General features: G+C 46.3%; 5 protein-coding genes and 2 long non-coding RNA genes across 9 annotated transcripts in view; 2 read left to right on the forward strand and 5 right to left on the reverse strand.

The window, feature by feature from the left end:
* Positions 1-4,953: 4,953 nt before the first annotated feature.
* On the forward strand, positions 4,954-22,444 carry LOC120942594. Its single transcript, XM_040355570.1, has 6 exons — positions 4,954-5,223; positions 9,943-10,278; positions 12,111-12,173; positions 15,501-15,542; positions 18,617-18,958; positions 22,240-22,444. The coding sequence occupies exons 1-6, from the start codon at positions 5,127-5,129 to the stop codon at positions 22,380-22,382; spliced, it is 1,023 nt and encodes a 340-aa protein (XP_040211504.1). The 5' UTR covers positions 4,954-5,126; the 3' UTR covers positions 22,383-22,444.
* A 6,153-nt stretch (positions 22,445-28,597) lies between these two features.
* LOC120942596 lies at positions 28,598-35,095 on the forward strand. Its single transcript, XM_040355571.1, has 3 exons — positions 28,598-28,696; positions 33,765-34,106; positions 34,462-35,095. Exons 1-3 carry the CDS (start codon positions 28,651-28,653, stop codon positions 35,004-35,006), a joined length of 933 nt encoding a protein of 310 aa, XP_040211505.1. The 5' UTR covers positions 28,598-28,650; the 3' UTR covers positions 35,007-35,095.
* A 2,254-nt stretch (positions 35,096-37,349) lies between these two features.
* On the reverse strand, positions 37,350-67,695 carry LOC120943098. Of its 3 annotated transcripts, none has more exons than XM_040356211.1 (12): positions 67,222-67,695; positions 62,954-62,993; positions 59,272-59,309; positions 57,805-57,861; positions 57,001-57,039; positions 53,623-53,656; positions 49,450-49,499; positions 47,272-47,376; positions 46,002-46,035; positions 43,935-43,990; positions 42,117-42,224; positions 37,350-37,657 (listed from the first exon to the last, which is right to left on the reverse strand). In XM_040356211.1, exons 1-12 carry the CDS (start codon positions 67,328-67,330, stop codon positions 37,611-37,613), a joined length of 717 nt encoding a protein of 238 aa, XP_040212145.1. In that variant the 5' UTR covers positions 67,331-67,695; the 3' UTR covers positions 37,350-37,610. The 3 variants fall into 3 exon arrangements, with proteins under 3 accessions (XP_040212145.1, XP_040212143.1, XP_040212146.1); XM_040356209.1 differs by having other exon boundaries at positions 37,350-37,660; positions 67,222-67,694; XM_040356212.1 differs by lacking the exon at positions 47,272-47,376 and having other exon boundaries at positions 37,350-37,660; positions 67,222-67,694.
* A 9,637-nt stretch (positions 67,696-77,332) lies between these two features.
* On the reverse strand, positions 77,333-90,009 carry LOC120942597. Its single transcript, XR_005750197.1, has 6 exons — positions 89,773-90,009; positions 86,784-86,822; positions 84,368-84,409; positions 81,926-81,985; positions 79,333-79,386; positions 77,333-78,604 (listed from the first exon to the last, which is right to left on the reverse strand). It is a non-coding gene; the product is annotated as an uncharacterized LOC120942597 (long non-coding RNA).
* A 3,029-nt stretch (positions 90,010-93,038) lies between these two features.
* Positions 93,039-97,286, reverse strand: LOC120942598. Its single transcript, XR_005750198.1, has 3 exons — positions 97,231-97,286; positions 94,492-94,530; positions 93,039-93,132 (listed from the first exon to the last, which is right to left on the reverse strand). It is a non-coding gene; the product is annotated as an uncharacterized LOC120942598 (long non-coding RNA).
* A 36,217-nt stretch (positions 97,287-133,503) lies between these two features.
* LOC120942599 (E3 ubiquitin-protein ligase TRIM39-like) lies at positions 133,504-135,753 on the reverse strand. Its single transcript, XM_040355572.1, has one exon. It carries the CDS (start codon positions 135,448-135,450, stop codon positions 133,906-133,908), a length of 1,545 nt encoding a protein of 514 aa, XP_040211506.1. The 5' UTR covers positions 135,451-135,753; the 3' UTR covers positions 133,504-133,905.
* Positions 135,754-142,937: 7,184 nt separating this feature from the next.
* The window catches only part of LOC120943099, a 2,198-nt gene continuing 956 nt past the window's right edge, over positions 142,938-144,179 (reverse strand). Inside the window, exon 2 of the mRNA XM_040356213.1 lies at positions 142,938-144,131. Within this exon, the coding sequence (XP_040212147.1) occupies positions 143,429-144,131 (703 nt within the window). The 3' untranslated portion in view covers positions 142,938-143,428. The remainder of the gene's footprint in view (positions 144,132-144,179) is intronic.

Below are 144,179 nucleotides of genomic sequence, written 5' to 3' on the forward strand. Positions count from 1 at the left end.
CAATACACATCTACAGTGCAATGTACAAAGAGCACCCCAATACACATCTACAGTGCAGGGCACCAAGAGCACCCCAATACACATCTACAGTGCAATGTACAAAGAGCACCCCAATACACATCTATAGTAATAATGCAGAGCCCCTATTTTAATTTTCATTTTTTCTATTAGGACATTTTTCCTGGGTACAATACAGTAAGGCCTTTACATTACTAACAGAAAAAGAAGAAGCTTGTCATAAAAATAGAGTCACATACAAATCCTTGATGCTCCACCTAGTGGTCAGGTTGGGTAACACCTTATATAAAGTTGGTTAGGAGGATGTTATCTCCAACAGTGCTGCAATTAGACCAATAGTGTGATCAGCGACATTCACCGTCCACTCCCCGTCAGATCATTTAAAGGGCAACTCCACTTTTGTGGGGGGTAAAAAGAAATTGCAAATAAAATAATATAGAGTAAGCAATTGCGGCTCAAGCCATATTGTAATTTAATGGTATTAAAAATGACTTTTCCTGCAGTGTTGAAATTTTATTTCCTGCTTGTGTGATTGGCTCACTGTAAGCCCCCCCCCTCTTACATCAGAAACCAAGAGTCCCCCCCCCCCCTTATATAACCTTACCTTGTGCTGCTGCTGGGAAGAAGCTGGGGTGGAGCTGGGAAGCAGAAAGTGCAGGATCTGGAGGAAGACCAGGAGAGTGCTGGAGTCTGCCCCACTCTGGATGAAGGGGCACAGGAGGGACAGCAGTATTGCCAGTTCTGGGGGGAGAGGAGTGTTAGATGTACTAGCAGATTTTGATACATTAACAAATTGAAGTTAAACTCCAGCTCACACTTTATAAGGAGTTACAGCAAACTTTTTTTTCCCCCATTTTTGGATGAAGTTTCAGGGCCGGTGCTACCACTAGGCAAACTAGGGAGCCGCCTAGGGCGCACTGCTGCCGGGGGGCGCCCGGCCACTGCCGTTTCTACTGTCTTCCCTCTGCAGCAAGCAACTAAGGCCCAGATTCTCAGAGGACTTACGATGGCGCAGCGCCATGTACGCCGTCGTAAGTCCTAATTCGAGCCGTCATATCTCTGCCTAGCGCCGTCGTATCTATGCGATTGATTCTTAGAATCAGTTACACATAGATATTCATTAGATCCGACAGGCGTAAGTCTCTTACGCCGTCGGATCTTAAATGCAATATTTTTTTTGCCCGCTAGGTGGCGCTTCCGTCGATTTCCCCGTCGAGTATGCAAATTAGCTAGATACGCGAATTCACGAACGTACGCGCGGCCGACGCAGTAAAGTTACGACGTTTACGTTAGGCTTTTCCCGGCGTAAAGTTGCCCCTGCTATATGAGGGGCAACCAATGTTAAGTATGGCCGTTGTTCCCGCGTCGAAAATTTATAAATTTACGTGGTTTGCGTAAGTCGTCCGTGAATGGGGCTGGACGTAATTTACGTCCACGTCAAAACCAATGACAACCTTGCGACGTCATTTAGAGCAATGCACGCTGGGATTTTTTAGGGACGGCGCATGCGCAGTTCGTTCGGCACGGGGACGCGCTTCATTTAAATGATACACGCCCCCTACCCGCCGAATTTGAATTCCGCCGGGTGATTACGTTACGCCGGCGTAACGTAAATGAGATACGTTACGCCCGCCCAAATTTACGCCCATCTACGAGAATCTGGGCCTAAGTCTCAGCATCAGCAGGCAGCCGCCGCTCCTTTTGCACATAGCGTCAGAGACACAACTGCGGTGGAGGACTGTGTCTGCGTCCCGACTCTCGAATGAATGGAAGCAAGCAAACATTGATTGATGGGCACTGATAGGCTGTGTTGATGGGTGCTAGTGAGGCTGCATTTGATGGGCACTGGTAGGCTGCATTGATGGGTGCTTGTGAGGCTGCATTAATGGGTGCTGGTAAAGCTGCATTTGATGGGCACTTCATTAAAAAGGTGGGGTATACATGGTCACGGCACAGGGGGTGGAGTCAAGGGGGGGCGGTAAAATGAGGTTTCGTCTAGGGTGTCAAAAATCCTTGCCCCAGCCCTGTGAATATTTTACATGAATAAATAAAAGCCGATCATTGTACACACCCCTGCCAGTGGGAAGATGTTATGCCCCATCCCTGTAACTGATACATTCTGCTAGAGAGCTTGTGCTTTTGAAAAACAACAGACTAGCTGGCTGGATCGCCAGATGCAAATAGAAGAAAGAAAGCCTTGGTTCACACTAAGGCGGTGCAGGAAACGCCACGATCCGTGAGCATTTCCCTGGACCTCATTTCAATCACACTGTCCTTGCGATCAGTACAAAGGTGACGACACCCCAAATGTAGGTCGCAAACGCTGTGCGCCTGATCACAGGGTACAAAATGACCATGCGATTTGGTTGGCTCCAAAAAAGGTGCCTGTACATCTTTGGTAGGATTTGAGCCCATATAAAATGAATGGGCTCAAATCGCATCACACTGAATCGCATGTGAATAGCACAGGAATGCGGTGTGGGTCCTGTGCCATTCACATGCATTTCATATTGTGAACCAAGACTTAAAAATAAAACGAATGCAGCGATTACAGTGGAACCTCAGATTACGAGCATAATTCATTCCAGGAGAATGCTTGTAATCCAAAGCACTCGTATATCAAAGCGAGTTTCCCCATTGAAGTCAATGGAAACTAAAATAATTTGTTCCGCATTGACTTCAATGGCATGCAATACTGCATGTGGCCAGAGGTGGGGGGCACCGGAGAGCCTCGGAAACAGCCGGAAAAGGCGCCAGGACAGCTCGGCTGACCTCGGCAAACCTCAGATCACAGATATTATTTTGAAGCTGAACTCCAAGGATAAGCAAATTTTGTCTACAAACAAGAGTCACGTGTATTCTTCTGGAATCTTGGTGTGCTTCGTGTATTTCTTCCAGATCTGATCAGGAGCTTCCTATAATAAAGACCTCCCACTGCTGCTTTCTCTCCTTGTGCAGTGTGAGTGGTCTTGTCTCCGCCCCCTTCTGTAGTTTTCTGTAGTGGGTGGAGCCTATTGGGCCCCTTCCACAGCTCTGCTCTCTCTCCCTGTACAGGGTGACTGGTCTTGTCTCCGCCTCCTCCTGTACTTTTCTATAGTGGGTGGGGCCTGCTTGGCCCCTCCCACAGCTCTGCTGTCTGCACAGGATATGTACATCCCAGTGATGATGTCACCGCTACTTTTACAAGTTAATATCTGGGTTTGCAGAGGCCATTGGGTGCACACAAAGTGGATCGAGGAATATATTAAAATTAATGTTTTTGGGGTTCGGAGTTCAGCTGTAATGTCGAATTGTCAGGTGTTTTTTAAATATCAATAAACAGGACTTCTGAAAGAAAAACACTACCAAGGTTTATATTTGCTATATTTGTTGTATATTTTGGTTATGTTTGTTGTATATCTTGGTTGTATTTCTTGCATATTTTGTTTATATTTGCTATATTTTTTGTATATTTTGGCTATATTTGTTTTATAGTTTTCTTATTTTTGTTGCATATTTATGTTATATTTGTTGTATATTTTGGTTATATTTGCTATACTGGTATTTGTTTCATATTTTGGTTATATTTGCTATACTGGTATTTGTTGTATATATTTTTTTATATTTGTTGCAGATTTTGTTTATATTTGCTATACTGGTAATTGTTGTATATTCTGGTTGAATTTGTTGCATATTTGTGTTATATTTGTTGTATATTTTGGTTATATTTGCTATACTGGTATTTGTTGTATATTTCGGTAAAATTTGTTGTATATTTTGTTTATTTTTGTTTCACGTTTCGGTTATATTTGTTGTATATTTTGGTTATATTTGTTGCATATTTTGGTTATATTTGCTATACTGGTATTTGTTGTATATTTTGTTTATTTTTGTTGTATATTTTGGTTATATTTGTTACATATTTGCTATATATTTTGGTTATATTTGTTGTATATTTTGTTTTAATTTGTTGCATATTTTGTTCATATTTGCTATATTTGTTGTATATTTTGGTTATTTTTGTTGCATATTTTGTTTATATTTGTTGCATATTTTGGTTATATTTGTTGTATATTATGTTTTAATTTGTTGCATATTTTGGTTATATTTGCTATACTGGTAATCGTTGTATATTTTAGTTTAATTTGTTGCATATTTTGTTTATATTTGCTATACTGGCATTTGTTGTATATTTTGGTTATATTTATTGTATATTTTGGTTATTTTTGTTACATATTTTGATTATATTTGCTATATTTGTTGTATATTTTGTTTAAATCTGTTGCATATTTTGTTCATATTTGCTATACTGGTAATTATTGTATATTTTGGTTGAATTTGTTGCATATTTGGGTTATATTTGTTGTATATTTTGTTTATTTTTGTTGCATATTTTGTTTATATTTGTTGCATATTTGCTATATTTGTTGTATATTTTGTTTTAATTTGTTGCATATTTTGTTTATATTTGCTATGCTGGCAATTGTATATTTTGGTTAAATTTGTTGCATATTTTGTTTATTTTTGTTGCATGTTTTGTTTATATTTGCTATATTTGTTGTATATTTTGTTTATATTTTTTGCATATTTTGTTGTATATTTTGTTTATATTTGCTATACTGGCTATTGTTGTATATTTTGTTTATATTTGTTGTATATTTTGTTTATATTTGTTGTATGTTTTGTTTATTTTTGTTTACATGTTTTGTTTATATTTACTATATTTGTTGTATATTTTGTTGTATATTTTGGTTTTTATTTGCTATATGTGTTGTATATCTTGGTTATATGTGTTGTATATTTTGTTTATATTTGTATATTTTGATGGTTATTTGAGGAGAAGATAGTATTTTATTCTGTAATCCATAAAACAGGATGTTTTGGTTGTTGTGGGGTGCTTGTTTGCTCCAAATAATATGATATCGGAAGGGGCTGACATACGTAGAGTCGTATTTGGTGGTAGATGGGTCTGTGTGATACCGATGGAGAAAAGCGCGCTGTGAAGTTGTCGTGGAAGGTCGGTTGCGGTTATGACAACTCAAACCTTATCTATGTGAAGGGCGCCGGTGTGTGGGAAAGATAAGAGCTGAGTGCTGAGACCATCCTGCCCGCCCGATGCCTGTGTGTGTATGATGGACAAGGGACGGAGTGGTCAGGAGCGGCTACGGAGGAGGACTATGGGGTGCCGAGGACCCACCATGACCCTTCTACCCCTCTGCGTCACCTGTAAGTACCCAATATCTGTTCAACTATTTTGGTGGAGTTCTACTTACATTTCATGATCTTGAACACAACACTGACTGCAGCAGAGGGACAGCCCAGCATTGTCCCCTTATATACTCGGAACATGTGGCCCCTGGATGTGGCCCCTGGATATTAGAGGGAGATTTCATGAAGGAATATTGGGGCCGCCATTGCTACCTCCCTCTGAGAATGGCTGATAGGCTACAACGCTCGGAGTCAAAAACCCGGAAACAAGCGCGCACAGAGACAGACGTACTTATCTACGTACTTGTATTGGGTCATAGGCTCAGCCAGGCAGCCAGGAAACTAGCATTGTCAGGGGAAGAATTTGGTGATGGCAGCTTCTATTGTTCTCTCCTTGAAAGTGGCAGATCCTCCAATGGTTACAATGTATACCTTCGGGATACCAAGAGATACTTTGTTGCTATATCCTGTATATAAGATCCATAGGAAGCAGCACCCCATTCTCACCCTAGGGCATGGGTGCTCAACCTGTGGCCCTCCAGCTGTTGTGGAACTACAAGTCCCATGGTGCATTGCAAAGCTGACAGTTACAAGTGTAGCGCCTGGCTATTTTCAGAGCTGGTGCGATTGTGTGTATATTGTGTGCATAGGCGTGTGCACAGGGTGTGCCAGGTGTGCCCAGGCACACCCTTATCACCCTGTACAGCACGGATTTCCCCTACTGCCCTGGGCACCCGTCCTTTCCCACATTGCTTCCAGCTTTCCTCCTCTCCCACCAGCTGCTGCTGCGTGCACACAGAGGGGGATGTTTTAGGATGAAGGGGCTGGTAAATATGTGATTTGCTGGAACCTTCCCTTTTTGAGTGAACACAGTGAGTGATTTGTACCCTGTGTTTGAGCTTTGGGTGCACACCCTTATCCAATAGGCTGTGCACACCTATATTTGTGTGTCAGTGTGTGTATACTGTGTATGAATACTGTGTGTGTATACTGTGTGTGTATATTGTGTGTCTGTGTGTGTATACTGTGTGTGTATACTGTGTGTGTATATTGTGTGTCTGTGTGTGTATATTGTGTATGTATACTGTGTGTATACTGTGTATGTATACTGTGTGTGTATACTGTGTGTGTATATTGTGTGTCTGTGTGTGTATACTGTGTATGTATACTGTGTGTGTGTATACTGTGTATGTATACTGTGTGTGTGTATATTGTGTGTCAGTGTGTGTATACTGTGTATGTATACTGTGTGTGTATAATGTGTGTGTATAGTGTGTCAGTGTGTGTATGTATACTGTGTGTGTGTATTGTGTGTCTGTGTGTGTATACTGTGTATGTATACTGTGTGTGTATACTGTGTGTGTATATTGTGTGTCAGTGTGTGTGTGTGTGTGTATATTGTGTGTCTGTGTGTGTATACTGTGTATGTATACTGTATGTGTGTGTGTACTGTGTGGCCCCATAATCTATTGCCCGGGGGCCCCATAATCTCCTATTGCCCGGGGGCCCCATGAGTTGTCAGTCTGCCCCTGTACACAAGCATGACTCCCAAAGGCAGAGGCATGATGGGATGTGTAGTTCTGCAACAGCTGGATGGCTACAGATTGAGCACCCATGCCCTAGGTTCACATCTACGCATTTTGACAAAACGCACAAACTAGCACTCTTTTTTCAACTCACGGAGAAACGCGCCGCACTTCAGCAAACCTATGGGGGTGCCATTATTTGTTAATGGACCCCCCCCGAAGCATCTGTAAACACGTTTTGACAAGCTCCAAACCGCATGGTGCGACGCGTTGTTGTAATTAAGGGGACTTCTTTTCTGCGCTACTCGTGTGTAAGGCAACCCATTTATTTCAATTACACACAACGCGTAACAACGCACTTAAAGCGCTAAAATGCCCATGCATGCAGTAGTGTCTGGTTTAAAAAAATATATAATATTATTTAATATGTATTCCAGTGGCGCCCTGTCCATACGCCACCCCCCTAATCCATGCTCCAGGCCCCCTAATCTACATGCAGGGCACCGGACGCATGGATTCCAATGTTTTTTTTTTTTTTAAACACATGATTAGAGCCAGGGGCTCTGATTGGCTTCGACATAGGGTGGGCTCGGGGCACAGGGCACTGCGCCCCGAGGCCAACCAGTTGTGTGACAATAGCAAATTAGTAGCAAAATAATAGCGTTGGTGATCTCCGCCCTTCCCATCCGTCTGGGGTGGCGGGGGGTTACGGCGCCCCCCCGAAATGTTTAGCACCAGCCGCCACTGATGTATTCTTAAAGTGGATCTTCAGTTTGCCTCCCCCCCCCCCCCCCCCACAGACGCCACCATTATGGCTCACGAGCAGATAGATATGTCCGCAGGCTCTGTCTGGCCTTCAAGTCCAACGGGCGACTTTCGGACTATCATGATAGAAGTCTTTGTACGTGCGCAGGAAACCCCATGTGTGTGCAGATGACCGGGGAACACAGCGCATGCGCAGGCGTGGCACAGGGCTCTTTCAGCACTGTGACAGGGGGAGGGGAGAAATTCCTACCTAGGCAAGAAAGGCGGAAGTGCTGCAGCACAAATAAAGTACTTTGTACAATAAAAAATGCCATTGGTACAGTAATTGTGTTTGGGGGGAGGGAGGTGGGCAGGGAGGCACAACATCACCTTTAGGTTGAAGGTCCACTTTAATTTCAAAAAGTCGCTTCTATCACTCTCTGTCTCCCCCAAATTCACTCACTTCCTGTTACATTTCCAAAACAGTAAGTCACCTTATGGCCTCTAGATCGAGCCACCTTATGGCCTCTAGATGGATCCACCTTATGGCTACTTGATGGAGCTATCAAAAAGTAACATAAAAGGGGTTCTTGAGTAGAACTAATAGCAAAACGTTTTGTTTCATTTTGGATTGGTTAGGATCCATGTATTTTTTATTTCTTTTTTTGCAATCTGTGTCCTATTTAGGAGAATTCCCATAGCTTCCTGTCCCATAACCAAAACAGGAAGTGAGAGGAAATCCCTCCAAAGTGAGGGAATATTTGTTATGAATGATAAACATCCAACCCGGGAGACAAAATAGCCTACCGTACTTTCCGGCGTATAAGACGACTTTTTGGATGCAAAAAAATGCATCCAAAGTTGGGGGTCGTCTTATACGCCGATGACAGTCTCTGTCTGCTGCGAGCGCCAATGATTTGAAAGCCGCGCCTTGTCCTCAGAGTGTCCTGTGATAGGCGGAACACAAATCTTCCGAGCAGCGCCTCTGTTCTGTGTTCCTCCTATCACAGATGCCTTCTCATCCTCGGACGAGATGAGAAGACGTCCGTGATAGGCGGAACACAGAACAGAGGCGCTGCTGGGAAAATTTGTGTTCCGCCTATCACAGGACACTCTGAGGACAAGGCGCGGCTTTCAAATCATTGGCGCTCGCAGCAGACAGAGACTGTCATGGCCTGAAAGTCAAATCCGCAAAACGTGAGTGATGGCACTGTTCGCACAGTGGGGGGCAAGTTCAGGCACAGTGGGGGCAAGTTCAGACACAGTGGGGGCAAGTGATGGCACAGTGGGGGCATGTAATGTAATGGCACAGTGAGATTTGAAAAAGCCTGTTTCTGTCAGCGGTTGTTCCGGCTACCCCTCAGCTTCCAGAAAGACTAGTAGGAAGGGGGTAGTCTTATATAGCGAGTATATCCCAAAACCAAAAATTTTCCTGGAAAATTAGGGGGTCGTCTTATACGCCGGCAAATACGGTAGTAACATTCATTTACACTTGAACCCCACCACGAATAGTATAAATATACATGCAGTTTCAAAGGACAGCCACTAGATGGAGCTTCACACAAAATAAGTACTTCTTTTAACCCCTTCATGCCTAATAATTTTTCTTACACTTGTTGCTTACAAGTTAAAATCTATTTTTTTGCTAGTAAATTACTTAGAACCCCCAAACATTATATATATATATATATTAGCAGAGGCCTTAGAGACTGAAATGGCGATCAGTACCGGTTCCCAGGGAGCCCCTTCAGACCTATTTGTGTTACATTGGCGTGAAGGGGTTAATATAATCTTGAGCTCCTTCTACTGGCCATAATGCAGTGTTTGCCTGAATTACTCTATTCTTATGAATGAAAAACACATTTGATCTGGAGAGAAAATAATATAGTAACATTTGCTTTTGTCCACATGTACATGCAGTTTCAAAGGATGGCCACTAGATGGAGCCATCTTATGACCACTAGATGGAGCCACATTATGGCCACTAGATGGAGCCACATTATGGCCACTAGATGGAGCCACATTATGGCCACTAGATGGAGCCACATTATGGCTACTAGATGGAGCCACATTATGGCCACTAGATGGAGCCACATTATGGCCACTAGATGGAGCCACATTATGGCTACTAGATGGAGACACATTATGGCCACTAGATGGCACTTTATTACTATGAATGATCATCAGCTCAATCTAGTGGCCAGAATGCAGCATTCACCTAATGAATCCCTGCACTCACAGTCCTTCCTTAGTCTTTTGGGTTAAGTGACGCTTGACGTCAACTCAGAAGACATGTGGTGAAAAAGAGGTACTGCAGGGGCTAGCTTCAGATTGAAGGTGAGTATTACAGCCAGAGCTTGTCTTCTTTTAAAAATAAAATCTAATGAAAAATTAGCTGGCCATTGGCCTTTAAACTTCCAAAATAAGACAACAGCACCTGTTTACTTTTTTTTCTTTGTTTTTGCAGTCTTGGCCTTGCATTCCATCTCAGATGCCGCCTCCATCTCTCCTCGCCTGCCCAAACACATGGTCATGACCGCCATCATTGTGGTGAACCAGGAATTGCTTGACCTGGATCAGTTGTCTTTGAGCTGGGAACACAATGGGCGCCCCCTGGTGGAGTACAAAAATAATATCATGACCTCTCATGAGCCCAGGGCGTTGTTGCCTCAGGAGAAGTTTCATGAGGGTAACTTCTCGCTGATCCTTGTTAATATCACCATGAAGGACACCGGAAACTACACCTGCATGATCCAATACGACGGGACGCAACAGACCATCCAATACGCTCTTCTAGTAGAGAGTAAGGTTCAACCAATAAATCATTGTAATGCGATGAACTGGAAACAAAATCTGGGAAATAGACAAAAAAAGAGAATTGGTTATCATTTTAGAACAGCATTTCTCAACTTTTTCAGTTGTAGCAAAACTATGCTGAATCCAGAAGCATCCACATCCAAGACCCCATCACCTCAGAGTACCCCCATACTTCAGAGGCTCCTCTATACATGAGCCCCCCCCCCCCATCGCATTAGCATCGCCCCTATATATCAGAGACCCTCTATACATAAGTCCCACCATCACATCAGCATCCTACCATCATATCTGAGGTTCTCCATCACATTAGAGGCTCCCCTTCACATCCAAGACCCCATCACCTCAGAGTACCCCCATACTTCAGAGGCTCCTCTATACATGAGCCCCCCCCCATCGCATGAGCATCGCCCCTTTATATCAGAGACCCTCTATACATAAGTCCCACCATCACATCAGCATCCTACCATCATATCTGAGGTTCTCCATCACATTAGAGGCTCCCCTTCACATCCAAGACCCCATCACCTCAGAGTACCCCCATACTTCAGAGGCTCCTCTATATATGAGTCCCCCCCCCCATCACATGAGCATCGCCCCTATATATCAAACACCCTCTATACATAAGTCCCACCATCACATCAGCATCCTACCATCATATCTGAGGTTCTCCATCACATTAGAGGCTTCACATCCAAGACCCCATCACCTCAGAGTACCCCCATACTTCAGAGGCCCCTCTATACATGAGCCCCCCCCCATCACATGAGCATTGCCCCTATATATAAGAGACCCTCTATACATGAGTCTGACCATCACATCAGCATCCTACCATCATATCGGAGGTTCTCCATCACATCAGAGGCTCCCCTTCACATCAGAGACCCCATCAGCTCAGAGTACACCCATACTTCAGAGGCCACTCTATACATGAGCCCCCCATCACATGAGCATTGCCCCTATATATACATATATACATGAGTCCCACCATCACATCACCATCCTCCCATCATATCGGAGGTTCTCCATCACATCAGAGACCCCATCAGCTCGGAGTACCCCCATACTTCAGAGGCCACTCTATACATGAGCCCCCCATCACATGAGCATTGCCCCTATATATCAGAGACCCCCTATACATGAGTCCCACCATCACATTAGCATCCTCCACATCATTTCATAGGTTTTCCATCACATCAGAAGTCCCATCAGGCACGCTCCTACAGCGTGCGGCGGGCGTCACGTGCCCGCACAGTGGCAAATTCGAAAGGGACGTACAGGTATGCCCATTTGCCTGTACGAGCGCTTCTGCTGACGTAAATGTGTGTGCGGCGGTCGGCAAGCGGTTAAAAATGGGAAGATGTATGCTGGCCAGAATTGGAATTTGTTCACCGGATGAGTGTGAAGTCCTTTAACAGGGTGGCACTCATCCTGTCTAAAAGCGTTATATCCTCATCTTCTATTCTGCCCAGCATGCATCGTTCTCCATTTCCAAGTCCTGATGAAGGGAGCGAGGCTCCTCGAAATGTGTTGGCTCCATCTTTTGTCCTAATACTTAGTGGAATATATTTGTACCTGGACATTTCATTCTTGGTGCGGTTCTCCAATCTCAGATCCATGATGGGATATATGACACAGTAAGCATAAAAAAAAAAACGTAACAGATTACTTTCAAATCGATAATACGATGGCTATCCAATCAACTCCCTCGAGGAGAACATTTTCGGGAATTAATAGATTATTGTACAGTCAACACATAATTACCAATTTATTTTATTTGATGTGATAGAGAAAACCCCTTACATTTATTCTCTTTCCAAGAAACCCGGATCAAGTTGATAGATCTGTCACGCAAGAAGGTTGATGAGACCAATGATAGGGATGGTAAGAGCTATATTCAAATTATTACTCAAATGCTTTTCTTTACCTTCTGAAATCCTTTCCTGCAAGCAGTGTGGGGTGGGAACTATGTTCTTTATCACTGGTGAAGCACTGATTGAATAATGAATGTTGCCTTCTAACGATACCAGCTGGGCTCACCAATCCATGGTGGTTGGCAGCCATATGGACCACCCAATATGATGATGATAGATGGTGTCCCCTCTCAGGATAGGGGAAAAGTTTCAAGAAGGCTGTCCTAAGAACACCTTTTAATTTTTTCCCCCAGTTTTGGCAAGCAGTGTGGGGTGGGAACTATGGGCCAGATTCTCAAAGGCGTTACGACGGCGCAACACCATTAGCGCCGTCGTAACACCTCATCTGGCCCCGGGCATCTATGCGACTGATTCTCAGAATCAGTTGCGCATAGGTACCCATTAGACCTGACAAGCGTAAGGCTGTTACGCTGTCAGATCTTAAAAGTAATTTTTTTTCCCGCCGCTAGGTGTCGCATCGTCGCTTTTCCCCGTCGTCTATGCAAATGAGGTAAGTACGGCGATTCCCGAACATACGCGAGGTCGACGCAGCGAATTAACGTCGTTTGCGTAGCGTACCCGACGCGTAAGGTTGCCCCTGCTAATTAGCAGGCGCAACCAATGTTAACTATGGCCGTCGTTCCCGCGTCGAATTGAATAAAAATTACGTCGTTTGCGTAAGACGTCCGTGAATGGCGCTGGACGCCATTTACGTATACATCTAGGCAAATGACGTCGGGGCGACGTCATTTAGCGCAATGCACGTCGGGTAATTTACCCGACGGAGCATGCGCAGTACGCTCGGCGCGGGAGCGCTCCTAATTTAAATGGTGCCCGCCCCATTTGAATTGGGCGGGCTTGCGCCGAGCAATCTAACGCTACACCGCCGCAAGTTTACAGGTAAGTGTTCTGAGAATCAGGATTTAAACCTGTAAACCTGCGGCGGTGCAACGTAGAGCTCATACATTACGCTGCCCAGGAGCAACGCTAATGTATGAGAATCTGGGCCTATGTTCTTTATCATTGGTGAAGAATTCTAACACTGATTGAATAATGAATGTTGCCTTCTAACGATACCAGCTGGGCTCACCAATCCATGGTGTTTGGCAGCCATATGGACCACCCAATATGACGATGATAGATGGTGTCCCCTCTCAGGATAAGGGAAAAGTTTCAAGAAGGCTGTCCTAAGAACACCTTTTAATCCCCCCCCCCCCCCAGTTTTGGCAAGCAGTGTGTGGTGGGAACTATGTTCTTTATCATTGGTGAGGAATTCTAATGCCGCGTACACATGACCGTTATTCATGTCATGGAAAAAACGTCATTTTTCTTGAAGTGATTCCTCTCCAACCTGCCTTGCACACACACGATCGTGAAAGAAAATGCTCAAGCAAAGCGCGGTGACGTACAACACGTACAACGGCACTATAATGGGGAAGTTCCATTCGAATGGCGCCACCCTTTGGGCTGCTTATGCTAATTTTCCCCGTCTCATAACTTGCTTCTGAGCATGCGTTTTTTTTTCCCCCTCGTTAAAGCGCACACACGACCTTTTTTCACGACGTGAGAAACAACGAGAAAAAATAGAGCAGGTTCTAAATTTTTAATGGCCATTTTTCTCGAAAAATGCTCTGGAGCCTACACACAACCGTTTTTTCACGACCAATTTCGAAAAATGTTCTCGTCATGAAAAACGGTCGTGTGTACGCTGCATAACAATAGCGATATTTTTTACTTTTTGCTATAATAAAAATATATAATTACTTTTTCCACAGTTTAGGCCGAAATTTATTCTTCTACATATTTGTGGTAAAAAAAAAAACGCAATAAGCGTATATTGATTGGTTTGTGCAAAAGTTATAGGCCCAGATTCTCGTAGATGGGCGTAAAACTGTGTGGGCGTAACGTATCTGATTTACGTTACGCCGCCGCAAGTTTTACAGGCAAGTGCTTTATTCACAAAAAACTTGCCTGTAAAGTTGTGGCGGCGTAGCGTAAATCACCTGGCGCAAGCCCGCCTAATTCAAATTAGCCGGGTAGGGGGCGTGGAGCATTTAAATTAAGCGCGTTCCCGCGCCGAACGTAATGCGCATGCGCCGTCCGAAAAAAATCCCAGGACGTCATTGGTTTCGACGTGAACGTAAATGGCATCCAGCCCCATTCACAGACGACTTACGCAAACAACGTAAATTTTAAAATTTAGACGCGGGAACGACGGCCATACTTAACATTGGTTGCCCCTCATATAGTAGGGGCAACTTTACGTGGCGCAAATCTAACATAAACATCGTAACTTCACTGCGTCGACCGTGCGTATGTTCGGGAATTTTGCTAATTTGCATACTCGACAGGGAAAACGACGGAGGCGACACCTAGCGGCGGAAAAAAAAATAGCATTTAAGATCCGACAGCGTAAGAGCCTTACGCCTGTCGGATCTAATGGATATCTATGCGTAACTGATTCTAAGAATCAGTCGCATAGATACGACGGCCCAGATTAGGACTTACGACGGCGTACATTGCGTCGCATAGATACGACGGCCCAGATTAGGACTTACGACGGCGTACATTGCGTTGCGCCGTCGTAAGCTCTTTGAGAATCTGTGCCATAGCGTCTACAAAATAGGGGATAGTTTTATGGCATTTTTATTTCAATTTTTTTTTTTACTAGTAATGGCGGTGATCCGCGATTTTTATCGTGACTGCGACATTATGGTGGACACATCGGACACTTTTGACGCCATTTTGGGACCATTGTCATTGATACAGCGATCAGTGCTATAAAAATTCCCCAAAATGCACTGATTACTGGAAAAATGACACTGGCAGTGAAGGGGTTAACCACTAGGGGGCGCTGAAGGGCTTACGTGTGTCCAAGGGAGCGATTCTAACTGTTAGGGGGCGTGGCTACGAGTAACACGTCACTGATCACTGCTCCCGATGAGAGGTAGCAGACGATCAGTGACATGTCACTAGGAAGAGCGGGGAGATGTTGTGTTTACACTGACATCTCCCCGTTCTTCAGCTCCATGACACGATCGCGAGACACCGGCGGACATCGAGTCTGCGGGTCCTTATGGGCACGGTCACGAAGCTCGCGGCAGGGTGACGCACAAGACGTCACACGGCGTCAAATTCAAAGGGACGTACCTGTACGAACATTTGCCTGTCCGTGCCATTCTGTCGACGTACATGTGTGTGCGCTGGTCCTTAAGTGGTTAATGGCGGTGGAATGTGGAAGTTTGTGATTGATTTTGGTCGTCTTTAATACCACGTCTTTTCCTTTTCTCTTGTTCAGAGCAGAAGATTAAGCTGATGAAACGGTCATCGAAGAAATCTGGTAAGCAATTACTTGCAGGAGCTTTTCTTGTTCCCGCGCATGCTGAATAGAACACTAACCTTTCTGCAGGACAGGCACCTAACCACTTCAGCCCCGGAAGGATTTACCCCCCTTCTCGACCAGGACATTTCTTGCGATGCGGCACTGCGTCGTTTTAATTGACAATTGCGCGGTCGTGCGACATTGTACCCAAACAAAATTTATGTCCTTTTTTTCCCACAAATAGAGCTTTATTTGGGGGGGGGGGGGGGTTGATCACCTCTGTGTATTTTATTTTGTACACTATAAACAAAAAAAGAGCGACAATTGTGGGAAAAAAAGTATATTTTTTTACTTTTTGCTATAATAAATATCCCCAAAAAATATATAAAAAAAATGTTTTATTCCTCAGTTTAGGCCGATACGTATTCTTCTGCATATTTTTGGTAAAAAAAAAAAAATCGCAACAAGCGTTTATTGATTGGTTTAAGCAAAAGTTATATAGCTAGATTCACAAAGAGTTAAGCCGGCATATCAGTAGATACGCCGTCGTAACTCTGAATCTAAGCCGTCGTACATTTAAGTGTATTCTCAAATTGAGATACCCTTAAATGTAGCTAAGATACGACGGCCTGCGCCGTCGTATCTTAGCTGTCAAGTTCCGCCGGCCGCTAGAATGCGTAAATCAGCGAAATACGCCTATTCACGAAAGTACGCTTGCCCGTCGCAGTAAAGATACGCCGTTTACGTAAGGCGTTTTCAGGCGTAAAGTTAGTCCAACAAAAAGCTGGCCTAGCCAATGTTAAGTATGGACGTCGGTCCCGCGTCGAATTTTGATTTTTTTTTTTACGTCGGTTGCGTAAGTCGTCCGTGAATGGGGCTGGGCGTAATTTACGTTCACGTCGAAACCAATAAGTCTTTGTGGCGTAATTTGGAGCATGCGCACTGGGATATGTCCACGGACGGCGCGTGCGCCGTTCGTAAAAAACGTCAATCACGTCGGGTCACGATTCCTTTGCATAAAACACGCCCACCTCTTCACAATTTGAATTAGGCGCGTTTAGGCCGGCACATTTACGCTACGCCGCTGTAACTTAGGACGCAAGTGCTTTGTGAATGCAGCACTTGCCTCTCTAACTTACGGCGGCGTAGCGTAAATATGATACACTACGCCGGCTCAAACATACGCCGCCCTACGTGAATCTAGCTAATAGCGTCTACAAAATAGGTGCATTGGATAGAAGAAGATCCTGGACTGCCGCACTCCTTAAAACGAAAGTGAATAACAGGAAAAAGGTGGCATCACATGATGTGAAACGTGTCGGCCACCTTTTTCCTGTTGTTCATTTTGACTCCATCACTTTGGTTGTTTTTTCGATTTAATTTTTACAATAAAGACGTTGTTTTAACCACTTCCCACCCTGCGGCCGACTATATACGGCCGCAAGGTGGCTCTGATCTGCCGGGAGGCCGTCTGTAAACGACCTCTGGCCGCACGCCACTGGGGGGCGCGTGTGCGCTCGCGCCGCGTCACACAGGTGCCGATGCACGTGCCTGGCGGCCGCGATCGGCAGTCACAGAGCCAGGGACGTGGAGCTCTGTGTGTGTTGATTATCCCCTGTGAATACCTAGTAGGGATAACTCGGGGGAGGTAGGTAGAGACAACTGGAACCTGAGATTATTCTCTGTGAAAATATTGGACCAATATGATACAACAAGAGGGCATTCTCAAAACATATGAAAGTTTGATTCCCGGGTGCAATGGACTCCAGTAGACATGTGCACTGCCGAAAAATTTGTTTGTTTCCGTTACATTTGTTTTTTTGCATTTTTCGTAAATTCGGAATTCGGAAATTCTAAAATTCGGGAATTCGGAAATTCAAAAATTGGGTTTTGGAACTTCCAAAAATTTGAAAATTCTGAATTTCGGAAAATCAAAAAAAAAAAGTTAAAAATTTGGGGCCAGATTCAGGTACATTTGCGGCGGCGTAACGTATCGCATTTACGTTACACCGCCGCAATTTTTACGGGCAAGTGCTTGATTCACAAAGCACTTGCCTGTAAAGTTGGGGCGGCGTAGCGTAAATCCCTCCGGCGCAAGCCTGCCTAATTCAAATGATCGGGTAGGCGCGTTTCCGCGCCGAACGTACTGCGCATGCTCCGTTTTGAAATTTCCCACCGTGCTTTGCGCGAAATGACGTCGCACCGACGTAAATTTTTGAACGTCGACGTGAGTTACGTCCTTTCCTATTCACGGACGACTTACACAAAAAAAAAAAAATTGAATTCTACGCGGGAACGACGGCCATACTTTAACATGGCACGTCTATCTATATGCCACGAAATAGCAGCTTTAACTATACGCCGGGAAAAGCCGACTAGCGACGACGTAAGAGAATGCGACAGCCGCACGTACCTTCGTGAATCGCCAGAAAAAGCTAATCAGCATACCCGACGCGGAAAACGACGCAAACTCCACCCAGCGGTCGCCAAAGTATTACACCTACGATCCGAAGGCGTACGAAGCCATACGCCTGTCGGATCGAAGCCAAAAGCCGTCGTATCTTGGTTTGAGGATTCAAACAAAAGATACGACGCGGCAAATTTGAAAGTACGCCGGAGTATCAGTAGATACGCCGGCGTACTCTCACTGTGGATCTGGCCCTTGGAATTTTGGAAATTAGAAAATTTTAAAATTCAAAATTTCAGAAATCCAAAAAGGCAAAAGTTCAGAAATTGAAAAATTCAGAATTCTGATTTTCAAATTTCTGTATTTTTGAATTTCAAAGTTTGGAATTTTCAAAATTTTGAATTTCCTAATTTCGAATTTCCAAATTTCCGAAATTTAAATATTTACGAAATTCCAAATTTCCCAATTTTTTAAATTTTGAATTTGAAATTCTGAATTTCAGAAATGATGAATTTCCAAAAATTCATAAATTCATAAATTCCACATTTCGAAAATCCGGAAATTGAAACATTCGGAAATCTCGGAAATTAACTAATTTGTCAAAATTAACTAATTAACTAACTAAAATTAACTAATTTGTCATTGAATAATGCTGATGATCTCATCACTTTGATTCCCTCAACAGTCCAGCAAAGCAATCCACCAAACTCCACACCATTTCTACTAATTGGAGGATATAAAACGGTCAGCGCTACGCCTGGAGAAAACATTAGTCTGATGTGTAAATTCCACACGGATCCCTCCATGGAACTGACCATGCTAGACATACGCTGGTCCAAGGATGGTGTCCCCATGTGGGTCTTCAACAAAGACTCCCAGGAGGATGAAGCCAGGCTGCTTGAACTTTCTAGAGGAAACGCAAGCTTGAAGTTGACTTCCGTCCGGACGACAGACAGCGGGAGGTACACCTGTGACATCAGATACCGCTCACAGGAGCGTCGCTTACTCACTATTCTCAATGTGCAAGGTAGGTGATGGCGCCTCTTATGAAGGGCGATTTACCCAAAACTGAGTAGAGTCTCTGCCATGGTTCAGTTTTCAGCCACCTTCAGCTGTTGTGTGTTTTTTAGCTCATCCTGTTACATTCTCAACAATATAAATAAAATAAAAAATCCAGCAGGGGTGATGGGAACCCCTCATAATGGGCACAGCAGGTGTACAGACATAGGAACTCAGCACAGGCATAGTGGGAACCCCTTATAATGGACACATTAGGTGTAGAGACCCGGGAACTCAGCACAGGGATGGTGGGAACCCCTGATAATGGGCACAGCAGAGGAACAGACCTGGGAACTCAGCACAGGGATGGTGGGAACCCCTCATAATGGGCACAGCAGAGGAACAGACCTGGGAACTCAGCACAGGGATGGTGGGAACCCCTCATAATGGGCACAGCAGGGGTACAGACCTGGGAACTCAGCACAGGGATGGTGGGAACCCCTCATAATGGGCACAGCAGGGGTACAGACCTGGGAACTCAGCACAGGGATGGTGGGAACCCCTCATAATGGGCACAGCAGGTGTACAGACCCAGGAACTCAGCACAGGGATGGTGGGAACCCCTCATAATGGGCACAGCAGGTGTACAGACTTAGGAACTCAGCACAGGGATGGTGGGAACCCCTCATAATGGGCACAACAGGTGTACAGACCCGGGAACTCAGCACAGGGATGGTGGGAACCCGTCATAATGGGCACAGCAGGTGTACAGACCTGGGAACTCAGCACAGGGATGGTGGGAACCCCTCATAATGGGCACATCGGGTGTACAGACCCGAGAACTCAGCACAGGGATGGTGGGAACCCCTCATAATGGGTACAGCGGGTGTACAGACCCGGGAACTCAGCACAGGGATGGTGGGAACCCCTCATAATGGGCACAGCGGGTGTGCAGACTTAGGAACTCAGCACAGGGATGGTGGGAACCCCTCATAATGGGCACAGCAGGTGTACAGACCTGGAAACTCAGCACAGGGATGGTGGGAACCCCTCATAATGGGCACAGCAGGTGTACAGACCCGGGAACTCAGCACAGGGATGGTGGGAACCCCTCATAATGGGCACAGCAGGTGTACAGACCCGGGAACTCAGCACAGGGATGGTGGGAACCCCTCATAATGGGCACAGCAGGTGTACAGAGCCAGGAACTCAGCACAGGGATGGTGGGAACCCCTCATAATGGGCACAGCAGGTGTGCAGGCTTAGGAACTCAGCACAGGGATGGTGGGAACCCCTCATAAGGGGTACTGTGGGTGTGAAGATCCAGAAACTAAGCACAGGGATTGTGGGAACCCCTCATAATGGGCACAGCGACACACCTGGGGACTCAACACAGGGATGATGGGAACCCCCCATAATGGGCACAGCAGGTATACAGACTTAGGAACTCAGCACAGGGATGGTGGGAACCTCTCAAAATGAACACAGAAGGTTTACAGACCCAGGAACTCAGCACAGGGATGGTGGGAACCCCTCATAATGAGCACAGCAGGTGTACAGACCTGGGAACTCAGCACAGGGATGGTGGGAACCCCTCATAATGGGCACAGCGGGTGTTCAGATCCAGAAACTCAGCACAGGGATGGTGGGAACTCCTCATAATAGGTACAGCAGGTGTACAGTGGTGTGGGGTCTACAGAGGTAGGCAGAGAAGGAATTACAGTTTGGGGTGCACAGGTGAGCAAGGAGGGGATGCATAGATTTAAGGAAAGTGGGTGCAAAGATGAGCAGGGGGGGCAGGTAGAGTTAAGGGGGGGGGGGTGGAGAGGATGGGGGAGGTTTGGGGTGCAAAGGTTAGCAGGGGTTTTAGGATGCAATGGTGTACTGACAGGGTGGATAAAGATATAGGTCATGTGTAGGGCAGCCTATTCATTTCAATGGGCTGCTCTATGCGCTAGAAATGCGGAAGAAAGTCCCTAACCCTGTCAGCAGATGGCAGCAGAGGCGTGAGGGTTTCATTAACAATTGATGGCACTGCTGTGTATCTGCTAAAGGGCAGCGCGTTTCTGTGGTGTCAGGAAAGCGATTTTCCATGCGCTCCCGACACACAAATGTGAACGCGGGCTAAATGTCTCAGTTACATTGGTGGTCAGTGTAAATCTTCTCATTACATTGGGGCTTGGTGTAGAATCTTTTCATTAACACTAGTGGCCATTGTGAACGTTCCCCTTACATTAGCGGTCAGTGTAAATCCCTCCTTACATTGGTGGTCAGTGTAAATCCCTCCTTACATTGGTGGTCAGTGTAAACCTCTATTACATTGGTGGCCAGTGTAAATCCCTCCTTACATTCAGGTAGCTTTACGCCGGCGTATCAGTAGATACGCCGACGTAACTCTGAATCTACGCCGTCCTAAATTTAAGCGTATTCTGGAAGCCAGATACGCTTAAATTAGGCTAAGATACGAGTGGCGTAAGTCTCCTACGCTGTCGTATCTTAGGGTGCAATATTTACGCTGGCCGCCAGGTGGCGCTTCCGTTGAGTTCGGCGTAGAATATGCAAATGACTAGATAAGCCGATTTAGAAACGTACGTGCGCCCGGCGCATTTTTTTTACGACGTTTACGTACGGCTTTTTCCAGCGTAAAGTTAGTCGAACAAAAAGCTGGCCTAGTCAATGTTAAGTATGGCCGTCGTCCCTGCGTCGAAATTTGAAATTTTTACGTTATTTGCGTATGTCGTCCGTGAATGGGGCTGGAAATAATTTACGTTCACGTCAAAACCAATACGTCCTTGCGGCGTACTTTGGAGCAATGCACACTGGGATATGTACACGGACGGCGCATGCGCCGTTCGTAAAAAAACGTCAATCACGTCGGGTCACCAATCATTTACATAAAACACGCCCCCCTCATCCTCATTTGAATTAGGTGCGCTTACGCCGGCCCCATTTACGCTACGCCGCCGTAACTTAGGAGGCAAGTGCTTTGTGAATACAGCACTTGCCTCTCTGATTTACGGCGGCGTAGCGTTAATACGATACGCCGCCTCAAAGATGCGCCGGGATACCTGAATCTGGCTAATAGTGTCAGTTGGGTGAATAGTGCCCCATTGGTGGTTTCAGCAACAAGAATGATTCCCCATTGTTGGTGTCAGTGGATGGAATAGTGCCCCAAGGGCCAGATAAAAGCAAGCAAAGGGCCACATCCGGCCCCGGGGCCGCAGTTTGGAGATCCCTGCTCTAGCCTATACACGCCCTACCAGAGACCAGTCCATACATAACTAATTTGCTTATTATTTATTTATACAGACAAATCGGACCTTTTCACAAAGCCAGCATCAACAATCGGCAGCCCTGATAAATACAGGAAAGAAAAAGTCGGGATGGTTGTCGGAGTGGTAGTCGTTGCGAACTGCCTGGTCTTTTTCATCTACTTTTTTATTTCACATTAATTTTATTTTACCCACAATGCTATGCAGCTGGTCTTGTTTTGGAATAAAAGCAGAATATAGGAGTTTATGTTTCCATTGCCTCAACCTGTAGATAGGGTGACTACGTGTCCCGGATTGTCCGGGACAGTCCCGCATTTTGCAGATCTGTCCCGGTCACCTTCATTCCAGCACAATACAGAGTCCCGGAATGAAACTGACACAGCCACCCCCCAAGCCCAACTAATGCCCCCAAAAAAGGCTGCCACATCACCGCTTTACTCACTGACAGTACTTGCCATGGCCGGGAATGCCTGGAGGAGCACAATCCCCGCCCCCTGCTTGTGATTGGAGAAATCATAAATCCCGCCTCTTGTGTCCAATCACTGTGCTGTGATTCGTTACAGCACAAGCTGATTTTTGGGACGAGGGAGTGTCCCTGAATGGCAGTTTGGAAATGTGGTCACCCTACCTGTAGAGTGTCAGACCCATGGCCCGTGTTCGTCACCGGCATTTTCATTCGGAACAAGTGGCTGGTGACGTTGGCCTCAACAGCTTAACCACCTAAGGACCGGGCCTCTTTCTGAGATTTGGGGCCAGATCCACAAAAACGGGCGTATATTTAGGCGGGCATAGCGCATCTCATATGCGCTACGCCGCCGTAAATAAGAGTGGCTCCTAGGGTATCCACAAAGAACTTGCTCCCATTTGCAGGCCGGCGTAACGTAAATCTGCCGGCGTAAGCCCGCGTAATTCAAAGCAGGCTTGGAGTGGGCGTGTTGTATGGTAATCTGGTATGACCCCACATAACTGACGTTTTTTTTACGAACGGCGCATGCGCGAAATCACGTCGCAAATAGTCAATGCTTTCGACGTGAACGTAACTTGCGCAAGGCCCTTCTCGTGAACGATTTACGCAAACAACGGAAAATTCGACGCTGTCCCGACGTCCATACCTAACATTGCGTACACCTCATAGAGGCAGGGGTAACGTTACGCCGAAAAAAAAGCCTTACGTAAACGACGTAAAAAAAAATGCGCCGGGCGGACGTACGTTTGTGGATTGGCGTATCTAGCTAATTTGCATACTCTACGTGGAAATCAACGGACGCGCCACCTAGCGGCCAGCGTAAATATGCACCTAAGATCCGACGGCGTACTAAGACGTAGGTCAGTCGGATCTACATCCACTTTTTGTGGATACAAAACAAAGATACGACGGCGCATGGTAGAACTTACGCCGCGTATCAATAGATATGCCGCTGTAAGTTCTTTGTGAATCTGGCCCTTGGTGTTTAAGTTAAAATCTTTTTTTTTTTGCTAGAAAATTACTTAGAACCCCCAAACATTATATATTGTTTTTTTTTTAAACACACTAGAGAATAAAATGGCGGTCGTTGCAATACTTTCTGTCACATCATATTTGCGCAGCGGTCTTACAAGCGCACATTGGGGTAGATCCACAGACAGAGTACGCCGGCGTATCTACTGATACGCCGGCGTACTTTTCAAATTTCCCGCATCGTATCTTTGGTTTTAATCCTCAAACCAAGATACGACGGCATCTTAGATCCGACAGGTATACGTCCTCGTACGCCTTTTGGATCTAAGATGCAATACTTCGGCGTCCGCTGGGTGGGGTTCACGTCGTTTTCCGCGTCGGGTATGCAAATTAGCTATTTCCAACGATCCACGAACATACGCGCGGCCGTCGCATTCTCTTACGTCATCTCTAGTCGGCTTTATCCGGCGTATAGTTAAAGCTGCTTTTTTGCGGCGTATAGTTAGATTTGCCATGTTAAGTATGGCCGTCGTTCCCGCGTCGAAATTTGAATTTTTTGTTTTTTTTGCGTAAGTCGTCCGTGAATCGGGATGGACGTAAGTCACGTCTAAGTTTAAAAAATGACGTCCTTGCGACATCATTTCGCGCAATGCACGGCGGGAAATTTAGAAACGGAGCATGCACAGTTCATTCGGCGCGGGGACGCGCTTCATTTAAATGAAACACGCCCCCTAATCGCCGATTTGAATTCCGCCGCCAGAGATACACTACGCCGCCGTAACTTACGGCGCAAATTCTTCCAGGATTCGAATTAGCCAAAAGTAAGTTACAGCGGCGTAGCGTATCTCTGATAGTAAGCCCAATTATATTTTTTTTTATTGTGAAAAATATATTACGCCGAGAAAATTGATACCCAACATGTCACGCTTAAAAAGTTGCGCCCGCTCGTGGAATGGTGTCAAACTTTTACCCTTTAAAAACCTTCATAGGCGACGTTTAAAAAAATCTACAGGTTGCATGTTTCGAGTTACAAGAGGAGGTCTAGGGCTAGAATTATTTCTCTCGCTCTAACGATCGCGGCGATACCTCACATGTGTGGTTTGAACACCGTTTTCATATGCGGGTGCTGCTCACGTAGGCGTTCGCTTCTGCATGCGAGCTCGCCGGGACGGGGCGCGTTAAAACATTTTTTTTCTAATTTATTTAAGTTTTTATTTTTTATTTTTACACTGTTCTTTTTTTTTTTATTAACTTTTATTCCTATAACAAGGAATGTAAACATCCCTTGTAATAGAAACTAAGCATGACAGGTCCTCTTAAATATGAAATCCGGGGGTCAAAAAGACTTCACATTTCATATTTACACTAAAATGCAAAATAAATAAAAAAATGTTATTTGAAAACAACAATAGCTCTCCCAGCAGCCAGGAGCAATAGATCCCTCCTACAACAGTAGATCCCTCCGGGCAACAATTAGCCCCCCCCAGCAACATAAGACCCCCGTAACAACAATAGACAGCTTTCTCGACAATAGATGTTCACAGCAACAATAAATCCCCCAGCAGCCACCATCAATAGACTCTCCAGCACCCCCCCCCCCCCCCCCCTTGTCATTGCATACATCTAATGCTGGAGGTGCCGGAACTGCATTTCCCTTACAAAAAAACGACTGAGGCCAAAAACAGCAACTGTAAAAAGTCCAGTGTGTATGAGGCCAAGGTCTCTAATCACCTCTAGGTGGCTGTGTTTCCTCCCCCCCCCCCCCTTTTTTTTTTAGAAGTACATTGAAAGTTGTTATGTTTTATAGTAACAACATTTTTATTGAATGGTAAAAAAATATAGAAAAATATAGAAAAAAATTAAGTAAAGCGTGCAAACAAATATAAAAACCAAAGTGTTTGTGTGTATTTATTAAAATATTATAAATTGTCGTATGCATTGGATATTCAGTAAGTTAATAGTGAAGACTAAAAAATAAAAAAAATAAAAAGAATTCAAAAATGTTTTTGTAAAAATAATGACCGCAATAAATTTGCGCCTTTGTGATAAAAGTGTTTATTTTTATTGAGTATTGATTCTATTTGTTTAATTGAATTTTTTTTTAATAATTGATGAGGGGAGTTTTCAGTAGTTGGATGGGTTATGAAGAAATGACAGTCCAAAGGTTGTAGGTCATCATTTCTGGGGTGAAGCAGTTTTAGGGGCGCTCAATGTTACGGCCGTACTGAGAAATCCTGTTGCCTCTAGGCACACCTAAATGATCAAGCTCTGGGAGAATCAGAAAGAAAAGATTTTTACTCACAATTACTTCTTTTATGGTGTTTTTTTTTTATCTTCAGAGACGTGGCACTTCCATGGGTGCAAAGTTGATGCCCACATAGGCCAACCTGTTTATGGGTTTGTTGGAGAAGCACCACACCAGTTGGGATTGGGTGCTTCTTCCAATACACTGACAATATAAGCCCAGATTCACAAAGGACTTACGCCGACGTATAACAAGTTACGCCGACGTAAGTGCAAATGTGCGCTGTCGTATCTGTGCGCCAGACCCACAAACAGACATGCGCCTAAAACCAGGCTACATCCCGCCGACGTAGCTTGCTCACGCCAGCGTAGGGTGGGCGCACATTTAGGTTGAGCGCATGGTGCCGCTCCCATTGATTAGCCATTCAAATATGCAAATGAGGCGATTCACGAACGTGCGTTATGCGCGTAAGTTGTACGTCCGGCGTAAAGTTATTCCCCGTAAAGGAGGTGCAACCCGGCAACAGACATGCACAGGTCTGCACCAGGGAACACAAGCCGGCAAATTGTGCGTTGGACGTGTGTCTGGCTGGGCGTAGGTTATGTTCACGGCGTACGCAGTGATCCGGCGTAGCTTAGGCAGTTTTGCCGGCGTGGTTGTGAGCAGGCGCGTGGGGTTGCGTCCACGTCACGGCGCATGCGCAATTTGTGATACGTATCTGTCTGGCGCCCGGCCCATCATTTGCATGGGGTCACGCCTCATTTGCATGGGTTCACGCCCACTTCAACCTACGCCGGCGTGCAACTTCGAAACCCACGCCACGCTGGCGCAGCGTTGGGAGCACTGGCTTGCTGAATGCAATGCTTGCCTCTCTGCGCTGCGTTGGCATAGCATACAGTGTTTGCCCTACGGCGGCGTAATGTGCGCCATGCTCTCTGTGAATCTGGGCCTCAATCTTTATTGTAGACCGAGGTCTTTCAGTGAGTTTTTGGGATATTTAAATTAGAACTCTTGTAATTTGAGGTTCACTGGAACGGAACAAATTACGAGTATTGAATAAAGGTACCTGGATATTTCTCTGATGGGTTCAGTGAGTGATCATAGGATCCATTCCAAACACAACAATACCGAACCCCAACTTCTAGAAATTCCCTCCTATGAGCTGAAAGGAAATATTAGTTATCCTGGACAAACCATCCTTCTTTAAAGGGGTTGTAAAGGTATAAAAAAAATATTCCCTAAATAGCTTCCTTTCCCTTAGTGCAGTCCTCCTTCACTTACCTCATCCTTCCATTTTGCTTTTAAATGTCCTTATTTCTTCTGAGAAATCCTCACTTCCTGTTCTTCTGTCTGTAACTCCACACAGTAATGTAAGGCTTTCTCCCTGGTGTGGAGTGTCGTGCTCGCCCCCTCCCTTGAATTACAGGAGAGTCAGGACACTCTCTATGTTGCAGATAGAGAAAGGAGCTGTGTGTTAGTGGGCGTCCCGACTCTCCTGTAGTCCAAGGGAGGGGGCGACACTCCACACCAGGGAGAAAGCCTCACATTACTGTGTGGAGTTACAGACAGAAGAACAGGAAGTGAGGATTTCTCAGAAGAAATAAGGACATTTAAAAGCAAAATGGAAGGATGAGGTAAGTGGAGGAGGACTGCAATAAAGGGGTTGTAAAGGAAAAAATGTTTCCCCTAAATAGCTTCCTTTACCTTAGTGCAGTCCTCCTTCACTTACCTCATCCTTCCATTTTGCTTTTAAATGTCCTTATTTCTTCTGAGAAATCCTCACTTCCTGTTCTTCTGTCTGCAACTCCACACAGTAATGCGAGGCTTTCTCCCTGGTGTGGAGAAAGCCTCTTGAGGGGGGAGGGGGCGAGCAGGAGGCTTAGCACGCTCTCTACTTTACAGATAGAGAAAGGAGCTGTGTGTTAGTGGGCATCCTGACACTCCTGCTCGCCCCCTCCCCCCTCAATAGGCTTTCTCCACACCAGGGAGAAAGCCTTGCATTACTGTGTGGAGTTACAGACAGAAGAACAGGAAGTGAGGATTTCTCAGAAGAAATAAGGACATTTAAAAGTAAAATGGAAGGATGAGGTAAGTGAAGGAGGACTGCACTAAGGGAAAGGAAGCTATTTAGGGATTTTTTTTTTTTACCTTTACAACCCCTATAAGGTCTCCCAACAGCGACCAATTTGCCCTCCAAGCACAGATCACCCTCCTAGCACAAATCCCCCCAAATAATCCGTGCTAGCACAAATCCCCCCCCCCCCAAAAAAATTCCCCTCCTTCCCCTCATTCCACCTCCTTACCCTTTTCTAGCACAAAATCTTCTTCCCCCCCCTCCCAACACAAATCCCCCCAAATCACCACTCCCAGCACACCTCACCTAATTTCCACTCCTTGAAAAAATCTTATCTCCTGCCGCCCCCCAAATCCCCCCCCAACACAAATCCCCTTCCCCCAACCTTGATGTAGTGCCCCCCTCCCCCATCTCACATGATTTCACAGTGCCCAGGGCAGCCACCCCGCTTGCCCACCCCTTGTCCTGACCCTGGGTGAATTGCTTGGATGTTTGGGTAATATTCTTCTGAATATGGCTGTATTCAGTCATCTCTACGTGGTCTTCTTCTGAGGAAGTCACAAAAGAATTGTGTGGCCTGTCAATGCTTACCGCCCTCGGCCAACATGTGCGCCTAGTGATAAGAGGGGTTTCTTTACTACAGGCCCAACGTCTACAGACCTCAGATGAGCGGCGCGCTCTCGCTTTGACCATGCTGAAATACTTTATCCGTGCCAACTTGCTGCTGCTGTTTACTGGTAAGTCTGATGATTGAAGTAAACTCGACTTTTCATTGAGAAAAAAATAATAATGTAACTTTTTTTTATTAGAGAAGTGAATGTGTGAGATGATATTTTCCTACAAAACTGCTCCTCGAGCTTCACAAATGAGCCCCTAGAATGGCGGCCACGCGCCTCGTTACTTTCATAACCTTGAAAGCACTGACCTGAAAGTCACGTGACTTACGGTGCCACTTTGCCAGGGAAGTCCTGGCAACTTAGGGGCAGATCCACAAAGCGAGTACGCTGGCGTATCTACTGATACGCCGGCGTACTTTCAAATTTCCCGCGTCGTATCTTTAGTTTGAATCCTCAAAACAAGATACGACGACATCTGGGTTAGATCCGACAGGTGTACGGCTTCGTACGCCTTCGGATCTAAGATGCAATTCTTTGGCGTCCGCTGGGTGGCGTTCACGCCGTTTTCCGCGTCGGGTATGCAAATTAGCTATTTCCGACGATCCACGAACGTACGAGCGGCCGTCGCATTCCTTTACGTCGTCTCTAGTCGGCTTTTTCCAGCGTATAGTTAAAGCTGCTGTTTCGTGGCGTATAGTTAAACCTGCTTTGTTAAGTATGGCCGTCGTTCCCGCGTTTAATTTGAATTTATTTTTTCGTTTGCGTAAGTCGTCCGTGAAGCGCGGGATGGACGTAATTTACGTCCAAGTCTAAACAATGACGTCCTTTCGCGCAATGCACGGCGGGAAATTTAGGGACGGCGCATGCGCAGTTCGTTCGGCGCGGGGACGCGCTTCATTTAAATGAAACACGCCCCCCCGCTCGCCGATTTGAATTAGGCGCCGTTACGCCGCGAGAGATACACTACGCCGCCGTAACTTATGGCCCAAATTCTTTGTGGATTCAAACTACAACAAGTAAGTTACAGCGGCGTAGCGTATCTCACATACGCTGCGCCCATGCAATTCTTTCTGGATCTGCCCCTTAATGCGACTTGGTGCGACTTTTCAGGAACGCCAGGGTAATCTCCCTGTAATGTTGGATCCAAATCCTATCATTATAGATGAGGATCTGACCCGGGGGAAGTTTAAATTGTTATTTTTTTTTTACTAGAAAATTACATATAACCCTTAAACATTATGGGCCAGATTTTCAAAGACTTACGACGGCGTATCTCCAGATACGCCGTCGTAAGTCCCAATGGGTGCCGTCGTATCTATGCGCCTGATTCACAGAATTAGTTACGCATAAATTCTGCCAAGATACGAGCGGCGTAAGTCTCCTACGCTGTCGTATCTTGGGGTGCATATTTATGCTGGCCGCTAGGTGGCGCTTCCGTTGATTTCCGTGTCGAATATGTAAATGAGCAAGATTCGCCGATTCACGAACGTACGTGCGCCCGTCGCAATGAGTTACGACGTTTACGTAAGACATAGATAAAACTGGTCTCTAGGTGGCGCAGCCCATGCAAGGTATGGTCGTCGGAACAAGCGTATCTTTTTACGTCGTTTACGTAAGTCGTACGCGAATGGGGCTGTGCGTAGGTTACGTTCACGTCACAGGCATTGAGCCGGTGCATCTTTGGGCGTAAATACGACGTGATACTGAGCATGCGCGCGCATGCGCCGTTCGTTCGGCCATGCATCTACATGGGGTCACGCTTAATTTAAATCCAACACGCCCACGACCTTCCTACTTTGAAATACGCGCACTCACGCCGGCCCATTTATGCTACGCCGCCGTAACTTAGGACGCAAGTGCTTTGTGAATACAGCACTTGCCTCTCTAAGTTGCGGCGGCGTAGCGTAAAAAAGATACGCTACGCCCGCACATAGTTACGACGCCCTATGTGAATCTAGGCCTATATATATATATATATATATATATATATATATAGGGCCATATTCAGCAAGAATTTACGCCGGCGTATCTATAGATACGCCGCGTAAATTCAAAGCTGCGCCGGCGTATCTTCTTTCTGTATAGAAGAAAGCAAGATACGCCGAAATTAGGCTAAGATCCGACTGGCGTAAGTCTCTTACGCCGTCGTATCTTAGGGTGCATATTTACGCTGGCCGATAGGTGGCGCTTCTGTCGTTTTCAGGCGTAGAATATGCAAATGACCTAGATACGCCGATTTACAAACGTACGTGCGCCCGGCGGAGTTTTTTTACGCCGTTTGCATAAGGCTTATCAGGCGTAACGTTGCTCCTGCTTCTATGAGGCGTACGCAATGTTAAGTATGGACGTCGTTCCCGCTTCAAATTTAGAATTTTTTACGTTGCTTGCGTAAGTCGTTCACGAACAGGGCTGGACGTAATTTACGTTCACGTCGAAACCAATACGTCCTTGCGGCGTACTTTGGAGCAATGCACACTGGGATATGTTCACGAACGGCGCATGCGCCGTTCGTAAAAAACGTCAATCATGTCGGGTCACCATCCATTTACATAAAACACGCCCCCTCATCCTCATTTGAATTAGGCGCGCTTACGCCGGCCCCATTTACGATACGCCTCCGTAACTTGGGAGGCAAGTGCTTTGTGAATACAGCACTTGCCTCTCTGATTTACGGCGGCGTAACGTAAATACGATACGCTATGCCGCCGTAACAATGGGCCCGGCTACTTGAATCTAGCCCATAATTTGTTTTTTTAGCAGAGACCCTAGAGAATAAAATGGCGATCGTTGCAATATTTTATGTCACACTGCGGTCTTTCAAACGCAATTGTTTTTGGGGAAAAAAATACAGTTTAATGCATAAAAAAATATATATATATAACAATTGTTATGCCAAGTAAATAGATACCTAACATGTCGCGCTTTAAAATTGCGCACGCTCGTGGAATGGCGAAAAAAAACGACGGTACTTAAAAATCTGCATAGGCGACGCTTTAAAAATGTTTTACAGGTCACCTGTTTAGAGTTACGGAGGAGGTTTGGCGCTAGAATTATTGCTTGCGCTCGCTTTGTGAGAACACCGTTTACATATGCGTGTCTTACGTAGGCGTTCGCTTCTGCGCGCGAGCAAGGAGGGGTGGGAGCGCTTTAAAACAAAATCTTTTTTTTTATATAATTTTTTTTTACAGTGTTTTACACGGTTCCTCTAATATATATATATATATATATATATATATATATATATATATATTTTATTTACTTTTATTCCTATCACAAAAACTGTAGATATCCCTTGTAATAGAAATAAGGGGTGACCGTTCCTCTTTATGGAGAGATTTTTTTTTAACCGCTACAGCCTCGGAAGATTTTACCCCCCTTCCTGACCAGAGCACTTTTACAATTTGGCACTGCGTCGCTTTAACTGACAATTGCGCGGTCGTGCGACGTGGCACCCAAACAAAATTAGCATCCTTTTTTTTCCCACAAATAGAGCTTTCTTTTTGGTGGTATTTGATCACCTTGCTTTGATCGCGCTGAAATACTTTATCGTTGCCAAATTCCTGTTGCTGTTTACTCGTAAGTCTGATGATTGAAGTAAACTTGACCCATAAGGGACAGTGGAGATCTGACAGGGCGGTCCCTGCACAGTGTGCGGAGCGATCCCCGCTAAGCAAGCGGAGGTTCACGGGGCGGATCTTCACGGATCCGTCCCGTGTGAAAGAGGCCTAACTGAATGGCGTTTAGTTTGCTAAAGCAATGATGGCAGCATGGCCGCCATTAGGAATTATGGGGCCCCTTACACAGGCATGGGCCCCCTGGAGCAGAGAAGCGGGGGGGGGGGAGAGTGCTGCCGCCTGAAATTTAGAAACGGGGGGGGGGGGGGCTGCTGCGAATTGAGAAGCGGGGGAAGGGCCTTTACAAAAAAGAAAAAATATATATAAAAAAAATAATAAAAAAAAAACAATATATATATATATAAAATAAAAGAAAATTAAACATTTATAAAAAAAAAAGGGGGGGTTTGACATCCAGGGCCCTGGGGACCACTGGGCCCTTTAATAAAAAATAAATAAAATATATATATATAAACGAAAATAAAAAAATTAACATTTATAAAAAAAAAAGCAGGTTTGCCACATGGGGCCCTGGGGACCTCTGAGCCCTTTAATAATATATATATATATATATATATATATATATATATATATATATATATATATATATATATATATATATAAAAAAGAACTAAAAAGAAAAAAACTGAAATAATATAATTTTTTTTTTTTTTTTTTTTTTTAAAGGGGGGTTGCCATCCGGGGCCCTGGGGACCTCTGGGCCCTTTATATATATATATATATATATATATATATATATATATATATATATATATATATATATATATATATATATATATATTAAATAAAAAAAATATAAAAAAATATATTTTTTATAAAAAAAGGGGGGTTGTCATCCGGGCCCTGGGGATCTCCGGGCCCATGGGGACCCCTGTACCCCTAAAAAAAAAAAATTGGCCCTTTAATAAAAAATTAAATAAAAATATATTAGAAAAAATATATATATTTTTATAAAAAATAAATTAAATAAAGAGGGGGTTGCCATCCGGGGCTCTGGGGGCCTTCGGGCCCCTGGGGACTTCCGGACCTCTAAAAAAAAAAAATTGGCCCTTTAATAAAAAATAAAATAAAAATATATTAAAAAAAAATATTTTATTTTTTTATAAAAAATAAAAAATAAAAAAGGGGAGTTGCCATCTGGGGCCCTGTGGGCCTCCGGGCCCCTGGGGACCTTCGGACCCCTTACAGGTGTACTGCCTGTACCCCCCTGATGGTGGCCCTGAAGGCAAGCATCCCAATACTTTTGGTAATATAGTGTAAAGATAGACTGAATAGATAGCTAGACACAGATAGATATGGTCAAACATTCAGCTTTCCCAGAAGAGATGAAGCTGTTATAGCTGCAAAGGCGGGGCCAACTCAATATTGAACCCTACGGACTAAGACTGGGATGCCATTAAAGGTCATATGTGAGTAAAGGCAGGCGTCCCAATACTTTTGGTAATATAATGTATAGGCAGATTCGATTTTGATGACCTTTTTGAACACACATGTGACTATTACATAATAAATCTCATCCTTTTGTGGTCTCTTCCCTCCCATGCTGTCCCCAGCGCACGAATCCAGACAAACCAACAACGGTCATCACTTCCTACATATTAAGGGCTTGGAGTTGGTCACGGCGACACGAGGAGACAATATTACCCTGCCATGTAATTTCAGCACAGATGGTTCCATGGAACTGACCATGCTGGTCATATCCTGGTCCAAGGATAGCAAGATCAAATGGGCCTACAGTAAGGACTCCCAGTCCGAATCGGTGGAAGAGGAACTCGTTTACGGGAAGGCGCACTTACATTTGGTGAACGTCCAGCAGGAAGATGGTGGGAGATACACCTGTGCCATCAAATACCGGTCACTGGAGGAACATGTAACTACAACCGTTCTTGTCACAGGTGAGTGAGATTTCCATCCTCCAGGCAGATATAAAAGAGGCAAATTATTTCAGCTCATATTGATGTATCAATGGCGGTGCGGCCATAAGGGGCGCATGGGCGCCGCCCCCTCTCTCCTCTATCACCATAGGTAGATTCATGCATTGCATGAATCTATCTATGGTTGCGGCTGCCACCCCCTATTCAGGTGTCTGGCCCCTTTTCGGGCGCTGGGCACCTGAATTACAGCAGCAGGGTATTTTTTGGAAGCACCTGATTAGAGCCATAGGCTCTAATAGGCGTCCAAAACGGTGCATGGAAGGTTCCTGAATGTACTCACACACAATTCTTCTCTGTGAATTATTTCCATATATAGATCCTGAAGGCCTTCGCTCCACTCCAGACTCTTCCCGGGATGGTATAGTCTCCACCAGCCTTCGCTCCACTCCAACCTCCCAGAATCCTAAAGACTCCAGACCTCCTTCTACTCTGGCCTCCCGGAAAGAAGTGGACTCCCAAGAAGATGTGGACTCCCAGGAAGAAGTGGACTCACAGGAAGATGTGGACTCACAGGAAGATGTGGACTCCCGGAAAGTCGATGTGGACTCACAGGAAGATGTGGACTCCCGGAAAGTCGATGTGGACTCACAGGAAGATGTGGACTCCTGGAAAGTCCATGTGGACTCACAGGAAGATGTGGACTCCAGTCTTCCCTTCATTCAGCCCTTTCAGAGTTCTCCTGACTTCAGCCCTACCTCCATTCTGGCCTCCAAAAAAACAAATGTTTCCGCTTCAGAAATCATTGGAAATGCCAAATTCCGAACCCTAAAGGTTGGGATGGTGGCTGCAGCGTTGGTGGCTTCATGGGTCCTCTTCCTCTACTTTTATCTTCTAGGTTATTATTCCTCCAACGCTCCTTAGACGGTTCTGGGTTATGTAATATGAACCCTAAGGGCCCTTTCACACGGAGCGGATCAGTAATGACCTGCTCCGTGTGTCCGCAAAGCTCAGCGGGGATCCTCCGTAAAATCCCCGCTGAGCTGGCAGCTGACAGGGCGGTCCCCGCACACTGTGCAGGGACCGCCCTGTGTTTCCTCCGCTCTCCCCTATGGGGGATCGGACGAACACGGACCGTATGTCCGTGTTCATCCGAAACGATCTGGCAGATGGAAGAAAAATAGGATTTCTTCCGTCTGCAAATGCGGATCTTTGCGGAGGCGGACAAATTACGGGTGTCAGCGGATGTTCATCCGCTGACACCCGTAATCACATAGGGACCCATGTATGTCCCGTTTTCATCTGCAAACGGACGGATGAAAATGCGGACATAAGGTCCGTACGTGTGAAAGGGCCCTAACTGTTTATATTTTTTATGACTTGTTACATTACGGGTAGTTGTTGGTTACATGTGACTGTTGCATCATTAGAGTGTCATTAACCCTCCAATCCAGAATGATATCTGAAACATCACCTTTTTCTTTTTTTTTGTTGTTATTACATATTGTCACAAGTGCAGTACAGCATGATTAGGTGACAGTATATAAAAAAACTTTTGTTTTTAAATGTTATTATATATTTTTTCTTTACTTTTTACAATTTTATTTTCTAACACTGTGACCAGAACAATACAGTGTTACCATAGTAACACCCTGGGGAAGTGATCAGTTTTTTTTTTACACATTATGATTGTTTATAGCAGTGAATTTCATTAGTATAAGTCAGGGGGTCTCCAAACTGCGGCCCGAGGGCGCTGAGTGATGAGGCAGCTACATGGCGGACAGAGCACCCCTTCAATCAGTACCAGCCTTCAGATGGATCTTTTATTGGGTTCTAGTTCTGGTTCCGGTTTCATCCGGTTTGGCGAATCATTTGAGTCCAAGACTCTTGACCAACACGCATTTTATCGATCCATCCCCGCTGACAAGTGGGTCCACCGCCCTACAATTTCCCATAGTTGCACATAGTGCCCCCAGGAACCCTGAAAGCCCTCATTTTCCACAGTTGCTCCCAACTCCCATTGTGTCCCCCCCCCCCACAACCTCCCATACTTGCCCACTGAGCCCCTGAGAGCCCTCAAACTCCACAGTGCCACCCAGCCTCCCACAGCTCCCCCAACCTTTAATAGTGGCCCATGGCATCCTCAGGTTCCAGTTCCCTGAGAGCCTCTCAGCCTCCACAGTGCCTCCCATATGCCATAGTGCCCCCGAACCATTGTGGCCTACAGTGTGCCAAGACCTATCGATCCGTCCCTGCAGACAAGTAAGTCCACCGTCTCTGGATTGATCCTTCTCTGGGTTCCAGTCTTATCTTGGTTGGTACAGCATTCAATTTCCAGGCCTTTGGCCAATCGAGCGTTGTCTCGCAAAATGAGCAGGATTCAGGCCAAAGCGGTGAGCAGGACTGCGTTTGACCTGAGGTGGGGGGGTGCCGGAGCCAAGCGAAGCCGAACGGGGCCGATCGTAGCCATTCGGAAATGCTCGGAAAGACATGGAAATACTTCGTTCCCAAGCCTTTCCGAGGTCAGCCAAGATGTCCTCTGGCCTTTCAGGCTGTTTCCGAGGCTCTCTGGCGCCCCCCCCCCCACCTCTGGCCACATGCTGTATTGCATGCCATTGAAGTCCATGCGGAACAAATTACTTTTGTTTCTATTGACTTCAATGGGAAAACTCGCTTTGATATGCGAGTACTTTGGATTACGAGCATTCTCCTGGAGTTGATTATGCTCGTAATCCGAGGTTCCACTGTATTGGTGTTCTTATTCGGTTATTCACATTTTTGGACTATATCAAATTTTTGTACACATTGCTATTGTGTCTACACATCAGATATTTATATATTAATATTCTCAATAGATGAACTTGTCCTGGTACTGGAGATTGTACAGAGATTGTATGGTCAGATTGGGTAGTATATGGGCAGCTCACTTTGAGCAGAGAAAAGCAATAGATGTCAAATATAAGAAGGAGACTAATTGGCTGTTAAATGGGACACATTCTGGATTCTTTATTAATACCATAAATATACAACCAACAGTAACACAGGGGGTATCCTTTGTCAGGGGCGGACTGACAACTCATGGGGCCCCCGGGCAATAGAAGATTATGGGGGCCCTGGGCTTACAGATGGCCACCACGCCAGGAGGCAGTGCAGAGGCGGGGCAGCTAAAATCTCGGTATTTTCACATCAAAAGCATGTCGGTTTTCGGACATATCAGGGACAGATGTAAAAAAAAACACAGATTTTTACATACTGTCCCTGGTTTTACTGAGCCTGGCAACCCTGACAGGGCCCCCTAGTGGCATGGGGCCCTCGGGCAGTGCCTGAGTGCCTCAGTGGTCAGTCCGACCCTGTCCTTTGTCTATTTCACGGTGCAAGTAAGCAAGAAAGTAGAACACTCATCTTCATTTCTTCACTCCAAGCTCTAGAAATGAAAAGTAGTAAAATAACAACAACAAAAAAACGCCATAAGCTCCACCCAAATGTAAGCCACACCCCTTTTGTCAGCAGGCGGGAAGGGTCATCTCTTCATTCTTGCTGTAGGTTTACATAATCGCTCTCCAGGTCTGAAGCCGCTGCTGAAAGACAGAAAGATAGATTAGCTGAATTTTGATTGGTTGCTCTGCATACCTCCCTTTGCATTGGTTTTACACATATAGGGGGTTATCCTCAAAAGAGATACTCCGACTTAACTGCTGTTCAGTCTGTGTGTAACTTTGGAAACGATCCTCAAAAGGCTTTTTCCAAAGTTACACAGAAGATCCGGCATGTGTAATTGAATTACACTGCCTAATTTTAGGATGCAGTACCGCATCCGCCGCTGGGGGCATTTCGAGTCGAAATGCCGTTGCTAGTATGCAAATTAGCACTTAAGGCGATCCACAAAGCTTTCTAGCTTCCTTTTTGCGCCGTAAGTGTTATTTTGCAAGTGTAAAATTAGGGCTCGTTCTACAAAGTGTAAAGTTAGTCACACCTTGTAAAGGCCCATTCCAGCGACGGCATTTGGTATGCTTTCCCGAGGGAGAACTCCACGGCAATTTGTAAAAAACAAAACCGGCATGGGTTCCTCCCCAGGAGCATACCAGGCCCTTAGGTCTGGCATGGGTTGTAAGGAGACCCCCCCACGCCGAAAAATTGACGTAGGGGGTCCCCCTACAATCCATACCAGACCCGTATCCAAAGCACGCTACCCGGCCGGCCAGGAAGGGAGTGGGGACGAGCGAGCGCCCCCCCCCCTCCTGAGCCGTGCCAGGCCGCGTGCCCTCAACATGGGGGGGTTGGGTGCTCTGGGGCAGGGGGGCGCACTGCGGGCCCCCCCACCCCAGAGCACCCTGTCCCCATGTTGATGAGGACAGGACCTCTTCCCGACAACCCTTGCCATTGGTTGTCGGGGTATGCGGGCGGAGGCTTATCGGAATCTGGGAGTCCCCTTTAATAAGGGGGCCCCCAGATACCGGCCCCCCACCCTAAGTGAATGGATATGGGGTACATCGTACCCCTATCCATTCACCTGGAGGCAAAAAGTAAAAGTTAATAAACACACAACACAAGGCTTTTTAAAATATTTTATTATTCTGCTCCGGATGCCCCCCTGTCTTCGTTATTAGCTCAATTACCAGGGGGGGCTTCTTCTTCCGCTCTCCGGGGGTCTTCTCCGCTCTCCGGGGGGGGTTTCTTCTTCCGCTCTCCGGGGGGGGGCTTCTCCGGACTCCGGGGGTCTTCTTCCATCTTCTTCCCTCTTCCGCTCTTGACTCGGCGAACCCCGGTTCTTCTGCAGCTCTCCGGTGCCTTCTTCTTCAGCGCTGGCTGCCTGCTATGTTTGTGTGTTAGCTCGATTTCAAACAGGCAGCCGGCGCGGTCTTCTGTGGCGTCATCTTCTCTTCTGGTCTTCTGTTCTTCCGATGTTGCCTCGTCGCCTGTTGTCGCTGTAATGATGGAAGCGCGCCTTGCATCACATTTATATAGGCATCACCGTCCCATCATGCTCCGGCAGGTACCCACGTGGTGGGTGCCTACCCACGTGCACCCACCACGTGGGTACCTACCGGAGCATGATGGGACGGTGATGCCTATATAAATGTGATGCAAGGCGCGCTTCCATCATTACAGCGACAACAGGCGACGAGACAACATCGGAAGAAAGGAAGAGAAGACCCTGACGCCACAGAAGACCGCGCTGGCTGCCTGTTTGAAATCGAGCTAACACACAAACATAGCAGGCAGCCAGCGCTGAAGAAGAAGGCACCGGAGAGCTGAAGAAGAACCGGGGTTCGCCGAGTCAAGAGCGGAAGAGGGGAGAAGATGGAAGAAGCCCCCCGGAGTCCGGAGAAGACCCCCGGAGAGCGGAGAAGACCCCCGGAGAGCGGAGAAGACCCCCGGAGAGTGGAAGAAGAAGCCCCCCCTGGTAATTGAGCTAATAACGAAGACAGGGGGGGCCTCCGGAGCAGAATAATAAACTATTTTAAAAAGCCTTGTGTTGTGTGTTTACTACATTTTACTTTTTGCCTACAGGTGAATGGATAGGGGTACGATGTACCCCATATCCATTCACTTAGGGTGGGGGGCCGGTATCTGGGGGCCCCCTTATTAAAGGGGACTCCCAGATTCCGATAAGCCTCCGCCCGCAGACCCCGACAACCAATGGCAAGGGTTGTCGGGAAGAGGTCCTGTCCTCATCAACATGGGGACAGGGTGCTCTGGGGTGGGGGGGCCCGCAGTGCGCCCCCCTGCCCCAGAGCACCCAACCCCCCCATGTTGAGGGCACGCGGCCTGGCACGGCTCAGGAGGGGGGGGGGGCGCTCGCTCGTCCCCACTCCCTTCCTGGCCGGCCGGGTAGCGTGCTTTGGATACGGGTCTGGTATGGATTGTAGGGGGACCCCCTACGTCAATTTTTCGGCGTGGGGGGGTCTCCTTACAACCCATGCCAGACCTAAGGGCCTGGTATGCTCCTGGGGGGGGGAAGCCATGCCGTTTTTTTCTTTGAAAATGGGCATGGAGTTCTCCCTCAGGAATGCATGCCGCTGTCATTTTTTTTATCCCCGACGCAACTTTAAGCCATCGCGATCCTCAAAACTCGGCGTAACGTAACTTCGCGCATGCGCAGTACGGCCGGCGCGCATGCGCAGTACGGCCGGCGCGGGAGCGCGCCTCATTTAAATGGGACTCGCCCCATTTGAATAGGAACGCCTTGCGCCGGCGGAATTTTAGTTACACAGCCTGAAATTTCTAGATAAGTGCTTTGTGGATCAGGCACTTAGGTAGAAACTTTAAGGCAGTGTAACTTAAATTGGATTTTTTAAGTTACGTCAGGTTTTTGTGGATCTGGCCCATACTGTATATTTATCTTTTTTTTAATTAGAAACTTCAACCAAAAAGTCATCATACCCATCTCCTGACTAATTCCGTGATCTCCATGTACTCTCTACACATGCTGGGGTCTAAAACATTAGACTATCAGAGCCATTCCCATCCAAGCCCATTGTGGGCTTGGATGGGAATGGCTCCGCATCTGAGGTCCTGATGGTATAGACCAGTGGTTCTCAACCAACAGGCTGTGGCCCACTGCTTGGTCATGCCCTCCTGGCAACTGGGCCTCTAGCCAACTGCAGATGTCTTAACCTCCCACAGTGCCTCCCAGCTCCCACAGTCCCCCCAACATCCCATAGTTGCCCCCAAGCCCCCTGAGAGCCTTCAACCTCCACAGTGCCACCCAGACTTCCACAGTGCCCCCTAGCCTTCCAAAGTTCCCCATAGTACCCCAGGCCACCTAAGAGCCCTCAGCCTCTACAGTGCCTCCTAGCTTCCACAGTGCCCCCCAACCTTCCATAGTGGCCTTCAGTGTCTTCAGACCTGTTTAGGTTCCTCAACCTTCACTTTGCCTCCCAGCTCCCATAGTGCCCTCCAATGTCCCATAGTTGCCCATAGTGCCCCCAAGAACCCTTAGAGCCCTCATTCTGCACAGTTTCTTCGAGCTCCCATTGTGCCCCCCCCCCACCCCAACAACCTCCCATAGTTGTTCATTGAGCCCCTGAGAGCCCTCAAACTCCACAGTGCCACCCAGCCTCCCACAGCTCCCCCAACCTTTAACAGTGGCTTATGGCACCCTCGGGTTCCAGTTCCCTGAGAGCCTCTCAGCCTCCACAGTGCCTCCCATATGCCATAGTGCCCCCAAACCTACCATAGTGGCCTACAGTGTGCCAATACCCTTTGAGAGTCCTCACAGTGCCTCAAAGCTCCCATCGTGTTCCCCAACCCCCCAAAGTGGCTCACAGTGCCTGTAGACTGCCTGAAAGCCCTCAGCCTCCAAAGTGCCTCCCAGCTCCCATATTGCCCCCCCCCCCAACCTCCTATAGTGTCCCTAGTCCCCTTGAGAGCCTTCCACAGTATCGCCCAAGCCTCCCACAATTCCCCCAAGCCTACGGCAGAGTCTCCAGCCCTCTATACTGTCTCCAACATCCAACAGTGTCCCACAGTGCCCACCAACCTCCCACAATGCTCCTCGGCCTTCTCAAGAAACCTTATCCCTACAAGGCCACCAAGTCAGCTGCAGAGTGCCCTAGCCAACTCCATAAACCCCCATCCCTCTGCAGTGACACCCTGCACTATCCAAAGCCTTCCAGCTTTTCAATACTCAATATGAATTCCTATACTTTGGCTTAGTGGTTAGCAATCTTGCAGCACTGGGATCCTTGGTTTCAATCCCAACCAGGACACTATCTACCTGTACATAGAATTTGCATGTTCTCCCAATGTCTGCATGGGTTTCCTCCGGGTACTCCTGTTTCCTCCCACGCTCCAAAGGCATGCTGGTTGGTCAATTGGCTCCTGTCTAAACTAGCCTTAGTATATGTATACATGTGATGTAGGGACCTTAGCTTGTAAGTTCCTGACTGACTGATATGAATAATCAGAAAGTAAAGGCTTGTGTGAAATGTTGATGCTAGATAAATACCTGAAATGAATAAACTAGCCAGGGTGGGCTCTTCATCTGCCTGATTTCAAATTTCAGCAAGTGTACATGGGATTTATACTTACAGGAAGGGGAGCCGTGGGCATTGACCACGTTCTCATAGGAGTGAAGGGAGCTCTGTGAAAGAATCGACACCTTCCCTTCGCTTTCCACGCTGGATCTCATGGCGGTTGCTGAAATGAGAGGAATGTAGTTATAAATTAAAGGAGCACCCAGGTAAAATTATGAGAGGAAGAGGATGATGAGAGACCTGGGAATTGCCATTTTGCTCATGTGACAGTGCCTATGCAAAGCTCCTCGACCCCTATACTCGACTTTAAAGTGTTCCCCTGCAGCAGCTTCTTCATCCTCCACATCCAGCAAGAATGCCCAGTACTCCTAGTCATGGGCGACCATGTGACCTACCCCCCTTTGTCAGGAAGTCCAGAAATGTCATTGCTTTTATAGGGTCATCTTTACAGTAAGGACCCTTTCCTATAGAACTGATATTGCCAAAAAATCTTGGGCATATCTTGGATGAATTTCAACCGATTTTACTTGATACTTAGGGGTCTATTTTAATATATAAAAAAAAAAACGTGACAAACGTTCGCACAGCCACAATGAAAAATTGTCGTATTTTTTCCATTAAACGCATTTCCTATTATCCTAAGTGCCATCTGGTGGCCATAATGCGGTATTATCTTAAAATATCTCAGAAAAAAAAACACACATTATGACCACTAGATGGCACTGGCAGACATAGGGAGTCATCATATTAGAAAAAAAACTGCAATTACTTGAAGTGAATAATTGTCAGATTTGTACAGTGATTTTTTTTTTTTTAGAAATAGTCCCCACAGAGTACATGTTTAGAAAAGATTTTTGTATGACTATCTGGTGACTCAACCATCAAATCATTGATTGATATGCCCCTTAATCTGCATACTTGTGAGATTTTCCTGGCTCTGTTCCTGCAGGGGGGGGGGGGTTAGGTGTTCTCATTCACCTTTGTGTATTCTAGCTCCTTCTGTTACATTTTTCATATTATAAAATACAAAGGAAATGAGTGTCCCCAGGGGCGTCAGGAGGGTGTGGCTATATGGGCTGGAGCACCGAATGGGTCCCTGAAAAGCCCCGAGTGTCAGGAATGCAGTATCTAATTGACAGCCCCAAGCGCCGCCGGCCGCTGCCGAACAGTGACCGCTATGATTAGGAACGGCGCCGAGTGTGGCCGAGTTATATTGCAAGTCCCACCTTCTGGAGCCTGCAGCTCCTATGATGGACGTCCCACAGGTCCAATGCCGGGACCGCGGGACGTGTGATGTCCATCATAGGCGCCGCAGGCTCCAGAAGGCGGCAATTACAAGCCACATCACAGTAAAGATCCCGGCTCGGGCAGGCGGCTCTCCTCTCCTCCTTTCTGGCTGGCTGGCTGGCTGCTGTGACACATGATGGGTGTATGTCAGGTAGGTGAAGTCATTGTGTATGTCAGGTAGGTCCATGTATGTCAGGTAGGTGAGGTCAGTGTATGTCAGGTCAGTGTATGTCAGGTAGGTCCATGTATGTCAGGTAGGTGAGGTCAGTGTATGTCAGGTAGGTCCATGTATGTCAGGTAGGTGAGGTCCATGAATGACAGGTAGGTCCATGTATGTCAGGTAGGTGAGGTTCATGTATGTCAGGTAGGTCCATGTATGTCAGGTAGGCCTGGTAAGCCAGGCAGCAAGTGAGCTTACCCACGACCACCCCGCCCCCCCCCCCCCCCGGTGGCTACTTCGGGCTGTAGCCCCTGGTCTTTTTGCCACCTAGCAACGCCCCTGAGTGTCCCTATCCTAGAAATCTGGGAGGTATGGAATGTACAATGTTGTATTTTTATGATATAGAAAGTATATATTGTTACTTACCAATCCCTTTATCTGCTGTGATGAGCTCCAACTCCGTATCACTGGGAAATACTTCTCTGAAACAAGAAACAGAATGTCATTACTCCTATATATGGTGAATTTTCTCTTCTCTCATCCTCTAGCATGCTAGCACTCCATACTCCACTCTTTACTTTCTTTCTCCATACTTTCTCTTTATTCCTTCTTTCCTCCTAATCCAATTGCATATCTTCTCTCTTGCTCCCACTATCTTCCTCTATTTTTCCCTCTTTTCTTCTAGCTCTTTTCCACTCCCTTCCTCTCTGTTTCTGCTGGTCTTTCATTGGCTCTTCTCTTCTCTTCTCTTCTCTTCTCTTCTCTCTTGCTCCAGCTTTCTTATTCCATCTCTCCCCTCCCCTCCTCCTTCACCCCATCGCTCTTCCTATATCTCTACACCGTTTGTTCTATTGCTCATTTGCTCTCTTCTTCTTCTCCTTCCTCTCTTTCTCTCCTCTCCTCTCCCACTCCAGCTCTCTTCTCCCTCTTTTGTTCTATTGCTTTCCTACTCCCTATCTCACTTTCTCTCCTTTCCTCAACTCTGTCACTCCAGCTCTCTGCTTTTATCTCCCCTCACTTGTTCTATTGCTCACTTGTTCTTCTTCCTCTTTTACTTTCTCTCTCTTACTTCTCTCTTTCTATCTCTCCCTCTATTTGTCCATCGCTCTCTTGCTTCTTCTTTTTCTCTCCAACTGTCATCTTTTATCTACTCTCATATGTTTCATTGCTCCTCTTCTCTCCCCTCTCCTCTCTTTTTCTTCCTTCCTCTCTTTCTCTCCTCTCTCACTCCAGCTTTCTTCTCCTCCCTCTTTTGTTCTACCACTCTCTTGCTCCCTTCTTCTCTTTTTCTCTCCTCTCCTCTCTCACTCCAGCTCTCTTCTTCTCCCTCTTTTGTTCTATCACTCTCTTGCTCCCTTCTCTTTCTCTCCTTTCTTATCTTCTTTCACTCCCAGCTCTTATTTTATCTCTCCTCATTTGTTCTATTAATCACTAGCTCCCATTTTCTCTTTCCTCTCGTTCCCTCCTCCCCTCTCCTCTTCTCTCACCCCAGCTATCTTCTTCTATGTCTCCCTATTTTGTTCTATTGCTCTCTTGTTTCCTTCCTCTCTTGCTCTCCTCTCCTCTTCAGCTCTCTTCTATCGCTCCCTCTTTTGTTCTATCACTCTTGCTTTCTTCCTCTCTTTCTCTCCTCTCCAGCTCTTTTCTTCTATTGCTCCCTCTTGTTCTATCGCTCTCTTCCTCTCCGGCTCTCTTTTTCTATCGTTCCCTTTTTGTTCTATCGCTCTCTTGCTTCCTTCCTCTCTTGCTCTCTTCCTCTCCTCTCCAGCTCTCTTCTTCTATCTCTCCCTCATTTGTTCTATCGCTCTCTTGCTTCCTTCCTCTCCTCTACAGTGCTCTTCTTCTATCGCTCCCTCTTTTGTTCTATTGCTCTCCCTCTTCCTTCCTCTCTTCCTCTCCTCTCATTCCTCTCTTTCTCTCTTCCTCTCCTCTCCAGCTCTCTTCTTCTATCTCTCCCTTATTTGTTCTATCGCTCTCTTGCTTCCTTCCTCTCTTGCTCTCCTCTCCAGCTCTCTTCTTCTATCTCTCCCTCATTTGTTCTATCGCTCTCTTGCTTCCTTCCTCTCCTCTACAGTGCTCTTCTTCTATCGCTCCCTCTTTTGTTCTATTGCTCTCTTGCTTCCCTCCTCTCTTCCTCTCCTCTCATTCCTCTCTTGCTCTCTTCCTCTCCAGCTCTCTTCTTCTATCCCTCCCTCTTTTCTTCTATCGCTCTCTTGCTTCCTTCCTCTCCTCTCCAGCTCTCTTTTTCTATCTCTCCCTCTTTTCTTCTATCGCTCTCTTGCTCCCTTCCTTTTTTCTCTCCCCTCCTCTCTTCTACAGCTCTCTTCTTCTATCTCTCCCTCTTTTGTTTTATGGCTCTGTTGCTTCATTCCTCTCTTCCTCTCGTCTACAGCTCTCTTCTTTTATCACTCCCTCTTTTGTTCTCTTGCTTCCTTCCCCTAGTGGCCTCATTGAGCCATTAGGTTGCCTTACAAGAAATAAAAAGTCTCTCACAGGTATGTGTGGTCTTTCCTCATCACCGGAGCAGCTGGAAAAGGAGAGAAGAGCGCAGTTATTACACAGGACATGGCTGGGGGTCTACAAATCACAGAGAGATCACATTTTTAAAGAAAACATTTGGGCAACCAGTCACATGTTTTGGTGAACTTATATTGTTATCCATGAAACCCACCATCTTTGCTACATTCATAAAGTTCACATGGTTTACTTCAATCTGATATTGATTGTCCTAAGGATGCTAGGTGTGATAAAAGACCATAGGAGGCAACGGTGACCAGAAGGGACTAATAGCCATTAATGTCTAAACCTCTGGCTACAAAGTACACCCCTAAGTGAAAATGTCCAAATTGGGCCCAAATTGTCAATATTTTGTGTGGCCACCATTATTTTCCAGCACTGCCTTAACCCCTCTTGGGCATGGAGTTCCTTGTTGGACACAGTCAATCCACATGGGTAAAGAGCTGCGTCATCGGCTCTTTACTGAGATCAGGATCGCAGCCGCACCATGTTCCTAGGACACGGCGCGGCTGCAATCTACGCGCTGCTCGCCCCCAGCGGCGGTTCTGGGGTGACATCGTATGATGTCGTCCCAGAACAAGAGTGCATCCGGCCCCGCTGTCATTTTACTATATGGCGGAAAGTCTTTAATGTAAGCACAGGGTTGTATCTTGTATTTGGCCTGTGGTGTTGCGGCATAAATGTGAGGTATCGCCGCGATCGTTTAATAATTCTAGCCCTAGACCTCCTCTGTAACTCAAAACTGGTATCCTGTAGACATTTTTTAAACGTCGCCTATGGAGATCTTTAAGGGTCAAAGTTTGTCGCCATTCCACAAGCAGGCGCAATTTTGAAGCGTGACATGTTGGGTATTAATTTACTCGGCGTAACATCATCTTTCACAATATAGAAAAATTGGGCTAACTTAATTTTTTCATTCAAAAAAGTGTATTTTTTCCCCAACAAAATTGTGCTTGTAAGACCGCTGTGCAAATACGGTGTGACATAAAGTATTGCAACGCCCGCCATTTTATTCTCTAGGGTGTCTGAAAAAATATAATGTTTGGGGTTTCTAAGTAGTTTGCTAGCAAACAAAAAAAAGATTTTAATTTGTAAACAACAAATCTCAAAAACAGGCCCAGTCCAGAAGTGGTTAATGATCTATTAATGATAACAAATCTGCATTAATTTGTGTCTTTTATTTAGTCCCAAAGATAAGCTTTAAACTCAAAGTAGTAGCCCCTCCCCCATTCTAGAAGACACTTACAGACAAGGGACCCATTTACATTCACCACGTTCTCATACGAGGCACAGCGGCTGTCCGAGAGCGACCCCTTCCCCTCGCGTTTTATGCTGGATCTCATGGTTGTCACTGAAATAAGAGGATTGTAGTCATCAATGTGTCCACTTTTTTGGGCAAAAAATAAAAAATGTAAAATTCTCAAAATCCAATATTTCAGTGTAAAAGCATAGACGTTTGCCCCCACTGGTGCGTTTCTGTGCTTCTCTGAGTCACATTTCCTAGACCTTGAGTATTTATAAGTGGGGAGGAACCTGTCGGTAAGAGGGGCTTCATGGTTGTCGGAATTTGGCACCTCTGATTCTGTTCAGGTAGAACACTGATCCTCCTTCTGAGGCCAAACCCTCCACTATATCCTGCCGCACTCCATGCCAGAGGCCTCCATTTAAACACAGCAGCATCAGGGGTTCTGGGTGGTATCATTGACCAAATATGGTCATGGGCAAATTTGGTTCAATGAAGTCACCCAGGATCCCCATTGCTGTGTTTACAAACTGAAGCCGGCAGGGATCTGTCATTTAGCAGTGGCAGTGCTAGTGCTGCTAAATCACAGATCCCCGGCTGCTGGTTGTAAACACAAAGTGTCTCTTTTAACCCCTTCACGCCGACCGTATGCAAATATGCGGCCTCAATGGACTGGGCTATGGTCTAGGCTAGGGATCTCCAAACTACGGTCCTCCAGCTGTTGCGGAACTACATGTTCCATGAGGCATTGTAATACTCTGACATCCACAGACATGACTAGGCATGATGGGAATGGTAATTTCTGAACAACTGAAGGGTCATAGTTTGGAGACCCCTGGTCTAGGGCATGGGTACTCAACCTGTGCCCCCCCCCCCCCAGCTGTTGCAGAACTACAAGTCCCTTTCATGGATATGCAGTAATGTCTGGCAGCTTACCTTCCTCTCCATGTGTTCACCTTAGAGGCCAGACACTCTCACCTGGTTGCTTTTATCATCTCTCCTCCCTGTATGGCTCCACCCCAGGCCATCTCAGGAACTCTATATTAACCAGTGCACTGCAGGTCTGCCTTGCTGATCAACGTTGTTTGTTAAGCATTGTGTGTTTGGGTTCCTGCTTGCCATGTGCTACCTTTATCTCTGTGTACCGATCTTGGCTTGTCCCCGACTATTCCTGTTTGCTTGTGACCCTGACCTTTGGCCTGTCCTTTGTTTATCCTTGTCTGCTTTTTACCCTGACCTTGGCTTACCCCTCACTATCTCTTGTATCCTGAGTGGCTGCTACCCCTCTCTTCTTTATGCCCTATGGAGTGTGATCTAGGGGACTCTGGGGGCCGCAACATGGATTCAGTTGCAGCTAAGGCCATCCTCACCACTAGAGGCTCTGGTGAATACCTGCTGGATCTTAGACTCTGTGCCCTGGGGAATTTTGGGCTCAAGCTTCCTGTGGGATACCTGTTTGTGCTCCAGTGGACCTGCCTTCCATATCCACTCTTTGTTCCATCCGCAGCAGTCTGCCATAGGGTTCACTCCTGGCTCCAAAGGGGTGCATCTGTCATTTGGCCACAGGTGACCTGACAGTCCCATCATGTCTCTGCCTTTGGGAGTCATACTTGTAACTGTCCAGTTTGCAATGCCTAATGGGACTTGTAGTTCTGCAACAGCTGGAGGGCCACAGGTTGAGCACCCATGGTCTAGGCATATGGTCATGGCCATAATTTGGTCAATGAAGTCACCCAGGATCCCCATTGCTGTATTTACAAACAGAAGCCGGCAGGGATCTGTCATTTAGCAGTGGTAGTGCTAGTTCTGCTAAATGACCGATTTCTGGCTGCTGGTTGTGAACACAAAGTGCCTCTTTTAATGGAGTACATTGAACTATATTCATCATGCATACAGATAGCCAGCAAAGGAAGGATCTATGTAGTCCTCATACAAGGAACACAACTTTCACCGTAACCCATTCTCAAAGCTAGTACTCCAGGATAAGGATCCTTAATTTCAAAAAGTGACATTTATTTTCAGCTCGGGGGGCCAATGGGATCTAAAAATGACTGTCAAATGTCTGAAAATAAGGATCCTTATCCTGGAGTCTTTGGAAAACCAATGAGATGTCAGAGATCGGTATAATGAGTTTTGATTGGCTGTATCTTGGTTATAAGTTTCTCCAGTTCTTATGGTTACCTCTTTCTGCCTTCCTGACTTTCTGGGATGGTGCAGAATTCTGAGTATTCCTAAGAAAGAAACAATGTTACTGTCATCATAGAGTCACCTTTGTATCCAAAATTCAAAACCAAATCAAATACTTATATGTGAAATGTTTGCAAGCTAATTAAATTGTGATTCAGTTCAGCCAGTCTTGTTGTTCACACACCTCTGCCTCCACTCACAGCCAGGAGGGTGACCGCACTGTCCACTTTTGTGGATTTGAAACCTCTTGTGTCACCTGTTCATTGGGCAATACAGAAACAGTATAATGGGGCTGATTCAGGTCCAGAAATCAAAGAGGCGACACCGGAAGGGACAAAGCTGCAGCACTGAATGAGGCCAAATGTGACACTTTGATATGTGTGATTATTGTAACCGCTTAAGGACCCCGACTTTTCCTGACATTTGTTGTTCTCAAGTTTAAATTAGTATGTCTTGCTAGAAAATTACAGCATTATATATATATATATATATATATATATATATATATATATATATACATACATACTGTATATAGTTGTTGTAACGGTCAGGGGTTAACGCCGTTTACGATATTTCATTCCACCAATCCACGACAGCTTATCCGACACTCCAACAATCCAGCAGACAGGACCCATTGGATTCCCCAGAAAAACGAGACACAAGCTCTGTTCTCTGGTTCTAAACGAATGAATACTTTAATGGTAAACTCAGCTCTTCTTCAGTTAGCAACCAAATATGGACAATGACTCAACTCCACCCACAACATGACACATACATACCCTGACAGAATTTATGATTTCTTGGCCATTTTTCAGAGAATATGAATAACACAAATACTTGTTTTGACTCATGGTTAGTGTTTGGCTGAAGACATTTATTATCAATCAACTGTGTTTACTCTTTTTATATCATAATGACAACAGAAACCACCCAAATGACCCTGATCAAAAGTTTACATACCCTGGTGATTTTGGCCTGATAACATGCACACAAGTTGGCACAAAGGGGTTTGAATGGCTATTAAAGGTAACCATCCTCACCTGTGATCTGTTTGCTTGTAATTAGTGTGTGTGTATAAAAGGTCAACAAGCTTCTGCACTCCTGACAGACCCTTGCATCTTTCATCCAGTGCTGCACTGACGTTTCTGGATTCTGAGTCATGGGGAAAGTAAAAGAATTGTCAAAGGATCTGCGGGAAAAGATAGGTGATCTCTATAAAACAGGAAAGGGATATAAAAAGATATCCAAAGAATCGAGAATGCCGATCAGCAGTGTTTAAACTCTAATCAAGAAGTTGAAAATGAGGGGTTCTGGTGAAACCAAACCACGGTCAGGTAGACCAACTAAAATTTCAGCCACAACTGCCAGGAAAATTGTCCGGGATGCAAAGAAAAACACACAAATGACTTCAGGTGAATTACGGGACTCTCTGAAAACATGGGGTGTGGTGGTACAAGATGCACAATAAGGAGGCACTTGAAGAAAGATGGGCTGCATGGTCGAGTTGCCAGAAGAAAGTCGTTACTACGCAAATTCCACAAAGTATCCCACTTACAATACGCCAAACACAGAGACAAGCCTCAAACCTTCTGGCACAAAGTCATTTGGAGTGATGAGACCAAAATTGAGCTTTTTGGCCACAACCATATATACTTGGGCCCAGATTCAGATAGGAGTTACGACAGCGTATATACGTCGGCAGAATGGCACGGCTTGGCACAAGCACGTACAGGTACGTTGCCTTTAAGAGCCCAGCCGTGGGGCGGGCGCGCGCACGTGACCGGGTCCGAAGCTCCGTGACCGCGCCCGCGGGACCCGCGGACCCGATTGCCGCCAGTGTCCCGCGATCAGTCACAGGAGCTGAAGAACGGGGAGAGGTGAGTGTAAACACACCTTCCCCCTTCTTCACTGTGGCAATGTCACTGATCGTCTGTTCCCTGATATAGGGAACGACGATCACTGACGTCACACGTCCAGCCCTGCCCCCTGCCCCCTACAGTTAGAAAGACAAATGAGGTCACACCTAACCCCTTCAGCGCCCCCTTGTGGTTAACTCCTAAACTGCAATTGTCATTTTCGCAGTAATCAGTGCATTTTTATAGCACTTTTGGAGAAAAGAATAATGGTTGGTGAAAAGGAAAGACGTGGCGATTGTCTATGTGTCATGCCTTCAGCAAGTGCTTATGTTCATTGTTATTCTTGTATATGCTAATGGTATATACGATACATTGTAATACCGCCATCTAGTGGCTCTTTTACATATTTAGTATCTGTTAATAATTCACCAGAAGGTAGAGATTGTTGCTTATAAGCCACCGTAGCTTCCCATAATTCCACGGGACTGTACCATGGTGTCAGGAATGCTGGTAGATCAGACTGTGTGACCGCACAGAGGAACCAAACAAGGTGAGTAGTGAAATAAAAGGTGTTTATTTACAAATGTGTGAACCACCAGTGCACAATAAAACGACAAACAGTATGTACAAATAAAGGGGAATACCGTATTCATAAACGAGCCAAGCCGAGGTCATACACATGGGAGGTCAGTAGATGGGTGAGGATGGGAACACAGCGGATCAGGGAGTGGATGGATGGACAGGCTGCGGGGCAGGAATCCAAGAGGGAACAGGAACCAATGTAAACAGGCAAAGGGAAGAACGGGTCCAGGATAAGCTCAGGATGGGGAACAGAAACAGAGTCCAGATCGCAGGGTCAGCTAACAGGCTCAGGTCCAGGAGGTATGACGATACCAGGGCGAGGAGTGATTACACACGCTGGGTATTTATAGAGGCGTGCTGATTGCATTCAGGTCACACCTGAACGCAGGAAGGGCTGTATGCTCCATACTGCCAAGAACGCCCCGCTGGTGGACGCCAGTACTGCAGCCCAAGGATAACATAGCACCACCAGGGAAGAACTCCCCCGACAGTCCAAGACTGTCGGGAGACACCTGGTGGTGGGCCACAGTACTGCACGCCAAATACCAGGCAGTAACACCAGCAGGGGGAACCTTCCCTGACACATGGGGCTTGAGAGACACCCCCAGTAGCCATCTTTCCTTCTTTACACATGCATCTGCCCCAAAGGACTCCACACCTATTCAGCTGCAATTCTTATGTCAGCCTTATGGAAACATCGCCGGTATGATAATTCTTTTACCTAATTAGACCAGTGTGTGTTAGGACTGTATATCTTGTATATTGCATATACTCATTGTAAGTTATTTATTTTACTTTTAGTTTTACTCTAACTCCCATGCAATAAAAGTTGAAAAAAGGACCTTGCGCGTGCTGCAATGAATTGTTAAGGGATTAGGGTCAGCTGTCTGTCTAATCATACCTCAGCCACGTATAGTGAGGGCAGAACACTACGATACACTGTGCTTTAGAAAACTAAATGTTGTCTGGTTTGGATTTACATCTAGAAATAGAAGAGATTAGAGGAGAGATTAGAGGAGAGATCAGAGGAGAGATCAGAGGAGAGATCAGAGGGGAGATCAGAGGGGAGATCAGAGGAGAGATCGGATGAGAGATCGGAGGAGAGATCGGAGGAGAGATCGGAGTAGAGATCGGAGGAGAGATCGGAGGAGAGATCGGAGGGGAGATCAGAGGAGAGATCAGAGGGGAGATCAGAGGAGAGATCAGAGGGGAGATCAGAGGGGAGATCACAGAAGAGATCAGGAGAGATCAGAGGAAAGATCAGAGGAGAGATCAGAGGGGAGATCAGAGGAGAGATCAGAGGAGAGATCAGAGGAGAGATCAGAGGGGAGATCAGAGGAGAGATCAGAGGAGAGATCAGAGGAGAGATCAGAGGAGAGATCAGAGGACACATCAGAGGAGAGATCAGAGGAGAGATCAGAGGAGAGATCAGAGGGGAGATCAGAGGAGAGATCAGAGGAGAGATCAGAGGGGAGATCAGAGGAGAGATCAGAGGAGAGATCAGAGGACACATCAGAGGAGAGATCAGAGGAGAGATCAGAGGAGAGATCAGAGGAGAGATCAGAGGGGAGATCAGAGGAGAGATCAGAGGAGAGATCAGAGGGGAGATCAGAGGAGAGATCAGAGGAGAGATCAGAGGGGAGATCAGAGGAGAGATCAGAGGACACATCAGAGGAGAGATCAGAGGAGAGATCAGAGGAGAGATCAGAGGAGAGATCAGAACACTTACTTGTTCAGTTGATCTTTAATAATCTGAATCGGTACTGAGAGAAAAAACACAAAATATATGGAGAATGAGAGGGGGGAGGAGACAGGATTATAGAATACAATCAATGCACAGCGGTATTACAGCAATACATTCTGATCTCCTGCCCTGAATATCACGGATTGAATTGGAAGTTCCTTTGTCTGGAGAGAAGGAAATCATCAGGAGAGTCACATCCGAAACTAAAGGGAAGAAAGTGTAGACAGGTGCAGTCTACTTTCTCCACTGCAGGTGGCGCTCTTCCACAGCGGCACTGTTGTTGGAAAATAAGAGAGGAACAAGAGGAACAGAGCTTCTCTATGGTTTTTTAGGGCCATTGGAGAAGTATTCAATTGGATGCTGTTGTATCATGTGACTCTGGCGGCCATCTTGGGTCAGGCAGAGCCTTTTTAAGCAACTGGCTCCCAGGTTTGGCAAGCTTTTGAGACTTGGTAGAGTAGGGACAGGTCCCCCGAGTGTCAGGGACAGTACTAGTGGTAAGGATTCCTGATGAGGAGGGAAAGTTTAGGGACTTTGGACTTCATCACGTTTGGGCACAAGATGGCCAGATCACATTCTGCTCTCTTATTGGACGCTGTCAGTCTGGCTGATACCAGTACCTTCTCTCTACACATTGGGGGGGGGGAGGGGGTGAACTGTTGCTCTACTTCTCAGTAATCTCAATACAAGTTCTTCACTGCATCCGACTGTGTAAATTATTATTGATGCACCTACAAAAGGTTAGGCCTCAGCCTAAAACACTGATCCATGCCAGCCCTTACCCCCTCCATATTTCCAGCCCTTACCCCCTCCATATTTCCAGCCCTTACCCCTCCATATTTCCAGCCCTTACCCCTCCATATTTCCAGCCCTTACCCCCTCCATATTTCCAGCCCTTACCCCCTCCATATTTCCAGCCCTTACCCCTCCATATTTCCAGCCCTTACCCCCTCCATATTTCCAGCCCTTACCCCCTCCATATTTCCAGCCCTTACCCCCTCCATATTTCCAGCCCTTACCCCCTCCATATTTCCAGCCCTTACCCCTCCATATTTCCAGCCCTTACCCCCTCCATATTTCCAGCCCTTACCCCCTCCCATATTTCCAGCCCTTACCCCCTCCATATTTCCAACCCTTACCCCCTCCATATTTCCAGCCCTTACCCCCTCCCATATTTCCAGCCCTTACCCCCTCCATATTTCCAACCCTTACCCCCTCCATATTTCCAGCCCTTACCCCCTCCCATATTTCCAGCCCTTACCCCTTCATATTTCCAGCCCTTACCCCCTCCACATTTCCAGCCCTTACCCCCTTACTCCCTCCACATTTCCAGCCCTTACCCCTTTACCCCCTTACCCCCTCCACATTTCCAGCCCTTACCCCCTTACCCCTCCATATTTTCAGCCCTTACCCCTTACATATTTCCAACCCTTACCCCTCCATATTTCCAGCCCTTACCCCCTCCATATTTCCAACCCTTACCCCCTCCATATTTCCAGCCCTTAACTCCTCCATATTTCCAACCCTTACCCTTGCCACGTTTCCAGGCCTTACCCCCTTACCCGCTCCACATGTCCTGCCCTTACCCCCTCACCTCTCCATATTTCCAACCCTTACCCCTTTACCCCCTCCATATTTTTCAGCCCTTATCCCTCCATATTTCCAGCCCTTACCCCCTCCATATTTCCAGCCCTTACCCCTCCATATTTCCTGCCCTTACCCCCTCCACATTTCCAGCCCTTACCCCCCTCCATATTTCCAGCCCTTACCCCCTCCACATTTCTAGCCCTTACCCCTCCATATTTCCAGCCCTTACCCCCTCCATATTTCCAGCCCTTACCCCTCCATATTTCCTGCCCTTACCCCCTCCATATTTCCAGCCCTTACCCCCTCCACATTTCTAGCCCTTACCCCTCCACATTTCTAGCCCTTACCCCTCCATATTTCCAACCCTTACCCTTCCATATTTCCAGCCCTCACCCCCTCCATATTTCCAGCCCTTACCCCCTCCATATTTCCAGCCCTTACCCGCTCCACATGTCCTGCCCTTACCCCCTCACCTCTCCATATTTCCAACCCTTACCCCCTCCATATTTCCAGCCCTTACCCCCTCCATATTTCCAGCCCTTACCCCTCCACATTTCCAGCCCTTACCCCCTCCATATCTCCAGCCCTTACCCCCTCCATATTTCCAGCCCTTACCCCCTCCACATTTCCAGCCCTTACCCCCTCCATATTTCCAGCCCTTACCCCTCCACATTTCCAGCCCTTACCCCCTCCATATCTCCAGCCCTTACCCCCTCCACATTTCCAGCCCTTACCCCCTCCATATTTTCCATAGAACCTGAGCCCCCCGTCACCAGTCTCATTATTGAATATATTATAATATGATTGTTACAATGTATGGAGACTGGATCTGTGGACTGGGTGCCCCTCATCCCTGACATTATCCTCGGACTTTTATGAGAATTTTCTATAAGAGCTCAGGGTGCAGAAAAGGTGATCTGTGTTCTCATTTCCGCCTCGGTAAGGAGCGCAGACTGCAGCACGGCTCGGGGGGGGAGCGGAGGAACGCGGTCAGGCTGGTTTCCTGTCACCTTCAGGCTTCGCGCTGCTCTGAGAATGAAAACCGAATGCCGACGTGATAATGAAAGTGTCTCCAGCCTGCAAACGCCTCACATTCGTCCTCTTCTTACATCTCAAGTGCAGAAACTTAAAAAAAACAACACTTGCTCTCCGGCCTGTGCTGACTGTTAGCATTGTTCCCAGCGAACTACAGAACACCTCCCCCACACCCCAGAGATAAGTAGAGGGGGAGGTGTTTTGTAGCCCCCAAAAAAGCTTTCTGCCCTAGGGCGACAGCGCTTCTGCTCCATAGTGAGTGAGCCTTGTCATCATACCACAGGACGTGTGTTACTGGCAGGATCACCAGAGGGAAACAAACCCTGAAAATAGAAAACTAATGCAGCCGCCACATCTGAGGACTGGAAAGCTGCAATATAATACAGTCACATGGCCACTAGATGGAGCTGACAAACATAGTAAATAAGTATTTATTTCCAGCTCCATCTAGTGGCCACAATGCAGTATTTTTTCCCTATTCACTCCATTCTGTATAAATGGATAACATTCAACCTGGAGAGAAAATAGCCCCGATAATGTTCGATCCTGACCCTTTTCACACAGAACGAATGTACATACAGTTTCACAGGAGGAATATCTCTGTACATTTTTTTATCAGGACACACCTTGGGGGGTCCTTCTTCATAAACATGTATATACAAGACCCCCATTGTGCTCTCCGGCCATAAGTGTCACCACTTGCCTGTGTCAGTCCCCTCCTGCCCCTCCCCCTCAACTTACGTTCTTCAAAGTCGTCTTCGTAATCGTTGTCAGCGTTTCCTAAAGAAGAAAAAAATCGGATTATTCCAAAGGTGACCATACACTATACAATCCTCTTTAGATCTACCAACAACTATGTAGTATGAGAGCCCTTTCAAACTGCTGACGCGTTTCGAGGGGAGATCCCCTCTTCCTCGGGGCTCTGAGGAAGAGGGGCTCTCCCCACGAAACGCGTCAAGCCACTTGGAAGGTTTTTTCGTGCTTGAGACTTGTCTAGGTGTCCATACACTATATAATCCTCTTTAGAGCTACCAACAACTATGTAGTATGAGAGCCCTTCCAAAAGTTCAACGCGTTTCAAGGGGAGATCCCCTCTTCCTCAGGTCTCTGAGGAAGAGGGGATCTCCCCCCACGAAACACGTTAGTCGCTTGGGACTTGTCTAGGTTACCATACACTATACAATGCTCTTTAGATTGACCAACAACTATGTAGTATGAGAGACCTTCCAAACGGCTGATGCTTTTTGAGGGGAGATCCCCTCATCCATGGGGCTCTGAGGAAGAGAGGATCTCCCCTGCGAAACGCGTCAACACTTGGCAGGTCTTCTCGTGTTTGGGACTTGTCTAGGTGACCATACACTATACCATCCTCATTAGATCTACCAACAACTATGTAGTATGGGAGCTCTTCCAAATGGCTGACGTGTTTCAAGGGAGATCCCCCGCGATACGCGTTAGTCGCTCGGGATATATATATATAATAATGTAATATATTATATTGGAGAATATTATCACAATCTATGTATTAAAATGCGACATTCTTACTTGTTATCCTTGGCACGCTGTAGGCAGCAGATGGGGAGGGAGTTGGCGGATACCGATCTAAAAAAACAACAACAGGATTAACGTGAAGAAAAACAAAATAAAAATAATAGGTTTCTTTAGGTTTCAGTTGCCAATTTCTGTTGAATCTGTAGACAAAAACATAAAAAAAAAAGGTGTTTTTTTCCTGTTTTGACCAGAGTTACTTAACCACTTCCTGACGGCCGTACGACTATATACGGTCACAGGGTGGTTGTAAATCTCTGAGCTGCAGTCTTTTTATGGCCTACGCTCCTCTGGGCCACTGGGGGGCGCACGAGCGCCCGCGGCATCACTGAGATGCCGTTGTGCGTGCCTGGCAGCCATGATGTCCGTCAGGCACCCGCGATCGGCGGTTACAGAGACAAGGACGTGGATCTGTGTGTGTAAACACAGAGCTCCATGTCCTGTCAGGGAGAGAGGAGACCGATCTGTGTCCCTTGTACATACAGACACCGATCGGTCACCTCCCCCAGTCAGTCCCCTTCCCCCACAGTTAGAAACACTATGCAGGGCACACATTTAACCCCTTCCTCACCCCCTAGTGTTAACCCCTTCAATGCCAGTCACATTTATACAGTAATTAGTGCATTTTTATAGCACTGAACGCAGTATAAATGTGGATGGTGCCAAAAACGTGTCAAAAGTGTCCGATGTGTCCGCCATAATGTCGCAGTTCCAAAAAAAAAAAACGCAGATCGCCGCCATTACTAGTAAAAAAAAAATAATAAAAAAAAATATTCTGTCCCCTATTTTGTAGGTGCTATAACTTTTGCACAAACCATTTGCTTATTGCGATTATTTTTTTTTTTTTTTACCAAAAATATGTAGAAGAATACGTATCGGCCTAGACTGAGAAAAAAAAAAAAAAAAAAAAATTGGGCTATTTATTATAGCAACAAGTAAAAAAGATTGCATTTTCTTCAAAATTTTCGCTATTTTTTTGTTTATAGCGCAAAAAATAAAAACCGCACAGGCGATCAAATACCACCAAAAGAAAGCTCTATTTGTGGGGAAAAAAGGACGTCAATTTTGTTTGGGAGTCACGTCGCACGACCGCGAAATTGTCAGTTAAAGCGACGCAGTGCCGGAAGCTGAAATTTCACCTGGGCAGGAGGGGGGTATATGTGCCCAGTAAGCAAGTGGTTAAAAAATAAAATAAAAAAACAACTGTAAATAAAATATAATGCTGAAAAAAAAATTATATATTTGTCCAGTTTAAAGTGGCATTAAAATGATGTCTGGCAAAGTAATAATAAAAAAATGTATATATATATTTTTTTTTTCTTGCGTCACCGAGCGTCTAACCCTTCAATTGTTTGGAACTTTGTGTAACGCAAACCAAAAAGTTGGAGTTCCAATTTAATAAGCAAAATTGTAGGATTTATTATGATAAATTCTCCATTATAGAAAAAAATTTGAAAAAATTACCTGTTTGGTATCGAGGGTTGTGTTCAGTTTCAGGAGTCCTTGGGGGGCAGAAAACATAAAATTAACCAATTACCATACAGAAAAAAAAAAAAAAACAGAGGTTGCCAAAAGTATTGGGACGCTAGCCTTTACACACATATGAACTTTAATGGCCTCCCAGGATTGAGGTTCAAGATGCGGGACTGTCCCAGCAATCCCAGGACAGTTATGTATATACAGTGTACTATGTGGGTCTATCTATCTATCTATCTATCTATCTATCTATCTATCTATCTATATCTCTATCTATACACTATAATATATTGTCAAAAGTATTGGGACGCCTGCCTTTCCACACACACATGAACTTTAATGGCATCCCAGTCTTAGTCCGTAGGGCTCAGCATTGAGTTGGCCCCACCCCATGGGCATCCACTGAAATTTTTTCAGAGGGGGGCTTCGGCAGCGGCTATACACAATCGCATTTTACCCTTTCTTCGACCGCTAGCGGGGGGTTAAAAGCGCCCCCCGTTAAAATATAAAAACACCCCACTGTTCCCCCTGCATCTTTCAATATCTCTTTGTCACTACTGTGTACCCCCCTCTCCACAACTGCACCTCTGGACCCCTTTACATTACACAGCACCTCACATCTCTGGACCCCTTTACATTACACAGCACCCTGCATCACTGGCCCCCTTTGCATTACACAGCACCCTGCATCACTGGCCCCCTTTGCATTACACAGCACCCTGCATCACTGGACCCCTTTGCATTACACAGCACCCTGCATCACTGGACCCCTTTACATTACACAACACCCTGCATCACTGGACCCCTTCACATTACACAGCACCCTGCATCACTGGCCCCCTTTGCATTACACAGCACCCTGCATCACTGGCCCCCTTTGCATTACACAGCACCCTGCATCACTGGACCCCTTTGCATTACACAGCACCCTGCATCACTGAAACCCTTTACATTACACAACACCCTGCATCACTGGCCCCCTTTGCATTACACAGCACCCTGCATCACTGGACCCCTTTACATTACACAGCACCCTGCATCACTGGACCCCTTCACATTACACAGCACCCTGCATCACTGGCCCCCTTTGCATTACACAGCACCCTGCATCACTGCCCCCCTTTGCATTACACAGCACCCTGCATCACTGGACCCCTTTGCATTACACAGCACCCTGCATCACTGGACCCCTTTACATTACACAACACCCTGCATCACTGGACCCCTTCACATTACACAGCACCCTGCATCACTGGCCCCCTTTGCATTACACAGCACCCTGCATCACTGCCCCCCTTTGCATTACACAGCACCCTGCATCACTGGACCCCTTTACATTACACAACACCCTGCATCACTGGCCCCCTTTGCATTACACAGCACCCTGCATCACTGGACCCCTTTACATTACACAGCACCCTGCATCACTGGACCCCTTCACATTACACAGCTCCCTGCACCTATGGAACCCTTTACATTACACAGCACCTCTTTCCCTTGACTGAAACACTACACTATATTGACAGTATATTTATTTCAGGTCTAAAAGAGGAACCTTTCGGAATGAGGAACAAATGGATTTGATTCCAGAAGAGGGACAGGCACTCTTAATAAGGGACAACTAGAGGGGAGGGGAGCGCTGCAGTCACCGCTTAAATCGTCCCCAGGGCCAGTTTGGCCCTGCTCCTGGCTCTCCCTGGCAATTTCAGGGGGGGGGGGCAAACGACCCCCCTTGCCCTATAGAGCGGACGCCCATGGCCCACCCATTGCAGCTATAACAGCTTCAAATCTTCTGGGAAGGCCGTCCACAAGGTTTAGGAGTGTGTCTATTCTCAATGTGATTTAGGTCTGGACTGTGACCGGGCCATTCTAACACATGAATAGGCTTTGATGTAAACCATCCCATTGTAGGTTTGGCTGTACTTTAGGGTCGTTGTCCTGCTGGAAGGTGAACCTCCCCCCCCAGTCTCAAGTCTTTTGCAGACTCTAACAGGTTTTCTTCTAAGATTGTCCTGTATTTGGCTCCATCCATCTTCCCATCAACTCTGACCAGCTTCCCTGTCCCTGCTGAAGAAAAGCATCCCCACCACATGAGGCTGTCACCACCATGTTTCACAGTGCGGATGGTGTGTTCAGGGTGATGTGCAGTGTTAGTTTTCCCCCCACACATAGCGTTTTGCTTTTAGGCTAAAAAGTTAAATTTTGGTGTCATGTGACCAGACCACCTTCTTCCACATGTTTGCTGTGTCCCCTCCCCCACATGGCTTCTCACAAACTGCAAACAGGACTTCTTATGTCTTTCTTTCACCAATGTCTTTCTTCTTGTCACTATTCAATAAAGGGCAGATCTGTGGAGAGACCACTAATAGTTGTCCAGTGGACAGATTCTCCCCCCTGAGCTGTGGATCTCTGCAGCTCCTCCAGAGTTACCATGGACCTCTTGGCTGCTTCTCTGATGAACGCTCTCCTTGCCCGGCCCGGTCAGTTTAGGTGGACGGCCATGTCTTGGTAGGCTTGCAGTTGTGCCATACTCTTTCCATTTTCCGATGATGGATTGTACAGAAGCTCCGTGAGATGTTCAAAGCTTGGAATATTTTTTTTTATAGATTTATACTTCTCCACAACTTTATCTCTGACCTGTCTGGTGTGTTCCTTGGCGCCTTCATGATGCTGTTTGTTCGCTAAGGTTCTCTAACAAACCTCTGAGGGCTGATGGATGCCTGTGACATGAACGTGATACTCTCATGTGAAGAGGCTACAAATATACAGTATCTCACAAAAGTGTTTTAACCGCTGGCAACAAAAGTGAGTACACCCCTAAGTGAAAATGTCCAAATTGGGCCCAATTATCCAATTTGGACATTGGGGTGTACTTACTTTTGTGAGATACTGTCTATATACATTGCAGTAATGGAAATAAGAAACTGAAATCATGTAAAATTTGAATAAAAATTACATTAAGATATATGGGCCAGATTCACATAGGAGAGCGGCGGCGTAACGTATCGTATGTACGTCACACCGCCACAATTTTTCATCGCAAGTGCCTGATTCACCAAGCACTTGCGATGAAAACCTACGCCGGATGGCCTCCGGCGCAAGGCGGACCTACCGCGCATGCTCCGTTTCCGAACTCCCGTCGTGCATTGCGTGCCGTGACGTCATTTTTTCGAACAGCGACGCGCGTAGCCTAATTCCGTATTCCCAGACGGCTTACGCAAACGACGTTGATTTTTAAATTTTGACGCGGGAACGACGCCCATACTTTAGACAGCAATACACTTGCTGACTAAAGTTAGGGCAGCTAAAACGACGACTAACTTTGCGACGGGAAACTAGACTAGCGGCGACGTAGCGAACGCGAAAATCCGTCGTGAATCGCCGTAACTCCTAATTTGCATACCCGACGCTGGTTTACGACGCGAACTCCCCCCCAGCGGCGGCCGCGGTATTGCATCCTAAGATCCGACAGTGTAAAACAATTACACCTGTCGGATCTTCTGGATATCTATGCGTAACTGATTCTATGAATCAGTCGCATAGATAGAAACAGAGAAACGACGGCGTATCCCTTTTGTGAATCTGGCCCTTTGTTTCTATTTTTTTTTAAATGTGTGCTTATAAAAAAAGATAGAAAACATTTATAGATCATTAAAATAAATAAACTTACGGTGGAGGAGGGCGGCGGTCAGCTCCTTCACGCTGCTTATCTATAACAGGATAAAATACAGTTATTCAATTAGACCAAAGCAGCTGCAAGCATCAGTGCACAAAGCAAGGTCCATAAAGACATGGATGAGCGTGTTTGGGGGTGGAGGAACCTGACTGGCCTGCACAGAGTCCTGACCTCAACCCGATAGAACACCTTTGGGATGAATTAGAGCAGAGACTGCGAGCAAGGCCTTCTCATCCAACATCAGCCCCTGACCTCACAAATGCGCTTCTGGAAGAATGGACAAACATTCCCATAGACACTCCTAAACCTTGTGGACGGCCTTCCCAGAAGAGTTGAAGCTGTTATAGATGCAAAGGGGGAGGGCCAACTCAATATTGAACCCTCCGGACTAAGACTAGGATGCCATTAAAGTTCATGCGCTTGTAAAGGCAGGTGTCCCAATACTTTTGACAATATAGGGCTAGATTTAGGTGTCTGCGCCTGATCGTACGGTGGCGCAGCGTATCGTAAATGGCGTAGCGTAAATGGGGCCGGCATAAGCGCGCGTAATTCAAATGTGGAAGAGGGGGTGTGTTTTATGTTAATGTGTGATGACCTGACGTGATTGACGTTTTGTACGAACGGCGCATGCGCCATCCGTGAACGTATCCCAGTGCGCATGCTTCTAATCACGTCGCAAATAGTCAATGCTTTCGACGTGGACGTAAATTATGTCCAGCCCTATTCGCGAACGACTTACGCAAACGACGTAAACGACGCAAAATTCTACGCTGGCCCGACGTCCATACTTAACATTGGCTACGCCTCACTATAGCAGGAGCAACGTTACGCCGGAAAAAGCCTAACGCAAACGACGTAAAAAAATCCGCCGGGCGCACGTACGTTTCTGAATCGGCGTATCCAGCTCATTTGCATACTCTACGCTGAAATCGACGGAAGCGCCACCTGGCGGCCAGCGTAAATATGCACCCTAAGATACGACGGCGTAAGGCCCCTTTCACATTGAGGCGTTTTTCATGCGGTACAGCGCTAAAAATAGCGCTGCTATACCGCATGAAAAAACCTGCCCTGTAGTGTTCAATGTGAAAGCCCGAAGGCTTTCACATTGAAGCGGTGCGCTAGCAGGAGCGCTCCAAAAGTCCTGCTAGCCGCATCTTTACCGCGGTATAGGAGCGGTGTGTTCACCGCTCCTATACCGCGCCTTCCCATTGAAATCAATGGGAAATCGCGGTAATACCGCGGTTGCGGGCGGTATTAACCCCTTTTCGGCCACTAGCGGGGGTTAAAACCTCACCGCTAGCACACGAATATCACGGTAAATACGACGGTATGGCCGCGCTACAAATAGCACCGCTATACCGTCACCGCGTCTGCACGCCTCAATGTGAAAGCAGCCTAAGAGACTTACGCCACTCGTATCTTAGCCTAATTTAAGGGTATCTGGTTTCCAGAATACGCTTAAATTTATGACGGCGTAGATTCAGAGTTACGACGGCGTAACTCTCTCTGAATCTAGCCCATAGTGTATACGCTCAGGCATTGTTTTATAAGTTGGCTAGCACGGAGAAAGCGGAGAAGCTTGCTTGTAATATGCGTGTAAAGGCAGGTGTCCCAATACTTTTGGCACTATAGTCTTAATGAGCCATAATTGACACTAATCACCTGCAATATGTTGGGAAAGTGAGTTCAGGAGACATTCAGTCCAGCCTGGAAGATGCAATGAGATGCCACCAGGTCATTCAGCGCACAACTACATAAAGGTGCAGAAAACTTTAGGGTCGGATGCTGTATTCGTATTTGTCGGTGTTTTTTGTATAAGATTGAAGGTTGGTTATTGGGTGAGATAAATAGGAACAGCATGGAAGTCCACATTTCAATTTGCTCACTACATGTACTCTGTATAGATTTACCGTAATTATCAGAGTATCACACCCACCTTAACTTTAAGGGGGAAGTTTCAGGAAAAAAACTTTAATTTTAAATAAAGAACTTTGAAGCAAAATAAGTGCCCATCATTGCAGCCTGATCAGTGCACATTTGCAGCCTCTAATATGCCCACCTTTGCAGCCTTATCAGTGCCCATCTAAAGCTTCACCAGTGCCCATCATTGCAGCCTGATCAGTGCCCATCATTGCAGCCTCACCAGTGCCCATCATTGCAGCCTCACCAGTGCCCATCATTGCAGCCTCACCAGTGCCCATCATTGCAGCCTGTTTAGTGCCCATCTGCAGCCTCTAATATGCCCACCATTGCAGTCTCTAATATGCCCACCATTTCAGCCTGACCAGTGCCCATCATTGCAGCCTGTAATATGCCCATCATTGCAGCCTGATCAGCTCACCTTTGCAGCCTTATCAGTGCCCCTCTTTGCAGCCTCACCAGTGCCCATCATTGCAGCCTGATTAGTGCCCATATGCAGCCTTTAATATGCCCACCATTGCAGCTTGATCAGTGCCCATCTGCAGCCTCTAATATGCCCACCTTTGCAGCCTTATCAGTGCCCATCTACAGCCTGACAAGTGTCCATCATTGCAGCCTGATCAGTGCCCATCTGCAGCCTCACCAGTGCCCATCATTGCAGCCTGATCAGTGCCCACCTGCAGCCTCTAATATGTCCACCTTTGCAGCCTTATCAGTGCCCATCTACAATGTAAAGAGAATAAATGCTGCGCTGCTAGTATGGTAAGTGTGTGTAAATCATTACTGACATGATAAGGTAAACATTATACACATCACAAGAAAAAAAGTGCTTATGTGCTAAAAAATACAAAGTGAGATAGTGCACAGAAATATATATAGTCCATATAGCTGTGATCAGCTGGAAGATGGTTAAACGTAACAAATCTTCATATAAGCACCGAATTGTGTTGGAAAGAAAATCCACAATAAGTGTAAGACAGCTGATTGAAGCACCTCCACCTCAAGTAAATATTCTGCTTACCGAACACCAATTAATAAATCACATGTAGTACTGAATCTGATAGATAACCTCCGTTCCCCAGCTAGGTTCTTCCACACCAGATGGAAACAATGGGTAGTCCTTAGCCAGAACGCACTCATGCGTTGAACCCAGAAGGTTTCCCGGTAGGAATGTGCTGAACAGCTGTAGGACTGTGGGCTGCTATAGATTTGTGCCAAGCAGTGATTAGGTCTAAGGCCTCGTACACACGACAGAGTTTCTCGGCAGAATTCACAGAGAAACTCGGTCAAAACCCGGATTCTGCCGAGAAACTCTGTCGTCTGTACAGTTTTGGCTCGATGGAGCCGCCGAGGAACTCGACGAGAAAATAGAGAACATGTTCTCTATTTTCTCGTTGTTCTCGTTGTTCTATGGGAGAAGGCGGCCCGCCGAGCTCCTCGGCGGCTTCATCCCAAAACTCGACGAGGAACTCGACGTGCCAAGCACGTCGAGTTTCTCTGTCGTGTGTACGAGGCCTAAGAACGAAATCAACCAACATTCCATGCATTTAGGTGGTGTTGTTCTTCCTGATCTCCATGTGTTCATTAGAAGTGTCCATCATTGCAGCCTGATCAGTGCCCATCTACAGTCTCACCAGTGCCCATCATTGCAGCCTGATCAGTGCCCATCTTTGCAGCCTGATCAGTGCCCATCATTGCAGCCTGATCAGTGCCAATCTGCAGCCTCTAATATGCCCACCATTGAAGCCTGCTTAGTGCCCATTTGCAGCCTCTAATATGCCCACCGTTGCAGCCTGCTTAGTGTACTGGAGCAGGGCTGTCTTAATGAGAGGGCACACCTGGGCACTGCCCAGGGGCCCTAGCTGCATGGGGGGGGGGCTGCACTTTCCCCAAAGCAGCTGGGTCCTTGAGCCCACACTGCCCCATAATTGGAGGTCCCATGATGGCACTGAGAGTGATAGATACACAGGGGAGGCAGTCTGCCTCCTACCTACTTGATGTCTGTTTACATGCACTGCCATCATTGTAGGGGCCCCAGAGCATTACTTTGCCCAGGGGCCCATGATGCTATTAAGACAGCCCTGTACTGGCGTGCTGCATCACACAGATTGGCAATCTCCTGTGTCCCCGGCGCTCCGTCACTCACAGTCCCGCCCGTCTCATAGGATAGACAGAACATTGGTCCAACGCTGGGTGTGGCTGATTTCTCGGTACGCAGGAGATCGGGGGCTCTGTGTAATCATCCCCTCCTCCCACAAGGAATGGGCATATAACACGCACACACGCCATTCCGCGGGAAAAGTGCGCGTCATACGCCAATGTACGGAGGCGTGTATACTCACGTTGCCGGCAGCTGGCGCAACCAAGGAAGAAAGCCATTGCGGATATTCCCAGGAGTCCGGCAATCCAGGCAAAAGAAGGAGCCAATAGGTCGGTAAAAAGAGGAGCCATGCACTTCACCGGCGTCTTCTTCCACCTTCGTCTCCGCGGCCTCCGCGTCTTCTAACACATCGTTCTCCTTCTTCAGCTTCACACTGAGTGTCTGTCTTTCTTCTGGACACCTAACCCACAAGTTTTTGGACCTTTTTGATTTTTAGATTTTGGCTCTTCAGAACTTTTTGGACCTTTTTGATTTTTTGATTTTTTTGATTTTGGCTCTTCAGAACTTTTCCTCTGGATGTCCACTTCCACGTTCCTCAACTCAACTCCTTCAGATCTTTGCCAAGTTTTCTTGGTTTTTCTTTTCTCGCCCTCTTCAACTTCCCCACCCTGTACGCTGCCCACTGGTCCTGTAGAGGTGCTACCAGGAAACGTTTGCTGTCTTCTCTCGCGATCTCCTCCCCCCCAGAGAGGTGAGTCAGATCGGCGTGTGAGGCCCACGCTACGTGTCAAGCCACCAAAACCACACAGGACAGGATGCCGACACCTCTATAGGCCACTTTCAGCTGCTCTCATTTCAGCAGCCGGCGCTGAGACATTCTTTGAAAAGAGAGAATGAAGAACAAGCTGCGGCTGTCACATATTATGGCAGCTGCTGATTTTGGCCCAATTGATACATGGGCCCAGGGCTAGGACCACGGCCGTCTCTAATGTTGATTGGACCCTGGGCCAAAAAAACCTTGCCCCCCACCCATGCAATTTTGGTTTTGAGACATACAATAAATATCAGCTAGACTTAAAATGCGTTTACTGTATCAGATCAGTCAGTGATTGCGATTGGTTGCCAGAGGTTACAGCATATCATTACCACTTACTGACTGGTTGCTAGAGGTTACAGCACGCATTACGGCTCACTGATTAGAGGTTACAGCACATGATTTCTTCTTGTTGTTTGGTTGCTAGAGATTACTATACAGTAATACAGCTCACTGATTGGTTGCTAGAGGTTACAGCACATCATCTCTTCACTGCAGAGGGGCATGATATACATATGAATGCCGCCTTTATTTACATATGAATGCTGTCGGCCTCGGCTATTTACGTATGAATGCTGCCACTATTTCCATAAGAATGTTCCCGTTATTTACATATGCATGACGGTTATTTACATGTAAGCACAGGGTCTGCAGGTGAGTCATCTGTACATAGCAATAGGGCAGAGCTGGGCAGCATTAGTAGCAGCACTTCACACTGAGATATCAGGACACAGCACAGGACTAAAACATCAAGGAAAAAACTGGGATTGTTGGCAAGTATGAGGCAGCTGCTTTGGGCCCCACAACAATGACAGGGCCCAGGGCAGCTTCCCCTTTTGCCCTGCCTTAAAGACGGCCCTGGTTAGGACCCCAGGGCAGTCTTTGTTTCAGTAGGTGCCCTAAGAGGTAAAGTGACACCAAACTCTCACCCGATGAAGAGGAGGAGCCAGGAGGGCCGCCGGGGGAAAACCCTAGAAGAGGAGGATCGGTGGGCTGCTCTGTGCAAAACCTATGAACAGAACAGGTAAGTATAACATGTTCATTATTTAAAAAAAAAAAAAACTTCAAAATTACTTTAACCACTTCCGGACCGCCGCATGTACATTTACGTCGGCAGAATGGCACGTACAGGCACATCAACGTACCTGTACGTGCCTGCCTAGACGTGGGTCGGGGGTCCGATCGGGACCCCCCCCTTACATGCGGCGGTTCCCGTGGCTTCAGGAGCGATCCGGGACGAGGGCACGGCTATTCGTTTATAGCCGCTCCGTCGCGATCGCTCCCCGGAGCTGAAGAACGGGGAGAGCCGTATGTAAACACAGCTTCCCCGTGCTTCACTGTGGCGGCTGCATCGATCGAGTGATCCCCTTTATAGGGGAGACACAATCGATGACATCAGACCTACAGCCACACCCCCCTACAGTTGTAAACACACACTAGGTGAACCCTAACTCCTACAGCGCCACCTGTGGTTAACTCCCAAACTGCAACTGTCATTTTCACAATAAAAAATGCAATTTAAATGCATCTTTTGCTGTGAAAATGACAATGGTCCCAAAAATGTGTCAAAATTGTCCGAAGTGTCCGCCATAATGTCGCAGTCACGAGAAAAATCGCTGATCGCCGCCATTAGTAGTAAAAAAAAAAAATAATAATAAAACTATCCCCTTTGTAAACGCTATAAATTTTGCGCAAACCAATCGATAAACGCTTATTGCGATTTTTTTTTTACCAAAAATAGGTAGAAGAATAGGTATCGGCCTAAACTGAGGGGAAAAAAAATGTTATATATGTTTTTGGGGGATATTTATTATAGCAAAAAGTAAAAAATATAGAATTTTTTTCAAAATTGTCGCTCTATTTTTGTTTACAGCGCAAAAAATAAAAACCGCAGAGGTGATCAAATACCACCAAAAGAAAGCTCTATTTGTGGGAAAAAAAGGACGCCAATTTTGTTTGGGAGCCACGTCGCACGACCGCGCAATTGTCTGTTAAAGCGACGCAGTGCCGAATTGTAAAAACCCCTTGGGTCATTTAGCAGCATATTGGTCCGGTCCTTAAGTGGTTAAATATACTTTAAGGAAGGTTATAACCTCTGTCTCAGATGTACCTTCTCTATTTTTTTTTCAGTGGTGACCATTGAAACCAGAACAGGAAGCGTTAGAAAGAAATAGCTCTGCGCCTTGGATATGTGAACTCAAGTTAACGTAAATTATATAAACCCAATATGTGAAATAGATGATGTAATAGTGACTGCTGCAGCTATTTCTATGTGCTATTATAAACACACACAAAAACGGTATAAACCGCGCAAATCGCTGTCAGTAAACGTGACTGCCAACATAAATGCTGCATAAATTGACCTATATCAATGAGAATGATAAAAATTAAAAAGTCCAATATAAATTCAATATAAGTCCCAATGTGATCATAAAATATAAAGTGCGGGTGCTTTTTAATGACATAACCTAGTGCTTCACTCCAAAGTGCCGCTGGTGCCCCACATAGACTGGCACTCACCACATATGGTTGACCAACTATCTCTAGTTAGATCAGTAGCACTTTGTGGGGCATTCCCCTATGTACTTGTCACTGCTTGCTCATACCAAAAGTCCCTCTGCATGCATAAGGCTCCACCCAAAAGGAAGAATGACAGGAAGAAGATCTCATAGCGTAAAACCATTTAGAGATTTTTTTAATAAAAGTTAAAATGGCATATTTACACTCACTTGTAATAGTGCCTATAATGACCGGCACCAGGTGTAAACAGCTTGTGTGTGTGGGGGAAAGAAGCTGTAAATGGCGTGCATTCCACTACCTGGAAGTAACATCTTCGGAATATGTCTCCTGACTCATCAACCGCGCTGCAACGCGTTTCACCTATTGGTGGTCTTCAGGAAGCTGGTTTGCCGCCATATTTAATACTGGATTTATACCCTTTGGGGCATTAATTAACCCTTGGATACCCAATTATAATCACACAGGGGTAGATTCAGATAGATGAGCGGAGCTTTAGATCCGCGTAATCTATCTGATTTACGATCCGCCGGCGCAAGTTTGAGAGGCTAGTGCTGTATTCAGAAAGCACTTACCTCGAAACTTGTGCCGTCGGATCGTAAATCGCCCGGCGGAATTCAAATTCCGCGGCTAGGGGAAGTGTAGTATTTAAATCAGGCGCGTCCCCGCGCCAATTTAACTGCGCATGCGCCACCGGCCAAATTTCCCAGCGTGCATTGCTCCAAATGACATTGCTAGGACGTCATTGGTTTCGACGGGAAAGTAAATTACGTCCATCCGTATTCGCGACCGACTTACGCAAACGACGTAAAATTTCAAAACTCGGCGCCGGAACGACGGCCATACTTAACATAGGATACGCCGCATATAGCAGGGGTAACTATCCGCCGGAAAAAGCCGAACGCAAACGACGTAAAAAGAAAACGACGGGCGGGCGTTCGTTTCTGAATCGGCGGATCTCCTCATTTGCATATTTGCCGCGTATACAAATGGAAGCGCCACCTAGCGGCCGGCGGGAGATTGCAGCCTATTGTTGTGGGCTCTGCAGGCCGACATTTCATAATGTTTGCATTTTTTGTCATTTGTCAAAACTAAATAAAAATATTGAAATTAAAAAATATTGAAAATATCTGGAATAAAACTATTAGGTTTTATCTCTATATTGAAACCGTGTGGTGTTAGTGTTTGAAGCTCATAGATCCACTTAGTCGCATTACGTGAGACTTCTCTATTTTAATTTGATACCTGCCAGTGTTTTTCTACCATATCAATGGCATAAAAAGACAAATGGACAGGGTCTTTGTTGTGCACCAGACAAAAGTGATTTGAGACACTGTGCTTCTTATAGCCATTATGTATATATTTGTAATATGTTCACTTATTCTCTTGGTAAGGTGGAGGAGTGGGTGTTCCTTTATAGGCTGTATTTACATAGATAACACCCATATGTGATGCTTATACCCAATCATTGAAAGAACTGAAATCCGACCATGGCTTTTTTTTTCAGGGGGAACTTGGTGGAACTCAGTTCCACCACCTCTGGCTCAGACCCTTTGGTTCCTGTTCACCACAATCAATTGTAAACAAAGAAGTCCGGTTTCTGTGTTTACAAGTGACAGCTCTGCACTCTGTGTGTAACCCCCCTAACTCTGCACTCTGTATGTAATGCAATTCTGGTATTTAATGACCTTTAAGACTCTCCTACTGTTCACGAAATTTGACTGACCACACCCACTATTTCATGTGATTTGGAGGGTTGAGTTCCAGCACCGAGCTGGGGAGGATAGAACTAGATGTCACTGGATGTCCTCCAGCCAGGAAATGAGGGGGGGGCTGCATTTGACCTGCTGAAGCTTCTAATGCACATTGTCAGAAGCTCACAGTGTGCGGTGAAATCAGAGGAAGCAATTTCAATCCAGGAAAGGAGCCGGTACAACTATGCAAGACTGAAGGGAAGGCTGGAGCTCAGATTTAATGCAATGGTAAGAACAGGAAGCACACTTACAGTAACATTCTGTATAGAAGCTTTAATCTACAAACAGCAAACAATAGATGTAAATTATATACAATGGCATTGACATTGGAACCACACATAACATGTAAAATGAAGCATAAAGATGACAGGAAATGATTATTTCCTATAGTTATTTGCAGAACAGGATGTAAAATCTAAAGGTGAGCACCAAATGTTAGATTTGCAAAGATATTATTTCTCACGTCTATAAATAATGTAATTAAACCAAACCACTCGGCCTCTTAAAGCGGGAGTTCACCCGAAATTTTTTTTTTTTAACCTTAGATTGAGGCTCATTTTGTGAAGGGGAATCGGGTGTTTTTTTAAAATAGAAGCTGTACTTACCGTTTTAGAGAGCGATCTTCTCCGCCGCTTCCGGGTATGGTCTTCAGGACTGGGCGTTCCTATTTGATTGACAGGCTTCCGACGGTCGCATACATCGCGTCACGAGTAGCCGAAAGAAGCCGAACGTCGGTGCGGCTCTATACGGCGCCTGCGCACCGACGTTCGGCTACTTTCGGAAAATCGTGACGCGATGTATGCGACCGTCGGAAGCCTGTCAATCAAGTGGGAATGCCCAGTCCCGCAGTCCATTCCCGGAAGCGGCGGAGAAGAACGCTCTCTAAAACGGTAAGTACTGCTTCGATTGTAAAAAAAAACACCCGATTCCCCTTCACAAAATGAGCCTCAATCTAATGTTAAAAAAAAAAGTTTTTTGGGTGAACCTCCACTTTAAAATGGGCCGCTCCCAACCCTGCGAGGGTAAAACGGTCATTCGGGACATGCTGCATTTTATCGCAGAGCACTGTACAGGATCGAATGGCATTGTGTAGTAGTGCAGCGCATCGCACTGCTGTACTTTTGTACGCTTCAAATAAAGTTTGTGCAAAAAAAAAAAAAGGGAGCTGTATATAGTGGGGTTTTCTCAAATGTGACTGCAAAAGTGGAACTCCCCTTTAAGAGCCCAAGTGGTTTACTTTAATGCAATTTCATGGTATCCACACAGGATAAAAGTCAAAAGCAAAATTTTTACCAACGGAGGTTTTAAACATGTATTAGCCCTGGTTCACACTGGTGTGATTTGACATGTCAAATTGCATGTCAAATCGGCGGAATTTCCCGGCAATGGCACCGTTCTAATCGGTGCGACGCTGCATCTGCGACACTGCACGGATTTTAAAAAGTCGTTTCTGTACTGCTTTTTGCGATTTCGGTCCGGGATTTACATTGACATCTGTGCATTGACAGGTGGAAGTGAAATTGTGCGAGTTCAGCTGAACTCGCACGGCTTCACTCCCACAGCCCAGTGTGAACCTGGGCTTAAATATAAAAAAAACGTAAAGCTTAAAACTTAAACAAAAACGGAATTTCCGCTTTTCAGAATCACCCCCCCCCCCCCTTGGTGTCACATTTGACACCTTTCAGGGGTGAGAGGGAAGCAGATGCCTTTCTGATACAGGTATTTTGCTTCCACTTCTGGGCATAGATAGCCGAGCAACCCGCGGCTATCTATGCCACTTCCTGCGCCTCCTCCGCCCGCCCCCCCCCCGCGCTGTCTTCTGGGAGACACACAGGTCCCAGAGGACAGCAGGGACCAGTGGGATCGCGCAGTGCGAGTCGCGCATGTGCAGGCTTCACTTCCTGATTCTCTTACCGAAGGTGGCGGCGGCAGTACCTGGGGGACAGATTGTCTTCGGGTGCCGACTTCGCGGGCACCCTGAACAGGTAAGTGTCCTTATTTTAAAAGTCAGCAGCTGCAGTATTTGTAGCTGCTGACTTAAAAAAAATAATAATAATTGGCGGAACTCCGCTTTAAGTTAATTAAGTATAAGTATTAGTAGGGCTAAGTTCACACTTGTGCGTTTGCATTTCTTTGCATGTTTAGGCTGCATTCACACCTGAGCGTTTTGTCACCTGAAGCATGAAGCTCCAAAACGCTAGAGGGGAAAAAATATATAATTCTCTATGGAGATGGTTCACATCTCCACTCCAAAACGCCTGACGCCGAACGCCTGAAGCTCAAACAAGTTCCGGAGTGCGAATTGGGTGGATTTGGGCGTTTTAGAACGTTTGTATTCCCATAGAAAGTAATGGAAATGCTCGATTCACGCGTCTAGCGCGACAACAAGCGTTTCTACGGGCGTTTTGTCGCTTTAATCTGTTCTGTGAAATAGAACATTTCACCCAGGCAGAAGATAAAAAAATCTACAAACATAGCAACAAATGATGAAAGAGATGATCATTTTTGCTATAGGCTAAAATAAGAAATGTCGAAGTTCAAAAACGCGCGAATACGTCTGAATACGCGCTACAAAACGTCGGAAAAAACGACCAAAAACGCTACGCTCAGGTGTGAATGCAGCCTTAGTGCGATCCTTGAAATACGTGTTTAGTGCAATCTTTTCAATGCACTCCCATTGAAGTCTATGGGATCAATGAAGCACTATGTTGCAATAAAAGAAGCACATTGCATAGGTGTGAACGGGCCCCCAAGGCTGAACGGGCGCTTCGCATTAGCTGCACTTGTAGCTGATTGCTGTAACTTTCACCAGCCACAAGGCGGACTGTATCTCAGAGATATATATATAAAAAAAAATATATATATATATATATATATATATATATATATATATATATATATGTACACACCGGTCCTGCTTCTGAACCCTGGACTTACTTATCCGTAAAAAATAAAATAAAAAATCATATCTCAGGTTTTATCAGCAAAGTAATAACTTCAACAAAGAAATATTTACAAAACATAAATAAAATGATACATTCATATATAATCTCAGTTCACAAAAAAAATCTCCAAAACAACCTTCTTCAACCGGGGTTCCATTGGACCCTAGGGTTCCTCCAGAGGTTGCTAGGGGTTCCTTCATCAATGAGCAAGTTCTACCTGCCACTGACCACAAAGATCTTTTAAGCTGTCTGTAAGGTCGGGGATTCTTCCCAGTATCCTTCTTAAGAAACCTTCTTCCCAGTAACCACCACACTACTGTATCATGAGCTGTAGACATTGCCTTAGTCTACAGTGAGCCTATTAAAAGGCTTGACAAAGGCGGCTCTAAATCCTCACACAAAACTCACCTCCGTTATGGGTGAATGGTGGCAGACCGTATCGCCCACTGGATTTCCAACATCTCTCTCTCCCTGATTGGGTTTTCTACTTTGTCACAGAGAGACAGATTTACCAAAAAAGTTGAGATTCTTCACTCAAATTCCACAAAGAATCATCCAATCATGTGGAAACCAAATTCTTTTTTTTATTGGCACACAACAGAGTGAAGATTTTCAACTTTTCTAGTAAATCAACCCCATGGTCTCACTCCTCGTGCAGTATTCTCTAGTATGTATGCATGTGCCAACCTCAGTAGCAAGAACGAGGCCCCTTCGGTAGGTGGGTGTGGCTGGGAACTCAAAAATCTCACAAATCGAGTCCCCAACTCAAAAATCTCACAAATCGAGTCCCCAATGGAGGACTCGATTTGGGTTGATTCAGCCTCGGGGTTTTCACCCATAAAGCTGGCCATACACTAGTAAAGATTTTGTTCAAAATTATACATGTTCTAATTTTAAACATTTTTTAGATGTTTATTTTGATCCTCTAATGTTTAGCTTGGTTATATCGATGATCATTTTCGACTGTAGTTGAGACAATTTGAAGGAAAAGGATGGAAATAGAACAGAGGAAATTCTGGTTTAGGTTTAAGAAAATTCTTACTTATGCCGCGTACACACGCTTGGAATTTCCGACAACAAATGTTCGATGGGAGCTTGTTGCCGGAAATTTCGAGCGTGTGTAGGCTCCACCGGACATTTTCTGTCGGAATTTCCGACAACAAAAATTTGAGAGCTGGTTCACAAATTTTCCGACAACAAAATTTGATCTTGTAAATTCCCGATCGTGTGTGGACAATTCCGACGCACAAAATTCCATGCATGCTCTGAATCAAGTACGAGACGAAAGCGTTCGGTCTGGTAAAACTAGCGTTCGTAATGGATATAGCACATTCGACCGAAAAGCACGAGGCTGAAAAGCATGAATCGTATCTCACCAAACTTTTACTATTGAACTTCCCTTTAATAGTGCCGTTGTATGTGTTGTACGTCCCCGCGTTTTTGGCGTTCGAAATTTCCGACCACATTTGTGCGACCGTGTGTATGCAAGACAAGTTTGAGCCAACATCCGTCTGAAAAAAATCCACGGTTTTGTTGTCGGAATGTCCAATCGTCTGTACGCGGCATAGATGTAACATTAAATTGTCAAAATCTCTACTCCACGATTAAGATTCCATTCACATAGCAGGTATGGACTAAATTTTAAGGGCTTTTCGACAAAATTCGTTGGCTCAATGATGGCAAAATGGAATGCTCTGATGAACAATTTTTCTGAATTTCTGTATGAACATTTCAACAAAATCCTATTGGTGTATGGCCAACTTAATGGAAATACCAGTTGATGTTTTAAGTAGACTTTAACAATTTCTCCTTCAGTATATACAGTAGATCACAGTCTTGGTTGTCCTCATGGGCACCTAATATTGGACTGCCAGGTTTGCCCTTCCACTAAACCCTTTAGATAGGCAGTAGAGTCCCCTTTCATCAGCACAGAATTAAAAGGATTGAATGAATGCAGACTTCAACGTTTTGTTTTCAGGATATTTTTCCCCAAAAGCTCATAAAGAAATCAGTAGGTCAATTAGGACAACGATCACTTAAAGGATGATGCCAGCTTTAGGGTACTATTTAGGCAATCCAGTTTTAGGTGATTAATTTTGAATTAAAAAATAATCTCACATCCACAAATTTGAAAACTTGATAAAGTTTTGCCATGTCCAATGTGAAATGCATTCTCAGGAAAATGCCAGCTTGGAGTTGTCAAGGACCCTCCCACAGGGACTTCTCATTGGTCAATCAAAGGGAAGGAGTTTATAGAACTCTGTACACGTCCTACCCAAGATGGAGAATTATTAACAACAAAGTGCATACAATGGTCATATAGAAGGAGTGGAACAGGTATGTTATTATTAAGAATAATAAAAGTAAAGGGCCAATAAGTAGTCTATCCAAAGAGTAAAAAAAAATGTAGAAAATGTAAAAATCCCTTTTTGAACAGTGGCAATAAAATATAAAGTAATTTTAAAGTTTAGAAAAGACGCTCCAGAAGAGGGTTCCGTGACACATATTTTCTGTTCATCCATATTTCGCCTATTCCCCCCCAAGAGAGGTCCATCTCTCATTGTGGAATGAGGATCTTTAGGGCTTGCTGGAGGCAAATGGTCCTATGACTTCAATAATCTGCTCGCCATTGTGGTCCAACAGGTATGAGCTTGGAAGATGAGGCACCTTGGTGAGTCCAATGAGAATCTTTTGGGCTTGCTGCAAGAAAATGGTCCACTAGCTTCAATAACCTGCCCACTATTGCGGTCCATAGGGCAAAGGGATGGAAGATAAGGCACCTTGGTGCATCCAATGAGGCTATTTTGGCCTTGGTTCAAGCAAATGGTCCTATGGCTTTAATAACCTGCTCGCCATGGTGACCCAACAGGTATGAGCTTGGGAGATGAGGCACCTTGGTGAGTCCAATGAGAAACTTTTGGGCTTGCTGCAAGAAAATGGTCCAATGGCTTCAATAACTTTCCCACCATTGTGGTCCAATGGGCATAGGGATAGAAGATAAGGCACCTTGGTGAGTCCAATGAGAAACTTTTGGGCTTGCTGCAAGAAAATGGTCCAATGGCTTCAATAACCTTCCCACCATTGTGGTCCAATGGGCATAGGGATAGAAGATAAGGCACCTTGGTGAGTCCAATGAGAATCTTTTGGGCTTGTTGCAAATGGTCCAATGGCTTCAATAACCTTCCCACGATTGTGGTCTAACGGTTATGAGTATAGAAGATAAGGCACCTTGGTGAGTCCAATGAGAATTTTTTGGGCTTGCTGCAAGCAAATGGTCCAATATCTTCAATAACCTGCCCACCATTGTGGGCCAACGGGTATGAGGATGGAAGATATGGCACCTTGGTAAGTCCAATGAGAATTTTTTGGACTTTCTGCAAGCAAATAGTGACACAACGTCACAACTCTGATTGGCTTGAAGCTGGAAAGATTATGGCTCATGAACGGGACAGAAGAATCTTTATGAAAGACAATCTAGAACAATCTTTATCCAAAAAATGTCTGTCTGGGGAACATTGAATATGGGATAATTCTATTACAGAAGTATTCTTTGTTAACGAAGGTCCTGTCCATCGGCAAACTAGGTGGTTTAACCTGCAAAGAGAAAGAAAAATTATGACACATGAATAATTTCATAATACGCTCCTCCAAAGCCCTTGCCACCGGGTCACATCCTCTGTAGGCCCTATATTGTAGTGCCAATACCAAACAAGGGTTCGTACAACACCCTAAACAGGGGTCTCCAAACTATGGCATGCAGGCCAAATCCAACCCACTATGGGACTACATCTGGCCTGCAGCTAGGGTCAAGTTTCCTCCTCTACACTGCTTTGATACAAGTCAGTTGGTTAATAGAACCACAAGAGGACAGAACTTCCTCCATCCATACCTGCCACCTCCAGGCTCCCCCCTGCTGCTACACTAACTACAGCCATGTTGTAAGTAAGATTAGGGTGGACCGCTGATGTAAAGGGGGGCTTCATACACACCTGATTGACTCCTGCAGCTTTTTCCTTGGTAAACAGCGGTAACTTTGAGAGCAGGATCTGATTCAGAAACATTCGTTTTCAGATCTCCCCATGACCAATGTTCACGACTGTCATTCCTTGGCTACTGTAAGGTCCTTTAGTAGCCAAGGTAAAAGACTAAAGTGCCCCTAACCCCCTGTATCGGAGAAGCATAGGTCACAGATCTTGCACTTTTTGCAACCGCCCTCATGCTGAATCATCCAAGGCAACTGCCTACTGCCTACCGCTCGGCCACAGCAATCTTCTGCACTGCAGCTCATTCCACATTCATTATAAAATGGTGCCCCATCTTACCTATATGGTCATTTTCCAAATTTTCATAATCTGGAATGTTGTCATCATCGCTGTCTGGAATAAAGGACACAGGACAGAGTTTAACATGCAGCAGATAGAGAAGCAGATCCTATCTGTCTCTTGGAAGGAAAGTAAGGAGCCTGCAGGGGGTGGAGTTTTGAATGGCTGACTTGTATGGCTTGGGAACTGGTGTTCTCAGAACAGCAAATATTTTTTTCAGCTTGGATCGAGTAAGGGAGGGTTATAAATCCTGTGGGGGTTTTTTTTTTTTTTTTTGCCTTCTGTGTCCCATTGGGAAGATTTCCCTTCACTTCCTGTCTCAAAGCCAAACAGCAAATGAGAGGAAATCCCTCCAAAGTGAGGGAATCCCTGGTTATCACCAGAACTAATGTTCCCATTGTAAGATTTTCCTTCTATTACTGTTCTGGTAACAACCCAAAATTTGGCATTTTCTTTTACCGCTACTCTTGGTGATAACAGTAAACAGGACAAATAGAGAGGACGAATCTCCCTAACAGGGACACAGCAATAAAAACTGTTCTAATCCATCTCCACTCAAAAGGAAAGAAAAAAGATTTGCTTTCAGGTACAGTATACGTTAACCACTTCTCGGTAGAGAGTGATTAGGTGTCCAGGGAGCCGCAGTCAAGACCTGCCTTATAATAGTGATCCCCATAAGTAAGCTCCAGTGGGTGGAGTGAAACACGTTGGGGGTGTGGCCTGGTGGGGGTCCAGGCTGAGACTGCCATTCACTATCATACGGCAGGTCTTGACTTGACACCTAGTCACTCTCTACCATTGCCTGGAGCATAGACGAGCTCCCTTCCCAGTCAGCATTCACAGTGTTGGGCACAGGAATTTATTCTGAGTGGCTCACACACATATCCTTGGTTCGCATTAACCACCTCTTGTCTGTGCTATAGCCAAAAGACAGCTACAGCGCGGTCATCCAGTTCTCGGTGGGCATCCATGGATGTCCTCCCATAACCATGCCCCCTGCTGTCCTTCGAGCACAGGCCAATCACAGCGGCCCTTTACCATGTGATTAGCTGTGTCCAATCACAGCTGATAACATGTAAACAAACTTGCCGGTTATCAGCATTCCTTTCCTCATGTGTTGTCACAGAATGAGGAGAGGAGTTCTGGTAACCGGCAAGTGTGACAGGGGATATTTACACTGATAATCAGGGCACTGATAATCATTGTCCTGATTATCAGTGCAGCCTTAACATGGCCCATCAGGGGCGCCCCAACAGTGCCCATCGGCGCAGCCCTAACAGTGCCCATCAGTGTAGCCTATCAGGGCCCATCAATGCAACCCCAACAGTGCCCATCAGTGCAGCATATCAGGGCTCATCAGTGCCTCCTCATTAGTGCCCATTAGTGCAGCCTTTATCAGTGCACACCAGTGAAGGAGAAAAATTACTTATTTGCTAAATTTTACAACAGAAACTAAGAAAAAAAACATATTTTTTTCAAAATTGTCAATCTTTTTGCATTTGTTTAGCAAAAAGTAAAAAAAAACTAGTGTGATCAAATACCACCAAAAGAAAGCACGCAATTGTCATTCAAAGTGTGACGGCGCTGAAAGCTCAAAATTGGCCTGGGCAGGAATGGGGTGAAAGAGCCCGGCATTAAGGTGGTACAGCAATGACAACGTTACTGTCAAATAAACAGACCAATAGTGGAAATGTAAAAATGATTCTGGCCCCTAAGGGGTATATAGGTACGAGATCTGAAAAGGTTCAAGCATTCACAAATATTCTGAAAGGGCCCATTCACACCACAGCGAGTGCATTATCGTATGTACAACACATGCAGGCTGGCGTGCATCTTTATTTTTTTTTTTTTTTCAATAATATTATTATGTGCTTTGTGATGCATTATGTTGTTCCGCAACCTACTGCACAAAAATAAATCTTCAACCTTCTTTTTGGGCACCTTAAAGCGGAGTTCCACCCAAAAGTGGAACTTCCGCTTAATCCACTCCTCGCCCCCTTACATGCCACATTTGGCATGTCATTTTTTTTGGGGGGGGGGGAGTGGGGGCTTCAGGAGGAGTGGGACTTCCTGTCCCACTTCCTCCTTCCGCCGAGGGGCTGCTAAGGCGAATAAGCCTAATCGCCTTTCTGCAGCCCCTCCCTGTAGGCGATCACCTGGGACACGTGACAGGTCCCAGGCGATCGCCTGTCCAATTGCATGGCGCGGCGCTGCTCGCGCATGCGCAGTGACGCTCGCACATGCACAGTGGATGCCCGGCCGTGAAGCCGAAAGCTGTCACGGCCGGGTGCCCACACTTGGAATGAAGACGCCGGCCGGAGAGGGGGGGGAGAGGAGCGGAGCCCCAGCCGGCGCGTCGCTGGAACGTGGATCAGGTGAGTGTCTGTTTATTAAAAGCCAGCAGCTACACTTTTTGTAGCTGCTGACTTTTAATAAACATGAAAACTGACTGGAACACCCCTTTAACACAATCCAGCCCAAAACTGCTGGGGTGAATGGGCAGGAAGAGATGAGAATATTATAGAAGGGGCGTGATTAGTTGGAGGGGGAGCAGATAGGGAAAAAGGTATTTCCACCATGACATAAAACTTACGGTGATGGGTGGAGCTGTGAGGTTTTACTGCTTCTTCCACGTTGACATACTCCAGGCTCTCTAAGAGTAGGGGGAAAAAAAAGAACAAAAGCTGTCACTGTCTCTGCCATTGAAAGATGGAGTCAGTCTGGCTTATGGATTAGCATGAGAGCCAAGCCAACAGTATTTTTAAGGAGAAGTCAACACCCACAGCCTCTGCCCATATAGGTTGTCTTTCAATCCAAAATATCCCACCAATTTGCTATGGTTCGAAAGTTTCTCCATTAAAATCTGATCTTTCTGTTTTACATATGGCAGAAGGTTGAAGCTGTCTACTGCTCCTGACATCTATCAGGAACCTCAGGGGCAGGGACTTCTTTGGGCAGGGGAGGATCCCAACCCTGCCCATGCAGTCCAGTCAATGTCAGGGAATATTACTTACTCTGTTGAGTTAAATTGTACAGCAAAAGGGATAAATATGTGGAGAAATGTTGCTGGTTACTGTGGAAAGACTCTCCACTGGGTGCCTCTCCAAATATAAATCAACGAGTGATTCAACTCCCCATTTAATGAGAACCTCAACTCTGTTTGGAGTGGACTTCTGAGGCCCCGTACACACGAGGAGACATGTCCGATGAAAACGGTCCGCGGATCGTTTTCATCGGACATGTCTGCTGGGAGCTTTTGGTCTGATGTGTGTACACACCATCAGACCAAAATCCCCGCAGACAGAGAACACGGTGATGTAGAAGACACCAACGTTCTCAAACACGGAAGTGCAATGCTTCCACGCATGCGTCTAATCAATTCGACGCATGCGCGGGATTTCGGGACGCTGGTTACACGTCATAACCAGCGGACATGTCCGATTAGGTGTACTAATCATCTGACATGTCCGACGGACATGTTTCCAGCGGACAAGTTTCTTAGCTTGCTAAGAAACCTTTGCCTGCTGGAAACCTGTCCGCTAGGCTGTACACGCGGTCGGACATGTCCGCGGAAACTGGTCCGCAGACCAGTTTCAGCGGACATGTTCGACCGCGTGTACGGGGCCTGAAAGGAAGCTCCAGGAAGTATACACCCCAAGTTTGTGTTTGAAAGTAGAACATTATTTAAAATCAAGCTTCAGTGATCCTGGAGCCTCCGTGCACTGTCTTCATACTCCCTGGGGTGAGCCCCCCTCCACAGAACTTGCAAGAGACCACCCTTGTATTGAATCACTGAAACTTGATATCAAAATATTTTCTAGCTGTAGGACATCAGGAATGAAAATAATCCCCTAGAAGCAGACCAATAATTAGAAGGATCGAAACTCGTAGGGGTATCATGAGAAATACCATATTAATACAACAGGTTTCATGCAATATGTGTTCTGCATCATTGATGGGTTGTACTTTCATGTCAAAGCCAGACTTGCTTTTTATAACTTCATGTATCTACAAAGTACTTTTGGATACAATAAAAAATGTTTTAATTAAAATTGAATACTGTTTAACATTTCCTTTGCTAAAAAAACATGTGAGGGAATTCCCATTATGTATAATGTATTGGGTTGTGCAGCACTAACTAATTAACTAACTACAGGAGAGTCAGGACGCTCTCTACATTGCAGATAGAGAAAAGAGCTGTGTGTTAGAGGGCATCCTGACTCTCCTGTAGTCCAAGGGATGGGGCGAGCACGACACTCCACACCAGGGAGAAAGCCTCGCATTACGGTGTGGAGTTACAGACAGAAGAACAGGAAGTGAGGATTTCTCAGAAGAAATAAGGACATTTAAAAGCAAAATGGAAGGATGAGGTAAGTGAAGGAGGACGGCACTAAGGTAAAGGAAGCTATTTAGGGGAAAAAAGTGTACCTTTAAGAATACAAGAAAAAACAGTAACAATAACAAAAAAATATCATCATCAATAATAATATTAATAATAATATTAATATTTGCATTATGATTATTATTAACAATAATAATAGTAATAATAACAACAGCAATAATACAAATTATGTATTAATATTATCATCCTCGTCACCATTATCATCAATAATAATAGTAGTAATAACAACAATAATAAAAAAGTATTATTATTGTCATCATCAATAATAATAATAATCATTGTAACATTATTATTATTGTTATTAATATTATTATTATTATTATATAATAATAATAATAATAATAATAGTAGTAGTAATAATAACAACAGCAATAAAACAAATTATGTATTAATATCATCATCCTCATCAATAATATTAGCAATAACAGCAATAATAAAAAAGTAGTATTATTATCATCATCAATAATAATAATAATAATAATAATAATAATAATAATCATTGTAACATTATTATAATTATTGTTATTAATATTATTATTAATAATAATAGTAATAATAACAACAGCAATAATACAAATTATTTATCATCATCATCACCACATGAACCCCAGTATGACTAAGTTGGGAACTTACCCTTAGAATCCCTCACGTTTACATAGTTGTCGTCTGTCGCTTCTAAAAGAGAGTGAAAAATCTCTGTTACTTCGAAATTTAAATCAATATCTTCAGCCAGTCAGACACAGAGAAGTCCTGACATTTACTCCTTGGCCTTTTTACTAACCAGCTGTTGTGTTGAAGCCTATCTGAAAATGTATAATTGTATAAGGGCCAATTCACATCATCGCGTCTTGATACATTGTAGCAACGCATGTTATTTAGTGCAATAAAATACATGTATTAGGAAGGCCATTCATTTGACCACCAAAAAATGTGCATACAACATTTCTTGAAAGACAAGACACCACAAGGTACGGTAGAGTTATTGAGGGAGCCTGGAGACACTCCATAGATACAGTGGAGGAGTGGACGTAGACACCTAAGATCGGGAAGTGTGTTATTCACATGTGCCTCTGCATGTAGGAGAGTCTCATGGGTATCTAGTGCTGCCCCTCCCTATCCCAGTCTGTGCAGGGGATGGCAGGATGCCACTATCATGACTCGGGTACTTATGATGGGGCAGATCCTCAAAGAAATTACGCTGGCGTATCTGTTGATACGCCGCGTAATTTCAAATTTCCCGCGTCGTATCTTTGTTTTGGTATCCACCAAACAAGATACAACGTTATCTGTGTTAAATCCGACAGGCGTACGCCTTAGTATGCCGTCGGATCTAAGATGCAATTTTCCGGCGGCCGCTGGGTGGCGTTCATGTCGTAATCCACGTTGAGTATGCAAATTAGCTTTTTCCAACGATCCACAAACGTGCGACTGGCCGTCGTATTCTTTTACGTCGTTTCCGTTTGGCTTTTTCCAGCGTATAGTTAAAGCTGCTATCTGGTGGTGTACTCAATGTTAAGTATGGCCGTCGTTCCCGCGTATAATTTTGAAAATTTTACGTCGTTTGCGTAAGTCGTCCGTGAATAGGGCTGGACGCCATTTACATTCACGACGAAAACAATGACGTCCTTGCGACGTCATTTGGAGCAATGCACCCTGGGAGTTTTGACGGACAGGGCACGCGCAGTTCGTTCGGCGCGGGGACGCGCTTCATTTAAATGAAACACACCCCCTACTCGCCGCATTTGAATTCCGCGCCCTTACGCCGCAAGAGATACACTACGCCGCCCTAACTTACAGCGCAAATTCTTTCAGGATTCAAAGATTTGCAAAGTAAGTTACAGCGGCGTAGCGTATCTTACATCTGCGCCGGGCGCAGTCTATGTATGTGGATCTGCCCCGATAGCTCTACTTATATTAAAAAAAAAACATTTTTGAAGTGACTACATAAACTCCATTAGAAATATCTGCTAGGAGTTCAGTTTTAATGACATTCTGTAGACAACATGTGAACTAGACATGTGCGGTTCGTTTTGTTCCAAATAAAAATTCGGACGTATTTTCCTGTTTCGGATGTATCCGAACTTCCAAATTAAAATAGTACCGAATTTAATTGAACCTGAAATAACGAAATTTGAATTCGGACTAAATTTCAAATTTCAAATAGTTTCAGGATTCGAATAGTTTTCCAATTTCCAAAGAGAATAAATCAAAATAGAAAATAAAGGAATAGAATAGAATATATATATATATATATATATATATATTTTTTTTTCTATTCCATTCCTTTATTTTCTATTCTATTTTATTCTCTTTGGAAATTGAAAAACGGATTCGAATTCTAAAACTTTTTAAATTCGAAAACTTTTCAAATTCAAAATTGATTCGAAAATGTTTTGAATTCGACAACTATACAAAATTGATTCCAAAATTTTTCACATCAAACGAATAAATGAAACGAATTCCGAAAAACAAGTTAAACTAATTAAACAAATTTAACTAAATGAATTTATGTAAACGAATCAAAACAAAACACATTTTTTCGTTCTGTACATGTCTAATGTGATCCAGTCTTTTATTTTGCTAAAAATGGATGGTTAGTAGTCGATGGTCCTAATGAAGATACGGCACCTCATCCCTTAATTTAATTGAAGGAAGGGATTGGGGAATATGGGATTATTGCGGTGCCAGCAAACCAAAACGCATTAGATAACATAAAAGGGCTCTGAGCAATTCACTGAGACAGTCTAGTCTTAAATCCCCTGACGAAGCCAATGATTGGAGAAACTAGTTGGGTAGACTTGATCTTTGACCTGTATCTCTATGTATTGCTCCCACGTTCTGATTTGCTCTGTTATAATGCTTGAACCAAATTTTATCTTTTTGTAATCAATAAAACTTTTTTATTTTTATATTATCTAATGCGTTTTGGTTTCTATTTGCTGGCACCGCAATAATCCCATATTCCCCAATCCCTTCCTTCTTTTATTTTGCTGCAAAAGTCATTGGTCAGATGCAGAGAGTGCTGATAACCAGGAGGTATTTTACGTACCCTTTGACTGGGGTGGACCTTCCACATTCATATAAATCACTGGAAAGACAAAAGCATGATTATTTGTGTTTCTTTCTTTAACTGAAATATAGAGATTAGCCTCCGAAATGATATTATATGGACACCTGACCATCACACCTACAGTATTTGAGCTGCTTGGACACCCCTTTCTGAATTTATGGCCTTAATATGGAGTTGAATATAAATAACATCCTCCACTCTTCTAGGAATGCTTTGGAGGGTGTCTATGGGAATTTGAGCCCATTTGTGATGGATGAATTTGGATGAAAAGACCTGGCTCATCATCGACAATACAATTCATCCCAAAGGTGTTCAGTACCGTGTTTCCCCCGAAAATAAGACCTACCCCGAAAATAAGAGCTAGCGTTATTTTCCAGAAGGGCCGCAATATAAGCCCTACCCCTGAAAATAAGCCCTAGTTTAAAATGCTTGTAACATCCTTTAATCCACTCTATTACAGTAGTACCGTATTTATCAGCGTATACCGTGCACTTTTTTGCCCTGGGCAAAATCGTGGGTGCGCGGTATACGCCGATACCCGCTTTCCCGCGCCGAGTTTTGAATACTGCGCCGACATATACCGAGCGCAGTACACTCGGGTATAGTCGGACAGTCTCGGCTCCTTCCGCACTCACGTCCTGGACGTACAGGACGTCAGCGCGGGTAGTCGAGCATTGCCGACAATACACGAGTGTACTGCGCTCTGTATATGTCGGCGCAGTATTCAAACTTGGCGTGGGAAACGAGCGGGGAGAACGCGAGGACGCCGCAGAAGGACGCCGGACCCACCGAAGAGGACACCGGACCCGACGAAGAGGACACCGGACCTGCCGCAGAAGGACACCCGAAGCCGCAGAAGGACACCCAAAGCCGCAGAAGGACGCCGGACCCGACGAGGCCGCCGATGGACGCCGCGCAAGACACCAAAACTGTAAGTACAAAAAAAACTTTTTTTTCCACAGGATTGGGGGCCACTTTAGGGGTGCGCGGTATACGCGGGAGCGCGTTATACCGCGATAAATACGGTATATAATGTACAATGTGTGTGTTTCTGTAATATAATTGCGGGGAAGATGGTTCACAGAAGCGCAGAACGGCGCTATAACGAAGGTATTTGGTACAATTATATTACAGAAACACACACATTGTACATTATATAATACTGTAATAGAGTGGATTGTAGGATTTTTCAAGCATTTTAACTCAGTTCACACTGGGGATTCCTGACAGGCAGGGAGGGAGAGGGGGAGAGAAGACGGCACATTACATGGTAAGACCTTCCCCCGAAAATAAGCCCTACTGTGTCTTTTGTTGCAAAAATGTATATAAGACCCGGGCTTATTTTTGGGGAAACACGGTAGAATTTAGTTCACATGTGGTGCACTGAGGGCAATTCACCAGCTACTGTACTTGTGAATTGGCATGTCATTGTAAAAAATATAATTGAATACTCGCTTTTTGCCTTGAAACAGGGGGGTGAGTGGTGTATGTTGGACTACAGATATCATTGGAGTGTGAGCAAAGTGTGTGTAAGGGCAAGGTGTGTGTTGGAGGTAAGATCTTACTGGTGGAGCATGCTCTGTGTTTAGCTAAGGGTTTGGTGGGGCATCCAGGCTTCTCATGCAGCTTCAGAGGGATGTTGTGCCTCATTAGAAAAACACTGACCTTTCAGTTTTCTCCAGGATTAGTAAATCCTGGGATGGGTCCTGGGGCCTAGAGACCTTCTAGAGTCTTGGGAGGGATGGAGCCCTCAACACTGGTTCCATGTTTTGAAGGTGACCAGCACCTATTGCTTGTGTAGGTGTATATATGCCCTATGATATAGGAGTTGAGTAGAGCTCAGAGCTCCGCCCTCACCACCTAATTGTTCTTCTGTCAGAGAGAAGGCTTCATCCCACCCAACGCTCTACAAAGCCTCGGGGCTCCAGGTCGCATACCAGGATTTACTAATCCTTGAGATCCCGAAAGGCCAGCCTTCTCCTAATGAGACACATCTCTCCAAGCACCTCAACGTGCATGTGTGAGAAGCTTTGTGCTGCCAGGGAGAAGCAGGTGTATGCAGATAAACAAAAAGTGTTTTGTTTCTGATCTACCTGGCCTGGGAGAACGGTCATAGGTAAGATTTAAAACACTCCCAGTATGTGTGCATACACCTGTGACTCTATGGCAGCACAATGCTCTCCTGGGAAGGGAGAAACACTCAACTTACTCAACTCTCATACAATAAGGCCTGTACACATCTGAACAATCAATAGCTGCTGGTCACCATCAAACCATGGACTCAGGGTTGGAGGCTTCATCCCACTTAATACTCTACCTCTACAAAGTCTCCAGGCTCCAGGACCCTATCCTGGAGAAAACTGAAAGGCCAACCAAACATCCTAGAGCAGGGGTCTCCAAACTTTACAAACAAAGAGCCACTTTATTGCCCTTCAGAATTTAGGAGGGCCGGATTGGGGCCAGCAAGGGAAGAAAAAGTCACAGGCCCGGCATCAGTGAAAACATATATGACCTCAGGGTTGGTGGTCAATAGGAAGAGGAGTATTCCCCCTATTAGTAGGAGTAGTATCCCATCATTTGTATCAGTGGATAATATAGTGCCCCATTGTTGGTGTCAATGGGAGGATTAGTGCCTCATGTCAGTGGGAGGAATTGTGCCCCAAGGGCCGGATAAAGGCTAGCAAAGGGCCACATCTCTTGGGCCGCAGTTTGGAGACCTCTGTCCTAGAGCTTCTCAATCTGCATGACTGAAAACCTTGGATGCCACCAAACCTTTATTACACCCTGACACAGGGCAGCCTTGTCACAATATATATATATATATATATATATATATATATATATATATAATGTGGTCATCTCTGCTTTTTGAAAAACTGTGTAAACTACCTAAAAAGCAAACAAATACAAATTTTAATAAGTAAATAAAAGTGTAGTCATATGTACAGGCACTTAAAGGGATTTGTACCTGAGGACAGGCTCTCTCGGTTGATGAGGGCAGAAGGGGACTCGGCCTCTGCAGGCTTTGCACTGCTGACATCTGGAAGGACATCACTGTACAGATACGAAAGAAAATAATTACTGTGAACAAAAACTGCTTATTATAGATCTCATGGCTAAGGGTCTGTATACATGGGATTATGTATGTCAGAACTTCGAATCCAATTCATGGGGAATGCAGAAGCAGCTTGATGCAGCTTAGAAGGATGCCAACTGCAAGTCAGAAAAGTCCAATTGCAAATCAGACTCATGTCTAATGCAAGTCAGAATAAAGTCAACAGCAAGTCAGAACAAGGTCAGAACAGGTCAAATGCAAAACAGAACAAGGTCAAATGTAAGTCAAAACAATGGCAGCTTTAAAGCGAGTTCCACCCAAAAGTGGAACTTCCGCTTTAAGAACTCCTCACCCCCTTACATGCCACAATTGGCATGTCATTTTTTTTGGGGGGGGGGGGAGTGAGGGCTTCGGTAGGAGTGGGACTTCCTGTCTCACTTCCTCCTTCTTCCCAGGGACCGCCTCGGCGACTCCTCTTCTTGCCTTAGGCGGCCCCTCCCTCTAGGCGATCTCCTGGGACACGTGACAGGTCCCAGGAGATCGCCTGTCCACTCAGGGAGCGCAGCGCCACTCGCAGTGAGTGCCCGGCCGTGAAGCCGAAAGCTGTCACGGCCAGGTGCCCACAATGTGAATGGAGGTGCCGGCGGAGAGAGGGGGGGGGAGGAGCGACGCTCTGGGCGGCCGTGTGGCTGGACCGTGGAGCGCAGGTAAGTGTCTGTTTATTACACTTTTACACTACACTTTTTGAAGCTGCTGACTTTTAATAAACCTAACAAGGCTGGAACTCCGCTTTAAGCCAGGATAAAGTCAACTGCAAGTCAGAACTAGGTCAAATGCAAGCCATAATAAAGTCAACTACTAGCCAGAAAAAGGTCAATAGTAAGCCAGAAATTCAACTGCAAGTAAAATGAGGGGTGAAAATGCAAGTCAGAATAAAGTCAACTGTAAATCAGAAGAAGGTCAGAATAAGGTCAAATGCAAAACAGAACAAGGTCAACTTCAAGCCAGAATAAAGTCAACTACTAGTCAGGATAAAGTCAATTGCAAGCCAGAATACATTCAACTGCAAGTCAGAATTCGGGTTCTCCGGGTCCGCAATGCTTCGATTCTGCAGACGGAGGAAAATCCTATTTCATCCGATCCCCCATAGGGGAGAGCGGAGATCTGACAGGGCGGTCCCTGCACAGTGTGCGGGGACCGTCCTGTCATCCACCGGCTCAGCGGGGATCAGCGGCGCGATCCCCGCTGAGCAAGCGGAGGTTCATGGGGCGGATCATCACGGATCGGTCCCGCGTGAAAGCCGCCTAAGCTCATTTTTTTTTAATTTAAAGCCTTACTTTAAGCTAACTTTTTTTGCTTTTGTTTTTTAAATTTCCCACTGGAGGTTTAAAAAAGGAGCTTGGACTCCAATACTCACTTATATTGCAGAGCTGTCCTTTGCAGTACCACTTTGTTGCCACAAGATGTCCTCAGTCTTCCCGGGAAGACTGAAGAAAGGCTTTGTGGGCAGGGTGTCATGGCCCCTCCCCCCCAACACAGGGCTTTGGACTCATTGGGCTAGATTCAGTAAGAAGTTACGTCGGCGTATCTGTTGATACACCGCGTAACTTCTAGGATGCGCCGGCGTATCTTTTTTCTGTATTCAGAAAGCAAGGTACGCCGGAATTTTGCTAAGATACGACCGACGTAAGTCTCTTACGCCGTCGTATCTTAGGGTGCATATTTACGCTGGCCGCTAGGTGGCGCTTCCGTTGCTTTCGGCGTAGAATATGCAGATTCGGAGTTACGACAGCGTATCTCCGGATACGTCGTCGTAACTCTGAGTGGCGGGGTCGTATCTATGCGAATCAGTAGAATCAGTTACGCCTAGATTTCCCTAAGAGCTGACCGGCGTAAGTATCTTACACCATCGTATCTTAGGCTGCATATTTACACAGGCCGCTAGGTGGCGCTTCTGTAGATTTAAGCAAGGAATATGCAAATTAGGTAGATACGCCGATTCAGAAACGTACGTGCGCCCGGCGGATTTTTTTATGTCATTTACGTAAGTCTTTTTCCGGCGTAAGGTTACTCCTGCTATGGAGTATCCAATGTTAAGTATGGACGTCGGGACAGCGTCGAATTTTGCGTAAGTCGTTCGCGAATATGGCTTTGCATAAATTACGTTCACGTCAAAAGCATTGACTATTTGCGACGTATAAAAGCATGCGCACTGGGATACGTTCACGGACGGCGCATGCGCCGTTCGTTAGAGACGTCATTCACGTGGGGTCATGTTTTATTTACATAAAACACGCCCACCTCTTCACAATTTGAATTTGGCGTGCTTACACCGGCAGATTTACGCTACGTCGCCGTAACTTAGGGCGCAGGTTCTTTGTGAATCCAGTCCCTGCCTTACTAAGTTACGGCGGCGTAGCGTATCTGAGATACGCTACGCCTGACACAAACTTACGGCGGGCTATCTGAATCTAGCCCCCTGTGTATTGATGCACAGAGCGCTGCTGATGCCATCATATCTGCATCACTCTTTGCATTATTCAGGACCATCCACTTTTGTCAGAACACCAAAGATGAGCTAGCATGTCAAGGCCTGGCTGGAACAAGTCAGATACGAGTACACAAAAAATGCAAAACACTGTTTGAAGAGAGGGGGGGGGGGTTGTCATTTGAAGGGCACATACAGGGCCGGCCTTTGGGGTGTGCGAGCTGTGCGGCCGCACAGGGCGCCATGGGCAACAGGGGCGCCGTGCGGCCACCCAGAGGTGTACTAAGGGGTAAGGTACCACACACTGGGGGGGTGTCAGACCGTCACCCCCCTCCGCGATTGTTTTACACCCGCGGTGGCATTTTTTTCCTCTATGTGTATGTTTAGGTGACCAGGGGGCGAGGGGTGAAGATGGGGGGGGGCGCCACAGGATTAGCTCGCACAGGGCGCCTGTACACCTAAGGCCGGCCCTGCCTCTTCCTCCCAAACCATGCTCCTCACACTAATCAATAGACTTTAATAATTTTGAACATTGCTGTTGAGAATTTCAGACTCAGTCAGAAGGTGCCTCAGAAAGCACTTGGGGCATTGGATCAGCAAGACAGCCAGGTGAATGGTAATTTTCAGTAGGACAGGACAATGATAGTTTTCTATGAAAACAAAACTCTACGTAGCTTTTTCTTACATATAGGGTGGTGTAGCCTTGTCGTCATTAGCATAGTTAGAATATTCGTCATACTCATGATCTTCATCATCAGCCTCTTGGTTTTTAGGGGGTGAAAGCCCTATGAGAAAATATACAATTTTCCATTAAGTTAATACCCTTTGAAAGTGATGTTGTATGTCTGTTTTTATAGATGATCCACCCACTTGGGGTCCTCTTGGCTCGCCCACTTTTGCAAGGATATAGGCAAGAACCTTAAGTAGCAATTCAGGCCCGAAAGACAAAAGATAAGACTTGAATGGACACCACCCACCATTCTTGGACAAACCATTACCCCGAGCACCAAAGCCAAAAGTCTCAGAGTCATCTTTGATTCGGAGATGTCGATGGATGCACAAATAGGATCAGTAGTCAGTGGATCGCACCATCTCCTCCGCCTGCGGCGTAGACTGAGTGAGTGAGAAACTTATATAGCGCAACACATGCAAACTGAATCGCCTCTGGGCGCTTAGGGCCAGATTCACGTAGAACTGCGGCGGCGTAACGTATCGTAGATACGTTACACCGCCGCTAGTTTTCATCGCAAGTGCCTGATTCACCAAGCACTTGCGATGAAAACCTACGCCGGTGCAAGGCGGGCCAATTCAAATGGGCGTGTGCCATTTAAATTAGGTGCGCTCCCGCGCCGGACCTACTGCGCATGCTCCGTTCCATAATTCCCGTCGTGCTTTGCGCGCCGTGACGTCATTTTTTTCGAACGGCGACGCGCGTAGCGTAATTCCTTATTCACGGACGGCTTACGCAAACGACGTTATTTTTTAAATTTCGACGCGGGAACGACGGCCATACTTTATACAGCAATACGATTGCTGCGTAAAGTTAAGGCACCAAAAAAACCGACTAACTTTGCGACGGGAAACTAGACTAGCGGCGACGTAGCGAACGCGAAAATCCGTTGTGGATCGCCGTAACTCCTAATTTGCATACCAGACGCTGGTTTACGACGCGAAATCCCCCCCAGCGGCGGCCACGGTATTGCATCCTAAGATCCGACAGTGTAAAACAATTACACCTGTCGGATCTTCTGGCTAGCTATGCGTAACTGATTCTATGAACCAGTCACATAGATAGAAACAGAGATACAACGGCGTATCAGCAGATACGCCGTCGTATCTCTTTGGTGAATCTGGCCCTTAGTATCCATTCTCTGAGTAAACTTTTTTTTTTTTGCCCTCAGAAGAGATGGGTTTTGATTTTTCTTCTGAAGGCCAAGTAGTTCACCTCCAATCGGATGGTGGTTGGTAGAGCGTTCCATAGTCTAGCTCCTTGGACTGCAAATCTTCGTTCTCCTTTGCACTTGTATCTGGCTTTGGGTATCTGGAGTAGATTTTGGTTGGTGGAAAAAGTACAGTGATATACAGTAGGGTGTTTTGGATGATTCTTTGGAAAAAGTTGAAATTGATGGGGGAGGGGCACTTACCTGGAGAGATGGGCGCAGTGTCAAAAAGAGGTGGGAATTCTGCAACAAGAAAAAACACTCTCAAAGAAATGGATAGAATGCACAAATATAAATCTGCACCAAACCCATTAGTCGTAGTAGAGTCCCATCCTGACAAAACCATTTACTAAATATTTATCACTGTAGTATATCATCAATCATGAAAAATAAATAAAAATTGCACAGTTAATCCTCAGCCTTTTTCATCCTCTTGAGTTTTTTTAGTTTTTTAAGTTTAAGCATTTGTAGTCTACCTTATTTTTCAGCACAGAAAGGACTTAAATTTGGTAGTCGATTTGGATACAAAAAAAAATGTAATTCCTTTTTTTTTTTAATTAGAAATAAATCATAAAAAAATTAAAGAAAAAGCATTTTATATTTTTTCACAATGCAATGATTACATAATATGCGCATTCCTATATATTTACCACAAAATATACATAGTTAGTACTAATTATGTCAAAGAGCTCTCAATGTCTACCTCAACTTATTATACATCCTTTTTTAGGACAGACAGGGCTTTAATTGGGAAGCAAATTTGGATACATAATTTTATTTCTGCAGTTTTTGTTAGGAATCAATAGGAAAAAAAATCAAAACATTTTTATTTATTTTTTTATATATTTTAACCACTTAATACCCGGACCATTGTGCAGGTAAAGGACCTGGCCAGTTTTTGCGTTTTGGAATGAGGCCGTAACATAACAACAGGAAATAGAAAGACTCTGAGAATTGGACGTGTAATTGCCACCATCCCTCAGGAAACAGAGAAAATATGAAAAAAAATCGAATTTGGGATTTTTAAGGCAATAAAAATATTTTGAAAAAAAAATTGAATTTTATGTAACAAATTTTATTTTGATATATAAACATTATAAAAAAAAGGTCCTTGAAAAATTCCAACATATTGAGTACAAAATATTAAAACATTACATATAATGGACAAAGGGTGAAGTGGTAATTCCCACTACTTATTCTGTGACACCAGTGGAAAGCCGATAGTTACGAGTAGAGGGATACCCAATGCGTTTCGATTAGTAATTAGTAATAGAAAAGTTAAGCACTGTAAAAACTTTCCGAATACACTGTATATGAATGTATAATAATAATAATAATAATAATAATAGTAATAGTGTGTGACTTGGGGGGGGGATTAGAGTGTAAGCTCTTCTAGTGCAGAGACTGATGTGACTGTCTCAGTGTTCTCTGTACAGAACTAGGTACCGTATTTGCCGGCGTATAAGACGACCCCCTATTTTTCCAGGAAAAATTTGGGTTTTGGGATATACTCGCCGTATAAGACTACCCCCTTCCTACTAGTCTGTCTGGAAGCTGAGGGGTAACCAGAACAACCGCTGACAGGAACAGGCATTTTTCAAATCTCACTGTGCCATTCCATTACATGCCTCCACTGTGCCATTCCATTACATGCCTCCACTGTGCCATTCCATTACATGCCCCACTGTGCCATTCCATTACATGCCCCACTGTGCCATTCCATTACATGCCCCCACTGTGCCATTCCATTACATGCCCCACTGTGCCATTCCATTACATGCCCCACTGTGCCATTCCATTACATGCCCCACTGTGCCATTCCATTACATGCCCCCACTGTGCCATTCCATTACATGCCCCACTGTGCCATTCCATTACATGCCCCACTGTGCCATTCCATTACATGCCCCACTGTGCCATTCCATTACATGCCCCACTGTGCCATTCCATTACATGCCCCACTGTGCCATTCCATTACATGCCTCCACTGTGCCATTCCATTACATGCCCCACTGTGCCATTCCATTACATGCCTCCACTGTGCCATTCCATTACATGCCTCCACTGTGCCATTCCATTACATGCCCCACTGTGCCATTCCATTACATGCCCCACTGTGCCGTGCCATTCCATGCCCCATTCCATGTCCCCACTGTGCCATTCCATGCCCCCACTGTGCCCTTCCATGCCTCCACTGTGCCATTCCATGCCTCCACTGTGCCATTCCATGCCCCCACTGTGCCATTCCATGCCTCCACTGTCCATCATATGCCTCCACTGTCCATCCATCACATGCCTCCACTATGCCATTCCATGCCCCCACTGTGCCATTCAATGCCCCCACTGTGCCATTCCATGCCTCCACTGTCCATCACATGCCCCCACTGTGCCATTCCATGCCCCCACTGTGCCATTCAATGCCCCCACTGTGCCATTCCATGCCTCCACTGTGCCATTCCATGCCCCCACTGTGCCATTCCATGCCTCCACTGTCCATCACATACCGTATTTTCCGGCGCATCCAAAGTCGGGGGTCGTCTTATACGCCGGATCTGTCTCCGTCAGGCTGCGGACATCCATGTTTCAGGCTGCGGGCATCCATGATTCAAAAGCCGCGCCTCCTCCTCAGACTGTTCCGTGATAGGCGGAACACTCATTTTCCCAGCGGGGGCCTCTGTTCAGTGTTCTGCCTATCACGGACGTCCTCTCGTCCGAGGATGAGAAGGCATCCGTGATAGGCGGAACACTGAACAGAGGCCCTGCTGGGAAAACGAGTGTTCCGCCTATCACGGAACAGCGTGAGGAGGAGGCGCGGCTTTTGAATCATGGATGCCCGCAGCCTGACGGAGACAGGTCCGGCGTATAAGACGACCCCCGACTTTGGATGCGCCGGAAAATACGGTATATAAATTGTTAAAATACACGTTCTGGTCTCATACACACCTTTAATATCTCTTCCCACTGAACTCCTGCGGCTGTCGGGGGGGATGGGAGACCTCCTGTAGGCAGAAAATATAAAAAATGTATCAACATTCCCTTTCATTTCTGCTCCAAAGAAACCCCTTATTGGAAAACCAGAACCTCCCCCCCCAGAAATTCCCCCGCACACCAAGGGGCGGATCCATAGAGATCTGCACCAGTGCAGCGTATGGGAGATACGCTACACCGCTGTAACTTACTTTGCCATACTTCGAATCCACAAAGTTTTCGCGCCGTAAGTTACGGCGGCGTAGTGTATCTCTGGCGGCGGAATTCAAATCGGCGATTGGGGGGCGTGTTTTTATTTAAATGAAGCGCGTCCCCGCGCCGAATGAACTGCGAATGCGCCGTCCCTAAATTTCCCGCCGTGCATTGCGCTAAATGACGTCGCAAGGACGTCATTTTTTTTTAACTTAGACGTAAATTACGTCCATCCCGATTCACGGACGACTTACGCAAAAAAAAAAAAAAAATTCAAAAAAAACACGGGAACGACGGCCATACTTAACATAGCAAGTCTAACTATAAAAAGATATGGCGGAAAAAAAATAAAAAATAACAGCGTCGCGGGAAAGAAGGGTCTACTTTTACAAGGTGTAAACAGTTTACACCTTGTAAAAGCAGCCCTAATTTTACACATGCAACTTAATACTTACGGAGAAAAAACGAAGCGTAAAAGCTTCGTGGATCTCCGTAAGTGCCAATTTGCATACCCGAAGCGGCATTTCGACTCGAAATGCTCCCAGCGGCGGATGCAGTACTGCATCCTAAGATCCGGCAGTGTAAGTCCCTTACACATGTCGGATCTTCTGTCTATCTATTGGAAACTGATTCTGTGGATCAGTTCCAAAGATAGAAACAGGGATACGACGGCGTATCCCTTTTGAGGATCTGGCCCTTCTTTTCTGTGATCCTAAGCTCCATCTAGTGTCAGTAATGCTGTATTGTCCCATTCATTAAGGAAAGAGTAACATTCGATCTGTAGAGGAAATAACCTGAGAACATTAGATTTAGATGAATGTACTAGCTGTTATGGTGGAGAAATATCTCTATATATATATATTTTTTTTTTTATAAAAACACATATACAATTTGCCTTTTTTCCATCAAGCTTTCATAAATGTAACAAAGAGCTTTACTTATTGCTGTTTTCATCTAAAATAGCTGCAAAGCATAATACCACGGTCATTTTAGAAAAGCTGCAAAAGTGCATCTCAATACAATATGAAATGGCGTTACGTACGGGACGGTGAGGGACATTTCCTGGGTTGACATGACGGTGTGGGAGGTTGACGTTCGAGGCAAAACTATAGGAAGATCAAAGCAAGTTAGAAAATCCTCAAAGCGGAAACCTGCCATTCATTTATTTAATACAATGATAATATTAACCACTTAAGACCCGGACCTTTAGGCAGCTAAGGGACCAGGCCAGTTTTTGCGATTCGGCACTGCGTCGCTTTAACTGACAATTGCGAAGTGGCTCCCAAACAAAATTGGCGTCCTTTTTTCCCCACAAATAGAGCTTTCTTTTGGTGGTATTTGATCACCTCTGCGGTTTTTATTTTTTGCGCTATTAACAAAAATAGAGCGACAATTTTGAAAAAAATTCAATATTTTTTACTTTTTGCTATAATAAATATCCCCCAAAAATATATAAAAAAAAAATGTTTTCCTCAGTTTAGGCCGATACGTATTCTTCTACCTATTTTTAGTAAAAAAAATCGCAATAAGCGTTTATCGATTGGTTTGTGCAAAATGTATAGCGTTTACAAAATAGGGGATAGTTTTATTGCATTTTTATTAATTATTTATTTTTTACTACTAATGGCGGCGATCAGCGATTGTTTTTCGTGACTGCGACATTATGGCGGACACTTCGGACAATTTTGACACATTTTTGGGACCATTTTCATTTTCACAGCAAAAAATGCACTGATTACTGTGAAAATGACAATTGCAGTACAGGAGTTAACCACAAGGGGGCGCTGAAGGGGTTATGTGTGACCTCATGTGTGTTTACAACTGTAGGGGGTGTGGCTGTAGGTGTGACATCATCGATCGTGTTTCCCTATCTAAGGGAACACATGATCGATGACGGCGCCACAGTAAAGAACGGGGAAGCTGTGTTTACACACACCTCTCCCCGTTCTTCAGCTCCGGGGACCGATCGCGGGACTCCAGCGGCGATCGGGTCTGCGAGTCCCGCGGTCACGGAGCTTCGGACCGGGTCACGTGCATGCGCCGGCGGCGCGCGTGCGACCCCACGGCTGGGCTTAAAGGGCAACGTACATGTACGTGGATGTGCCCAGCCGTGCCATTCTGCCGACGTATATCGGCGTGAAGGGGTCCTTAAGTGGTTAATGCAAAATATTTATTGGTATAAGGGTATCAGGGTGGTGGGCTGTGACATTCACTAGTTTTATCCTTCACTTCTCTCCTAGCTCCTATATAAAAGATGATATAAGGAGATGAGGGGAGGGGCTGAGGAGCTGGGCCAGCACAGACAGTAATCAGACACTCCCAGGAGAGGAGAGGGCAAAGAGGGAACGGGGGGGGGGGGGGGCCAGGGGAAAGGATTAGACACATTTTCTAGCTACGTCAGGGGCCCATTGCAAGTGAATATATATAAAAAATATTATTGAAAAGGAAAAACACTACAAGAAAGCACAGTGGAACCTCGGATTACGAGGATAATCCGTTCCAGGAGAATGCTTGTAATCCAAAGCACTCGCATATCAAAGCGAGTTTCCCCATTAAAGTCAATGGAAACTAAGATGATTCGTTCCGCATTGACTTCTATGGCATGCAATACCATGTGTGGCCAGAGGTGGAGGGGGGCGCCGGAGAGCATCGGAAACACATTACAAATGCTGTGCTATTACCTGGGATTTCTAAAGTTGGTTAAAGGGTCTCCTTAACTCTTAAATTGTACTTAAACTCTAAAACCCCAATAATATTTAACCCTTCCCCTAACCTTGACACTCAAACCCCAAAATAATCCCTTATCACTTAACCACTTGCCGACCGTTTAAATTACATATATGGTGGCAAAGTGGCTCTGCTACACCGGATCACGTACCTAGTACATGGTTTGACTCTTCCGGGTAGGGGCCGTGCATGCGCGCTGTTGGCTGCCCCGGCTCCCGCTGTAATCATGCACAGCGGGAGCTGATCTGCGGGTCCTGAGGACTCGATATCCGCTGACACCCGCTGATCGTGAGGCATAGAGCCAGAACGGCGGTCTGCCTATGCAAACAAGGCAGATCGCCGTTCTGACAAGAGGGGAGGCATGGATACTGTGTCTCTACAAAGCATTGACTTCGTTACTGTGGACGACGTTGATGGCGTGACGTTGATGGCGTGACGTTGATGGCGTGACGTTGATGGCGCGGACGTCCTATACATACAGCCCCGCTGTGAACCAGAGGGGACAATGTACAGCATAATCAGGTTTCCTTCCCTCCTCATCAATACTGACATGGCAGATAAGGTACATGGGAACAGTGAGGCTGCTTATGGGCACAGTGAGGCTGAAAATGGGCACAGTGAGGCTGAAAATGGGCACTTTGAGGCTGAAAATGGGCACAGTGAGGCTAAAAATAGGCAAAGTGAAGCTGAAAATGGGCACAGCGAGGCTGAAAACGGGCACAGTGAGGCTTCTTATGGGCACATTGAGCCTGAAAATGGGCACAGTGAGGCTGAAAATAGGCACAGTGAGGCTGCATATGGGCACAGCGAGGCTGAAAATAGGCACAGTGAAGCTGAAAATAGGCACAATGAGGCTGAAAATGGGCACAGTGAAGCTAAAAATGGGCACAGTGAGGCTGCATATGGGCACAGCGAGTCCTGAAAATGGGCACAGTGAAGCTGAAAATGGGCACAGGAGGTGGCAAATGGGCACAGTGAGGTGGCAAATGGGCACAGTGAGGCGGTAAATGGGCACAGTGAAGCTAAAAATGGGCTCAGTGAAGCTGAAAATGGGCACAGTGAGGCGGTAAATGGGCACAGTTAGTCTGAAAATGGGCACAGTGAGGCGGTAAATGGGCATTATTGACCCTCTTTTCCACTTACTGCTACATTCTCACCCTAGGCTTATACTCGAGTAAGTTTTCCCAGCTTTTGTGGTAAAATTAGGTGCCTCGGCTTATACTCGGGTATATACGGTAAATTTTATTTGGGTACAGTGTTGCACGACCGTGCAATTGTCAGTTAAAATAACACAGTGCCGTATCGCAAAAAAAGACCTGGTCATGAAAGGGGGGTAAATCTTCCAGAGCTGAAGAGGTAAATGTACAGTATGTCTTATCATTTAACCCTTAGTATACAGTATTCCTCACCACCTAACCCCCCCAACACTTAACCCTTCATACAGCATGCCAGTCAGTGGAGTGATAAATAAATATTGGATACGTACTTATGTTGCTCGACGGTCCCTTCATGACTATAAAACTGGATGAGGGGGGATGGTACTGCACTCTAGAAAAGAAAGAAAAGTGAATACAAATAAAAACGCATTACCCTTTAACCCCTTCCATACCGGGGGGCACTTACGCACCTTCCCGCCCAAGCCAATTTTCAGCTTTCAGCGCTGTCGCACTTTGAATGGCAATTGCGCGGTCGTGCTACACTGTACCCAAACAAAATTGGCGTCCTTTTTCCCCCCCAAATAGAGCTTTCTTTTGGTGGTATTTGATCACCTCTGCGATTTTTATTTTTTGTGCAACAACTAAAAAAATTCTGAACATTTTGAAAAAAAAAATAAAAAATTTCTGTTCATTTTTTTGTAAACAAGTACGTTTTCTCTTTCAATTACGGGCACTGATATGGCGGCACTGATGGGCACCGATGAGGTAGTACTGATGGGCACTGATGAGGTGGCACTGATTGGCAGCGCTGGTATGCGGCACTGATGGGCACTCATTGGCGGCACTGATGGGCACTCATGGGCGGCACTGATGGGCACTCATGGGCGGCACTAATGGGCACTCATAGGCGGCACTGGGCACTCATAGGCGGCACAGATGGGCACTCATAGGTGGGCACTGGGCATGGATGGGCACTGTGGAGTGGCACTGATGGACACTGTGGGGTGGCACTGATGGACACTGTGGGGTGGCACTGATGTATCCATGTTGCCAGTCAGTGCCCATTTGTGGGCACTGATTGCCATCTTTTTTTTTTTTTTTTACTGCCTTTTTTTTTGTATTTTTTTTTCCTTTTTTTGCCCTTCCCTGGTGGTCCAGTGTGGCGATCCGAGGGGGGGCTGCGCCGATAAACAATCAGCGTGAACCCCCCCCTGTCAGGAGAGCCGCCGATCTGCTCTCCTATACTCGCGTCTGTCAGGCGCAAGTGAGGAAGAGCCGATCAACGGCTCTTCCTGTTTACATCGTGATCAGCCGTGATTGGACACGGCTGATCACGCGGTAAAGAGCCTCCGCCGGAGGCTCTTTACCGAGATCGGAGATGCAGGGTGTCAGACTGACACCCCGCATCACAGATTGTCGCGCTGCGCGCCCCCACGGGCGCGCGGGCATGAAATCCTGCAGGACGTCCATAGACGTCCAGTCAGGATTTCAGAACCACTTCCCGGACGCAAATCCCCTATGGACCGGGCGGGAAGTGGTTAAAGCAGGAGCGGACTGACCATTGAGTCACTCGGGCACCGCCCGAGGGTCCCATGTCCCTAGGGGGCCCCATCAGGGTTGCCAGGCTCAGTAAAACCAGGGACAGTATGTAAAAATCTATGTTTTTTTTTACATCTGTCCCTGATATGTCCGAAACCGACATGCTTCTGATGTGAAAATCCAGAGATTTTAGCTGCCCGCCTCTGCACTGCCTCCTGGCTTGGTGGCCATCTGTAAGCCCGGGGGCCCCATATTCTTCTATTGCCCGGGGGCCCCATGGGTTGTCAGTCCACCCCTGGGGTTAAAGTGATCCTTTTATAAGCCAGGGCAACCTAAACTGACCATAGAATGAAACAACTACACTTGCCGAGGTCACCTACAGGGAAAACCGCACTTCAAAACCATCAGCAGATCCAAAGATATAAGCAGCTGAAGTTACATGCCGATCTCAGCTTTCCCCTTGTGAAGGTCGATGTTCACTCCGCCTCCCGAGCCTCACCATTGGTCCTTCAAATGTGATGAGCAAATTGAGACAAGCGAGGAGAGAGGGGGCGGGGCCAATCTTGACTCTGAGCAAAAAAATGTAAGCTTAGCACATAACTTTAGCTGCTAATGTTACTAGACTATTGATAGCAGATCGCTGAATGTCAATCTTCTTTTATGCATTTTTTCTTGTTCAATTACTTTTATTAGTAGGTAAGGATTATAAGATACAGAAAAAAATTTAATTTTAAGGGAAGTCTGCAGTCTCTGATCATCACCTGTACCATGTCTGCAGTCTCTGACCCTCTCCTTTACTATGTCTGCAGTCTCTGATCATCTCCTGTACTATGTCTGCAGTCTCTGATCATCTCCTGTACTGTGTCTGCAGTCTCTGACCCTCTCCTTTACTATGTCTGCAATCTGACCATCTTCTGTACTATGTCTGCAGTCTCTGACCATCTCCTGTACTATGTCTGCAGTCTCTGATCATCACCTGTACCATGTCTGCAGTCTCTGACCCTCTCCTTTACTATGTCTGCAGTCTCTGATCATCACCTGTACCATGTCTGCAGTCTCTGACCCTCTCCTTTACTATGTCTGCAGTCTCTGATCATCACCTGTACCATGTCTGCAGTCTCTGACCCTCTCCTTTACTATGTCTGCAATCTGACCATCTCCTGTATTATGTCTGCAGTCTCTGACCATCTCCTGTATCATGTCTGTAGTATGTCTGGGGGGTCTTTCTAACAGACTCTCTAACAGAAGCCCTCTCTGTGTCCATCACAGAGGCCCCCCTCCAGGTCCCAATAAAGTACTCTGCTCCTCTTCCTGTATTTTGTTTATTGTTAAGAGATCATGTAAGGATCCCAGGGTAATGAAGACTTCGTGGGGGAGCATCTCTGTGGTTGAGTCATTGCCATAGAAACATTTGTAAAGGGGAGGAGTTAGTAAAATGACACGCCCACGTGGGGGTGCCAGCAATATTTCTGCACCCAGGCGTCTGTGACCCTAGGATCGGCCCTGATAATGCTGATACGGCCTGTGATGAAAATGAGTTTGACACCCCTGCTCTAGGGGAAATGCTCCTATTCATTTAAGCATTAACCTTTTTGACCTCTAGGTGGCGTTGACAAAAAATGTCAAGCTTTATTGGGGACCACCCTGCAGGCAGGAGGAAAATGCCACATTTGACCACTAGATGGGGCTAGGTATTCTAGGAATCGCCTGTAATATTTATCTCCATCTAGAGGCCAAATGTGGTATTTTCATTTGAAATCAATTATTCACATTCGAACAGCACAGAATATGGCCTTGTTTTATTTTATATATAAAAAAAAAAAAATTGCGCAAAGAACAAATTGTACAAGCTCTTTTACTGGGCAAATGGCTATGCATTTTTTTTATTTATTTTTTTATAAATCAGTTCCTTAGAGTCACTTGTCAGTAGTCTCTCTCGCTGTTGACTTGTTGTTATCACATTTGTGAATAAAGTTTGGTTTGCGATACAAATCATACTTGCGTATTGTGAACCCCAATCTGACAGGTGATAGATGAACTTACTTGTCATCGTAGTAACCGGTCTCCGTGATATGAACTGAAAGAGAGAGAACGTTTTTAAACGAAAGCGGATGATAGAGCTGCTTATATTTTGCCGTGCCTGGTACCTCCCTTCCCCCACACCAATAAGATAATAATTTTTAGTATCCACTGTATATATATATATATATAGTGGAACCTCGGATTACGAGGATAATCCTTTCCAGGAGAATGCTCGTGATCCACAGTACTCGCATATCAGAGTTTCCCTATTGAAGTCAATGGAAATGTAAATAATTTGTTCCGCATTGACTTCAATGGCATGCAATACCGCATGCGGCCAGAGGTGGGGGCCGCCTGGAGAGCCTCGGAAACAGCCGGAAAGGCTGACCTCGGGAAACTTCGGAAAGGCTCAGGAACATAGTATTTCTGAGGGAGAGGAGGCAGGCAGGACACTTTCTGATCCTCGGACCAGACATCACTGCAGGGAGGAAGTGGGTGGAGCGAGGGAGGAGTAGGAAGTTAAATCCTCCTCCGCATTGAATTATGGAGCCACTCTCTCCTCTCCTGACGTCACTGGTTGCTAGACACAAAGCGGCCCGTGGCTAGCAACCAGTTTGTGCAGGGAGGCAGTGAATAATGTTCTGGCAGGCACCGGGCTGCGGGAATTTAGCCCTGATCGCGGGACTTAATTCAAATCGCGGGAAATTCCCGCGGAATCCGGGACGGTTGGGAGGTATGCCTATGGCACCAATAATTTGTCAGTGGTCAGTGGACTACTAGACTGGTATCTGTGCCTAAAAAGGTTGCTCACCCCAGAAAGCATTATACCCGCCACCTAATTACTTACCCCCACAGACCCCCATAGACAAAACCTCATACCTGGGATCCTCCTTCTGCAGCCGATACACAGAGCGGTGATGAAAATGACAGGAAGGACTAAGGCCACAGCCCACAGGGCACCTAGAGAGTCCATGGCACGGGCCTGGGAAAAAGAGGAACGAATAAGAACACTGAACGACAATCACCTTTTTAGAGTCCACAAACTATGGTATATATACTGTATATACTGTATATATGAAAAATGACCAATCCCGATGTACTGACTGTCTATTCCATTTCTTGAGGCCCTAAAACGCCAGGACAGTACAGATACCCTCCAAATTACCCCTTTTTGAAAAGTAGACAGTCCAAGGTATTTAGTAAGAGGCACGGCGGGTATTTTGAAATTATAATTTTATTATACAATTTTTTGGAAAATTAAGAAATACATTTTTTTTTTTACATACAGTCACCAGTGTAGTATGTCATCATATAACTCACTCACTGGTGACAGTATGTTAAAAAAGTTTTTTTTTAAACATTCTGGGCCAGATTCTCAGAGGAGATACGACGGCGTATCTCTGCGTCCGGCCGGTCGTATCTATGCGCCTGATTCTTAGAATCAGTTACGCATAGATTTCCCTTAGATCCGACAGGCGTAAGTCTCTTACGCCGTCGGATCGTAACTGCATATTTACGCTGGCCGCTAGGGGGCGTGCACGCTGATTTACGCGTCGAAATATGTAAATCAGCTAGATACGCAAATTCACGAACGTACGCCCGGCCGACGCAGTACAGTTACGCGGTTTACGTTAGGCTTTTCCTGGCGTAAAGTTACCCCTGCTATATGGTGGCGTAAGTGCGGCGTACCAATGTTAAGTATGGACGTCGTTCCCGCGACGAAATTTGAAAATTTTACGTCGTTTGTGTAACTCGTCCGTGAATGGGGCTGGACGTAATTTACGTTCACGTCAAAACCAATACGTTCTTGCGGCGTATTAGGCGAAATGCACACTGGGAGATTTCCACGGACGGCGCATGCGCCGTTCGTGAAAAACGTCAATCACGTCGGGTCACAGAACATTTAAATAAAACACGCCCCCCTGTTCCAAATTTGAATTAGGCGGGTTTACGCCGGCCTATTTACGCTACGCCGCCGTAACTTACGGAGCAAGTGCTTTGAGAATACAGCACTTGCCCGTCTAAGTTGCGGAGACGTAACGTAAATGCGGAGACATAACGCCATTCTGCGTGAATCTGGCCCTCTTTCTTTTTAAAAATGTTTTACTTTTTTTTTTTTTTTTTTAACAACCTGTCAACAGCAGTGTCTCCTGCTCTGGTGAGGTTATCAGGGACTTCACAGAAAAAAAATATTAATAAATAAATAAAGGTGAAAATTTAACAAAAGTCAAATTTACAAATAAAAAAAAGAAAAAAATACAAAGAACACTACGGGCTCTATTAATTGACCGAAGGTCAGAAGTATTAATGCAAATGTGCTGAGATTGCCCTCCTGTCATTTCTCTAATAAGGGCCAGATTCACAGAAGAGATACGACGGCGTTTCTCCTGATACGCCGTCGTATCCCTGTTTCTATCTATGCGACTCATTCATAGAATCGGTTACGCATAGATATCCCTAAGATCCGACAGGTGTAATTGTTTTACACTGTCGGATCTTAGGATGCAGTACCGCGGCCGCCGCTGGGGGGAGTTTGCGTCGTAAACCAGCGTCGGGTATGCAAATTAGCAGTTACGGCGATCCACGAAACTTTTTCCCGTCGTTACGTCGCCGCAAGTGTTAGTTTGCCGTCGCAAAGATAGGGCCCCTTTTACAAAGTGGAAAATTACTCCACCATGTAAAAGTATGCCCGTCTTTCCCGCGTCGCTTTTGAATTTTTTCAAAAAAATATTTTTTTCCCGGCGCAAGTCTTTTTTTCACGTCGCGATTCACAAAACGTTGGCGCGTCGTAATTTCGCGCAAAGCACGTCGGGAAATTTGCGTCGGGAGCATGCGCAGTACGTCCGGCGCGGGAGCGCGCCTGATTTAAATGGTACCCGCCCCATTTGAATTGGCCCGCCTTGCGCCGGACGGATTTAGGATACACCGCCGCAAATTTCCAGGTAAGTGCTTTGTGGATCGGGCACTTAGGCAGAAAATTTGCGGCGGTGTAACCTAAATCGGTTACGTTACACTGCGCCCGGGCTACGTGAATCTGGCCCTAAATTCCTTCCGATATCTCCAGGTTCATCCAGTGGCCAAAATGCAGCAGATTTTCTCAGCAAGGTATACCGCATTCTAGCCCAGCTTCAGGCGTATCTTGTTTTGTGGATACAAAACAAATATGCGCCGGAGCATCCTAGAAGTTACGCGGCGTACCAATAGATATCAATAGATACGCCAACGTAACTTCTTCGTGGATCTGGGCCCTGTGTACCTTTACAAGCCCTTTCAGTTTAGAAGCTGGTAGGTACATGAACCCTCACATTTTTGGAACAAACAGTGAACGGTTGAACTGAAGTGTGTTGAGCTGAACCGCAGCAAGCTGTTGTTTGTAGGGTTGATGTGGAGATAACGGCTTCCTCCGAGGAGTCAATGACAAACTCACTGCATGCAGATAGGATCACACAGGAACATGAAGAGACACAACCTGCATCAGATATAGGGGTCTTCAAAGTCACCTCTGTGTCTCTGTTAGGGTTGCCACCTGTCCTGGATTCACCCGGGCCAGTTTGGGTTTTGAATCATGTGTCCGGGTTTTAGACCACCTGAAACCCGGACACATTATTCAGACTGGACTCTGGTTTCCCAGCAGGGTTGCTGTCTGCAGTTGTCTAAGCCGAGAGTGTAATTTGTTCTCTTTGGGCCAGATTCACAGAAGAGATACGACAGCGTATCTCCTGATACGCCGTCGTATCTCTGAGATCCGCCCGTCCTAACAATGCAGCTGATTCATAGAATCAGGTTCCGCATAGATAGCCCTAAGATCCGACAGGTGTAATTGACTTACACTGTCGAATCTTAAGGATGCAGTCCTAGGTGGCAAGGCCATTGCGGTCGGAGTAGAATATGCAAATGACTAGTTACGGCGATCCACGAACGTCCGCGCTGTCCGTCGCTCTAACTTTACGTCGTTTCCGTCGAGATACGCCGCGTAAAAAAATTAGGTCTGAGCCCTAGGTGTTCTAAGCCATGTTAAGTATGGCCGTCGTTCCCGTGTCGAAAATTAAAAAATCACGTCGTTTGCATAAGTCGTCTGTGAATGGCGCTGGACGCCATTTACGTTAACGTCTAAACAAATGACGTCCGTGCGACGTCATTTAGCGCAATGCACGTCGGGTAATTTACCCGACGGAGCATGCGCAGTACGTTCGGCACGGGAACGCGCCTAATTTAAATGGTGCCCGCCCCGTTTGAATTGGGCGGGCTTGCGCCCAGTGCATTTATGTTACACCGCCGCAAGTTTACAGGTAAGTGCTTTGTGAATCAGGCACTTACGCTGCAAACTTGCGGCGGTGTAACGTAAATGGATTACGTTACGCCGCCGCTGCGTAGCGGAAATGTATGTGAATCTGGCCCAGTGTTCTTCCCAAAGCATTCCTTAGGTCAGAGTCCCCAGAGTTCTCCCGTACAACAGTCTGCAGAGTCCCCTCTTACGGTCTAATGCCCCGTACACACGATCGGAATTTCCGATTGGGGTAAAATCCGATGGAATTTTCCGTCGGAATTCCGTTCAAGCTGTCTAAGGCCCCGTACACACGTTCAGACATGTCCGATGAAAACGGTCCGCGGACCATTTTCATCGGACATGTCTGCTGGGAGCTTTTGGTCTTTTCAGACCGAATTCCCCGCGGACAGAAAACGCGGTGACGTGGCGGCAAAGTGGCGGCGACGATGATGCGGCAACGTGCGCGAACCAGGAAGTTCAATGCTTCCACGCATGCGTCGAATCACTTCGACGCATGCGGGGGATTTCGGTCCGATGGTTAGGTGTACTAACCATCGGACATGTCCGTGGACAGGTTTCCACCGGACGAGTTTCTTAGCTTGCTAAGAAACTTTTGTCCACTGGAAACCTGTCCGCTAGGCCGTACACACGGTCGGACATGTCCGCGGACCAGTTTCAGCGGACATGTCCGGCCGTGTGTACGCAGCCTCACATACACACTGGGCCAGATTCACAGAGACTTACGCCGACGTATCAGTAGATACGCCGCCGTAAGTCCGAAAATGTGCCGTTGTATCTCTGCGCTCATTCTTAAAATGAGATACGCCTGAATGTTGCCAAGATACGACCGACGTAAGTCTCCTACGCCGTCGTATCTTGGGCGCATATTTACGCTGGCCGCTAGGGGCGCTTCCGTTGATTCACGCGTCAAATATGTAAATGAGCTAGATACGCCGATTCACGAACGTACGTACGCCTGTCGCAGTAAGCTATGCCGTTTACGTAAGGCGTAAAGATAAAACACCTCTATAGGTGGCGCAGCCCATGCAAGGTATGGATGACAGAACAGCTGTCGTATTTTACGTAGTTTGCGTAAGTCGTACGTGAATGGAGCTGGGCATAGGTTATGTTCACATCAAAAGCATTGGGAGTATTTGCGACGTGATTCTGAGCATGCGCGCGCATGCGCCGTACGAACGGCCCTTCATTTACATGGGGTCACAGTTAATTTAAATGTAGCACGCCCACTACCTGCCTACTTTGATTTAGGCGGGTTTACGCCGGCCCATTTTCGCTACGCCGACGTGACTTACGGAGCAAGTGCTTTGTGAATACTGGCCTTGCCTCACTATGTTACTTCGGCGTAGCGCAAATGGGATGCGCTACGCCGGCCAAAAGATGCGCCCTCTTATGTGAATCTGGCCCACTGTCAGACCAAATTCCGACCGTCCAAAACGCGGTGACGTAAAACACACCGTCTTAGTTCCTCACAGACGATTGGAATTTCCGATAGGATTTTTTTCCATCGGAAAAAAATAAAACATGTTCTACTTCTAAACTCCGGCAGAAAAAAGTCTGATGGGGCCCACCCACGGTCAGAATATCTGATGCACAGAGTGCTAGATATGGAGCAGTTCATCCTATTCAATCATTCCAACACATGGACAAACTAAAGGTCACAGAGACAAACAAAAATAAAAAAAAATTACAACTGGATCAAAGGCAGGCAGTAAAAGTCAAAATGAAGGGAATTGTCTTTAGCGGTACACTCAACCCTATTATTTATAAGGCCCAGACCGTGCTTATGACAATCTTCATCTTATGGCACCCAATTCAGTCCCTGAATAAAATGTTTTAATTGTTTATATATATAGAAGAAAAAATGGAGCTAGGGAAAGTGGACTTCATAGGCACACAGGTAGACCCTATGAAATAGTTAAGACCGTGAGACATGACTCCTACTTCCATATATTAACCTTAATACTTCTCCTTTATATCTCCTTCTCTTTCTCCTTCTCTACTTGCTTATTTTGATTACTTTTATTCTGATCTATTTCCTCTTTCAGGATGTATAAACCTTTCTGTATTGAAATGTTATTTGTATCCCAATAAATATTTTTTAAACTTTTGAATAAAAATCTGTTGAATCAAAAAATAGTTGAAGTTTTTAATTGTTAAGAACATTATACATGAATGCATATAAAAAAACATTATGGGCCAGATTCACAGAATAAGTACGCCGGAGTATCTGCTGATATGCCGGCGCACTTTCAAATTTGCCGCGTCGTATCTTTAGTTTGAATCCTCAAACCAAGATACGACGGATTCTGGGTTCAATCCGACAGGCGTACGGCTTCGGATCGTAGGTGCAATACTTCGGCACCCGCTGGGTGGAGTTCGCGTTGTTTTCCGCGTCGGGTATGCAAATTAGCTTTTTCCAACGATCCACGAACGTACGCGCGGCCGTCGCATTCTCTTACGTCGTCTCTAGTCGGCTTTTTCCGGCGTATAGTTAAAGCTGCTATTTTGCGGCGTATAGATAGACTTGCCATGTTAAGTATGGCCGTCGTTCCTGCGTCGAAATTTGAATTTTTTTTTTGCGTAAGTCGTCCGTGAATAGGGATGGACGTAAGTCACGTCTAAGTTAAAAAAATTACGTCGTTGCGACGTCAGTTCGCGCAAAGCATGGCGGGAAATCTCGAAACGGAGCATGCGCAGTTCAATCGATGCGGGGACGTGCTTCATTTAAATGAATCACGCCCCCTAATCGCCGATTTGAATTCCGCCGCCAGAAATACACTACGCCGCCGTAACTTACGGCGCAAAATCTTCCTGGATATGACTTAAAGCCAGGTAAGATACGGCGGCGTAGCGTATCTCTGATACGCTGCGCCTATCCATTTCTATGTGGATCTGGCCCATTATGTTGTTAAATGGCCACATGACTCTAATGACACCTCCAAAATGTACAAAGTATATTGTGAGATTGTGTTTATATATACAGATATATATAAATACATCTATACTGTATATACTGTATGTGTGTGAATATATATATATATATATATATATATAACAAAAAAAATAATATATATATATATATATATATATATATATATATATATATATATACTTATTTATTTTTTATACATTTCTTAGTTTTTTTTTTTTGCCTACACTAACCAGCTTGTGGACGTACTGAAGTTCACTTTTTAGATTTGAGACTGTGTTTAAATATTCACCTTGTCCCGAATGCTTGATTTCACAAATGTTTCTGCATTGAAGATTTAATTGTGCCAGTGCAATAATATAAAAAAATCAAAAGAGATTTCTACATTGCTTTGTAATGATCTATCAAAATAAGGGACCTCAACTGACATCCCCAATGGGTGGCATCCCCAATGGGTGTAGTGGACATACTAGGCCAGGGGTCTCCAAACTTTTAAAACAAAGGGCCAGTTTATTGTCCTTCAGACTTTAGGAGGGCCGGATTGTGGCCAGCGTGGACAGAAAATGTCCTGGGCCGGGCATCACGGACAATAAATATGGCCTCAGGGTTGGTGGTCAATAGGAGGAGGAGTAGTGCCCGTATTTGGAGGAGGAATAGTATCTCATGATTGGTATCAGTGGAAGAAATAGTCCACCATTGTTGGTGTCAGTGGGAGCAATAGTGTCCCGAAGGGCCGGATAAAGGCTAGCAAAGGGCCACATCTGGCCCTTGGACCGCAGTTTGGAGACCCCTGTACTAGGCGATGGTCAGAGACTGTAGATGTGTGTGGTTGGAGACTAAAAACATGCCTGCCGCAAGAGACCGACAGAGACTGGGAACAGGGGACTGCAAGAGATCACTGGCATTGAAGTCCTTTTAGCCTATCAAAGCTCCCTCTACTGACTCCTGGGATATGGGAGCCACACAACAAGTACCAACGTGCCACATGTGGCCCTTGGGCCGCTGGTTGAGCACCAAGGCTTTAAGGAGCTTGTAAGCTTCGAAGGCCTGTAGTCCGACACTTGTGATTTGGGTGGCCTACAAGCAGTGCCGGCCCAAGACATTGTACTGCCTGGGACCAAGAATGAAATGCTGCCCCCCCAGAAAAAAAATCATGCCAACCAAAAGGCCCCCACATTCATTATTTTATATCATGATAACTATAAGGGGACCCGTCATGGCTCTATACATGTATAAAGGAGTATAAAGAGGACCTGTCATTGCTCTATACATGTATAGGAGTATAAAGAGGACCTGTCATGGCTCTATACATGTAAAGGAATATCAAGAGGACCTATCATGGCTCTATAAATGTTATAGGACAATAAAGAGTACTTGACATGGCTCTATACATGTATAAAGGAGTATAACGAGGGCCTGTCATGGCTCTATAGATGTATAAAGGAGTATAACGAGGGCCTGTCATGGCTCTATAGATGTATAAAGGAGTATAACGAGGGCCTGTCATGGCTCTATAGATGTATAAAGAGGGTCTGTCATGGCTCTATACATGCATATAGGCGTATGAAAGGACCTACCATGGCTCTATACATGTATCCAGGAGTATAAAGGGACCTGTGAATTGCCGGCGGCCACAATGTCTTTTGCGCAAACTAATCAATGTACGCTAATTGTGTTGTTGTTTTTTGGTACCAAAAATATGTATAAGAATACATATTGGCCTAAACTGAAGAAAATAGTTTATTTTTCTAAATTTTGGGGATATTTATAATAGCAAAAAGTTAAAAAATATATATATTTATAGCACAAAAAATAAAAACCGCAGAGGTGATCAAATATCACCAAAAGAAAGCTCTATTTGTGGGGAAAAAAAGGACATCAATTTTATTTGGGTAGCGGAGCTGGCGGAACGGGCTGGTGGGCATCAGTATGCTGCCCCCCTAAAAGTGCTGCCTGGTACCCATGGTACCACCCGGTTCCATCATAGGGCCGGCCCTGCCTACAAGGCACAGAAGATTAAATATTGTGAGTGTATCCCCTGTATCTATAGGCCAGACTGGAATTTTTGTTACCGAATAGCTTGCTGTCCACCCCTCTCAGGCCTTAAAGAACTTGCGCTAGGATCGCAGCACGAACATGCATATTTATGCATGTTGGAGGCAAAATAAATATTTGGCGGCTCAGTAACTTACTAACCGCTGACTGACTTTCGGTCGTTTCTCCTTACCTATTTTTTCTGGGGACAAGTCTAAAATTTGTGATTACCCCTTACTTTCTTTTGCGGTGATAATGGTAACCAGGGCTCAGAAGGCACTAAAATTTGGTTTAAACCTTTCCCATTCTATCCAAAAAAAAAAAGATTTGCCTAGAAATACACCTTTAATAAGATGGTTCAAGAAAGAAAAAATGATTAGCCGCAATATATCACGAAATCAAGAAATAAAGTAATAAAAACAAGGGCCCAGACTCTCGTAGATGGGCGTAAAACTGCGGCGGCGTAACGTATGTCATTTACGTTACGCCGCCGCAAGTTTTACAGGCAAGTGCTTTATTCATAAAGAACTTGCCTGTAAAGTTGCGGCGGCGTAGCGTAAATCGCCCGCGCAAGCCCGCCTAATTCAATGAGCCGGGTAGGGGGCGTGGATCATTTAAATTAGGCGCGTTCCCGCGCCGAACGTACTGCGCATGCGCCGTCCGAAGAATATCCCAGGGTGCATTTGCCCCAAATGACGTCGCAAGGACGTCATTGGTTTAGACGAGAACGTAAATGGCGTCCAGCCCTATTCACGGACGACTTACACAAACAACGTAAATTTTCAAATTTCGACGCGGGAACGACGGCCATACTTAACATTGACTGCGCCTCATGTACCCAGGGGCAACTTTACGCGTCGCAAATCTAACGTAAATGTCGTAACTTCACTGCGTCGACCGCGCGTACGTTCGGGAATTCGCGTATTTTGCTAATTTGCATACACGACGGGGAAAACTACGTCGGCGACACCTAGCGGCAAAAAAAAATTGCATTTAAGATCCGACAGAGTAAGAGCCTTACGCCTGTCGGATCTAATGCTTATCTATGCGTAACTAATTCTATGAATCAGTCGCATAGATACGACGGCCGGACTCAGAGATACGACGGCGTTTCAGGAGATACGCCGGCGTATCTCTTTTGAGAATCCAGGCCAAGAAACGCAATTGTGTATTATAATCCAAATATTTTTTTAAATAAAGTAACTTTTTATTTCTTAATTTTGAAAAAGTAGTATCTTCCCCTTTTCCTTAATGTCTCCTTTGTTGATGATGAAGTTCTAAATAATTATTAATTACAATATAAAGGTGACAAACGATGCAAGGTGATTGGTAAAGAGAAAAATTAACCTTTTCAATGATAGTAACATAGAAGCAAATGTTATATCGGCAAATTTTCCTAAATATACTGTACATCTAGACCTTTAATACACAGATTATCAAGACTAATCATGCAATAATAGCAGGGGCTGTGTCTTACCTGTCCTGCAGCACTGGTCCTGCTTGTCTCAGTCAGGTCGTGAAGGGATTATACAACAAAAAGTGTGTCACCGTGTGAGTGTAGAGACGTCAGGAAGTTGGTTTAGCACCTTCTTTTGCAGACTCCTATCTCAGTTACGCCTCCTGACACCCACATCTTCCAACTACACCAGCAAGATCACAGATAAAATGCCTGTCATCAGATTAAAAGAAGTATGTTGCATTGAAGAAGTTATCAGGCAGGGTGGTTGCTCCCAGAGTGCAAATGTGAGATGTGCTGCCTGAAGTTCTTCCTTTGTCCAACCAACAGAGCTGGAAGCCAATTTCTGTAATCAAGCTCTAATGTCAAAATTCCCCATATCAGTGTAACACTACCCCAGAGGAGCCCCTTGGTCCTCTTGCCCTGCTCTAGTTGGGTCCACCTGCTATTGCTTTGATCTAATTGGGTCTAGTTGGGTTCTCTAATTGCAATAGTTGGGTCAGGTTGGGTCCTCCTGCCCTGCTGTAGTTGCTTTGTCTGGGTCTTCCTGCCTGCTCTCGTTTGGTCTAGTTGGGTTCTCTAGTTGGGTCTAGTTTGGTTCTCTATTTGCTCTAGTTGGGTCCTCCTGCCCTGCTGTAGTTGTTTTGTCTGGGTCTTCCAACCTGCTCTTGTTTGGTCTAGTTGGGTTCTCTAGTTGCTCTAGTTGGGTCCTCCAGCCCTGCTGTAGTTGCTTTGGTTGCGCTTTCCTGCCCTGCCCTGGTTGGGTCATCTAGTTGCTCTAGTTGGGTCTAGTTTGGTTCTCTATTTGCTCTAGTTGGGTCAGGTCGGGTAGTTGCTTTGTTTAGGTCTTCCTGCCTTGCTAGTTGGGTTCTCTAGTTGCTCTAGTTGGTTTCAGGTTGGGTCCTCCTGCCCTGCTGTGGTTGCTTTGTCTGGGTCTTCCAACCTACTCTAGTTTGGCCTAGTTGGGTTCTCTAGTTGCTCTAGTTGGGTCAGGTTGGGTCCTCCTGCCCTTCTGTAGTTGCTTTGTTTGGGTCTTCCTGCCTTGCTCTAGTTGAGTCTAGTTGGGTTCTCTAGTTGCTTTAGTTGGGTCAGGTTAAGTCCTCCTGCCCTGCTGTAATTGTTTTGTTTGGGTCATCTTGCCCTGCTCTAGTTGGGTCTTGTTGGGTTTTCTAGTTTCTCTAGTTGGGTCCTTCTGTCTTGCTGTAGTTGCTTTGGTTGAGTTTTCCTGCCCTAGCTGGGTCGTCTAGTTGCTCTAGTTGGGTCAGGTTGGGTCCTCCTGCCCTGCTATAGTTGCTTTGTCTGGGTCTTCCAAACTACTGTAGTTTGGTCTAGTTGGGTTCTCTAGTTGCTTTAGTTGGGTCAGATTGGGTCATCCTGCCCTGCTGTAATTGTTTTGTTTGGGTCTTCTTGCCCTGCTCTAGTTGAGTCTTGTTGGGTTTTATAGTTTCTCTAGTTGGGTCAGGTTGGGTCCTCCTGCCCTGCTGTAGTTGCTTTGTTTGGGTCTTCCTTTCTTGCTCTAGTTGGGTCTAGTTGGTTTCTCTAGTTGCTTTAGTTGGGCCAGGTTGGTTCCTCCCGCCCTGCTCTACTGATGACCCATCCTGGCACCTGGAGAAACACTGACACACCTGGAACTGTTGGAATAGCTTTATTAAAGAAATGCCCTCAAAGGGAAGCTTGGGTTAGACAAGGAAATACAACAATATATTAATCAAAAATCCAATACACTTAGGCTATAAATAGGTTGTACAGATGATTTGCAATAGTAAGGCCTAGCTAAAATGTAAAAGGCCCTAACTACCAGCAAGAGGCCCTACCTAACTGGCCAGTGAGGAGATAACTAGAGTAAGGCAAACTTTAAACCGCCCCCCCCCCCTAATCTCAGTGGGGGGCTTAGTCCAGATTCAGATTCCTTCTGTTTGTCATGAATATGCAACAAGTCTGTCTGCTTACCTGATCTCCATGTGGTCATTAGAGGCTGACCCTGCTCTGGTTCCCCTTTTTATCACTTCCTCTTCCTGTATGGCTCCACCCTAGTCCATCCCAGGAAGCCTATATTAACCGTTGCTCTACAGGTCTGCAGTGCTGTTCAGCAGCGTTCCTAGGCTTAGTTCCTGTCTGCAGTGTAGTTGCTAGTCCCTGTTTGCAGAGTGCTTCGTTCATCTTCCGTGTACCGTTTTGGCTTGTTTCCGACTTCCTTGTCTGCCTGTGCCCCTGACTATTTGCATGTCCCACGGTTATCCTTGTCTGCCTGTTGCCCTGACCTCGGCTTGCCCATCACCACTGTTTGTCCTGCTGACTGCTTCCCCTTTCTCCCTGCGGAGTGTGACTTAAGGAATCTCAGGGATGCGACCTGGACTCAGTTGCGGCCATGACCATCCTTATCATCAAAGGCTCTGGTGAATACAAAACTGGGTCTTAGACTCCGCGCCCTGGGTGATCTTAAGTTCACGCTTCGTCTCTGCTAGCAGTAGTCGGCCATAGGGTTCACCACCCTGTGGTGCATCCCTGACCCCAACGGGGTGCACTCGTCACTTGGCTACGGGTGACCTGACACTGTTTCAGTAAGGCAACCCCAATTGCTCCTTCTCACAATGCAAGTCAATGTGTGAACTGACTCTATAAAAACAATGCACACCCCGTGAGGCTAATATCTTATATCAATAGCTGTAAAGAAGAGAGGCTAAGTGGCTAATCAACCCACCTTTATATTGAATGCTATAAATGAAAGAGCAAATGTGCACAAATGTGAAAGTTTAACCCCTTTCTGATGGCTGCTGGTGGCCCTTTAAATAGGCTTTATAACAGAAGGTGGATCTGCTTCCTGATTAAGTGATCACTTTAATTGGCTCTCACAGAAGTCACATAATTGGGAGCCCATTCTACTGACTCCTGATCAGAAGCATTATTTTTTTGAATAGCCAGGAGACAAGGAGGGCAAGGACCACTAATTATTAGAGGTCCCATCAAAGTGGTCATATCAGTTATGTGTTTTCTGGCTCCTAGCAGCTGTCCAAGTTCTTGTATAGAAGACATCATGGACGGTCATGAATCTGTGAAGTGCCAGACACAAGCTACCCACATCCACCACGAAGGAAAACATGTACACTATCTGGGGTTGGGGGTGGCATTTGTGATTACTGTTTAACCATCAACTGATTTTGGATTGAAGTTCCACAAAGTGACCACTGGGGGGTCCCTTCTGTATTTAATCCAAAATAACAACAAGGAATAGTGCCCCGTCCTTGGTGTCAGTGGGAGGAATAAAACAATGTCCTTGGTGTCAGTGGAAGGAATAGCGCCTTATCCTTGGTGTCAGTGGAAGGAATAGAACCCCGTCCTTGGTGTCAGTGGGAGGAATAGAACCCCGTCCTTGGTGTCAGTGGAAGGAATAGAACCCCCGTCCTTGGTGTCAGTGGGAGGAATAGAACCCCGTCCTTGGTGTCAGTGGGAGGAATAGTGCCCCATCACTGGTGTCAGTGGGAGGAATAGTGCCGATCACTGGTGTCAGTGGGAGGAATAGTGTCCTGATCACTGGTGTCAGTGGAAGGAATAGTTTCCCATCACTGGTGTCAGTGGGAGGAATAGTGTCCCATTACTGTTGTCAGTGGGAGGAATAGTGTCCCATCACTGGTGTCAGTGGGAGGAATAGTGTCCCATTACTGGTGTCAGTGGGAGGAATAGTGCCCCACTGCTGGTGTCAGTGGGAGGAATAGTGTCCCACCCACCATTGGAGCACAGGTGTGTGAGGAGGAAGGTGTGTCTGGAGCTGCTGTGTGAGAAGGGAGTTGCCTGGAAATCTATCCCAGCTCTCCTGGCCCCTTTTCTGGGGAAGCCATGGAGGGCAGCGGGGCCTCCCCTGCTGGAGGCTCTCAGCCATCTCCTGGGCCATCTGCTGACATGTCTGCCCCTCTACAAGCCTCAGCTGGTGATCTGTCTGCCCCTGGTGTGGATGAAGGCTCGGAGGCCATTCGGGAGCGAGTGGTGGCCGGCATAAAAGTCCTAAACCGGGAGAGGGATAAGCTGTACAAGCTACGTGCGGAGCTGAAGCGCCTGCGAAGGCAACGTGAAGGCTTGCATAGTCAGAAACGCGGATCCATGGATCCAGAGATCCAATTGGCCAAGGTCCGTGTGGACCACCAAGAGACCATCGTGGCCATAATGGAGGGAAGGGATGGTCCTTTCAAGGAAAAGTTCTCCAACGAAAGGAGGTTTGCAAAGGTGACAAAGATGGAGGTGGAGGAGGAGGAGACCCCCAGTTCTGACCCCCTGCCCCCCCAGGGAGAGGTAAGCACCCCAATGCCTTCCCAGGACTCAGGAGGCATGTTGAGGGTGATCCAGGTAATGGAGTCTCCTGTGCGGGGGGATCAGATGGTTTTCAATGATGAAGATTTTGCAGATGGTGTACCTGATAAAGTGAAGCCAGCTAAGCCCCATGTTGTGGATAAGACTGTGTTTGTACCATCAATGACTGATAATGTGCCTAATAATAAGACTGCCAGTCCTGTATGCAGTAATAATGTGCCTGCTGAGGCTGCAATGCAGCAAGAGACACGTTTAAAAAATGACATTTCTGTGAAGGAACTGCAAGTCCCAGCAGAACCCATTAACCCCACTGCTGCTGAGACCAGAGCTGATTGCCCCACTGCTGCTCTGGACTCCACAGCGCAGCATCAGGCGACGGCCGGTACTGCAACAGAAACTATAATTATACCTGATGGGAATGTGTGTGTGGCTGATAATAATCATCCCAGTTCAGGTGGGATGGACAATGGTCCCAGTTCAGGTGGGATGGACAATGGTCCCATTTCAGGTGGCATGGACAATACTAACTCTGTTCATGCAGATAAAGTGACTTCAGTGTGGGGTCTTGGCCCCAATAAACCCACTTTCGCTCAGGTGGTACGCTCTGTCCCTGGCAGCTCCGCCCCCAAGCAGGGTTTTCCTCTACGAGCTACCACCTGGAGCCCCCCGGGATATGGCCTTGGGTCTCTGGCTTCTGCTGGGGGCCCAAGACGTAATGTTGTCATCTTGAAATGGGAAGGTGGTGCAATCCCCCCTGCAAGGCGTGCAGTGGTGGATTTAATTCTAGAAATGGGTTTTGGGGTTAACGATCTCTATGCTTTTATTCATGTGTCAGGGACGCGAGAGTATACAGTCAGTTTCACCAAGCCAGAGGGTCTTGACCTGTTCTGGGAACGATATGAGGCCCGGTGCAGGTCAAGACCCGAATGGGAAAGTCTGGCCCCAGTTGCGATTTCGCAGCAGTCAACAGTAAAAAAGATCACTATCATCCTCACCAATGAGAGCGTCCCTGCCAGGGATCTGGAGGTCTGGTTGAGGAACTACGGGGAAGTTTTGACCAAACCCGTTAAAATATTAGATGAGCGTAACATCTGGACTGGGGGATGGTCGGTAACAGTCAGGCTGGCCAGGGATGGAAATGTTGTCCGTCACCTGCCCTCCTCGGCTTTCATAGGGAGGGATAGGATGACCGTCTTCTACCCTGGTCAGCCGAAGCTGTGCCACCGCTGTGGAGAGAGGGGGCACCTTAGCTCCTCCTGTTCGGCCTTGATATGCTCAGTGTGTCGGGGTCAGGGTCATATGGCCAAGGACTGCACCCAGAAGATCAGGTGCAACCTGTGCCTGCGACTTGGCCACCCTTATAGCAGATGCCCTGAGGCCTGGCACAATATGGAGAAGGAGGTAGTGGATGAGATGTCAAGGCTGGACAGGATGGAGGGGGAGGCCCCTGGTGTACCATCCTCCGCTGCGGTGACCGACCCCCCTGGTCCTGCTCAGGATCCCTCCCCAGTTTCCTCCCCAGTTCCTGTGACCACCCCTTCTGTGTCTGTAAGTACTCCTTCTGTATCTGTATCTGTGTCCCCCCAGCCTACTGTACCCGCTCCTCTTGTGTCAGAACCTTCCAAGTCTGTGCCCCCTGAGTCAGTTACCCCCCAGAAGTCTATCCCTCCTAAGTCGGATTTACCCCCCCCATCAGGAGTGGTTGCGGGTACTAAAAAGGTCGCTTCGAAGAAAAAAACAAGGGATGAGGGCATCTCTGAGGCTGACCTCAAGTACCTGGAAGAGAGAAGGAAGGTTGGGCGGCGGAAGAAGCAGGCGGTGAGGACGGAACGGGGGCGGGAAGCTCTGGTGCCTGTCTCCACCCGTCGTAGGTCCGCTAGGTGGGACATTTCGTCATCTGGCGCTTCATCAGAGCTGAGCTCTGATTCAGAGATGGAGTTGGAGGCGGCCTCAAGAAAGAGGGAGGCTTCTGGTGATGAGCAGCAGAGGGGAGCTAAGAAGCAATCCACCCAATAACCCAAATGGCGGTTCCCCCTCCGTTAAAAGTGGCGACAATAAATGTCGCCAGCATTAAGTCAGTGAGAGCTCGTTCTATGGCCTTCTTTTTGTTCAGCCAATTAGATGCTGAAATTTTATTTTTGCAAGAGACTAGGCTCACCTCCTTGGCAGATATTCATATGGCCAAGAGAGAGTGGAGGTATGGTCCATCTTACTGGTCTCTTGCGGCCGAGCCTTACGGCGGTGTGGCGGTGTTGTTTAAAACCGGCATGGTAACTGTCCGGCGGGTTATTGAGGTGGAGATTGGGAGATGTATGGTCTTAGACGTCCTTGTGGGAGGGCAGGACCTGCGCCTAATTAATATCTATGGGCCGCACACAAAGTGGGACAGGAAATGCCTTTTTACAAGGATCAAGCCATTTCTTTTTACATCCCGGCAAGTGGTCTTTGGAGGTGACTTTAATACAGTAACTAGGCCCAAGGACAGGAAGGACTTCAAAGACAGGCTGGGATATGATAGCGTTTTTTTAAATAGTATGGTTAGGGATGCTGGTCTTGTGGATGTGCACATTGCGCACCTCCCGGATGACACCGGGTTCACCTTTCATCGTGGTAATAGTCAGAGTAGGATAGACAGGTTTTTTTTGAAGGAGGCCTCTGCTTTCTCACCCCCAGTGGTGCAGGCAGTAGAGTTCTCTGATCACTGTATGCTATCTGTGGCCCTGAATGCTTCAGACGCCCCTCAGAGAGGAAAGGGCATCTGGAGATTGAATTCGACTCTACTCAAGGAAGAACATGTTAGACAATCCTTTGAGGAATTCTTTCAGGCACAGGTGACCCTCCTGGACTTTTGTAGCAGCAAGGCTGAGTGGTGGGAGCTGACCAAAAAGAGGATCGCTGGATTCTTCAGGGGCCTAGCCAATAGAACACAGTTTAATAAATACATGACCTACCAACGTTTGCGGAGGAAGCTGGATATTCTTGTCTCGAGAGGAGGAGATCCTGGGGCAATCTCTGAAGTGAAACTCCTTCTCAGGAAGTGTCAATATGACCGGCATGCCTCTTTGGTTCTGGAGAGGGACTATGGGAAGTACCACTCGCCTGACCCTTACCAGAACTGCAAACAAGGTGTAGCTGTTAAAGCGGTCGTTGGCCTTAAGGACAGTACAGGTTCCGTGACAAAGTCCAGGTCAGGGATTCTGGAGGTCGTGAGGTCCTTTTATGCCGACCTTCTTGGAAGGAAAGAGCTTGACCGTGACAAGATGGAAAGCTTTTTGGACTCTACTCCAGGTCTAAATGGTGGAGATGTTCCATTGATGAATTTGACAGAGGAGATCACAGTTGAAGAGGTGATGAGGGCAATTGAACAGCTTGCCATCAAAAAGTCACCCGGACCGGATGGCTTGACGGCTGAGTTCTACAAAGCCTTTAAGTCTATTCTGGCCCCACATTTGGTAGAGGTTTTTAACAGTTGTCTTGCTGAGGGGGTGCTATCCCCTTCCATGAGGCACTCGGCTGTGATTCTTCTGTCAAAGGGTAAAGATCCTTCGATGATTGAGAATTGGCGCCCCATCAGCCTTCTTAATGTCGATAGAAAGATACTGGCGAAGATTTTTTTCTGGCGCCTGTCGTCAGTAGCAGAGTCTTTGCTTTCTCGCCATCAGCACTGTTCGGTCCAGGGTAGGAGCACCTTCACAGCGGTGTTAGCTGTCCGGGAGGCCTTGGAGCGGTGCAGGGCTGCAGGCTGGGGAAAGTACTTGCTGACATTGGATCAGGCAAAGGCTTTTGATCGTGTTAACCATGAGTACCTGTGGTTGCTCCTTAGTAAGTACGGTCTGCCGGGTGGTTTTGTTGATTGGCTGAAAGTCTTGTATAAGGGGGCAGAAAGCTTCCCTCTTGTTAATGGTTGGGTTGGGCAGTCCTTTGAGGTTGGCTCCGGGGTGCGCCAGGGCTGTCCCCTGAGTCCCCTGCTCTATGTGTTTGCAATCGACCCCTTCATCAGGAGGCTAGAGAGCGGCATGTTGTGTGGGGTACCAGTGGGTCTCCCGGGTGAGCCGCCTTTGAGGGTTGTTGCTTATGCGGACGATGTATCGGTGATTGTCACTGGGACGGATGAGGCGGAGGAGGTGGTCTCTCTGACATCACGGTATTCTGAAGCATCAGGCTCCAAGATCAATCAGGAAAAGAGCGAAGTTTTCTGGATGGGAAAGGAAGGTGAGGGGTTTGATCTCCCGGACACCTTTCCAGTGCCCCGGGAAAGAATTAAGATACTAGGCATTGAATTTGGACCCGGCGATTATGGCCTCAAAAACTGGGAAGGCAGACTGGAAATTGCCAATGCTAAGGTGGTCAACTGGAAGAGATGGAAGTTATCTATGAGGGAAAGGGTTGATCTGATTAAGACCTACCTGATTCCGATCTTCTTGTATGTCAGCTTTGTCTGCATCTTGCCAGTGTCTCTCTATGCTAGGGTCAGTAGTGTGTTCTTCCAGATGCTGTGGGGGAACAGACTGAACCCCATCAAGAGGAATGTCACCTACCTATCCAGGAGGGAGGGTGGCTTAGGTATGGTCAACCCAGTTCTTTTCTTTTCACTGCTTTTTCTCAAGTTTAACATTGGTAGTATGCTTGCAGTGGAACCTCCTGGATGGGCAGGCATATTTAGATCTTGGTTTAGTCCTTTTCTGCGACTTTGGGAAGAAGGTGGCCAAGTGAAGAATCGCAGGGGTCATCGTGGTCAGCTACCAGCCTATGTAGCTCCGTGCCTGAAGTTACTGCGGCAATGGCGATTGTCGGCTGAAGATCTCAGATCGGTTCCGAGGAAAGACCTTATGAGTCGAGTCTTGAGCGAAGTCTTTCATGACCCACTGGCCTTAAGGGATTGCCCAGGCCCAGTTTTGAGGGCGGGGTTGAGACTAATTAATTTGGATAGAATACCTCCTAAATTTAGGGATCTGGCCTGGTTGTGCTTCCATGGGAGGCTCTATGTTCGGGGCAATTTGAAATTCCGCAGTGGGGTGGATCGTAGCTGTCCTCGGGAGGAGTGTGCAGGTGAGGAGGAGACTATGGACCATTTTCTGCTTCGTTGCCCTTTTAACATAGAAGTGTACAAACAGGTGGGGCGGGCGCTCGGTGTTCCTTTCCTCTCCAGGCTGGGTTATGCCGAGTGGGTGTACGGAGCATTCAGTACCGGTGGAGGTTTTTGTTTGGATACACTTTTTTTAGTTAGCCTAGTGGTCCGTTATTTCACCTGGAACGCACGGTGTCAGGTCAGCATTCGGCAAAAAATCCTTCCTGTTGAGGTGGTGGTGTATGACATTGTGCATGAGGTGGGGAAGATTCGGGGGCTTGAGAGAGACAAGCGGGGTCAGGGGGCTTGGCTGAAGGCGTGGAGGGGTTTCAAGCCTCCCTGACTGCCAGGAGTCTCTTTCCCGGGTGTGGCTGTCTGTCTCTTATCACCCTAGATTATTATTTTTGATACATTTTTGATAAATGGCTGCGTACATAGGTGACGGGTTGTGCCTCTTAGGCCCTCTCTGCTGCATTGTGTAAATAGTTTTGTAGTAATGTTTTGGTAGTGGTGTATAGTGTATATATTGTATATATTCTGAACCTGGATGTGTATTCCTTGGATTTATGTTTGAAGTTTTGTACTTTTGTTTTTTACTTTTGTATAAAATTTGGTTGCTTGATTCTTTTCAATAAAAGATCAATAGAACACTGTCCTTGGTGTCAGTGGAAGGAATAGAAACCCGTCCTTGGTGTCAGTGGGAGGAATAGAACCCCGTCCTTGGTGTCAGTGGGAGGAATAGCGCCTTATCTTTGGTGCCAGTGGGAGGAATAGTGCCCCGTCCTTGGTGTCAGTGGGAGGAATAGAACCCCGTCCTTGGTGTCAGTGGGAGGAATAGAACCCCATCCTTGGTGTCAGTGGGAGGAATAGAACCCCGTCCTTGGTGTCAGTGGGAGGAATAGAACCCCGTCCTTGGTGTCAGTGGGAGGAATAGAACCCCGTCCTTGGTGTCAGTGGGAGGAATAGAACCCTGTCCTTGGTGTCAGTGGAAGGAAAAGCGCCCCGTCCTTGGTGTCAGTGGGAGGAATAGAACCCTGTCCTTGGTGTCAGTGGAAGGAAAAGCGCCCCGTCCTTGGTGTCAGTGGGAGGAATAGAACCCTGTCCTTGGTGTCAGTGGGAGGAATAGAACCCCGTCCTTGCTGTCAGTGGGAGGAATAGAACCCCGTCCTTGGTGTCAGTGGGAGGAATAGGACCCCGTCCTTGGTGTCAGTGGAAGGAATAGAACCCCGTCCTTGGTGTCAGTGGGAGGAATAGAACCCCGTCCTTGGTGTCAGTGGGAGGAATAGAACCCCATCCTTGGTGTCAGTGGGAGGAATAGAACCCCGTCCTTGGTGTCAGTGGGAGGAATAGAACCCCGTCCTTGGTGTCAGTGGGAGGAATAGAACCCTGTCCTTGGTGTCAGTGGGATCAATAGAACCCTGTCCTTGGTGTCAGTGGGAGGAATAGAACCCCGTCCTTGATGTCAGTGGGAGGAATAGAACCCCGTCCTTGATGTCAGTGGAAGGAATAGAAACCCATCCTTGGTGTCAGTGGGAGGAATAGAACCCCGTCCTTGGTGTCAGTGGGAGGAATAGTGCCCCGTCCTTGGTGTCAGTGGGAGGAATAGAACCCCGTCCTTGATGTCAGTGGAAGGAATAGAAACCCATCCTTGGTGTCAGTGGGAGGAATAGAACCCCGTCCTTGGTGTCAGTGGGAGGAATAGAACCCCGTCCTTGGTGTCAGTGGGAGGAATAGAAACCCATCCTTGGTGTCAGTGGGAGGAATAGCGCCTTATCTTTGGTGCCAGTGGGAGGAATAGTGCCCCGTCCTTGGTGTCAGTGGGAGGAATAGAACCCGGTCCTTGGTGTCAGTGGGAGGAATAGAAACCCATCCTTGGTGTCAGTGGGAGGAATAGAACCCCGTCCTTGGTGTCAGTGGGAGGAATAGCGCCTTATCTTTGGTGCCAGTGGGAGGAATAGTGCCCCGTCCTTGGTGTCAGTGGGAGGAATAGAACCCGGTCCTTGGTTATAGTGGGAGGAATAGCGCCTTACCCTTGGTGTCAGTAGGAGGAATAGTGCCCCGTCCTTGGTGTCAGTTGTGAATGTAATAGTGCCCCAAGGGCCAGATAGAGGCAAGCAAAGGGCCACATCTGGCCCCAGGGCCACAGTTTGGAGACCACTGATCTAGGCCAGCAGAAAGGTTACATGATAAATCTGTTATATTTCACCTCCGATGTCCAATGTTGGAGGAGAACAGTCACCTCTGGGGGGAGGGGGGTGCAGCGGCGGAGCGCTGTGATCCCGGCAGTGTAGGTGTGCGGAATGCTGAGTGTGTGATCTCACATACAGTAACAGTAGGATGTGGTTGAGGTCGACATGAAATGCTGAAAACAAAGTATCACAGAGACCCACACACCATTCCCCTCTCCAGCAACAACTGCAGCCCCGTGCAAGCAGAGCCCCAGCGAGGGAAAGTTCATTATTATTTATAAGGCTGGAAAACGAAAGATGATAAAAGGGAAAGGAGGCCCCGCCTACAAGAACAGCTCAGGATTGTTTCCTATTAGAGACAATTGAATGAAAGGATTATTCGACGTTTGTACATGCAGCAACATTGAACCAATGACTAATGTGCATTAGATAAAATCATTCATTTATTTATTTATGCAATAAAAACCTGCAGAGCATTGCACTTGTGATTTCCGGGTCCTGGGTGCACCGGGTCTGTACATGAAAACCTGCAGAGCATTGCACTTGTGATTTCCGGGTCCTGGGTGCACCGGGTCTGTACATGAGGTAAAAACCTGCAGTCCTGGGTTAGAGGAAACGTGGCGGGACTAAAGAGTGGTGTGACGTCATCGCGCTGTTGAGTCATGCTGATCTCCTCTAGTCTAGTAGAGTATTTCAGGAGAGGAGAGTTATAGAGGAAGGAGAGGAGTCCCCCAGCAGAGCAGAGTATTTCAGGAGAGGAGAGTTATAGAGGAAGGAGCAGAGTCCTCCAGCAGAGCAGAGTATTTCAGGAGAGGAGAGTTATAGAGGAAGGAGCAGAGTCCTCCAGCAGAGCAGAGTATTTCAGGAGAGGAGAGTTATAGAGGAAGGAGCAGAGTCCTCCAGCAGAGCAGAGTATTTCAGGAGAGGAGAGTTCTAGAGGAAGGAGCAGAGTCCTCCAGCAGTGCAGAGTATTTCAGGAGAGGAGAGTTAGATAGAGGAAAGAGAAGAGTCCTCCAGCAGAGCAGAGTATTTCAGGAGAGGAGAGATAGAGGAAGGAGCAGAGTCCTCCAGCAGAGCAGAGCATTTTAGGAGAGGAGAGATAGAGGAAGGAGAGGAGAGTTATAGAGGAAGGAGCAGAGTCCTCCAGCAGTGCAGAGTATTTCAGGAGAGGAGAGTTATAGAGGAAGGAGCAGAGTCCTCCAGCAGAGCAGAGTATTTCAGGAGAGGAGAGTGGGAGGGAGGAGAAGAGTCCTCCAGCAGTGCAGAGTATCTCAGGAGAGGAGAGTTCTAGAGGAAGGAGCAGAGTCCTCCAGCAGTGCAGAGTATTTCGGGAGAGGAGAGTTATAGAGGAAGGAGCAGAGTCCTCCAGCAGAGCAGAGTATTTCAGGAGAGGAGAGTTCTAGAGGAAGGAGCAGAGTCCTCCAGCAGAGCAGAGTATTTCAGGAGAGGAGAGTTATAGAGGAAGGAGCAGTGTCCTCCAGCAGTGCAGAGTATTTCAGGAGAGGAGAGTTATAGAGGAAGGAGCAGAGTCCTCCAGCAGAGTATTTCAGGAGAGGAGAGTTATAGAGGAAGGAGCAGAGTCCTCCAGCAGAGTATTTCAGGAGAGGAGAGTTATAGAGGAAGGAGCAGAGTCCTCCAGCAGAGCAGAGTATTTCAGGAGAGGAGAGTTCTAGAGGAAGGAGCAGAGTCCTCCAGCAATGCAGAGTATTTCAGGAGAGGAGAGTGGGAGGAAGGAGAAGAGTCCTCCAGCAGTAATATTTGTAGTACATGAACAATGAACATCTTTCAGTGCAGAGTTGGCACACGGTGAGAATGACGGGTCCGCACGTGGTCAGGTGGGGATGCCCTCTCTGGGCGATGTGGTCTCTTTCCGTAGGGTGGTTTCTTGGTATCTCATTATCTCATCTGTGAACAGTCAGTGATTAAACTTTGTGAGGGACGCTCTGATCTCGTGGTGAGAACGGAAGCCAACTTGCTGGGAGAGGAGCAGAGAGACTGAGCCCAGGAAATTAGTCATTTGTGGCATCGCCATGGTAACGGATCGTTCAGAGGAACTCTATCATGTGGTTTTCATGCCATGCGGCAGGAACACAGGTGTGCGGAGTGCTAGATGGCGCATGTGTAATCCTGAACATTATGAGGACCCCGGAAACTACAAACTTTTCCTGAGAAAAAGTGTCTAATATTATAGTAAGTTCCAGAAGTATAGAAGAAAACTTCATTACTCACCTTAGAAAGCCTCTTGACGGGGGAGGGGGCGAGCAGGAGTGTCAGGATGCCCACTAACTCACAGCTCCTTTCTCTATCTGCAAAGTAGAGAGCGTCCTGACTTGCCTGCTTGCCACCCTCCCCCCCCTCAAGAGGCTTTCTCCACACCAGGGAGAAAGCGTAGATAGGCGTAAAATTAAGCGGGCATAGCGTATCGTAGTTACGCTACGCTGCCGCAACTTTGATAGGCAAGTGCTGTATTCACAAAGCACTTGCCTCTAAAGTTACGGCGGCGTAGCATAAATGTGCCGGCGTAAGCGCGCCTAAATCAAATGAGGAACAGGGGGGTGTAAACTAAGCATGACCCCACGTAAATGACGCTTTTTTCGAACGGCGCATGCGCGCGCATGCTCAGTATCACGTCGAATTTTCAAATTAAATTACGCCCGCTCAATGCATAGACGACCTGAACGTAATTAACGCAAAGCCCTATTCGCGAACGTTTTTCGCAAACGACGGAAAATTCGACGATGGTCCGACGTCCATACTTAACATTGCGTACGCCTCATAGACCCAGGGGTAACTATACGCCGAAAAAAGCCTTACGGAAACGACGTAAAAAAATGCGCCAGGCGGACGTACGTTCTGAGAATCGCTGTATCTACCTAATTTGCATACTCTACGCGGAAATCAACGGAAGCGCCACCTAGCGGCCAGCGTAAATATGCACCTTAGATCCGACGGCGTACTAAGACGTACGTCAGTCGGATCGAGCCCACATTCAGGCGTATCTTTGTTTTGTGGATAAAAAACAAAGATACGCCGGCGCATCGTAGAACTTACGCGGCGTATCAATAGATACGCCGCCGTAAGTTCTTTGTGGATCTGGGCCGATGTATTTACATGATACTATAGCATCCCATCTTGTCAGCATCTAGTCATTTAAATGTCCCAAAGGTGGAAAGAATAAATAGCTCAGCTATACACCTCTGTGCTTACACTGCCATCTAGTGTAAAATACACAGAATGCATGGAAGCCCTGATAGCAAATTTCATTGCTGCGGATTACCCTCGGGTTGTGTAGATGGGTCCATTATTAGAATAAAAATATAAATAATAATAAAAAAAAAGAATATAATTCTACAAAAAAAATATATATATAACAAATTTGAATACTATTAGGTGGATTCAGAAAGACCGCCTTAACTTTGTGGCGGCGCAGTGTATCGTGTTAACACTACGCCGCCGTAAGTTAGCGAGGCAAGTACATGATTCACAAAGTACTTGCCTGCTAAGTTATGGCGGCGTAGCGTAAATGCGGCGGGCGTAAGCGCGCCTAATTCAAAATAGGCTGAGGGGGCGTGTTTTATGTTAATATGGGTTGACCTGACGTGATTGACGTTTTTTTAGGAACGGCGCATGCGCCGTCCGTGTACATATCCCAGTGTGCATTGCGGCAAAGTACGCCGCACGGACGTATTGGTTTCGACGTGGACGTAAATTACGTCCAGACCTATTCACGGACGACTTACGCAAACAACGTAAAATTTTCAAATTTCAAAACGGGAACGACGGCCATACTTAACATTACTAGTCCAGCTATTTGATGGAATAACTATACGCCTGAAAATGCCTTACGTAAACGGCGTATCTGTACTGCGTCGGCCGGGCGTACGTTCGTGAATCGGCGTATCTAGTGATATACATATTCTACGCCGACCGCAATGGAAGCGCCACCTAGCGGCCAGCCTAAAAATTACACTTTAAGATACGACGGTGTAAGACACTTACGCCGCTCGTATCTTAGCCTAATTTAAGCGTATCTGGTTACCAGAATACGCTTAAATTTGCGTTGGCGCAGATTCAGACTTAGGCTGGCGTAAGTTGCAAGTTGGGAGATAACCTTCTCCATTTTTTCATTCATTAGAAGACGGAGGAAGTATGGATAAGATGCCCCCCCCTCCCCCCTCCCCCCCCACTGGGCTCCATAACATTGGATGGCGGAAGCAACGTCAAACATCACTTCCGCCCAATGGTCTTAAAGGGGAAAAAAATATGTTTGTTTTTTTATTGCATTTAAGTGTAAATGTGAAGTCTTTTTGACCCCAGATCTCATATTTAAGAGGACCTGTCATGCTTTTTTTCTATTACAAGGGATGTTTTTACACTCCTTGTAATAGGAATAAAAAAATGTCCCAATTTATTTTTATTTTTTTAAATGGACAGTGTAAAAATAAAAAGTAAGAAAATATATATATATTTTTTTTAAAGTTCCCTGTCCCACTGAGCTTGCTCGCAGAAGCGAGCGCACATGTAAGCCGCGCCCGCATATGGAAACGGTGTTCAAACCACACATGTGAGGTACCGCTGCGATCATTAGAGCGAGAGCGATAATTCTAGATCTTGACACCTCCTCTGTAACTCAAAACATGTAACCTGTAGAAATTATTAAACGTCGCCTAAGGGTCAAAGTTTGTCGCCATTTCACGAGCGGGCGCAATTTTGAAGCGTGACGTGTCGGGTATCAATTTACTCGGCGTAACATTATCTTTCACAATATGTACAATTCTCCTTTAAGGGGGCGTGGCAAGGGGTGTGTCTTATGCCTGCATACTTTTGCTGATAGATGTCCCTCATTCCCATCTCAGAAAGTTGGGAGGTGTGTGTAAGGTAATGGTAGTTTAAAATTGTGGTCACCCTAAGATCTATGTGAGGGACAGCGAGCCTACTACAGGTGCAGGGGGATGGGAATTCTGAGAAATCCTATTTAGCCATTAGAATTTTATAGAAAATTTAAAAATAGCACTACAGACCACCAATTGAAACACACAGGTCAGGTAATAAGACAAAATCACAACACAAATGATGTAGCGATTCCAATTTAATCATAATTAACTGATATGTTCACTATCAACCAAAGAACACAAAACACAGTCTTACAATGATTGGATGACCGGATAATAATGCGTGGCGTGCTGTCACTCAGCATAGCCTGGTGTACAGGAAAGGGGTCAGTCTATGGCAGTGATGGTGAACCTTGGCACCCCAGATGTTTTGGAACTACACTTCCCATGATGCTCAACTACACTGCAGAGTGCATGAGCATCATGGGAAATGTAGTTCCAAAACATCTGGGGTGCCAAGGTTTGCCATCACTGGTCTATGGTGTTTCAGCATGCCACATGTTTTCTTTAACCACTTGAGACCCGCGCTATTGACAAAAGACGTCAACAGCGCGGCTCTCAAGTGCCGGGTGGACGTCTTTGGACGTCTTTTTAAAAGCATTAGCCGCGCGCGCCACTGGGTCAGGCGCGCAGGGGGTAAACACTGTCCCGGCGCATCGCTAGGAAGCCGATGCGTGTACCTGGCGGCCGCGATGTCCGCCGGGTACACGCGATCGTCGGGAACACAGCAGGGACGTGGAGCTCTGTGTAAACACAGAGCTCCACGTGCTGTCAGAGGAGAGGAGACCGATCTGTGTCCCTTGTACATAGGGACACAGCATCGGTCACCTCCCCCAGTCACCCCCCCTCCCCCCACACAGTTAGAACACACCCAGGGAACACATTTAACCCCTTCCTCACCGCCTAGTGTTAACCCCTTGCCTGCAAGTCACATTTATACAGTAATTAGTGCATTTTTATAGCACTGATCGCTGTATAAATGTGAATGGTCCCAAATTTGTGTCAAAAGTGTCCGATACGTCCGCCGCAATATCGCAGTCCCAATAAAAATCGCAGATCGCCGCCATTACTAGTAAAAAAAAAAATCATAATTCTGTTCCCCATTTTGTAGGCGCTATAACTTTTGCGCAAACCAGTCGCTTATTGCGATTTTTTTTTTTTACAAAAATACGTCGAAAAATACGTATCGGCCTTAACTGAGAAAAAAAATAGTTTTTTTTTTTTTTTAAATTGGATATTTATTATAGCAACAAGTAAAAAAAATATATATTTTTTTTAAATTGTCACTCTATATTTGTTTATAGCGCAAAAAATAAAAACCGCAGAGGTGATCAAATACCACCAAAATAAAGCTCTATTTGTGGGGAATAAAGGACGTCAATTTTGTTTGGGAGCCACGTCGCACGACCGCGCAAATGTCAGTTAAAGCGACGCAGTGCCAGAAGCTGAAATTTCGCCTGGGCACGAAGGGGGTTTATGTGCCCAGTAAGCAAGTGGTTAAATCTAGAACCTGCTGCTGTCTTCTCTAGGCAGCATCTAAAATCGATTGCCCCATACACACGGTCATTGTTCAATTCAAACACTGGAGGGCAACACATTCGACACGCATTTTCAAAGCACTAAACAAACTTTGAGCCAAAGCTGTTAAAAAGCCCAACTCTGGGCAACTTTAAAAAAATGGGGACCCAAAAAAAAAAAAATCATCTCTAGCTGCAATACTCACCTCATCTTCAGCACTGTCCCCCGGAGAGCTTGTCTTTCGCCAGTAGGCGTCCACAGTCTTCCTGGGTGAATGAAACCCTTTCAAAGAATTACCTAAACAATGTTTTTTTGTTCTAATTCCTGATTCTCACCCAGCCGTCCTTCCATACCAACAATACGGCATGGAGGGGTTCGGTGAAGGTGGTGGTGAAGGTGTGGAGGTGCCTGATGGGATCACTCAGCTGGTAGAAGGACAGACGGCCCTTCTCATAATCCAGATATACTCCTACTTTCTGTAGAGGAGAATCCACATCTAACTTGACTTCTTTTGCATTATGAGACACCAAATAATCTTTCTGGCACAAGCGTAAACACCAAGATTTGTTATTTTGTCCGATTCCGGAGGAATCCCCTTTCCGTTCGATGGTTGGATAGGCCACGCCGACCCTCCAGTTCCCAAGTTCGCTGGTCTCCAGCGCCCAGTAATGTTTCCCCGAGCTGAACTTCTGAAAGCTCAGCACTTGGCAATAGTTTTTGAACCTGCGCGGCGTTTTGGCCCACAGGGACGTCTTGGACCACGTAGCGCTTTTCAGGTCCCCCGAAACGGCGACGTCGACTGCCGCGGTGTTTGCGTCCAACATTATATCCTGAACGCTGAACCCTCTTTTTATATTGGTCACAATATCAGACAAGGCTGAGCTTAAAGTCAAGGAGATGGACACTTCATCCAGGTCATCGATGACCTGGACCGTTTTATCAACCCCTTCGTCGTAATCGGCCCGGCCGAATTCCCGCCCTTGTAGTACAGTAAGCGGATCGGCCATCTTGCACAGTTCCTCGATGTTGGACATCTTCCTTAAAAGATCGTCTTTCTTTATTTCCAGCTGCTGAATGAGATCCGAGACCGAGAGTGAAACTTTATCTTTCTGTCGGGAGATGTCGGTCAGTGTCCGCTCCTCCAACGTCTTGAGTTGCTCCCGGAGGTCTATAAACAGGGCAGTGACTTGGGCGGTGACCGTCGCCGCTCTTTCCTGCACCTCCGTTCTGTGCTCTTGCAGGTTCTGGACGCTTTTCTCGGTCTCGTCTTTCTTTGATGTCAACTTCTCCAAAACTTTTCTCAGCCTGTCTTTCTTCTTCTCCGAGGCTTCCTTCAGAAGCTCCACATGGTGCGCCCGGTGGTCTCCGAAAACGCAACAAGAAACGCAGATACATTTCGCGTCCTTGCAACAGTAATACTTCAGGATCTCCTTGTGAGTCGGGCATTTTCGGCTTTCGGTGGAACTGGTGGGTTCCGTCAAGACGTGGTCTGTGGATTTGCTGTGCACGCTTAGGTGGACGTCGCACAAGGAAGCCTCGCACATCAGGCACGTTTTTACAGCCAGGACGGAAGAGTTGACGCAGTAGGTGCAATAGACGCCAGCTTTCTTCTGCTTGGGTTGGGTCGTTTGAAAATGCTCCACTATGTTGCAAAGCTTCGTGTTGCGTTGCAAGGCAGGGCGTTTTGGGTACTCGGCCCTGCATTCTGGACAGGTGTAGGCTTTGGACCCCTCTTGAGAATCCAGCACGGACCTGATACAGCCCTGGCAGAAGCTGTGCCCGCACCGCAGGGTTACGGGCTCCGTGTAAAATTGGAGGCAGATGGAGCAGTTGAGTTCGTCTTTGAGGTCTGCAGTCGCCATTGCGGCAGGTGAGGCAGAGGCAGGAGGTGTGGAGTACGGGACTCTGAATTCGGGATCTTAGCTGGTCACGGACATGTAGTGTTCAGGCTGCAGAGTCCTCGCTATATCAGCTGTTCAGTCCAGTCACTGGAATGAGAATCTAAGGTGTCAGCTCTGACCTAGCCTCCCGGCTGCACTCTAAGGCGGGCGAAGCCAAGTATAAAGGGCAACACCGATAAAAATACAAACGCTCCAGTTATTTGGGTCGCTGTGTGCCTGCATAAATGTTCTCAGCCTGAGATAAAATCATGGTGGCATGCAGGGGATGATGGGAAATTATTTAAAGTGAAGATTAACCACATAACCACTTAAGCCCCAGACCAATATGCTGCTAAATGCCCAAAGGCGTTTTTACAATACGGCACTGCGTCGCTTTAACAGACAATTGCGCGGTCGTGCGACGTGGCTCCCAAACAAAATTGGCGTCCTTTTTTCCCCACAAATAGAGCTTTCTTTTGGTGGTATTTGATCACCTCTGCGGTTTTTATGTTTTGCGCTATAAACAAAAATAGAGCGACAATTTTGAAAAAAATGCAATATTTTTTTCTTTTTGCTGTAATAAATATCCCCCAAAAACATATATAAAAACATTTTTTTTCCCTCAGTTTAGGCCGATACGTATTCTTCTACCTATTTTTGGTAAAAAAAACGCAATAAGCGTTTATCGCTTGGTTTGCGCAAAATTTATAGCGTTTACAAAATAGGGGATAGTTTTTTTGCATTTTTAATATTTTTTTTTATTTTTTACTACTATTGGCGGCGATCAGAGATTTTTTCCGTGACTGCGACATTATGGCGGACACTTCGGACAATTTTGACACATTTTTGGGACCATTGTCATTTTCACAGCAAAAAATGCATTTAAATTGCATTGTTTATTGTGGAAATGACAGTTGCAGTTTGGGAGTTAACCACAGGGGGCGCTGTAGGAGTTAGTGTTCACTTAGTGTGTGTTTACAACTGTAGGGGGGTGTGGCTGTAGGTCTGACGTCATCGATCGAGTCTCCCTATAAAAGGGATGACACGATCGATGCAGCAGCCACAGTGAAGCACGGGGAAGCCGTGTTTACATACGGCTCTCCCCGTTCTTCAGCTCCAGGGAGCGATCGCGACGGGGCGGCTAGAAACGAATAGCCGGGCCCTCGTCCCGGATCGCTCCCCGCGGGAATCCGACCGCCGCATGTTATGGGGGGGTCCCGATCGGACCCCCGACCCGCGGAAAGGCGGGGACGTACCTGTACGCCCATTTGCCTGTACGTGCCATTCTGTGGACGTACATTTACATGCGGCGGTCGGGAAGTGGTTAAAGGGCAACACCGATAAAAATACAAACGATCCAGTTATTTGGGTCGCTGTGTGCCTGCATAAATGTTCTCAGCCTGAGATAAAATCATGGTGGCATGCAGGGGATGATGGGAAATTATTTAAAGTGAAGATTAACCACTTAAGGCTGTTTTTCAGATTTGGCGTTTACAAGACTAAAACTGTTTTTTTGCTAGAAAATTACTTAAAACCCCCAAACATTATGGGCCGGACTCAGGTAGAAGTGCGGCGGCGTAACGTATCGTAGATAGGTTACACCGCCGCAAGTTTTCATCGCAAGTGCCTGATTCACAAAGCACTTGCGATGAAAACTACGCCGGCGGCCTCCAGCGTAAGCCCGCGTAATTTAAATGGGCGTGTGCCATTTAAATTAGGCGCGCTCCCGCGACCGGACCTACTGCGCATGCTCCGTTTCGTAACTCCCGCCGTGCTTTGCGCGAAGTGACGTCATTTTTTCGAAAAGGCGACGTGCGTAGCGTACTTCCGTATTCCCGGACGTGTTACGCAAACGACATTGATTTTTAAATTTTGGCGCGGGAACGACGGCCATACTTTATACAGCACATACGTGTGCTGTGTAAAGTTAAGGCACCCAAAACGACGACTAACTTTGCGACGGGAAACTAGACTAGCGGTGACGTAGCGAACGCTAAAAACCGTCGTGGATCGCGGTAACTCCTAATTTGCATACCCTACGCTGGTTTACGACGCGAACTCCCCCCAGCGGCGGCCGCGGTACTGCATCCTAAGATCCGACAGTGTAAAACAATTACAGCTGCCGGATCTTATGGATATCTATGCGTAACTGATTCTATGAATCAGCCGCATAGATACTCTGAGAGATACGACGGCGTATCTCCGCTGTGAATCAGGCCCAGAATATATATTTTTTCTAACACCCTAGAGAATAAAATGGTGGTCATTTCAATACTTTTTGTCACACCGTATTTGCGCAGCGGTCTTTTTTTGGAAAGAAAATCACTTTTTTGAATTAAAAAAATAAGACAACGGTACAATTAGCCCAATTTTTTTATATATTATGAAAGATAATGTTACGCCGAGTAAAATGATACCCAGCATGTCACGCTTCAAAATTGCGCCCGCTCGTGGAATGGCGTCAAACTTTCACCCTTAAAAATCTTCATAGGCGACGTTTAAAACATTCTATAGGTTGCATCTTTTGAGCTACAGAGGAGGTCTGGGGCTAGAATTATTGCTCTCGCTCCAACGATCGCAGTGATACCTCACATGTGTGGTTTGAACACCGTTTTCATATGCGGGCGCTACTCGCGTATGCGTTCGCTTTTTTTTAAGACTTTATAAGACATGTCACTCCCCCAACAATGATCTTCTCTTATTTGCTCCTGCTTGGTCTGGTAATTATACTATTTTGTTCAGCAAGTGCCCATAAATACCCGGTGATCCTGCTAGAAATCATGTGATCTGATGACTTCCTGTGTGGCTATCAGTTACATTGTTCCCGGCTCTCTTTGTAGACTATGGGCCCATTGTTCCACTTTATTATAGGTACCCTGGTATCCAAGAACTGGGACTTGTAGTTCCTCACTGGCTGAAAACAGTCTTAGGCTGCATTCACACCTGAACGTGGCGTATTTTACCGCAATTAGCCGCAACAAATTGCGGCGTTTTGTCCCGCGATTTGCCGCGACAAAATGCGGCGTTTTTTAAGCCTTACATACGCCGGAGGGGTGATTAACATTGTCGGCTATGCCGAACGCCGAAAGCCGCCTGAAAAAAAGGGTCCGGGACTTGTTTTGAGCTTCAGGCGTACAGCGTTTTGGCGTTCGGCGTGGAGATGTGAACCATCTCCATAGCCGACAATGTTAAATCACCGCTCCAGCGTATTTCAGGCTGCAATAGCGTCGCGCTACAGGCGACAAAACGCCTAGGTGTGAATGGAGCTTTAGCTAGATTCAGGATGGCGAGCGCATAGTTGCGACGGCGTAGCGTATGGCATTCACACTACGCCGCCGTAATTTAGCGAGGCAAGTACATGATTCACAAAGTACTTGCCTGCTAAGTTACGGCGGCGTAGCGTAAATCGGGCGTAAGGGCGGCTAATTCAAATTCGGCTGAGGGGGCGTGTTTTATGTTAATGGAGCTTGACCCGACGTGATTGACGTATTTTACGTCCGCCTACATATCCCAGTGTGCATTGCGGCTGAGTACGCCGCACGGTCCTATTGATTTTGACGTGGACGTAAAAACCCTATTCACGGAACGACTTACGCAAACGACGTAACATTTTCAAATTTCGACGCGGGAACGGCGGCCATACTTAACATTGACTATTCCAGCTATTTGATGGAATAACTTTAGGCCTGCTAATGCGTTACGTAAACGGCGTATCTGTACTGCGTCGGCCGGGCGTACGTTCGTGAATAGGCGTATCTAGTGATTTACTTATTCTACGCCGACCGCAATGGAAGCGCCACCTAGCGGCATGCCTAAAAATTACACTTTAGGATACGACGGTGTAAGACACTTACGCTGCTTGTATCTGAGCCTAATTTAAGCGTATCTGGTTACCGGAATACGCTTAAATTAGCGCCGACGCAAATTCTGACTTGGGCCGGCGTATCTACTGATACGCCAGCCTAAGTCTCTCTGAATCTGGCTATCTGTGTTTTCTTTGGGTGACATCTGGAGTCCAGATCGCTGTGTCGGCACATAGAGGAGGAGGAGGAGGGCGAGCCAGAGCAGGGATTGGATGACAGCGGTATTTATAGCCAATACTCGCTCCTCTAAATGTAGCTCTAAAAATAGGTTGCTGGGTATACAGTAAAATATAAACAAAATACTGTATACCTAGAGAAGGGTGTACACGGCTTAACCCCTTCCCACCCAGCCCTGGCCTCCCTTTAACCGCTTCAGCCCCGGAAGAATTTACCCCCCCCCCCACCTTCCCGACCAGAGCCCTTTTTACAATTCGGCACTGCGTCGCTTTAACTGACGATTGCGCGGTCGTGCGACGTGGCTCCCAAACAAAATTGGCATCCTTTTTTCCCCCAGAAATAGAGCTTTCTTTTGGTGGTATGATCACCTCTGCGGGGTTTTTTTTTGCGCTATAAACAAAAATAGAGCGACAATTTGGAAAAAAATCCAATATTTTTTACTTATTGTTATAATAAATATCCCCCAAAAAATATACACAGTGGCCCAGATTCAGGTAGATCCGCGCAATATTTGCGTGGGCAAAGGGCAAATATTTCGATTTGCCCGCGATTCACGGAGCAGTAGCTCCGTAAATTGCGCGGGCGCTATGCTAATTAGACCTGCGTAAGGGCGCCTAATGTAAATGATCCCGCCGGGGGCGGGAATCATTTAAATTAGGCGCGCTCCCGCGCCGAGCGAACAGCACATGCTCCGTCGGGAAACTTTCCCGACGTGCATTGCGGCAAATGACGTCGCAAGGACGTCATTTGCTTCTAAGTGAACGTGAATGGCGTCCAGCGCCATTCACGAATCACTTACGTAAACGACGTGAAATTTAAATTTCACGAGCGGGAAGGGCGGCTATACTTTAGCATTGGCTGTGCCTACTATGAGAAGGAGCAGCCTTACGCTAAAGTCGCCGTACGGAAACTCCGTACCTTGCGTGCGCAGGGCCCGCGCAACTTTTGTGAATCGGTGTTAGTATGCAATTTGCATACTATACACAGATCACAATGGCCGCGCCCCCTAGCGGCCAACGCAAGAATGCAGCCTGAGATATGAAGGCATAAGGAGGCTTATGTCTGTCATATCCTAGGCTGCAGTCCGCGTAGCGATGTTCCTGAATCAGGGGCATTCGCTATGCGGGAGCAAAACAGCTATTGCGCCGCGCAACCATAGCGCAATAGCTTCTTGAATCTGGGCCAGTATTTATCGGCGTATAACGTGCACTTTTTTCCCCTTAAAATCAGGAGGAAATCGTGGGGGCATGTTATACGCCGATCCCCGCTGTCTCTGAGCGCCACCGACAAAGACCGAGCCGAGCTGAGTGTACTGCGCACTCGGCTAGGCTCCGCCCGCAGCCACGGGAGAGGAGCCGAACACACCGGAAATCCGGCTCTGCACAGCTCGACCGAGGCGCCAAACGCAAACACAAAAAAAAATTCTATCGGAAATTCCGTTCGTCTGTAGGGAACTCTGACAGAGAAAAAAAAAACACGCATGCTCGGAATCAAGTCGACGCATGCTCGGAAGCATTGAACTTAAAGTTTACATATCTCATGCACTAGCCTGGAGACAGGCATTATTTTTTAATCCCCACCCCCACTCCTTTTCTGAAGTCATGTGGTTACTTTTCTGGATTTTGACTGGATGTTAGTGATCACAGCAGAATTCAGTGTAAGGAATACACAGGAGACAATGCATGTTGACAAGGGGAGTGTAGAGGTGGGCGGAGAGTCTACTGACATCACGACTCCACCCACCGAGCTCCAGACAACAGATCCACCCACAGAATCTGCAGTTTTCCAGTTCTTATAACAGACAGAGGGGAGACATGTGACAGGTAAGGATACATGCAGGAGGCATCTATATCCTTATAGATCAGCACTATGGGAGGAGTTTAGAAGGGATGAGAGGGCTTTACATCCACTTTAATTTTCTCGGCTCGTCGTAGCGTTTTACGTCACCGCGTTCTTGGTGGTCAAAATTCGGTGTGACCGTGTGTATGCAAGACAGCTTCAGCGGAATTCCTTCAGAAAAATCAGTCGGAGTTTATCCCGACGGAAATTCCAATCGTGTGTACGGGGCATAAGACATGGGCCCAGATCCACGAAGAACTTACGGCGGCGTATCTATTGATACGCCGCGTATCTTTGTTTTGTATCCACAAAACAAGATACGCCTGAATGTGGTCTAGATCCGACTGACGTACGTCTTAGTACGCCGTCGGATCTTAGGTGCATATTTACGCTGGCCGCTAGGTGGCGCTTCCATTGATTTCCGCGTAGAGTATGCAAAGTAGCTAGCTACGCAGATTCTCAGAACGTACGTCCGCCCAGGCGCATTTTTTTTTACGTCGTTTACGTAAGGCTTTTTTTCGGCGTAACGTTACCCCTGGGTCTATGAGGCGTACGCAATGTTAAGTGTGGACGTCGGGCCAGCGTCTAATTTTCCGTTGTTTGCGTAAAACATTCGCGAATAGGGCTTTGCGTAAATTACGTTTGCGTCGTCTAGGCATTGAGCGGGCGTAATTTAATTTTTAAAATTCGACGTGATAAAAGCGTCATTTACGTGGGGTCATGCTTAGTTTACATAAAACACGCCCCCCTGTTCCTCGTTTGATTTAGGCGCGCTTACGCCGGAAACATTTACGATACGCCGCCGTAACTTTAGAGGCAAGTGCTTTGTGAATACGGCACTTGCCTCTCAAAGTTGCGGCGGCGTAGCGTAACTACGATGCTAGATCCAACTGACGTACGCCGTCGGATCTTAGGTGCATATCTACGCTGGCCGCTAGGTGGCGATTCCGTTGATTTTCGCGTAGAGTATGCAAATTAGCTAGATACGCCGATCCACAAACGTACGTCCGCCCGGCGCATTTTTTTTTACGTAAGGCTTTTTTTGGCGTAACGTTACCCCTGTGTCTATGAGGCGTACGCAATGTTAAGTATGGACGTCGGGCCAGCGTCTAATTTTCCGTTGTTTGCGTAAAACATTCGCGAATAGGGCTTTGCGTAAATTACGTTTGCGTCGTCTAGGCATTGAGCGGGCGTAATTAAATTTGAAAATTCGACGTGATTCGCATGCGCCGTTCGAAAAAAGCGTCATTTACACGGGGTCATGCTTAGTTTACATAAAACACGCCGCCCCTGTTCCTCGTTTGATTTAGGCGCGCTTACGCCGGAAACATTTACGCTACGCCGCCGTAACTTTAGAGGCAAGTGCTTTGTGAATACGGCACTTGCCTCTCAAAGTTGCGGCGGCGTAGCGTAACTACGATACGCTGCGCCCGTTTAAAGTTACGCCGATCTACGCGGATCTGGCCCAAGCTGTATAAGTTCTGCACGTTGAATGGATGTAGGGAACGGTTTACGATCACTTCATTCAAATTTCAGAGTTGAAGTTTCGATCGCGTTCAACATAAAAAAAGAAAAACTCGGAGTCGCACATTTTATAAGTGGATTTTATTCTTTAAAATTCAGGCAGTGTCATAGTAGGAAACAACGATCCCAACCCCCGAATCCCTGTCCGGTGACCCCAGAAAAGACGGTCAGCCTGGTTTCTTCTACATCACAATGAGGGGGTCACGGCAAAGTCACATCACACATGTCACATGGGGGGGGGGGGAGGGGTTACATCCACACACACAATATATATCAATGAGGGGGATATAATAGGAGCCTCACCTAATCTACTCACCAATGCTAAAGAGAACCTGTCACAGCGAGGTGTATGCAGAGCCCACACAGTCTTCTATGATCATAAATGTGCAATGTGTCGGACGATGGACGGGACCCGGGGGGTCGGGGGTCACCTGAGGTGTGACAGCTTCTATTCTATCCAGTGCCTGACAGGGTAACGGGACAAAGCCCTGCAGTCAGGAGGAATGTAAACATCCACAGGGCTTCCGTATGGGGGAGCTGGAAGACAGCGTGTGAAATCAGCACCAGTTCAGGCAGCTGATAGGGGAGGAGTTATCAGACCTCAGGCAGCTGATAGGGGAGGAGTTATCAGACCTCAGGCAGCTGATAGGGGAGGAGTTATCAGACCTCAGGCAGCTGATGGGGGAGGAATTGTCAGACCTCAGGCAGCTGATAGGGGAGGAGTTATCAGACCTCAGGCAGCTGATGGGGGAGGAATTGTCAGACCTCAGGCAGCTGATAGGGGAGGAGTTATCAGACCTCAGGCAGCTGATGGGGGAGGAGTTGTCAGACCTCAGGCAGCTGATAGGGGAGGAGTTATCAGACCTCAGGCAGCTGATGGGGGAAGAATTATCAGACCTCAGGCAGCTGATGGGGGAGGAATTATCAGACCTCAGGCAGCTGATGGGGGAGGAATTGTCAGACCTCAGGCAGCTGATAGGGGAGGAGTTATCAGACCTCAGGCAGCTGATGGGGGAGGAGTTGTCAGACCTCAGGCAGCTGATAGGGGAGGAGTTATCAGACCTCAGGCAGCTGATGGGGGAAGAATTATCAGACCTCAGGCAGCTGATGGGGGAGGAATTATCAGACCTCAGGCAGCTGATGGGGGAGGAATTATCAGACCTCAGGCAGCTGATGGGGGAGGAATTATCAGACCTCAGGCAGCTGATGGGGGAGGAATTATCAGACCTCAGGCAGCTGATAGGGGAGGAATTATCAGACCTCAGGCAGCTGATGGGGGAAGAATTAATAGACCTCAGGCAGCTGATG

This window comes from Rana temporaria, chromosome 6 (assembly GCF_905171775.1).
Source record: "Rana temporaria chromosome 6, aRanTem1.1, whole genome shotgun sequence".
Lineage (NCBI taxonomy): Eukaryota > Metazoa > Chordata > Amphibia > Anura > Ranidae > Rana > Rana temporaria.

What these genes read in the sequence shown, in the direction of transcription:
- LOC120942599 (XM_040355572.1), bottom strand. Translation starts at nt 135,450, where the DNA reads ATGGCGACTGCAGACCTCAAAGACGAACTCAACTGCTCCATCTGCCTC.
- LOC120943098 (XM_040356209.1), bottom strand. Translation starts at nt 67,330, where the DNA reads ATGGCTCCTCTTTTTACCGACCTATTGGCTCCTTCTTTTGCCTGGATT. An exon ending in TTGCGCCAGCTGCCGGCAAC is followed by an intron (nt 62,994 to 67,221) that starts GTGAGTATACAC and finishes ATCCTGTTATAG; the next exon opens with ATAAGCAGCGTGAAGGAGCT. An exon ending in CGAAGACGACTTTGAAGAAC is followed by an intron (nt 53,657 to 57,000) that starts GTAAGTTGAGGG and finishes TTTTTCTCTCAG; the next exon opens with TACCGATTCAGATTATTAAA.
- LOC120942596 (XM_040355571.1), top strand. Translation starts at nt 28,651, where the DNA reads ATGCTGAAATACTTTATCCGTGCCAACTTGCTGCTGCTGTTTACTG. An exon ending in CTTGCTGCTGCTGTTTACTG is followed by an intron (nt 28,697 to 33,764) that starts GTAAGTCTGATG and finishes TGCTGTCCCCAG; the next exon opens with CGCACGAATCCAGACAAACC. An exon ending in TACAACCGTTCTTGTCACAG is followed by an intron (nt 34,107 to 34,461) that starts GTGAGTGAGATT and finishes TTCCATATATAG; the next exon opens with ATCCTGAAGGCCTTCGCTCC.
- LOC120942594 (XM_040355570.1), top strand. Translation starts at nt 5,127, where the DNA reads ATGATGGACAAGGGACGGAGTGGTCAGGAGCGGCTACGGAGGAGGACT. An exon ending in ATACGCTCTTCTAGTAGAGA is followed by an intron (nt 10,279 to 12,110) that starts GTAAGGTTCAAC and finishes TCTCTTTCCAAG; the next exon opens with AAACCCGGATCAAGTTGATA. An exon ending in CACTATTCTCAATGTGCAAG is followed by an intron (nt 18,959 to 22,239) that starts GTAGGTGATGGC and finishes TTATTTATACAG; the next exon opens with ACAAATCGGACCTTTTCACA.